General features: G+C 39.2%; 2 protein-coding genes, 2 long non-coding RNA genes and 2 pseudogenes across 5 annotated transcripts; 4 read left to right on the top strand and 2 right to left on the bottom strand.

The window, feature by feature from the left end:
- Positions 1-17,739: 17,739 nt before the first annotated feature.
- On the bottom strand, positions 17,740-24,322 carry LOC121747696. The gene is made up of 15 exons (XR_006039301.1): positions 23,511-24,322; positions 23,268-23,358; positions 22,703-23,128; positions 22,543-22,598; positions 22,319-22,458; positions 22,089-22,226; positions 21,953-21,980; positions 21,296-21,832; positions 20,395-20,537; positions 20,195-20,304; positions 20,058-20,085; positions 19,453-19,975; positions 18,736-18,873; positions 17,993-18,089; positions 17,740-17,880 (listed from the first exon to the last, which is right to left on the bottom strand). It is a non-coding gene; the product is annotated as an uncharacterized LOC121747696 (long non-coding RNA).
- Positions 24,323-24,431: 109 nt separating this feature from the next.
- LOC121747699 lies at positions 24,432-28,574 on the bottom strand. 2 transcript variants are annotated; one of them, XR_006039305.1, is made up of 6 exons: positions 28,202-28,574; positions 26,810-26,969; positions 26,440-26,674; positions 26,189-26,302; positions 25,998-26,115; positions 24,432-25,112 (listed from the first exon to the last, which is right to left on the bottom strand). It is a non-coding gene; the product is annotated as an uncharacterized LOC121747699 (long non-coding RNA). The 2 variants fall into 2 exon arrangements; XR_006039304.1 differs by lacking the exon at positions 28,202-28,574 and having other exon boundaries at positions 26,810-27,312.
- A 12,243-nt stretch (positions 28,575-40,817) lies between these two features.
- Positions 40,818-43,570, top strand: LOC121747687 (DNA repair protein RAD51 homolog). Its single transcript, XM_042141786.1, has 9 exons — positions 40,818-40,988; positions 41,532-41,676; positions 41,778-41,888; positions 41,962-42,053; positions 42,240-42,334; positions 42,420-42,533; positions 42,860-42,989; positions 43,062-43,183; positions 43,264-43,570. Exons 1-9 carry the CDS (start codon positions 40,890-40,892, stop codon positions 43,385-43,387), a joined length of 1,032 nt encoding a protein of 343 aa, XP_041997720.1. The 5' UTR covers positions 40,818-40,889; the 3' UTR covers positions 43,388-43,570.
- A 4,517-nt stretch (positions 43,571-48,087) lies between these two features.
- Positions 48,088-92,671, top strand: LOC121749377 (annotated as a pseudogene).
- A 7,938-nt stretch (positions 92,672-100,609) lies between these two features.
- LOC121749376 lies at positions 100,610-109,633 on the top strand (annotated as a pseudogene).
- A 20,395-nt stretch (positions 109,634-130,028) lies between these two features.
- Positions 130,029-133,894, top strand: LOC121747683 (sucrose synthase-like). The gene is made up of 11 exons (XM_042141784.1): positions 130,029-130,186; positions 130,514-130,642; positions 130,715-130,993; positions 131,068-131,692; positions 131,772-131,945; positions 132,024-132,140; positions 132,227-132,393; positions 132,474-132,698; positions 132,781-133,344; positions 133,429-133,567; positions 133,655-133,894. Exons 2-11 carry the CDS (start codon positions 130,545-130,547, stop codon positions 133,682-133,684), a joined length of 2,418 nt encoding a protein of 805 aa, XP_041997718.1. The 5' UTR covers positions 130,029-130,186; positions 130,514-130,544; the 3' UTR covers positions 133,685-133,894.
- Positions 133,895-144,179: the final 10,285 nt, after the last annotated feature.

Raw genomic sequence — 144,179 nt, 5'->3', positions numbered from 1 at the left:
AACATCTATTAAATGTAAAACATAACAACATTATGACAAAAATAATCTGTTGCATTCATTGGAAAATAATTATTAGAGTTTTACAGTATTCAATCACTCGAAAGGTGATTTCTAGTATACAAACCCTAACAATCTCCCACTTATACTCAAAACAGCTTTCGAGTATACAAAACAGTGTGCACACGTCGAATTTCTCCCACTTATACTGAAAGCGAGTTTAGGTCTTTAATGAGTCGAACTCTCATCCCTTAAATGTGGCCCTCGAACGGTTTTACCGCCAATGCCTTTGTAAAAGGATCTGCCAGGTTGTTCTCTGATGCAATCTTGACCACTTGTATGTCTCCTCTCTGCACTATATCCCTTATGATATGATACTTTCGCTCTATGTGTTTGCTCGCTTTGTGAGCTCTTGGTTCCTTCGAATTTGCCACAGCACCAGAATTGTCACAATAAACCATGATGCTCTTGGGCAGATTCGCAACCACACATAAATACATAAGTAAGTTCTTGAACCATACTGCCTCTTTTGCAGCCTCCGAAGCGGCCACATACTCGGCTTCCATGGTCGAGTCCGCGATGCATTTCTGCTTCACACTCTTCCAAATTATGGCTCCACCTCATAAGGTGAACACATATCCTGAAGTAGATTTTCTCGAGTCCTGATCAGCTTGAAAGTCTGAGTCAGAATATCCCAAAGGACAGAGCTCGACTGTATTGTAAACTAGAGCATAGTCCTTAGTCCGTTTAAGGTACTTGAGTATGTTCTTTACGGCAGTCCAATGTCCTTGGCCCGGATTCGACTGATATCTTGCCACCATGCCAACAGCAAAGCAAATATCAGGCCTCGTACAAAGCATAGCATACATGAGACTTCCAACTGCCGATGCATATGGAATCCTTCTCATTGCTTGTATCTCAGACGGATGCCATGTCTAAAAGGTAAGAAACCTTTCTTGGCGTCCTGCATGCTAAAACGACTAAGTACTGTTTCGATATAAGGTTCTTGAGATAAGCACAACATCTTCTTTTCTCGATTCCTAAGAACCTTGATCCCGAGGATGTGTCCCGCGTCTCCCATATCTTTCATCTCGAACTGGTTTGACAACCATGTTCGTACTGATGACAATATCTTTTTATTGTTTCCAATTAGAAGAATGTCATCTACATATAAAACTAAGAACACTACATTCTCCTTTTCAACCTTCTTGTACACACGGCTTTCACTTGGGCATTTTTTGAATCCAAACTTGCGAACAGTTTGATCGAAACACTGGTTCCACGATCTAGATGCTTGCTTAAGGCCATAAATGACCTTCTTAAGCTTCCAAACCATGTGTTCCTTGCCCTTTATGGCATAACCTTCGGGTTGTTCCATGTAGATGGTCTCCTCAAGACCGCCATTTAGAAACGCAGTCTTAACGCCCATCTGCCATACATCCCAATCCATATAAGCTGCTATAGACAATAGTATCCGGATTGATTTTTGCATGGCCACTGGGGAGAAAGTCTCGTCGTAATCGACACCTTCCTTTTGGGTATACCCCTTAGCCACTAGTCTTGCCTTGAAGACTTTAACTTGTCCATCGGGTCCACGTTTACGTTTATATATCCACTTGCTCCCAATGGCAGTACAGCCTTCGGGTAGGACGAATAAATCGTAGACGTCTTTGTCTATCATAGATTGTAGTTCCGAATCCGTTGCTTTCACCCATTCGCAATGATCGACATCTGCCTGCGCTTCCGCAAAGTTTCAGGGATCTAATACATTGCTGTCTGAGGAATGATCCATAGATTCTCCCAAACCAATGTATCTTTCGGGCTCATGTGAGACCCTCCCACTGCGGCGCGGCACTACAATTCTTGGAATAGAAGTTGAAGTTTCTGGAATTGTTTGTATACTTGGTACTCGTTCTTGGTTAATGGAATTTGTGACAGAAGTTAGCTCATCAAGAACCACTTCACTGCTGGGTTTATGATTCATTACATAGTCTTCCTCTAAGAATGTGGCGTGAGTGCTCACAATAACTTTCTTATCTCGGAGACTAAAGAATTCATAAGCTTTCGTTCCTCTGGGGTACCCTATAAACAAACATACCTCCGTCCTTGATCCTAGCTTAGTTGGATCATTTTCCAATACATGAGCCGGGCAACCCCAAATCTTGAGATGTGCTAGATTGGGCTTGCGCCCAGTCTACAACTCATAAGGAGTAGTAGGTACGGATTTTGACGATAAATTGTCTAAAATATGGCTTGCAGAAAGCAAGGCATGTCCTCAAAACGAAGTAGGTAGCCGTGCATAACTCATCATCGATCGGACCATGTTCAATAAGGTCATGTTCCTTCTTTCAGCCACGCCGTTCTGCTGGGGCGTGCCTGGCGCAGTCAGTTGGGATTCAATTCCCGACTCCGACAAGTAGTCCAAAAACTCAGCACTGAGGTACTCGCCTCCACGATCAGATCGTAGGCTTTTGATACTCTTACCATGATACTTCTCCACAAGAGTCTTAAAGTCCTTGAACTTATCAAAAGACTCTAACTTGTGGCGCATCAAATAGACGTATCCAATTTTTGAGAAGTCATCAATAAATGTGATGAAGTATTGAAAACCACCTCTTGCCTCAGTAGACATTGGTTCACATACATCGGAATGAACGAGCTCAAGTACTTCCTTGGCCCTATTGCCCTTAGCCTGAAAAGGCCTCTTGGTCATCTTGCCTTCTAAGCATTACTCACATTTATGAAAAGGTTCCTCCTCTAGATCTTTAATAAGATCTTGTTGAACAAGAGAATGGATCCTCCTTTCATTGGCATGACCAAGTCTAAGGTGCCATAAGTACGTTTCGTTCATTGAACTTGAAGGTTCCTTTCATTTCTTTGAAATTTTCGATGTTGTATTGAGTTCTGATTTGCGATTATTAAATTGTGTAGATGTGATTGTGTACAGATTGTTTTCCATGATACCACGACAGATATGAGAACCATCTTTCTTAATAACGCAGTTGTCATTAAAAGAAATCGAATATCCATCAAAAACTAATTTAGAAACTGAAATTAAATTTCTTCTAAAAGAAGGTATCAACAAAACATTCTTCAAAATCAAAATTCTATCACTACTAAAATGCAAATAAATGTCTCCCACTGCTACGGCCGCCACTTTTGTAGCGTCGCCCAGCTGGACCTCGATCTCACGATCACGTAGCCGTCTTGTCACCTGCATTAAGTCAGGATCAAAACAAATATGATCAGTGGCTCCAGTGTCAATAACCCAAGTGCAAGTAGACTTCGAAGCCAAACATGACTCGACTACTAAAGCTTGGTGCATACCTGTAGCCTTGCCCTTTTTAGGACAATCTGGCTTCCAATGCCCCTTCTCTCCGCACTTGTAACACTTCCCCATGGGCTTCTTGTTTGCCCTCTTCTTCTTCTTTCCCTTAGCTAACTTGGTCGGTCCTGAGTTCGGTGCCTGCCTTTTTCCCGCGCTAGGCTTGAAGCCAGATGAACGAGGCGCCGAAGTCATCATGGCCGCCTTAGCCTAGACCATAAGGTCCCTGCCGACTGAAGTCCAGTCAACAGCTCTACCATGGTGTAGTTCCTTTTGTTCATCTCGAAGTTGAGCTTGAACTGCTGGAAGCTAGGGGGAAGACTTTGAAGGATAATAGTCACATGGGACTCGGGATCGATCGTCCCTCCCAAGACCTCAATTTGGTTGAGGTGGCCCATCATCTAGAGGACATGGTCCCTCACAGACGATCCTTCCTTCATAGTCTTCGACATGATACTTCGAAAGGCTTGAGACTTAGTCATTCGATTCTGAGTACCAAAAAGATTCTTGAGATTCTGCATGATCTCGGCGGCAGTTTCCATGGCTGAATGCTGATGCTTGAGTACTGATGACATAGATGCCAACATATATGACTTAGCCATCTTATTCGCCTTATGCCACCATCTGTGTGCATCTCTGTCTCCTGCCGCAGCATTAGCTGGTGGCACTGGAGGTCGCGGGGTTGTGAGTACAAAGATGAACTCATCTGCTGTGAGAATGATGTCCAAATTTTGTTTTCATTCTATGTAATTTTGGCCCTCGAGTTTGTTTTCTTTAAGTATTGCAGAAAGAGGATTGAACGACATATTGACGATTTGATTTGCACTGAAAAACAAAATATTTACCATGTGTCATAAACTTATGTAAGATGTTTGATTAGATTAACCATAAAACTTTTCAAAATCTTACAACAGTAAAATTAAAATTTTGTATCCTCTAGAGGAAGTTTATACGCATTAAAATCTTACAATTTTTACTGGTCACAACACTGACGAATAGTCCAGAGACCACAGAGTGGCATGGCCGCCTAATGTTGCCTAAGCAAGACCACCGAATTTAGCATTACAGAATCTCATTTCTACAACACACTCCCATAACAATGCTCATGCACTGCTAACAAGATCAAGCTATCCCATAAATTCTGTGTGAACTTCTGAATCTCGTAGTTTCTTAGGATTATTGTCCCCACAGTGCAGGTGGCGATAATATTGGAAACCGCATTCTAGTTCATACTATTTATATTAGAGAAGTACGCCTTATGAACTCGCTATTTCCTAGGATTATTGTCCCCACAGTGCAGGTGGCGATAATATTGGAAACAACTTCATAAATTACCGACCAATTGGTGGAGACCATACGATATTTTAGGTTATGGTTATTATTCAATTATCCTTAGCCTTGAGGCAGATTAAGACTTAATTAAATTCTGTTGGTATTTAATATGCTGGATAATTGAATCCTTTATATATAATTGGCGTCTTCCATTAAGAAAATATTGTTCCAGTTAATTCTTATTCATGTCTACTATAAGATATATCTAAAATAATTAAATTATTTAATTCTTAATAAGACATGAAAAATTAAATTCAAATTATTTCCGTATTTAAGATTAGGAAGAGAAGATTTATTATTTAATGTATTCATACATATCTATCCTAATTAGGATTCTAGATATATAATTATTAGGAAACTATTCATCCATATCATCTACGAATAAAATAATATTATTTATTTCCATAGATATATATAATAATAAAAATATTCCTAAAATCTAGATAAATATTAGGAAACTATTAAATTATTCTCATCCATATCATCTAGAAATAAAATAAAATTATTTATTTCCATAGATATAGATAATAATAAAAATATTCCTAAAATCTAGGTAATCCTCCAAAAAGATTTTATTTCCATTAAATAATAATATTTTAATGACATCTTTTAATTCAAAATTAAATAATCATTAAAATAATCTTTCATCGTTATCTCATCGTACGAGGTTCGCACGAACGATGAACGATGAAAATCCGATGAGTTCTTCGTCGGACCACGACCCACGAAGCGTTTCGGCCACCAGAGCGCAGGTGGCGCGCCTGCGTCTCGGCCAGCGGCTCGTCGAGTGTCGCCAGCGACTAGGCCAGGAGCGTGCGCGGAGGCGCGGCTCCTCTCGGCCAGCGACGAGTACCTGTCACGGCGTCTCAGCTCGTCGGGGGCCGACTCTTCTCGGCCAGGCGCACACGCGGTGGCGCGCGCCTCTCGGCCAGCATCTTGACACTCGTCTCAGACATCTGAGCCGTCGGGTGGCGCGAGCTCTCGGCTCCTGGTGTCTCGGTGGTTCTCGGACGAACCACCACTCCGTGCCAGCCTTCAAGTCGGCCTTGGTGCGGGGGCCGCCTTAGGGTTGCGGTCTCGGTCGGCGTCACGCTCGAGCCCACGCTCATCTGCGCGTCGCCCCGTGATCGTGATCCCTCGGCTCCCACTCAATCGACAACCCTGTTTCACGATCGCGTGTGGTGCGATCAGTCTCGGCGCGAGCACCGACGGATCGCACGTCTCGTACGATCGAGTAATTCAAGTTCTTTGATTCGATAGTTCTTGAGTTCATCATGCATAATTAATTGAACAAAACACCAAGAACATGCTTCGCAATCAAATAATACATGCATACATGAATTTCGTGAAATTTAAATCCAAATAATCAGAGCCAAAGACTGGCTCCGATGCTAATTGAAGGGGTTAGCAGCGGAAGCGTGCATGAAATTCGATCACATAAATTCTATTCGCGTAATTCTATTCACCGGTGGTCCCTGGTTGGTATTGTAATGATTGATCTATCCCTGATTACCTTTTTGATTAGGTTTAGGGTTTGAGTTGCTGCCCGTGTAGCTTCTCTAGTGTGGTGGAACATAAGAACTTGCTGGATTATTCTGGTTTCTGTTGGGCCAGTTAGACCGGTTGCTTTGATTCCGGTTACCCCAGTTGTTCTTGAAGGGGTTGGCAGCGGAAGCGTGGATGAAATTCGATCACATAAATTTGATCTATTTAGCAGATTATTTAGACAAATTATATTCGTGTAATCATCACATGTATCATGCTCATAACTTGAATTAAAACATGCTTTAGCATATAAAATCCCTAAAACATGCTCACTACGGAATTAGCCAATTTACCTCATTGATTCAATCAAGAATCGATGATGGCTTGCTCCGTCTCCACGTGAAGATCTTCAGTACTCGACCTCTGATCTTCTGACTGGTGTCTCGGACTGTATACTGATATTTGTGTGGGCAAATCTCACCAGAATACTAGGACTCGAATAATGAAGACAGAACTCAGCTCACGGAGGGAGCAATTTTCGAATTCTCTCTCTTTCTAGATGGGGACGAAAATTCTAGCAATAATAATTATGTTTTTTGTCTCCTTTATTCTCCTATTTATATTAAGTCACATATTGGGCCCAGTCAGGGATCTAAGGAAGAATTTGGACATGGCCTCACCCAATTAGCTTTTTACTAATTAAACCGAACCCACAATTTAATATAAGCTTATATTGGAATATTACAAGCAACCACTACAGGAGTAATATTGCACTGCCTTTCCAAATCCGAAATTATAAGTATTTCGGGTCTCCTTTTATTTGTTTAATTCATTTCTCGCCCTTAAGATAGAAACATCCATTAATTAATTAACGTCTGCTATGGACTTAATTAATTATTTTATTTTATTCTCCAAGAATGGACTTAGCAAGAAACTCTTATTTATTATTCATAGAGTAATTAAACTCCAACTAGCTAGGTTCCAAATAATAAAACCTTGTTTCGAGCTCCTCTTGTGGATGTTATCAAACGAGACTCTCCTCGCGCACGATTCAACATAATAGCAATCCTAGCACCGCTAGATAATGATCACCACTACCCAATATACCTGGATCGTTGGGTGAAGAAAAACCCGCACCTTTGGTAAGTCAAAATAGTGGATACTCAATATCGTATGCTCAATGCTAACGTACATTGATTAAGAAATTAATTATCAAGACCTCGTCTTTCAATAGATAGCATAAAGACTCGTCTTACTGTTAGATCCATTCTGTGCTATACTACACCAACGTCATCATATTTCAATAAGGCTTAGAAATAATCGGACTGACATTGCAATCTTTAATGATAGGTTGTGTAGGTCTATCTGGGTTGTGAAATTCTTATTTTCTTTGTTCAGAACTGACCGCGTACTTTAAATTGAGCGCAACCCACAACCGCTCTACTAGAACAAAGATTTAGACTTATGTTATGTTCACTTATACATTTAAATATGCAATAAACATCAATTAAATGTAAAACATAACAACATTATGACAAAAATAATCTGTTGCATTCATTGGAAAATAATTATTAGAGTTTTACAGTATTCAATCACTCGAAAGGTGATTTCTAGTATACAAACCCTAACAGTTCTGTCCCTCCTGGTTTCTGCTAGACCAGTTAGGTTGATTCTCAGATGGGTTGGAATAGTTCGTGTTCTGTGGTTGGGGTGGCGGATTATGGTTACCATCAGTCATCTGAAATTAGGGTAGTCCCTCCACGGGGCATCCCTTTGCTTCCCTGGGTTCAAGCTTCCATTCTGATTCCAGCTCCCCACTGCATTTACCTGGGCTTGGTAATCTTCTTTCCTTGGCGGACCATAATACGGATATACTTCCTCTAGACCCAGCGCTTTCATCTTTACTGGTGGGGCAGGTTGATTACTCCTTTCTATAGCGCTCAAGAGTGCCTTTTCTAGCTTGTTGATCCGAGCCTCCACGTTTTCTTCTCCTTGCTCTATTGCTACATTAACTGATCCCCTTCTGCGAATTGTGGGGCGCGGATTATTATACGTCTTCTTCGCATCAATAAGTCTCCCTAAAATCTCTCTGGCCTCGCTCACATGCTTCCTTGAGAAATCCCCTCCACTCTAGGAGTTCATCAAATCCTTACACTCCGGCATCAGCCAAGCAGTTGTTCGGGCATGAATCCAACAACCCTTTGAAGCATGAACAATACTGACTCAGGGTCTCATCATACTCCTACTTCTGTGTGCACCCCTGGATTTCCTTCTTGAGAGCATTGGTTTTGGTCGCTGGGAAGAAATAGTCCAAGAAGGTCTGCCCACGAACGAATAGAATTGGATGGTAGTCTCAACAATCACGTGTTGGCTTCACCCTTCAGCGCAAAAAGGAAGCGCGCGTAGCCTATAATCTTCCTCGCTCGACCCAGGAGGGCTTTTCTGAATTCCATAGAGTTAACAAAGCACTATATTTTGTGGGCATATTCCTTGGATTTTGGGCCTTACTATAAATAGCACCTTTTGTCATTTATTCCTTAATTTTTGATAAAATTAGATGCTTGAGAGATTTGTTCCTCTTGAAGAGGTTTTGTATCCAATTCCTAGTTATAAGTTGCTTGAATCCATCAATTCTTAGTGAATTATGGATCAAGTAGAAGTATGCTTTGAGGATTGTGGTTTTCCTGGAAGACTTGGCTTATTCCATTAATTACATTTCATCTCTTAATCCACATTATCTTATGTTGATCCTCTTCTTTTAGCTTAGATTCAATAGATCTTGTTAATGGATCATAAACTCTATGGATCCTTATCATTTATTTTAAATTATGGATTATAATTTAATTATTAAAGAAAGTCCAAATGGGGAGGCCCAATCTAAGCCTCATAGATCCCTAACCTAGCCCATCACAAACTCTATAAATAGAGATGAAGGAGGTGTGACAAAACACACATCACACAAAACCTAACCCTGGCCTCCAAGCTTGCAAGATTTTCGAGCTCCTCACTAATAGGAGATTTCGAAATTGCAAAGTTTGTGCAATTGATTTTCCTTGTCTTCTCCTTCAAGATCCTTATAATTTCTAATAGATTCCTCCCACAAGGAAGTTAGACCTAGAGTTGGGTCATAGGTTATAAGATCTTTGGTTTTGTAATAAAGCTTCAAGATCTACACGTGGAGAAGTAGCACGCCACTTCGATTCTTTGGAGAATCAAAATTGTAAGATTCCATATCATAATTTAATGTTAAAATTATGTGATTAATTTGCAATAATATGTCTCTACATGTTGAAGCATGAAATTGAATCGATTTACATAATCTCCTAAATAGATTCTTTTGTGAATTTATTTAATTTGCAATTTCTGTTGTGCAAATCCCAACATACCATGCTACACATTTATTTCCACCGCGTGTGGACCGATCGAACTCGAGCATAAAACTCAAGCCTGCATCATGATGCACTACATGTTTCTCCCATGTGGAGATTGATCGGACCCATTTCTGGCCTACACTAGGTGCGCAACAGATAGTCTGAATAAGACACTCAACGGATATATCACATATATACCAGACAATAGTCAATATCATAGGGATGTAATCAAACGCAATCTCTAAATATTCTACAAACTCCAAACTAACAGTTAGAAAATGTCAATAGATGACAAAATAACATCAACAGAAAATATCAACACAGTGTCCACGGTTGACATTGTATTGAAATTGTGTTGGCATCAAAATCTTGAATTTTACATTGTGTTGACATTGTGTTGACGTAGTGTTGAAGAGTTTGGAGTCTGTACAATATATAAAGTTCGCATTTTACTATATATATGTGTATGTATAAGTGCACTACTTCTAATCCATCACATTAAGTAAGATAATTCAGATTATTATACTCCCACCGTCCCATAAAAATTTGGGTAAAGGGTATGGCACAAGAATTAAGACAAATTGGAAAAATAAGAGAGTTCTTGGTCCTTAGGCAAATGACACGCTGCCAAGGAGTTCTCATTGGGCAACCCTCCCTGGCCGCTAAGTCCTCGGACTCCTCTTATCTAGTTAATTTAATTAATATAGGAACCAGATTGACGGGATTCACTAATCACCGAACCTCTTTTATTACACCGCAATAGTGAGATGGTCAATCTCACAATTGAACCGGCCAAGGACAAAAGATATAAACAAGATACAAGATGTAGATACAAGAAAAAACCCTAGCTTTAGTCAAACACCATAACCGGTTCTGACTCCAAGTTGTTCACCACCTGAGATCCCTGCACACTTATGCATACACGTTAGTAAATGCAAGAACCAGTAACAAAACTAGCAAGTAAAAGAGAAGTTCAGAAGATTGGAATATGGCTAGGTTGCACATGCAACTGAACATGGCCAAGGATCTCCTTAATCTTCACCAACCGGTCAAAAGGGAGCTAATGCACTATTTTTTAGCACTACAACTACTTGTAAGAATACAAGACAAATATAATATAGCTAAGGGTACGTACATGAATATCAAACACAAGGAATATGGTAACTGTCTATCTAAGACTACGCTTCTTTCACTATTTAGAGACGTTTTGAATGTTGAAAAACAATAAATAAGCAATTTAAAAGAAAACAAATAAACAATTGCAGATTATCACATGAGGAAAACATATGAGACAAGAGAATTCTATGGATATGCTTTCACAGTTATGGTTTTTACAAGTTCCAAATACAGCACCCTAGCACAGTTCATACTTAACTAGAACGAGTCACATAAATATTATCCATGCAGCACAAAGTAGATTACATACTAAGGTCGTCAATCTTATATTAGCAACTGTCACGACCACAACTCCCTAGTGCTAGTGAGCGTAGTTATATTCACAACTATAATAACTTGAATAATCATAAACCCTTCATAAAAAGAAATATTTAATCCCCGAAGGCAAGAGGGTATGAGGCAATGTCAAAATTAGAGTATCAGAATAGGTACATAGTTTCTCTTAAACAACATTCATATGCAGCGGAAGGTTCCAAGACAAAGTAATATGTATGGAGACATATTAAATCAGCTACCTAGCTACTTATTTATAAGTCTCTCCCAACACCTTCTCGCCTTCGATCACGATCAATCTGCACGTTGGAAAAAATAAACATGCAGGGCTGAGTATGTGATATACACAGTGGACTTAGTGCCAAAAATAGTTCTCATTTAGTTGTCAGTCATAGTTAAGTGAGCGCGGGGGGTTTTTATTTGAAATAATTCTCGGGGTCACCAAATCCTTTATCATTTCATAAACTTGACTGCACAGTCACATATCATAACATACCATATCTGATCATATGTGAACCGAGAATGTGGCCACATTCCACGACGGTCACTAGACCGGCCAACTCAAAAGCTAGCACACAGTCCCATATGTGTACACTAGTCCGAGTAGGGTTTGCGGCCCTACTGGGACCCGAATTCGATTTAACATGTTTGGCATAGCCAACAGATAGGTAATTATAAAACAAACGTGGCATGACGCTCATTAAAAAATATATATTCACATTTGCACATAAAATCACACTTTGAAAGAAAAGCCCACCTCGTTTGCTTAAATTCTCAGACGAGCGTTCCTCGACTTGCTTGTCTTGTGACGACGCCCCTTTATAAACAAATAATACTTAAATTAGACCTAAGTAAATATTTCTAGCATGTATGCATTCCTAAGCATGTGATCATCTTTATTTCTTTTCTTCCTAAATCCATAAAATCTTTAATCATTAATTAAATCAAATGATTTAATTATTTGGGCATTCGCCGGATTATTCGTGCACTGGTTTAAATTCTAAACATCTTAAGCTTATTTCCGCGAAATTAAATAGCGGCTATCCATTATTTAATTTTGGCAAGACATTAGGAGGGTCTATAAATCGAATTTCATGTTTTAATTAGTGGCTCATGATTATCATAAGTCCATTTTCAAATTTAAATCCTCTTGGATTTAAATACTTACTTTACTTAAAAATTAATATAAGTCCAATTTAATCATTTATTGGACATGGTGTTAACGTGACTAACTTTTTTTTTCTTTATTTATCACGGCCCAATCCAAATAAGAGAGACTACGGCCCAATAACATTTAATTCGGCGGCTCGATGAATTAAAAGCAGGCCCGAAACTAAATTTAATTCATGGCCCAAAAGAATTTATTTGTAGTGGCCCAATTAAAATTGCACTGGCCCAAAATACTCCCCAAGTCCGTCGGTCTCTCTCTCCCTACCATTCCCAAAAATCCCCAAATTCAAGCTCAAACCCTAACTCTCCTACTTATCCCTTTCCTCCCGTCGACACCCCGGGCAACCATCATCGTTGCGTCTCACGGAGGCATCCCACCTTCTCCGACGAATCGATGCCAAACGTGCATCGATCTCTCGCCCTCTCCTCTTTGGGACAGAAAGGCGGCGCTCCTCTATTGCCTCGCGGCAGAGTCAACGATGGGCTGAGGCGTCGCCTGTGGTAGTCTCTTCCGCCGCGTCGTCCTCTGTTGCCGGCTCTGCAGCCGCATCGTCTGTTCGGTAATGATTTACGGCGTTCAGTCGACGCCGACCCAAGTCATTCCCCCCTTTTCGGTACTCAGCGCCGCCTCAGCCCGCCGACGTCTGGCTCGTTGTCGCCTTCGTCGGCCAGAGCTAAGTCTCCATCATTTCCCTCTCGTCTTACTTGCTTGAGCACCGAGGTTAACTTGGAGTAGTTAAATGGGTCTTGTTCAATTTTAGGCCGTTTTGCTGAATAGTTATTTTATGATGTTAGAGTATTATGCTAAGCTTGTATGTGACTTGAATCTAAAGTTCCATTCATTCTCAGATTTGGTAGTAAGGCCAACTAGTTATGCTATCTTGGAGAGTGGTCTGAATTTGGCTAATACTCTACTTGAGTTTGGAGGCAGCATGTTTGGGGTTTTGGTCATTTAAAGGGAACTTGTATAAATTTGAGCATTCTTATACTGTGAGTACTACCTAAGATGGTGATCTTGATGTAAAGGCGGTGGTTTATTGTTTCTAGTTCTAGGGCCCCTATATGATGATATGAGATCAACTTGGTAGAGACATGGAGGTGTATTACCCTCTTTGAAATAGTTGGCGAAAAATCCCTCTGACCTAGGCTTGCAGCCTCTTTCGCTTGTTTGTTGTTTCCCCCCTATGTGGCTGCCTCGGTGCAAGAATACTCTTGCTGGACACTCTCCTTCACTCACTCAACTCCTACACTTTGAGCGGTTATGTTGCTGAAATGTCAAGCTGAATGGGAGGAAAATCCCATGAGTGTGAAGGGTTTTTTATAGAAAGTCTTGATTGTACTTGGTGCTCTTAATAGGGCTGCTGTATCTTGTTTCTTATCTTGCTGCAACTTAACTGCTTTCGGCACCTTGCGGGTGCTTAGTGACTCCGGTTTTTATTATGGAGTTTGTTCCTTGTGGCAGGTGCTAAGAATGGCATGAATTTGTAGTTGATATTCTCGGCAGTGGCTGGTGCAATCTGAGGGTATGAGTGGTCAAATGCAGCCTTGCAGAGTACCTACAGCGCTGGGGTGGAAAGGCCGGCTGGACAAAGGCTGGGATGCAGGTTGCTGCACTATTGCGGCTGCCCCATTTGGGTGAGTCCCTTCTACTCTCTCTAAAAGGTCTCGCTTTCCATTTCCATTTGTTTCCTTCTGTTATGCAGCAGGTTTTTCCCTTTTAACTTAGTCTGCTTGTTGTCCTATTGGTCTTGCTTTAACTCAGGTTTCCATATTGTAGGTTTTGGAGCCAATAGCCTATCTCGTGGTTTAAAAATCTCTCGGTCCAAAGGTCGCTCCGGTCTCGGCGTGATGCGTGACCTGGCTCAAAGGGAGAGCGAGTCCCCCTTTGACTTTCCCATGTGTATACTTACTTTGTAGGCAACCAAATTTTTAAGTATGATGTAATAGATTTTTAGAAAGAATCAAGTTTTCGTATTTGTCTGTATGAGTGTGTATGTTTCAATTGAGAAATAAAAAACGTTTGCATTAGTTTTAGTTGCCGTGTATCACTTTAGATTTTCGTTGTTGAGTCTTAAACAACATACGCGTGTACGAAAAGAAAATAAGTACGTCCAGTCCGAAAGTCCCAAATTGGTCTTGCCTTTTGTTCGACTTTATGTCGTCTCCGGATGCACAAGGGCGGGTCATTACATTTTCATAGAGTAAGAGACACAATTTGTTTCAATACTAAATATATCTATTTCAACATTAGGTAAAGGTCAGATATAATGTTATTGATTAACAGAAAATAAATTAGTGCGCCGTCTCCCATCCCACAATAGAATAATAGAACTATGCCAGTCAAAATGCTGCTTTGGAAAGGACAACCTACTATACGCATAATAAGAACAGATACCACACTCTTGGTTGTTTTCAAAATCTAGTCCCTTTTCCAGTCTATTCTATATATTATACTCTTGTGATTGTAAATATTGTTCACCGAGCAAATAGCAAAAATTCCTACATTAGAATGTTATGCTAATATTTGATGCCAATTGCAAGGAAAGAAGTAAGCATTAAGTTTATTAATCATATAGATAATAAAGGCAGAAGAATTTACTATGAATTCACAAATTGTAATCTTTGCAGGCGCTATTTGAGAAGGAAGACAGAAGGAAATAAATTGTAAAGACTTTTATGTGTGAGCTTGGTTCTTGCTCAAGTTTCATGAGATGTTGATTGAAATGGTTCTGGAGCCGCTCGTCAGCGTAACAGATGTAAAAAGTGCTGTTCTTCTGGTGGTAAAAGCAATCAAAGACTACAAGTAAGATTGATTAAAGTGGGTTGGTAAAGAAAAGACTATTTACAATGGGATAAATCACACCATACTATATATATATTGAGGAATATTAATCATTGTATACCTTAACTCCATGTTATCTTTTCCGTGGAACTGACATGTTGATCTGCACCACAAGCCAGTAGGACAAGCTCACACAAATCACACACAATAAACATATATGTCAATTACCTAAATATGAGGAAAATCAACATACCATAAGTGTGACGGTTTAGCAATCAAAACATCCTGAAAATAAGCATTATGCAAGTAATATTGATCTTTGAAATTATGAACTTGTTCAAGTGTCAGAGATTGGTGACCTCATCATTTCCCGCTCGTACCTTCTGCGCTGACATTGTAAGCATCAGGTCTGCTCACTATAAGGCTGTCAAGCAAGTAGCATTTGTAACACCAGTAGATAGGGAAATTAACTTAGATTGTTAAATAAAAAGGTAAGCATAAACATAATCTTGATGTAGTATAATACCTTTGTATCCAGGTGCACCCTAACTTTCTACTTCCTACACATGGGGATCGCTCTTACTTTGGATATGCAATTTATTCGCTTACAGAAAATGTGATAGGACCACTCTCCTTGGATACAGGTCGAAAACTAAAATAATTGGGGAAAAGCTGAGTACATACCTGGGGGACCAGAAGGGACAACAGAGCAGAGCTTATAGAAAATGTGGAGGTTGCCACTCTCCTTGGAACAACTGAACAATTCTTTACCGGTCAAATATGGAATAATGTCAATTCCAGTTAATCATAAATATGCAGACTAGGGAACAAACTCACTGATATTGAAATGCATACTCACCTTTTCAAGATTGCTCATAATTGAAGAATTTAACATTGGATGTGCGCAAAATAGCAAAGCCATGTCAGAATAATATGACTAAGAATAGACAAAAATAATATCTTTTCAAGGTTCAAACTTGACCATTAAAAGAATGCTTCAGGTCTATATTTTAGCACCTTACATATTCCCAACAACAATGAAGTTGCTTATATGAGGTTTGGTGTAAGCCACCACTTACTTAAGGATATTAAAGTGGACCTAAACACTAATATGGGAAACTAGATTTTAAATATGAGAAATAGAATAAGAGAGTAAACTGAATCTAACTAAGTGTGGGAAATCGAGACCTTCCCAATCCTACTTTTGGAAAGCTTGAAAGAGAACACTGAAAGACAGAATATAACCTAAAAATAAACTTGGATTCAAAAGAGAGTGGAAATTCATGTTTTAGGAAACTGTGGACATTAAACAAAAGTGAAGCATGAAAGACAATGGGCTGGAAACTTCACAAACATGGCTAGAAAATGGAGATCAGTCAACTTAATCTAAGAGCATACAAACTCTTTAAAACTTCCAAAAGAACTCATGTAGTAAACATTATATAAAGGGGTAAAAAAAATGCAGAGGAAACTTAGCAAAATTCTAAACTAATGTGCTTAAATAGAGAGTAATGCAAGTAGATCATAGGTAGGCTGGTAAAAAATATACAGAAACATGGAAATTCAATAGATCTTCTCAACAAACTTACAGAAATTCTAAACTAAAAAATTGGAGCAATCACAACAGAATCTTAGCAACATGGCGACAAATAGACTCAACCATTCTTTGGTAGAGAAAAGAAAAGCTAACATCGACAAAGCTTTGTTCTGTTGTCTACTAGCTAGCAAGCATTTAAAAGTGGAAAATGAATTCAATATAACTAATTGTAACTGTCACAGATTCAAGGGAAAGGAGGATTTTTGTTTTCGTTACCGGTTGCTCGTCCCTTCAATTAGGGCAGAGCATTGCTTTTATACTTGGGGATTGAAAACTTCCTCTCCAAGGAATTGAGGTAGGGCTGATTCTGTAGATGGTCTCTCCTCTCCAGATGTGGGCCAAATTTGGCACTGTACAATTAAAGCTCAAAAATAACCCAAGATAAAGTGTTCCATAAACCCAACGGTTAGTACTGAAGTGATGTTTAAGTTTACAAGCAAATGTTAAGTATGAATCCAATACATGTCTGATCAAGCACACCATAAGTTAAGAGACATAATTTGTTCGATACTAAAAAACATATCTATTCAACAAATGCAAGTAAAAGTCAGACAAAAATAAATAACAATTAGTAAGATAATGTGTTCTAATTACCAGAAAATGGCTTTAGTGGCCTTCTCCCCATCCCACCCATAGACATAAATAGAACAATGTCAATCAAAATGCTGCGTGATAAAGGAAAACCTACTATACAAAAATAAGAACCCTGATTACCTTCTCAAAAGGACCTACAAAATCTTGGTTGTCTTCAAATCCTTTTCCAGTCAATTTCATCCAACTCATAATCTTTTGATTGTAATATGTTTCATCAAAACCAATAACAAAATTCATATATCATAAGGGTTATGCTAAAATATTTAATGCACAATTTGAAATCAAAACAATTAACATTAAGTTGATTAATTGCATTAATGATTCAGATAATTAAGGCAGAAAGATTTACTTATGAATTCACAAATTGTAATCCTTGCACGCTCTATTTTGTGAAGGAAAGACAGAAGGAAATAAACTATAATAACTTTGGTGATGCTTACCTTCTTGCTCGTGTTTGACGAGATGTTGATCGAAATGATGCTGGAGCCGCTCGTCAGCATAATTGATGCAAACAGTTCATACTAAAAAGCATTCTTTAGGTGCAAAAAAAGCAACCATCCAACTAAGATTATTTAAAGTGGACAAAACACACCATAGTATACATTGTGGAAATATCAATCATTGTATCCTTAAGGTTACTCAAATCCATATCAAGGATCCTTACTGAACACCCCATATCACCTTTCCCCTAGGAAAGTGACAAGTTTATCTTCTCCACAAGCCAGTCGAACATGCTCACATAAATAAACATTGCCAATGCATCTCTTGTGTCGATTGCCTAAATATGAGGAGGGAAAATCAACCTTTTAAAAGTGTGATGGTTTAGCAATCAAAACCAAGTTGTAAAATATGCATTATGTAAGTAATTATTGATCTTTGAAATCATGAACCTGTTCATGTGTCAGACATTCGGTGACCTCCGGGCTGATCTTGTCAGAATCAGGTCTTTCTCACTAGAGCCAATCAAGCCAGTAGCATTTGTAATAGCTGTGGATAGGGAAATTAATTTATATTGTTAAATCAATTGATATGCATAAAACTAATCTTGATGTTGTAGAATATCTTTTGTATCTAGGTGCAACCCTAGCTTTCTACTACCTACACATATGGAAATATCTCTTACTTTGGATATACAACTTATTCTCTTCTCCTATATGTCTCTATACTTTAAAGCTTGTCTGGCCTAATTTGATATGTTGATGCTGTCACAACTGCTCTGCCCTATTCTGTTCTGCCACTTTACTTTAAGAGGAAATAAAAATGCAAGCAAATCCTCTAGTACAATTATGAGTTTCCCATAGTAGATCCCCAATGGGAACTTCCTTTCAGTATAACTACTTATTTCCTAAAAAAATATACTTCCTCCGTCCCTAAAGAGTATGCACTATTTCCTTTTTCGCCCGTCTCCAAAGAGTATGAACTTTCAATTTTGGAAACTTTCATCTCTCTAATGAGGTGCTTAAAAAAAATTCTCTATCTATCTCCCTCTTACTTTACCAATAATGCATTAAAACCAGTGCCGAACCCAAAGTTCATACTCTTTGGGGACCCTCCAAGTATAACAAAACCCGAAGTTTTGAAAAGACGATGACTAATAAAAGAGGTGGGAAAATGGATTAGAACATGCAGATACCTTCATCAGAGACAACCTTGATGTGCTTTTGATTATCAGTTACAAGAAATGATATGTTCCCAGTCACAAAACGGCAGCAAGCTTCTCGAAGGCATGTTTCTAGTCTTCTTTACAAATTCTGATAGAATCTAAGGTTCCCTAAGGAGACAAAAATATGCAGGAATTAATAAATTGTGCACAGATAAGAAATATACTAAAAAAATTAGAACATTCTATAGAAACTATGCTTGATTTGGTCTTCTATTTAGCCCACCGGTCCAGAAAGACATTGTATTACTCCCTCCGTCCCACTCTGAGTGGAGCATTTCGTATTCGGCATGGGATTTCATGTAGTGTTGTTTTTTGAGTAAAGTGAAAGAGAGGGAAAATGTAGAGAGTGATGTTTCTATTTTTAGAATTGTATTAGTTGAGTGGGAACATCCCACAAAAGAAAAGTGTCACTTAGAGTGGGATGGAGGGAGTATATCTTTTCATACACAAGCCTGCATCTCCCTATTATTTTAGTAATCACCTACCATGATAACAAATAACATACCCATTTACTCATTTTAGCATGTGAGGAAGCAAGGTCAATAACTTAGGGTAACATACATCTTAGTCGTCTTACAACAAATTCTGAACACCTTTCCACACCCCGTGGTTATTTTAAAAGGGCAATAAGCATTTAGCATTTGAGCTCAAAATTCAAAATAAATAATGAAATGAAAGCAATCATACCAAACAAATTAAGGGCAAACTAAGCCTACTTCTGTTCTTCATCAAAGCACTCATCCAGGATTTAGAGAATCCCAAAATATCTGTCAGGGGTGTTGTTAACTCTGTTGAAAATCCCATCTTCATCGCCTTTATTAGAGAGAAAAAATCAAGCTGCATTCTCTATCGCAAGCCCTCATAAGTAGATGAGTGATCCTGTGATGTCAGCTAGTGGTACTCCACAATGCAGGCACTAGTTTTCCCTTGTCAAGTATGCATTCTCATTTGCCTGTCTTGATTTCTCTTCTTCCCTTGCATCTCCAAAACTGTGTCAGCCTCATTCCTCTCCTATTTCAACCCTTTTATCCTCTGTAACGGTTTTTGAGGTTACTGATTTCATCTTCTCCAACAGCTCTTTTTCATCTTTCTTTGCTTGCATCTCTTTCTTTTCTATCAGCCAACATCCTCATTTTGTCCCTCCATTCACTCTCTTTCCATTTCACCTTTAACTTAAACAGAGTACCAAACCAAGTGGTAGCAAATAAATCTAATCACACAAACACTATTTATTATAAACAAAGCTACATCAAAGAGAAAGGAAGAATATAATTACAAAAACTGCAGCTAACCTGATAATTATAGCTTGGCTTACTTCATCTGTAAATATCAAAAGTTAGCAAAATGGAATGAGAAAATTAGGAAGTTGCCGAACCAATATGTTAAAAAGACAAGCATTTCTCCAGGTATTTAAGGTATTATATAGTACCTGCTATCGTTGCATTGCATGTTGCATCAGCAAGCTACTTGCTATATCATCCCCATATAGCTGGATATTTTAAATGGATTGACTGACAATAATATAGGGCCTGCCATTCTCTATGCAAAGCAAAGACAAGAAAATTGTTTAAGATTAGAGGCAATCAGTATAAACAAACAAAATGAAAAGGTTCTCGAATAGAGAATTACATTTAAATTATCTTGTAAATATCTATACTGAAGATTGTGAAGAACTAAAGGCTCGCTCAAATAACTTAGTTGTGGAAGATCATCAACTTAGTAAAGTATCCGAGGATTGGTTGGTAGAAGGTCTTGTGTGGAACTGTCACTACCTGTAATGATAATGCAGTAAGTGCAAAGTTCTTGTAGAATGCAACAAAAGATGTGAAGAGGTGGAAAATCAGATGAACTAACACTTCTATCCGAAACTAGAACCAAAGCTTTCTCCCCTGAGTTTGATTTTATTTGCCCTAAACATAAAAATTATTCAAATTAGGGATTATAGTGTTCAACGAGCCATTGCTTTTCACACTAAGAAAACTATGATTACAAAACGATGGAGTTGTAGTGCTACCTCAAGAGCAATGATTGTAAGAGGGCTGAGAAAAGAGACTTGGCAAGAATATGGCTAGCTGGGATAACATGTGTTGGATGTACATTGAATGGAAACAAGGCTCAAACATGGTTATCCTAGTTGCCCTCGATGCCTATTGCATATTGACCATACCTCATGAAGAATACATGCAAAATAAAGTCATTCAGAATAAAGTAGAGAGTGTTTTACATCAAGGCTCAAATTTCACGTAATGTAGCTTTCATCCAACTTAAACTCAATATTCCATCATTCTTAAATCACTCAGCTGTTAAAAACTGAACTCATCAAACAAAAGCACGAATTAATCATCTTTGAAGGTACACTAGGTCCGACTTGCTACTAAAACATGTACACAAAAATACAAACAAAAGCAAGACAATAATGAACACCTCCTCCCACTAAGGACGTACTTGCAAGTTGGGCTTAGTGTGGAAGAAGACTAAAAACACTGACCAACCAATAAAAAGAAGAATAAAAGAAAAGAAAGGGGGTCACCTTGTGTTGGTCAGCTTCTGCACGTCATGGGATCTGGAGCATGTCCTAGACTGGGCAGTTTTCTCTTCTTCCCTTGCATGTTCAGAACTGTGTCAGCCTATTCCTCTCCTACTTCAACTCCTTTTCTCCCTTGTAATAGTTCATGAGGTTGTTGATTTCATCTCTCCAACAGATCTTTATCTTCTTTCTTTGCGTGCATCTCCTTCTTTCTTTCTTTCTTATTTTTAGCATCTCCTTCTTTCTTATCAGGCAACTTCCTCATCTTGTTCCCCCCTATGTCAGCCTCATTCCTCTCCTATATCAACTCCTTTTCTCCCTTGTAACAGTTCTTGATTCCATCTCCACCAACAACGCTTTATCTTCTATTTTTGCATGCATCTCCATCTTACTTTTTTTTCTTTTTCTTTTTTGCACCTCCTTTCTTTTTTTTCTTTTTTTCTTTCTTTTTTTCTTTTTTTGCACCTCCCTCCTTTCTTATCAGTCAATTTCCTCATTTTGTGCCCCTTCCGTCCACTCTCTTAACCTTTTCAGCTTAAACTTCAAACCAGGTACCAAACAAATAGTGGTAAATAAAGTTAATCACGCAAACACTATTTATTACAAAGAAAACTACAGCATGCTGTAAGGAAGAATATCATAACAAAAACTGCAGCTAACCTGATAATTATAGCCAGGCTTACTTCATCTGCAAATATCAAAAATAGCAAAACGAAAAGTGAAAATTAGCAACTTGCTAAACCAATATGCTAACAAGGCAATCATTTCTCCGGGTAATTAATGTATTATATAGCACCTGCTATCCTTGCATTGTATGCCGCATCAGCTACAGCATAAGCATGAGGAGTGTCCAAAAGCTTCTTTCTTTATCATCCCCATATACCTAGACATTTTTATATGGATTGACGGACAAAAATCCAGAGCCTGCCATTCTCTATCCAAAGCAAATACAAGAAAATGATTTAAGATTAGAGGCAATCAGTAAAAACAAACAAAATGAAAAGGATCTAAAAAATAGAGAATTACATTTAAATTATCTTGTAAATATCTATATTGAAGATTGTGAAGAACTAAACGCTCAAATAACTTAGTTGTGGAAGATCATCAACTTAGTCAAGTATCCGAGGATTAGTTGGTAGAAGGTCTTCTGTGGAAACTGTCACTACCTGTAATGATAATTTACAGTAAGTGCAAAGTTCTTGTAGAATGCAACAAAAGATGTGAAGAGGAGGAAAATCGGATGAACTAACACTTCTATCCGAAAGCAGAACCAAAGCTTTCTCCCCTGAGTTTGATTTTATTTGCCCTAAGCATAAAAATTATTCAAATTAGGGATTATCGTCTTCAACGAGCCATTGCTTTTCACACTAAGAAAACTGTGATTACAAAACGATAGAGTTGTAGTGCTACCTCAAGAGCAGTGATTGTAAGAGGGCTGAGAAGAGAGACTTGGCAAGAATATGGCTAGCTGGGATAACATGTGTTGGATGTATATTGAATGGAAACAAGGCTCGAACATGGTTATTGAAGAACAGTGGACATCTCTGGAACTGATCAACAGTAAAGTAGAGCTCTCAACAAAGGAACGAGTTTTGCTTGCAGCGCAGCCCAGCAGCAGAATTTAGATGAGCAAGCAGTACGAGCAAACTCAAGTTTGCAATCTATAGAAAACTTGGTCCCGTGCTAGTTGATCAAACTGTCGTAGACAAACACAACTGCTGGAATAATAGTTAAAATTTTGGGTGTATCACAACATTTCCAGAGAGGTTATCAATCGAGGAAGATGTGTATCAGTGGATGGATTCCATTCATCGGTGTCAACTCTGTTTGTGATTCCTGCAAGGTCACATGTTATTTCTAATTAAAACCAATTAATTTCGTTGATGCAAACAAGCCTCTATCGCCTCACTTCTTTTGTTTTAATAGTTATTACGTAAATCAAGACATTGATGCAAAGGATATTATCATTAGTTACCAGCTGAAATGAGTGCTCTAGAAATTATCTCAGTCGCCTCAAATAGGATTGGCACACATCTCTTTAATCTGACTCAAATAGAAATTCTTTCCTACATACAGACAAGAAAAGGGTTACAGGTATAGTAGAACATGTAGAAAGAATCCAAGGAAATAAAATAATAAATTGTTGTATGCATTCCACTTCCTACAACTAAACAAAAAATTATATCTAAATGTATGTACAACGAAGAGAATGACTAACCACACATCCTGGTATCGTGATCTTCAGATTTTGGAGACAGCAAGACCAACTTGGAGCAGTAATACGCTACCCTCCATTCCATTGTATACTCCGAGGAACAAGTTAGACAATTACCCACTCACATCAAACACCCCCATAACTTAAGTCTTGCTAGCCCTCGAGCAAGTTAGACAATAAAGCACAGTCAGAAGATATTAGATAATCCTCTCCTTCAAGTCACGCTAACGAATCAGTAGGGAAATTAGGTCGACCGTGAATTCACTCGCGGGTAAAACTTTCGAACAAGAATTGTACACGAACTAATTCCTTAAGACCTAGGCATCCCATGCTTGAATATAAGTTCGAGTTGTGTCTTGGGAGTCTCAAACCATCGTTACTAATTCCTAAAGGGAAGTTCTTCCGGCTATTCTTTATTTTAAGCACATAAGATCTTTCTCCCAAATTCAAGCAAAATTCATCGCTCACAAGTCAATATGATGCATAAATGAAAAGGTCTTATTCATTGGGATGTAACGGGGCTTTTGGTAAAGGTGGGATAATATATGGTTAAGTAGCTTACCACCATTCTTAAAATACTAGCACATCCATCACAACATCTTTCACATCTCAGTCAATGCGTACAAATTTCTCACAGCTCAACACCCAAACATGAGATTTTTCGACCATCTAACCAAGTGACCATCTAACCAAGTCAACTTATTCTTTTGAGCTTTCTTTTATCATTTCTATTTTTCGCTCGATATTTTTTTTCTAGCCTTGGCTTTTTTTTACTCAAGAAGGCTGCCTTTTATTTATTTTTTTTTCTAGCCTTGGCTTTTTTTACTCAAGAAAGGCTGCCTTTTTATTTATTTTTTTTCTAGCCTTGGCCTTTTTTTACACATGAAAGGCTGCCTTTTTAAATATTTTTTTTCTAGCCTTGGCTTTTTTTTACTCATGAAAGGCTGCCTTTTTTCTTTTTTTTCATAGCCTTGGCTTTTTTTACACATGAAAGGCTGCCTTTTTATTCTATTTTCGTTTAAAGTGACAGCTTTTCACTCACTTTGTATCTCAGTACAAATGAATACCACCTAATGAATGGTCCAAAACTTCCATCTTTATGTTGCCACCATAATACCCTCCCAAGGATGTGCTAGTACTTTAATTTTGGTGACTAGGGAAGAAAATATAGGCAAACAAATGGATATAATAGGTAAGCTGATATAGTGACTTCAAAATTTTCAACAAAGAAATTAGGCTTTTGGGCTCAAACTGGCTCACTAGGGGTTTATGCAGGGTCAGGCATGTGATAATTTGGATATGAGGCTTTTATTCCTATTGCCTAAATCATTTTTATGCACCAATATCAACAAGATTGCAACTCATAAAGCTCTCATTCAGTCGATCGGCCCTATGACTTTTTCAATTAATTTTTCAAAACCGGAATTGTTCTCTCTCCTTAGCTCAAGAAATCGGACAACAAAGAACATTGTTATCACTTATTTGAAGCATGGGAAACCTAGGACTCCAGAAGTTAGTAAGCAACAACTAAGTTTGCAGATCAACCCATGAGAAAAATGAAGTCTACACTAATAACCCCTTTAGAAGTTAGCTCCTCCTCAACTCCTACACAACAAATACAAAACAAACAAATTCAATTATATAAATCAGCTGATAAATAAAAATAAAGAAATGAAGTACAACATAAGTAACAAGTAAGTGCATATTCAAAAGTATCAACTTAAATACAACCTAATATGTTGGACAGCAAGTTCTAGATAAAGAATCCAACAGAATTTGTAACCTTTTCAGAAGCTGCTATTCATACTAGTGCTTCATTATCTAATGCAGGCACACATATGTAGAAATATATGAAAATGAGGTTTTATCATCCAAACAACTCATTCTAATAACATGGAAAAACATATAAATCTTAACAAAATAATAAATACATTTTGAACATTAATTTTACATACAATGTAGGATTGACATCATTCCCACATCTAAACCAAGGCCGGCATATGAAATTATACAATGCATCATTGGAGAATTAGTGCGTACTTTGAGCAAAGCAAGAACAATCTGCTTAAGCTCAGTTCTTTGCAACCAGTTATATAAGTAGTAATTCACCTACATAGGAATCTAATGCCCATGATGCAAACTAATGCAGCTTTAGACAAGTAATTAGCTCATTATCTAACATTCATACCATATTGATGTGGATTATTCAATTTAAGTCTAGGTAAAACGCATGATCATATCAAGAGTTGGAAAAGTGAGCATTCTAAAAGTTTTAGGCTCATTCCACCATGTCATTTTAGAAAAAAAAATACCACATAATAAGTTGACATCAACATATTGGAGGATACCAACTTAGATAATAGTAAAATAAACCTATAACTATAGTTTGTAATTTTGTACTCCCTCCGTCCAACCATAAGCGAGGCAATTTTTTGGGCACTAGATTTAAGAAACTGACATTTAAAGAGTTATGGCACGTAGTATATATACCTTCTCTGAGATGGTATGGTACATATCTAATGCATCACCAAAGGTTATAAGTGGCTTTTGTCCCAGGTTGCTCGGAAGACTGAGCTGCATTAGTAGGATGTGCAGCATTTCCAGGTTCCTACGTGAATAAAATGCACAGGTAAAAATGTGCACAAGCAAATAACGGCTGATATGTAACAGAATGTACTCACTTTTGCGTAACTGGAAGGTTCCATCAGTAGCTGGGTAAAGCATGAGAGACTGAAGGAATGATGTCGTTTTCGGAGTTTGTGGACCATCACCAATTGAAATGTGAGATGAAGGAACTGAAAACGATTACCATAATTTTACTAATTTGATTACTTTTTTGTTTTTGTTGCTCGCAGGGTTTACTCATAGGAAAACAACAACTAATAATTAATAATTGATATGAAAATCAAAAGAAACCATAAACTAAACAAACCTTGTATGGGAATCTGGGATCCAACAGGTTCTATATCGTCAGAGCCAATTTCCAGTGTCTGGGGCATAGCACCAATTCCAATGCTAACAAGGCCAGATGAGTAAATGCTACCACATGCTACCACTTATTTGGTCAGAAGTAGAGATGCAAATATCATGGAAAATCCACCTCCTGACTAAGCGGGGGGGAGAAGTAGAAATGCATTTGAGCTCCGGGTGGGTGGACCGATTCTGGCCTAGAAAACAGAAAATATTGCAAATAAAATGACAAAATTAAATGAGATACAAATAAAGATCACAAAGATGAACTAGAGACTATATATCTGGCCACGTGAATCAACTAGATGTCCTAGAATTTTTCAAAGAATCACCTCATAAACTCGTTGTGAATGTGATAAGTGGCCTGGCTTAGCACAAAGAGCTCATTTGACCTTGCGCATAAAGGCTAGCATAAGAAAAAGTGGCACAACACTGCTCTGTGCTTTCTCCAAACAGAAATTTGTTTATCTATTTCCCCATCAATCGTTTGGACTGCATGTAAACAAAGTTACAATGCAACAAGGACAAAATCCAAACAATATGAATTCCAAACCCATACACAATGGACTAAATTAACACAACACTTTGAACAAATTTTTATCAGTTATTTGCTAGTATTATTGCTCTAATAAGTAAATCCCACTCAACCGAAAAACATCAACAAAATCCACATTTAGCACAGAGAAAATATCAAGAGACCATTGTAACTCTCCACACTGTAAATCATGTGGCCTTACCATTTAGGACCTACTTAGTATACACTGGAAGGAACTTCATCATCCAGTTGGTTAAAAGTGCGTATGTTTTTCAGACATGATATAAATCAATGATTACATGACACGGAAACATGCAAGGCCTATGTATTTCTTTAATCTTGATAAAGGCTTCCAAATTTATTTAAACTAAATCATGAAACCTACCAGTGAAACAAAAGTCACAAGAAAGCCTTAATTAACTTTTCTTCCAGAAACAGATCAAAGAGAGAGAGTAAAAGACGGAAATATAAGAAATGCACTTGGTCTTGTTTAGAAGCAGCATAAATTCATTTTCCCAACCTTTTCACCGACTGGTGTATTAATAGGTCTTGTAATCCATATTCACCGGCTGGTGTAGTTATTTCACTAGCTATGCAATTAAGCATTCCAGAATTTGATCAGATTGGCCTAAAACATCTATCTATGTAGAAAGATGGTGGAAAAAATCAGATTTCACCAAGGAGAAGCACATACCATTTTCTAACAATTTTCTAATCGAACAGATCACACTCTGAGAGCTGAGAAAGAAACTAGGAAAATTTAGCCAGTAGCCACACTCATTCGAACAAGGATTAACAAATTAGTGCACAAAATCATTTACTTCTCAAAATTGGACGGACTTTATCCAACACAGAGAAAATGCTCAAGGCAACACTACTAGGTACAGCCCTACTCATCTAGATAAAGATGCTCCCCTTATTTTAGTAATTTCAAGTAGAAGAGGGGATCTTGTTGTGTTCATTGGTCAAACTCAACCTTTCTTCTTCTCAAAATCAACTCGAAATGCACAATGTAACAATACTAAATTAGGTGATGCTACTGTGGATTCAGCAGCCCTCAGCCACACTGACCTCAACCATGTAATCTAAGCAAAAACGTAATCAATCCATTTAAAACACAAACCCCAAAATGATGAACAAATTGATCTAAACTATACAAAGAAAAAAAAAGAAAATACAAACTGATTACCTGAAGACGCGGTGGCTGTTGAGAGGAACGGCGGCGGAGGTTTAGCGAGAGGCTTCTCGGTGCGGCTTGACTCTCCATTCTACTCGGACTATAATCACTGACGGACCCAGGTGGGGTCGGCCGACCCCACCGCCAGCCACCGAGCATTGCCGGAAAACTTGAATAATCGACCTTTGACCTCCGACCCCACGGAAGGTCCACCTCCTCCGAATCCTTCAGTATTTGAAGATAAACAAGAGGGGAATAAGAAAACTTGTTGTGAAGACTAGAGGAGGAATATGGGGAAGTCCGGAGGCAGAAAAATTCAGAGTTCTTCCTTTTTTTCAAATCGAGGGCACACTAAATGAGTCGAGGAAGACAACCGTTTCCTCCTTTTTTTCAAATCGAGGGCTCACTTAAAAAGTTAATGACTGATTTAATTGAATAAGTAAATTAGTTTGATTGTTATTGTTATTTAATGGTCATTCCCCTTCTAATTCTATACGTAATTTTCATTTTTTTTATTGGCCAATCCATTGTAATTCTATTTCATTCAAATTATTGACAATAACCAAGAAAATATTATTTAAAAATATCTAAATATAAATTTATAAAAAATATTTTAAAACACATAATTTTACTTAAATTCTATTTTATTCATATTATTGATAAATAACAAAGAAATTATTATTTAAATATAAATTTATAAATAAATATTTAAATTATTGAAACCATGATTTTACTTCAACAATTTTATAGGAGTAATTTTTAGATATGAAAACTCTTAGAAATGTACTTTAAAAAATAGAACTAGTTAAATTTTATTATTTTAATAGTTTTTAAAATATAATATTATATATATTATTAATACTTTGTTATATTCGATCCCACGAAATTCATATCCTAGATCCTCAAGCATTCAATATGTCCTAATTTCCTCCTTTCTATAGGAGTTTATTTGTAATAATTTCCTCCTTTTTATAGGAGTTTATTTTTTTTTAAATATATCATGGAAAAAATAACTTTAGAGTTTTTCTCTGAAAATCAATTAATTAACGCAACAAATTAAAGAAAAGTATCTTTTCATTTGCTTTAGCGATGGAACCAACTTTAAATACAAAGGAAATTCAACAGATGAACAAAATTCTAGACTTCCTTGCCTAGACATTTTGCTACGGGTGATGGGCACAAAAGAGATGGAAGGAATTGGTCGAGAGAGATGGAGAAGATGGATGAGTGTTGCTGGTTTGAGAACGGCGGCCAGAACAAGGTAAATTGAAAGCGGCAACACATTGATAAACGTACCTAGATCACACATGCATGCTCGACTTTCACATCTCCAATTGAAATAGGCAAGGTAAACATGCATGGGTCGGTCCGCTTTGATGGCATCCTCCTCTTTTGGATTACCGCTAAAACACTCTCTCCGATCACTATCTTCCAATCGGATTTGGTCTTCCTAGCAAAAATTGCTTGATGAACTTGTTGAAAAGAGGTAATTTCAGAGCTTGTAGGAATGGTGGGTTGATCTCCAGTTTGCCAAGAAATTCCATGAAATCCACGGGATCTTTTTTCTTCTTCGTGACCTCCCCTCTCTATAAGGGAATGGTTTAACTTGCTTGACCGTGTTGCTGGAATTTCCCTTGGAATACTCTTCAATTTACATCCTTATTTTTTCACTCTCCACTTTAGTTCATGGACTTAGGGGGAACGGTTCAGCCATCTGGGGTAGTGGCTTCCTCAAGTCATCGATCTAGATGCCATCCCATGTTTCCGCTTCCCCTGTTTCAGTATCTTCATTCTGCTAGACCGGGTTATCTCATTCCTCGCTTACCACAGTAGGTACTCCTTCATTAATCTTCATTGTCGGTCCCTTGTACTCTCGTCCTAATCTCAAGGTGATTTGGTTGATGTTTGTCCTATTCGGTGGCTTGAATGTAGCTGGGATTCTTCCTTCGTTCCCACGCATCTCACTTAAGGAAGTAGCTATCTAAGAAAGTTGTTTTGCAAACATATCCATGGCCGCCTTTTGTTCCTGTTGGGCGTCCTGTAGCTTATGCACCACGTCGTTATTCGTTTGCATGTTGTTCTGAAGGTGTTGTTGTGAGCTGACATACTTGGATTTTACATGGTTTTAGAGGGTGGTTTTGTATGAATTTGATCATATTTCATCTATTATTAGGCGTGTTTATATCTACTTTTCTATTATGTTGGTATGTTGATCATTTTGTTAAGAATGTGTAAAAAAAGGTACAAAATATGTCGATGTGCAACAGCCTTGGTTTGAGAAAGTTTTACTGGAGATTTTAAAGTCCAATCAGCCCCCAAGCGGAGTCCCGTAGAAGTGCTTCACATGGGTATCTTTAACGCCTCAAGCGGAGTCCCGTAGAAGAAGTTATAGCAGTTTTATGAACATTGTCTAGAAATCTCACGCGGCTGGGTGAATTATTACCCTGTAAATTCACCTGGCCGTGTGTCTCAAATTCAGCTTCGGAGAGTCAGAAAGGGGTCGAAAATGACCACCCGAGTGATAGGTGCATAAGTAACGAATTTCTTGTTTGTCTTGATTCATGCTATTACCCGAGTGAGAATTATGCCTTAATCTTTTCATGTGTGATGTATTATTGAAGGGAGAGAGGGTGATGTGCTGTGCTAGGTCGAGATACCAAGTCCTATGAACCCACTAGATCACTTGGTCTAGGAACTCAATGGAACACGGAATGCTCTGTCGTTGTACACACAAAACTCCCCTTCAAAGATCCCTCAACCCGAATACTATGGATTAGTATAGAGAAGTAGGGGTCGATCCCACGAAGACGGACACGTAAGAAAGCATTTAGAGACTCTTGACAAAGGCGGCTGCTGCCACGCAAACTGGGTTGAGATATAACTACAACTAGACCTAGGCAAGAAATGTAACACTAGACCTAGAAAACTGTAAACATGCTGAGATCAAACGTCCTCATGACTGCTAGATATTAAATTCACTTCCTAGACCGTGTAAACGACTACCTAATTTAGCTAGACAGAAAACGAATAACAGTGGGGACCATCATTCCAGAAATAGCAGGTACGGCAGAAAAGCTGCTAATAACGAACTGGGAATTTAGCTAACAATGACATGCATTTCTCTAGCTGAATCAGACACGAAGATGAAGGAAACAGAGCACATACAACAAACCGGAAATAACACAGATCTACATAAACTAGACGGAGCGATATAAAAACACGAAGGCTAGGCATCAAATTAAACCAACTCTGTTCAGATCTCTCATCGGATGCTTAATCCACTCCGGATCCAAGCGATCCGAGTCCTACAACGACCAGAATCATCCCCATAACTTCCGATTCTAAAGATCTACTCCGATCAACAACCAATTCAAACAATTCTACTCAGATTCAGTGAGCAAATGCGAAAAGCATCCAAAACAAGTACTAGCACGAACTCCAAAAAAACACAGTAACTGAAGCAGAAACAAACACCATCAACATTATGGAAAATAACTTGCATAACCCACAGAATAAAGGGTAAACAGAGTGCCGAGCTTCGAACAGCGAAGCTCGGTGAAATCCACAAAATAACGAGAAATAAATTGGAAATTGTTTCTTCGTCCTCGACAGGACGGTGGTACACCCAAATAAAACTACTGTAAACAGGAAGTGAACCCAGACGGGAACCCCCGAATTTCCCAAAAAGAACTCAAGTGTGTAAGAGAAAAGTGAGCTCCTAGCTACAATCCGTAACGAGGCCTCCACCGAGAAGGTCCCTCTAGAATGCATGCTTCCTTCCTTATATAGGCGCGGACATAATGTTCTAGAAGCCTTCCTAGAAATCTCCATTCTACCCTTCAGCTCTGAGATTTCCTCCGTCTTGCAATTTCCTCCACAATGCTCACTTTTTCGTCAGTTTCCTCGGACCATGTGATTGTCCTCTCTCTTTCTTGGACCTGGCAAAATTCTTCTACATACCTGGCTTAAGACGTGTGTTAGACCCCGTAATTTCATGAATTTATCCCCTAGACCTATGCATGAAATTAGCCTTATCAAACTGCTCACACTTAAACCATGCTTGTCCTCAAGCATGAAAGACAAGAAAAAGAATAAGACGAATTTCAATGCACGGTTCCTATGAACGACTCTACAAACAAGACACGAACAAAGTACAGACTCCTAGATCTAGACATACTACAGACACACAAAAAGGGAACAAACACAAAGGAAAACAAAACACATAAGCATGAACCAGTTTCAACTTTTAGACGATCGTCCCCACAAGCTTAAGTTCTATCTGATCATCTACAATCTTCAAATCCTCCCCTTTCCCTCTTCTACCTAAACGGTCTTTCACTTCGTCAAGATAGCCTATCGATTTCCCAGCTGTTAGGTTCGCTCAATCACTCATTCCTTACTAGGGATGTTAGGATCGAAGCGCTCTAAAATCAAAGTTACACCACTGATGCGTCGGGTTATGAGAGTTTCTCCTCTTACTACTCATTTTCTCTATTAATTTCCTGGGTCAGGTTACTATTGCTTCCTGCCTTTAAGGAATTTTTCCCTTTCTCCATAACAGATTTTTTCTATATATTTTTTTCTTTTTTTCTTTTTTTCTTTTCTGGACTTCGTCCAGCTTATACCTCCAAATTCTTTCAATTTACTCCTCCCCCTGGACTTCGTCCAGCTTATACCTCCAAATCTTTTCAATTTACTCCTCCCCTGGACTTCGTCCAGCTTATACCTCCATTTCTGGACTTCGTCCAGCTTATACCTCCAAAACCCATTCTTCCCTTTATACTCTACTCCCTAAGCATCAAGTGGCTGCCCATTTTTTTACAAGTCAGCTCAAAGTGTTTAGGCTTATAACTCGCTCTTATAGTAGGGCTGCACAACTGGGTTATCTAAGGCATCTTCTATCGTCCTTACTTCATTCAGGCCGCATTCAGCTTATTAAGGAAAAAGGCATCAAAGTTTACATGCATCCTATCTTCAACCGCTCTCACTAAGGGGATCTTTCCTTATGATATCACTAGCCCATGCTATACACAAACACAAAAACCTAGACAAAAAAACAAAAGAAACTGCACTTACTCCCTCCCCCTCCCACTTCACTCCGGCTTGTCCCCAAGCTATCCTAGTGAAGGGGGGAAACAGGGAAGGAAAACAGTACAAACCAAGACAAAACAAACAACCAATAAGCAAAAAAAAATACAAACTTCTCACACTTAGACCGAATTTGGAGGGCTATTCGATCTAGCCCACGGGTTGCGGGCTACATTTACATCCCTACTCATTTGGATTATAAGAATGTTTAACTATATGAAGGAAATTGGATAGAAAAAAGTTAGAGAGACGTGAGTCCTACATTTATTACACTCTATCCGTCCATGAAATATTGTCCAAGTTTGACTCGATGCAGGTTTTAAGTAATGTAAAGAATAGTGAGTTGAAAAAATTAGTGTATTCAGGGTCCCACATTTATATATTCGTTTTATAATAGAACGTGAGTGTAAGAAATTAGTGAAAAGTGAGGTTCATTTACCAAAAATAGAAAAAATAAAGTGGACAAGTTTTCACGGAGGAGGGAGTAGATTTATAATAAAATGTGAGTGAAATAAGTTAGTGGAATGTATGGTTCATTTACTAAAAATAGCACTCCCTCCGTCTCATTCAAAATGTCCACATTCTTTAATTACACGAGGTTTTAGGTGAAGGAGTTTTGTGTGATAAAATAGAGTGTAAAAGGTGATTGAATAGTTTAATGAAAAGAGAGAGATTTATTTCCAAATATTGAAAGTGGACATCTTGAATGAGACAAACTAAAAAAGAAAGGTGGGCATATTAAGTGAGACGAATGAAGAAAAAATGAAATCGAACATTTACTAGTTGAGGGACAAAAAAGGAAAAATGTAATATTTAAATAATATCCAAATTAATAATGAAAACACAAGCATAAAAAGTTACTACTGTTAATTTCAAAATTAGGGAATTCTTTTTCACAAATATTTACTACACCATATATAAATAACTGAGAGTAATATCCAAAACAATATGCGATACTTTTTCTTAATGATATTGTCATTTTCACTAAAAAAACAGCTTTTGGCGAGCATTTTGCAAGGCAAAAAGGGCTCATTGTATATATGCATAGTCGTTAGTTTACCGGGCACATTCGGAACCCTTAGGGCAACTTCAACTGCTTACATCAAATCCAAACTTATTTTTGAGTATGTATCACATTAAAAGATAAGTTCACTTCAATCCAATGCGTACACATGATATTTTGGATATTATTAATTAATGACTATTATATGTCAAATATGTTATTACATTGAATCATATGCCTGTGTGGCATGATAATATCTCCGAGAGTTATTTGAGAAAAGAATTTATTATTCCATAAAACTGGCTAGTTGAAACTTATTCCATAAATAACAAATAAGATTCCAAACTAGAAAATTCTTTGGAAAATATATTAAATTAGATTCTATAGACATAATCGATAGCAGGTAAGAGTTAATTTAATGGACATTGTCCTCTTAGACATGAGAAAAATTATAAATTAAAATGGAGCAGAATTACTCGCAAGTTTTGGAATTGAACGGGAAGTTATTATTAATATCTATAGTGGTAAAAAATAATATTTCATTTGACCTATATTAAATTATGAGTTAATTAATTTAATTAGCACGTGTACTGTGGATTGGCCCAAGTCCATTCTTCCATGGATCTCTGACCTAGTCCACTAATGAGGCTCATTTCATACATTTTTTCGGGGTGATTTTACACTTATTAGGGGACATAATGCGCGAAATCTGAGTTAAATGTGCAGGAATTGCTACTAAATCAGTTAGAGGGTGCAACTTGAACAAGTAGATGAAAACATGGCAACTTAGAGCAAAAATGCATAAAAAAAGCCGCCAACTGATCAAGGAGAACAAATGGCTCGCTGACATGGCAAATTGTACTAGAAAAGAAGAAAAATTAAGAAGAAGTTGAGCATAAAAGTGCAAACTAGTCAGTAGACCACACCACAGAGTTAGGAGGCTGCTTTGGAAATTCTTAAGGGCATAAATGTCAAATCATTGAAGGATGTAACCCTAGGGATGTGAGCTACGCCTCCCTATAAATAGAGGGTCTTACCGAAGAAGAAGTAGCGCTTAACGCTACCATCTTCTTAGTTTAGTTAAAAAGCTCGCATAGGCGCTTAACGCCACCACTCTCTTAGTTTAGATTGGTTTTGCTCCAGATTATCCTTAGTTTAGCTTAATTCTAGCTTGTTCCAGTCGTTCTTAGTTAGCTTGTTGAAGACACCATCGTTTATTTTCAGTTCTTGTGTATTTCAGTTTCAGATCCCAAGTGTCGTGTTTGAACATATTAGCTTTAGAAACTCTCTTGTATTTGATGCTTTGGTTAAATCTCGTAGTTTTTGAAGTTTAATTTCGTGTTTCCTCCATTGGATATTGTTTAAAATCTTGCATTATGGAAGTTTTAGTTAGATCTCGTGTTGTTGCCTCTTCTTTAGGCTTGTTGGATGCTTTTCGCAATTGTTAGCTTAGATGTTTAGATCCATACTGGTTACGTGCTTTCCAATTGGTCAGTTAGCGCGGATCTGCGTTTTCCAGTGCTGATTTTGTGTTTCCGTACATTTTCCGATCATGCTCTGTTTTCTTGCATTTAAGTTCATCCATGGTGTTTTCAAGCTCTTTTTTGTGTAGATAGATGAGGAAGATGAAATACAAAATAGCAACTAAATCTGAAATGCTGCTTAGGGTTTAATTATTTTTGTCTTTACATGCTTTGTTTTTCCAGACTGCATGGCCAGTGCATAGCCAAATAGAGCAGTGGTCCTCCTTTTACTTTTTGACATGCATGTCCATTTTAGGAAAGTCTTTAGCTTAGCTCGTAGTTTTAATTGCTTATTAGTTGCTTTCATGTTTTATTAAAATGATTAAAAACATTTTCATGTTTTATTTTCTTTTCATACCTCCGTAGTCTAGTTGTTCAGTTAGTTGGAGTTCATTTTCATCTCCCAAGTCAAGTATAGCTAGTTTTAAATTTCAGCCAAGTAGTTAAACTTAAATAGTTAAACCCACTCTATAGTTGCGTGGCACAAGCCAACCTTTCCCTAGAACATCCTGTTCACACAAACAACTCCGCATAGCCCTTCATCCCTGAAACAAAAAGTATTTCAAACTGTTTCACAAGAACTTTGGTTATTTTGAATCAAATGAGCAAGGGTAAAATATTGAAGATTTTTATGTTATTGATAAAATTCTTCGAACCTTGACGTCTAAATTTGAGCACGTCATTGTGACTATTGAAGAATCCAAAGATCCCAATACCATGTCTATTGATCAGTTGCAGAGCAGCTTGCAAGTTCATGAGAAGAATAAAGCTACTGCTTCTCTTGAGCATATGTTACAAGAGAAGATATCAAATAATATCCATAAATTCCACCTACATATAATGTAGTCTTGGTTTGGCATTTTCTTAGCCACCATAGATTCACAAAATTTTCACCACAAATTTTAGATGATGCAGCTGGTTCATCACGTCCACCAAAACCTATATTAATTTTGAAGTATTTGAGTGTAATAAAATCAACATCCTCCCTTGAACTCAAATCTCCAAAGTCGTCTTTTCGAGCATGAACTTCAATCTTTTAAAGATGTCGTGTTTCAATGGATTCGTAAATATATCCGCAACTTGATCTTGTGACTTGCTAGTTCGGATATATTTACGAAGCCATTGAAGCATGGCGTTTTTAGAAGATTGAAGTTCATGCTCGGAATGAAGACATTGGAGATTTGAGTTTAAGGGAGGATGTTGATTTTATCAAACTCAAATAATTCATAATTAGAATAGATTTTGGAGGGGATGAAGCAGCTGCATCATCTCCAATATGTGGGAAAATTTTTTTGAATCTATCATGGCTAAGAAAATGCCACACCTACAATACGTCGTATGGAGATTAAATTTATGGATGGTATTTGATATCTTCTCTTGTAAGATATGCTCAAGAGAAGCAATAGCTTTTTTCTTCATATGTTGCTCATGAACTTGCAAGCTACTCTGCAACTGATCAATAGGCATGGTATTGAGATCTTTGGATTCTTCAATAGTAACAACGACGTGCTCAAATTTAGACGTCAAGGAACGAAGAATTTTACCAATAACACGAAAATCTTCAATATTCTCCCATTACTTTTCATTTGTTTCACAATAACCAATGTTCTTGTCAAATAGTCTAAAATTCTTTTTATTTCAGACATGGTCAAACGTTCGAACTAGTCACGTAGGATTTGCAGTCGTACTCATATTGCCTTATCAACGTCGGTGAAAGCATTCTTCAAAATCTCCCAAGCTTGTTTTGATGCAGTGGCTGCGCTTACTTTCTCGAACGTGGTTTCATCAATACCTTGATATATATTGAACGCCTTCTTGTCTCATTTCCTCGCGTCTTTAATGTTGTTTCTTTTGGTTGTTCGCCAGTCCTTCTTTAGCTTCTGAGGAGGCAGGTTAAACATAACCATCTTGAACAATATCCCACATGTCTTGTGATTGCAACAAGACTTGTATTTGAATACCCCAATTCCTATAGTTGTGTTTCTCTAATTTGGGAATTTGAGGTTGAACCATGTTCAACGTGACGTCATAGATAGGATCAAATGGCTCTAGATACCAGATTAATTGGATATTTAACACAAAATATAAAAACACTCAAGGATGTAATACTGAGGATAAGTGAAATTAAAGTTCTAAGAAAGAATTTATACAAAATATACACAAAAAAGGAGGTACTTCAGGACTACAAATTTTCTCTCTCTATTTATGAGCTACGGCTCTTTCTCTTACTCAGACTTTCATATCTATTTTTTTATATGTGTTGGGTTCTCGGTGGTGCACATCCGAACTCCACATTAGTATGATATTATCCGCTTTGGGTAAAGCCCTCACTGTTTTGCTCTTGGGGTACTCCCCAAAAGGCCTCATACTAATGGAGTTGGGGTAGCCCATTTATATGCTTGCAACTCTTGTCCATCCGCTTTAGGTAAAGCCCTCACTGTTTTGCTCTTGGGGTACTCCCCAAAAGGCCCCATACTAATGGAGTTGGGGTAACCCATTTATATGCTTGCAACTCTTGTCCATTCTCCGATGTGGGATGTAGTTTGCTTCACCACAATCCTCCCCTCAAACTAATGGAGTTGGGGTAGCCCATTTATATGCTTGCAACTCTTGTCCATTCTCCGATGTGGGATGTAGTTTGCTTCACCACAATCCTCCCCTCAAACTAATGGAGTTGGGGTAGCCCATTTATATGCTTGCAACTCTTGTTCATCCGCTTTGAGTAAAGCCCTCACTGTTTTGCTCTTGGGGTACTCCCCAAAAGGCCCCATACTAATGGAGTTGGGGTAGCCCATTTATATGTTTGCAACTTTTGTCCATTCTCCGATGTGGGATATAGTTTGCTTCACCACAATCCTCCCCTCAAACCAAGACCACCAGACCAAGACCACATGTATGTGCCCCCATGTTACAGGTCACCAGGTCACACAGGCCCAACCCTTGAACCATGGCTCTGATACCACTATGCCTCATACTAATGGAGTTGGGGTAGCCCATTTATATGCTTGCAACTCTTGTCCATTCTCCGATGTGGGATATAGTACACCCGAACTCCACATTAGTATGATATTGTCCGCTTTGGGCAAAGCCCTCACGGTTTTGCTCTTGGGGTACTCCCCAAAAGACCTCATACTAATTGAGTTAGGGTAGCCCATTTATATACTTGTAACTCTTATCCATTCTCCGATGTGGGATATGGTTTGCTTCACCACAATATGCAAAACAATGAACACAAATATGCCATTTATTTGGAAATAAAGTGCTAGCTAAATAACACGTATACACTACGTATCCTATTCATCATCATTATTGGATATGGTGATTTCTTTTGCTTTATCAAATAATATCCATAAATTCCACTTCCATATATGTGTGGCATTTTATTAGCCATGATAGATTCACAAAAATTTCACCACAAATTTGAGATGATTGCATCATGTCCACCAAAACCTATCTTAATTATTTACTTGGATTTGAATTGAATTTAGGACGTAAAAGCTGAATGCTTAATTTGGCCTTTGAAGGATTTGTTACTTGGCGAAATGGTTGTAGTGTGTGTATGTAAATGTAATCTGGTTTTATTTCAGTGAACAAACTCTAGGCATAAACTTGGATAAAGTTTGATTGAAAGCTGCCTATATTTGATGATTTGATCATTGAAGAAATGAAAAGGACAAATTAAGTGCTAGCATGTTAGTGTTACTAATTTAGGGCTGTCAAATCGGGTACCCGCAGGTACCCGACCCGAAATTTTCGGGGTACCCAATACCCGATCCGAAAATGATTTCGGGTACCCGGATACCCGATTCGGGTATCCAGTCCTTACCATTACTCGATACTGTCACTTCAAGGGCATTGACACAAGCAGATTGAAGGATAGATATTGATGTGGTTAATATTGTGATAGTTACATATTAAAGAGACGTCATGAGCAGCAAAAACTTCAGAATTGATACCTCGGACAATGCATTGACAACTGATAAACCAACACCATGCATGTAGTCCACCAGACACACTATAACCACTACTGGCACCACCAAACATGCAAAACCTGCAATTATGCATTAAAAGCATCAATTATCTGCACTACGCAGACATTCAAGGGGAAATTCCACAATTTAATTTATCATCACAAAATATGAATCGAACATGCATGTAAGGGTAAACGAAACTAATCAGCACAAAAATCCAAAAGAAAATAGCATGCTGTAAAGATTTACACCTCAAAGTTCATTTTTGGTCAATTACTACAGAGATTTATAAGCCAGGCCAAACAAGGCTTAAGTGACTGGTCTAACCAGATGTGCTTCCTTCTCTGGTGTCCTACTTTGCGATCTGCATTATCAAATTTGGTTTGCATGCCTCGAATAGCGAAGAGTCATGAAAAATCTGTATAATCTTTCTTCAAACCAAGAGTTTAACAAAGTGAACATTTTTTCCATCTAATCCACTGGGTCGACTCCAAGAAAATCCTGAGTTATGTTGTTTCTATAACTGTTTTTCTTTATCCTATTATTTTTCTAATATTAGGAAAATAAGCTGCTGCAAGATATTCTAAGCAGTTCATAACTGATAATGATACAAAAAAAAGCATATCGTCAAGACTGGATGCATGTCCGTAGGGATCTGTAATGCAAAAATAAGTAGACTAAAATATATTGTTTATAGTATGAATCAACAAGCAGCGCGCATAAGTAGCATTCTCATAGAACGCCTCAAATCATTATTAAAATTATATATATTTTTCGGATTTTCGGGTATTACCAACAACCCAATACCCGATCCCGACCCGAAACCTGATTTTTCGGTTATCGGGTATCCAATTAACCGATTTTTTCGGGTTTGAGTATCGGGTATCCAATACCCGATATCTATTTTGACAGCCTAGTTACTATAGGTTTTACTGTAATTGTCAATTTGTCATAATCCCATTAGTGAAGCCCAAATCCAAAGGCCCAAGAAAGTGTAGGCTGCTTACGGGAGAAGCCTCTTCATCGCATTTCAATTCCAATTTCATCCTCTTTTCGCGCCTTCTCAAACCTTTTCAAATACTCTGTCACCCGCTCGTTTTGGGAAGCGGACGCCAATGATGGATCAGCAGGGAAGGAAGAGGGCTTTGGAGCTAGAACAGCCAGAGGAATCCGAAGATATTCAGAACGGCCCTTACCATGTTGAACAGCTTCAGGTCATCCATTTTTTCCCCAATTGTTTTCCGCTTTCCTTTTTTGGGACTTTCGTGGGTTTTCTTCAATTCACTGAAATGCAAGTATAATTTTGAAGTTCCCACCTTTTAATTGAGTTTAGAATTTATCCCTGTTCGTTTCCTTGGCGCCGACTTTTTTTTAATCGAGTTTCGAGCACTCGGCATTCGTAGATTTTACTGAAATCAACAAAGGGGTTCTTGCAATTTCTTGGTAATGGGTTAATTTTGTTGCCTGTATTGGATTTGGGAGAAGGGAGATTTCTGGGATTTCATAAAAAATGACGGTTCATATGCTAATTACCAGGACCGGCTCTTGTATTTTCATAGTATTATTATTTTTATCTTGGATTTTGGTATTGAATTGGTAGCTTATCTGTTTGTGAAATGCTTGTAAAATATCAAACATTTAAGAGGCTCAAAGAGAGGATGGCCTCCTTTGTATGTGATGTCTCCCAAAGGCTGGACATTGATAGCATTCCTCATTTCTTGCAAAGAATCTTTATGTTGCTTTATTGTTTTCTCTAGGCGTCCGGAATAGCTGCTATCGACATCAAAAAGCTTAAAGATGCGGGGTTGTGCACTGTAGAATCGGTGGCATACGCTCCAAGGAAAGAGCTTCTGCAAATAAAAGGAATTAGTGATGCAAAAGTTGATAAGATCATTGAGGCAGGCACGTTTTCTTGCACTTCTTTGATGGGTCAAGTAAACACATCTCAATTTCTTTCTAAATCGGCACCTTTAATTTACACTGTTTGGTTAATATTTTAACAGCTTCGAAATTGGTTCCGTTGGGCTTCACAAGTGCCACCCAACTACACGCCCAAAGGCTTGAAATAATTCAAATAACATCTGGATCTAAAGAATTGGACCGAGTTTTAGAAGGTGAGCTTTCAGTGACCATACAATAAATGTATTATCCTGCAACTGCACATCCTCATGTTGTTTCTTTTCACAGGCGGGTTTGAAACAGGGTCTATAACTGAATTATATGGGGAGTTCCGCTCTGGAAAGACTCAACTATGTCATACGCTCTGTGTGACTTGCCAAGTAAGATCATGTGAACTGAATATTGATTACAATTTGTCAAAAGTGATGGTCAACAAAATATTTGAATAAGAGTAATGAAGCTAGTTCGTTAAGTACCTTTGTCGGTGTATTATAGGATTCCTTCTTTCTCATTCTATCATTTTTTGGATTGACAACGTACTAATTTGTGACTGCAACTGTTTTCAGCTTCCATTAGATCAAGGTGGCGGTGAGGGGAAAGCTATGTACATTGACGCTGAAGGGACATTCAGACCACAGAGATTGCTTCAAATAGCTGAGAGGTTAGTATTGGTTTTTGGAGAACAAGGCTTTGCCATCTCTTATTTTATACATGCTTTGAATCACCTGAAGTGCTCAAATACGTAGGTTCGGGCTAAATGGTGCTGATGTTTTAGAGAACGTGGCCTATGCCCGAGCTTATAACACTGACCATCAGTCAAGGCTTCTGCTTGAAGCTGCATCAATGATGGTAGAAACGAGGTATTTGCTTACTGTGCTTGCGTACAAGCCTGATCCCCTGGTGATTTTTTCTATATTGGACATAGACAGTCATTTTTATACAAATTCCAAGTATTCCTTAGTTACCCTCAACTGTAATTCCAGTTTCTAAGCCGTAGACATATCTCAATAGTCTCTCTCATTAACCTCACTATTCTTTAATAGTCTCTCTCATTAACTTCACCATCTTATTGTTCTGCCTTTGGCATCAAGCAGTGTCCATAAACCTCAAAATGAATGTGTTAAGTGTTTGTCAGAACCCTCTTTTTTTGTGTAATATATTGAAATAAATGTTTTTGATGATGCAGGTTTGCCCTCATGATTGTAGATAGTGCTACTGCTCTTTATAGGACAGATTTCTCCGGAAGAGGGGAATTGTCAGCAAGGCAAATGCATCTCGCAAAGTTCTTGAGGAGCCTTCAGAAGCTAGCCGATGAGGTTGTATATATATCCCTGATACTGAGCTCGTGTATAGGCATACTTAGTAAATTCTTAATTTTGTTGTTGCAGTTTGGGATTGCTGTTGTTATAACTAACCAAGTTGTGGCACAAGTGGATGGTACAGCAGTTTTTGCTGGTCCTCAAAGCAAACCCATTGGTGGCAACATCATGGCACATGCTACAACAACAAGGTTGAGTTTTTGAGTCTTTTTTTTCAAGGGTTTTTGTCATTTACATGTTTAATTTGTGAATAAGTGACTTGTGGTGACAGACTAGCTTTGAGGAAAGGAAGGGGAGAGGAGCGTATATGCAAAGTAGTGAGCTCGCCGTGTCTCGCGGAGGCTGAAGCCAGATTTCAGATTAGTACAGATGGAGTAACAGATGTTAAGGATTAGTGCATATCTCTGTATCTCAAACAAACAAGAACTCACTGCCTTTATTCACGTCCAAATCCTTAAAAAATGATCATTTTTTGGTAAATGGTAATGAATTAGCCCCCACTCGTGCTTTTCTAAGCAATTTGAAGGAAATAAATTCAATTTTTAGCAGTTACTACAAATGAATTCACCATCAGGCTAATCATATCATATGACATATGTCACAGCCAATGTATGTTCTGTCTGAAGCATCAACTCCAGTTCAGCAATCAGTTTTCTACATTCATCTGTTTTATTGCCAGCATCATCCTTAACTCTTTGCAGCACTTCCTCAACCTCAATGAAAAATACATATGCCCTGCTACTGACCTATAGTTGCAGCTTGCCTCAAATCCAGCTAAGAAACTCTAAATCACAGAAACCAGATAAAGAATGTATCCACTCCTCCTTGCAATAGTTGATTCAAGCATTGATAGTGGAAGATAAACAGAATGGACATACCGGAAACACGCAATCATCCTCCCAAAACTGCATAGAACACAACTACTATTCAGTAAGCTTGAGGCAACAATCAAAATGAACCAAGTTAATGAGAAGGAAGTGCCATTTGAACGTTGGATTACAGCTGCAAGAGAAATACTGAGAATTAAGCTGTGTTATCCAGTCTAGTAATATTAAAAGAAGTCTAACTCCTTCATACTCCCTCCATTTCCAAAAAATAGACTAGTTTTACCATTTTAGGCCGCCCTCTAAAATTAGATAAAGTCTAAATATGAAAAGTTTTGAACCAATTGCACACCACTAATAATGTGAACCTTACAATCTGCTAACACTACTGCCTTTTACCCTCCCTCTTTCTTATTTTTTTCCATTCTCTCTTACATTACCAATTGCATATTAAAATCCGTGTCATATACAAGTTTATCTATTTTTGGGACGGAGGGAGTAGAACACATCCTACATTTTAACTACACTCCTCTTGAAATCCCACCACCCCCACACAAAACAAAAGTGACTACCAATAGTGACTTAAGTTAAAATATAATGTCTGTGCACATGTGCGAGTTCTTGCATGAAACTTTATATGAAGAGCAAACAATTGTTGCAAGTCACCTAATGAAATACTCCATATAGAAGTTGGTGCATCACTATTGATATGGAATCCATTATCAGATTAAACATGTTTCATGAAAAGCTACTCGTTCCGTTCCATAATAGTTGAGGCATTTCTTTTCGGCACAAAGATTAAGAAAAGTTGTACTTAAATGAGTTAAGTAAAGAAAGAATAAAGTAAGAAAGGAAAAAAGATAGAAAGATGAAGACATAATAAAGTAAGAGAAAGTAAAGTAAGTGAGAAGAAATGTGTTGAATTTTACTAAAAAGGGAAATGACTCCACTACCATGGAACGTACTCTACTACTAATATCTGAAGTACATCGGTACATGTATACAAAACTAATCACAATCTTATACTCCACTCCCCCGTCCCACAAAAATATACACTCTTCCCTTTTTAGTTCATCCCACATAAATACGCACTTTCTAATTTTGGAAACTCTTTTCTCTCTCCTCTAAAAATACTATAATTATTTTTCCTCTCCACCTTTCACTTACTTTACCGATTTTATATTAAAATCCGTGTCAAACTCAAAGTCAATCTTTTAAAAACCGGACCGGACCGGCCGGTTCGACCGGTCGGACCGCGAATCGGTAGGTAGTCCGGTCCGGTTCACCCCTTTAAACCACCACTGCATTGAACCGCCATGAACCGGTGGAACAAGCCGGTCGGACCGTGAACCGGAAACCGGTTAATTTTATCTACAAAAACTAATAATTCATTTTAATTTTATTATTCTTTAATATAATTGTTAATTATAATATATATAATTATCATCCTTTATATTTTAATGGTGCTCTACTTACCACCTATATTATTATTAGTACCATATAAGATTCATTATTTACTATAAATAAATTTTTTATATTACATTCTTAATTTATATACCCTAGCTATTGACATTAATGAATAATCTTATCTAAACTAATTAATAAGTACTTAATTCATATTTAATTATATATTATTTTACGAAATAAATTTTCTTAAATTAATATAAAAATTATCTATTTTAATACATGAAATATTAAATTTTTTATCTAGACTAACTAATATTAAATATATATATCTGAATATATTTACTAAATTTTAATATTATTTATATTTATACATCACTAATTATCTATAAGGTTTATTGTTTTGTGATATATTATTAATTGTAAATCATTTACAAAATTTAATATTTTTATATATATTTGCAACAGTAAAACGGTTAGACTGGTGGTTCGACCGGTTGGACCGGTTGAACCGTGAACCAGTAACGTCGGCGGTTCGCTTGTCGGTCCGGTTTTTAAAACATTGCTCAAATTGCATATTTTTTTGGAACGAAGAGAGTATGCTTAGTAAAAACACAAGTAAAATTTAGTCCAAATATTACGTGACTACCATCTCGCTGGTACTCTACGGCACCCCCTAGCAGTAAAAGTCGTGCTTTATCAATTTTTGAAGCCACATTTTTCTTGCAAACGTTCTCTTTCATCACCATACTTGTGAGGAACGCAGTAACAACTTCATCAGCATTCTGCACGAATTAAATGAGAAAAAATAGGATCTAAATACTTTAAAAAATAGGATCTAAATACTTTAGTACTAGAGAATTAGATACTTGACACACCCATATGAACTATATTTGATAGACGAAGAAAGTAAGAAATCAAAAAATAGGAAAAGGGTGTAATGCAATGTGTACAATAGTTTTTCAAAACTTTCAGCCACTTTTATTTTAATTTTTCTTTTGCCTAAAGTCGTTTTGGTCAATAAAAAGTGAAGTGATTTTGCTGAAAATTACAACATTTTTCCACTTCTTTTTTATTATGATTTTTCCTCTTCAAAGAGAGAAATTCAGTAGAAAACACGAATATTGAACACATCAAGGGGTGCCTTTATAAAAGTTTCATTACTAAGACGCTAATACGTCATACGAGCATATCTCCATGTCTTATTATTTAGTCTATTATCTTTCTCATTCATTAAGTTAGGGCTAATTTTATAAATAGGAAACATTATATTCTTCTCCAGAACTACAATAATCCTTATTTTATTTTGACACGTTTATTTCAATTCTGTACCGTTCTTGGTTAGATCGACGGGCAAGCTCATGTGACTGCCTTTTATCCCTCCATCGATCGCAATCGCAACGCCGGAATCTTATTAAATGAAATTATCCCTTAACAATTGGTGTTTTCATCATGATCTCACACTCAGAATGACAATAATCAAGAAATTAAAAGGTATCAAGCCTGCATTTTTTGCATAAGTAGAGAATAAATTTTTATTATTTGACTGATTAAATATAAAGAAAGAATTGCCTTTCAAGTTATAGTTAGCATATGCGAAAGGACTCCTTTCCATAGAAAATAGGCTTGATCATGTATACAAGGGGTCTTCCTATTATTAATTAAAATACAAGTTATTTTATAAGAAGTGTCTTTGTGTCTGCAAACAATAGAATATTGAAACATTTTAATATGGTCCAACATAATAGTCTAAAGATGGTATAATATTTATGACTATTTTCAAAGGAAATCTAAGACAACCCAACCCAACATGCCGCAAAAGAAATCTAAGAAGAGTGGAAAGAAGCTTCTCAGTATTAGAAAAGATTAACATACTTAGCTCTCTCTCGACTTTAACTGTTTATTAAGAGTATAATTTTTCAAAATGAGTGTAAAAAAAAAAAGTGACTCAAATAATATGGGACATGAGTAATATTTATTATCATATTTTCAAAATGAGTGCGAAAAAGAAACAACTCAACAGTTTGCCCGTTTATTTTTTACCCTTTCGCGAATTGGGGGAAGGAAACCGTGGGCCTAGAACTGAGGCCCAATTAAAAAACATCACTAAAATTTAAACAATCCTCAGAAAAATTGCCGGGTAAGTTCCATTTACAAGAGTAGTGTATTGATAGAATTTAACATTTAGGAGCCGTTATAAGAATGAAATTAGACAAATTAGATAGTGCAACGGTGATGAAAATTTCAAAGTATAAAAGAATAAAAAAAGAAGTAGTCCATTGGTGGGAACGCCCTAGCGCCTTTTAAGTATTCACTATGTTGCAGTCCGAGTAAGTAAGCCAGCTCAAAGATGGCGATTCTTGTGTGGCTTCTGCTGCCCAGCTTATTAACGGATAATACAGTAGCAGAGAAACAGTCTGTGATACGTAGAATATCTCTACGAATATTCCCAAATCTCTTTTATTTAGTTTAGTATTGATTTAGCATATCTTTCCATATATTCTTAGTATCTTTATTTCTTATTCCCTAAGTCAGAGTAGTCTTATAAATAGGAGATATTGTATTCTTCTATTCCAATCAAGAAATAACATATTTTCCTAATTTTATCGTCTCATTAATTTTCCGCAAACACTAGTTTTGGAGCTGATCCCGGGAAAAGCCCGCGACGTCCGCTTTTATCCCTCCGTCGTCGACCGCTCGTCGTCGTCGGAATCTTGTTAAGGGAGTGCTCCCTTAACAATTGGTGCTTTCATTGATGAACTCATGTCAGATTGTCGCGGTCGAGTCGTCCTCCCTCGATCCGATTAAGGTGATGATCGAGCATATTCTGGCGCGTATGGCTCGGCTACAGACTCGCATGGACGAGTATGATCGCCGCCAATCCTCACGCCATACGCTGCGACCGGATCCGGAGCCACCGCACAACCGCGCACACTCACGCCCGCTGGAGGGTCCCTTGCCGTTATCACAGCCGTTTGCGGCTGTATCAGTCACTACGCCGCCGCCACCGGCGAACGCAGCCGCCACCGGCGAACGCAGCCTTTTTGGGCCGGCCCGAGGGGTTTCGCCCTAACCCTAGTTGTGCGTCGGGCCCGTTTCGGGCTGGTTTCACACCGCAGCAGTCGTCGACGTGGGAGCTGCCGCCCACATCGCGCGAGAGGAACTCGACCTGGGAGTTGCCGCCGTCGACGCGGTCGCAGCAACTCCAGCCGTGGGGCAACCGGTTCCCCGATCACCAATCTCACAATGGGCATGAGGCGTGGGACCAGCTGGGTCAGCGTCAACCCGCGCCACCACCACCCACATACGAGCCTGATCCCTACCGCCAGCCGCATTTGGTGCCGCTAGAACAACTGGCCTATTTAGGCCTGAGTTCTTACGTGCAACAACAAGATTCGGCCACGGAATACCACTCATGGATCCACCAGCAGCTACCACCGCAGCCCGTGCTCGATCAACCGTCGCCACAGCAGCAATTAGAAAGTGGAAGCCAGAGCATACTTTCTGCGAATGAGACTTGTGTTTTGTTGAACGAGGACACAAATGAGTGTATTGCGGATGCAAAGGATGATCACTCAGATGTGAAAAATTTCTTCAAATACACTAGGGGTGAAGGAAAATAATTGTTCCGCGAGCTGGACAGAGAGAGCGAGTGGCAAGTTACACGGGATTTGCATGGTGGTGATGTTGCAGGAATGAATCATCGACCAACATTGCTCGCCGGTGATGCACGGGATGAGGAAGGGAGACGCTTCCCTATTCGGTGTGCGTTTGATCCAGGAGGGAATAGCTCGCCAAAGCTTTTGTTCGTGAAGCTCTTCATTGTGTCGTGGTTCCCACCTTGAGGACAAGGTGGATTTTAACCGAGGGGGAGTTGATACGTAGAATATCTCTACGAATATTCCCAAATCTCTCTTATTTAGTTTAGTATTGATTTAGCATATATTTCCATATATTCTTAGTATCTTTATTTCTTATTCCCTAAGTCAGAGTAGTCTTATAAATAGGAGATATTGTATTCTTCTATTCCAATCAAGAAATAACATATTTTCCTAATTTTATCGTCTCATTAATTTTCCGCAAACACTAGTTTTGGAGCTGATCCCGGGGAAAGCCCGCGACGTCCGCTTTTATCCCTCCGTCGTCGACCGCTCGTCGTCGTCGGAATCTTGTTAAGGGAGTGCTCCCTTAACAGTCTGCGTTTTTTATACTCGGAGACCCGACTGTCGATGCCGGGAACAATAATTTCATCAAACCATACCGGAAAACAAAGCTAACTACGACCCTTACAGCCGGAACGGCCTCTTTCATGGCCCCACAGGCCGCTTCTCCGACGGTCTCATCGTCGTTGATTACTTAGGTAAGGCTTAATTATACACCTTCAGTTGGTTTCTGTGGATTACAAGAGATAACAGTAGGGCGTAATACAACCCAAAAGAAAGAAAATGAGAAACTGAACTAAAGAAATTACAATAGAAATCGAAACAACTAAACCAGTATGATAGCCGAGTCGAGGAGGCATCTTCCCGCAAGACGAGATACGCCCCAGTAGTGCTCTCGGTTTGGCGTGTCGTCCCCAAAGGTAAAACGGCTACGTCTCTTTTGATGCAGCACCGCAATCAGCAGAGCTCCGGCGAACTGGATGGAGGAGAGGGCAGAGCTTCGACAGAAAAACTATGCAGAGAGAGGGAGAGAGCTTATGCTTGTGAATTGTGTTATTCTAATGCAGTGGAATGGCTAGCCTATTTATAGGCCAAGCCACCATGCAGGGTCAACCAAGCCATGAAGGCTCATCATGGCAGATTCGTAACCGCCGGCGGTTACGAGCGTGTGGATTTCTTATGTGGCAGCCGTGACTGTGCCTCGCTTGACGATGTGTCAAGCCACTTGGACTGCTGACTCGGCGGTGGTCTAAAAAGATTAGTTTGGGCCAAGCACCAAGCCCAAAGACCACCCAAAGACCAATTGCCAAGATCCAAGTCCAAGTCCAAGTCCAAGTCCAAGATCGAGATCGAGCCCGAGGCCCGCGACCGCGAGCACGAGCACGAGCACGTGCACGGGCACGGGCTCAGGCGGCGCGCGCGTGTGCGCGCGTGTGGGCTCTTTCACCCATCTTGGTCCACTATAATTATTAAGTAACATAAAGGCACTTAATTTAAGCACATTAAAATGTGTTAATCCTCCAATGTGGAATAATTAACACTAGTTAATTATTCCCTAAGCTCTAACTCCAAGCTTTAATTAAAAGCTAACTATGCCCAACTTTAATACACTATTTCTCACTCACCGGAAATCGGATTTGAGAAAGTGAATATACTACATTTATCTACGTAAAATGTAGATCGACGCTATGTCATTTAATTTCACAAAATTAAATGCCTCGTCACATTTATTATTTGGTCAAAATCCATTGACCGGGCATATTTAATCCATGATTTTTACAATCCCCACATGAGTGGAAATAGCCAAATGCATATGCATGCAGACACAAGCTCAACCCTCGAGAGGTATATAAGCATAAGGATAGGTAGTTGTTGGCTTTGAACCCTCCATAGTCGACACCATCGGATACACAGGCGGCTTAGTAGCGCGATGCTTTGAACTAATCCCCCACGACGTGCACCGAGACAATGGTGTTAACGCTAAAACACCTCAACCTCATCCGTTCTCACGTTTTGTGTCCATTGCGGTCTTGGATACCACTTTGGATTCATAAGTGTGTTTTATGAAGCGACCACACTTCGCACTTACATAGGTGATTCTTAGTCAAGTACCTTGCCATACTTGGTCTCTTTGAGAACTCCATCTCTTTGAGATCCTTAAGAACCATTAAAAGTCATAGACTTAGCCTTTACCACTAGGCAAGTTCTCCAACACTCTATTGATCTCTAGGGAATAGATATAGTTAGTGTTTCTCATGAACTCTCATAGCTTAGTTGTCCCTTTGAACCAAGTTCTTGGGATCTCCAGTCATCATGGTTGGGTTACCACTATGATAATTCTTTAGTTTGTGGATTTCAAACTCATTCCCTCTAGCAACTTATTCATTTGATCTCGGTTTAACCCTTTGGTTAGCGGATCCGCTAGATTATCTATTGACTTTACATAGTCAATTGTAATCACCCCTGTTGTGATCAAATGTCTCACGGTGTTATGTCGTCGACGTATATGTCGAGACTTACCATTATAGAAGCCATTGTGTGCCCTTCCAATCGCCGCTTGGCTATCGCAGTGGATTAGCACTGGTGGCACTGGCTTAGACCAACATGGAATATCTTCAAGGAAGTTCTTAAGCCACTCGGCTTCCTCACCCGCCTTATCTAAGGCAATGAACTCCGATTCCATTATTGATCGGGCTATACAAGTCTGTTTTGTGGATTTCCACGATACAGCACCACCCCCAATAGTAAAGACGTATCCACTTGTTGAAAGTGAGTCTCTATTATCGGATATCCAATTGGCATCACAGTACCCTTCAAGTACCGGGGGGTATCTCGAGAAGTGTAGCCCAAGATTTTGAGTATGTTTTAAATATCTCAAAACCCTCACAAGAGCTCTCCAATGCTCTTTGCTTGGATTGCTCGTGTAACGACTCAACTTGTTCACGACACAAGCAATATCAGGTCGAGTGCAATTAGTCAAGTACATAATGCACCCGATGACCCGTGCATACTCTTCTTGTGCAACGGGCTCGCCTTTGTTTTTGCTCAAGTGAACGTCGAGTTCAATTGGAGTCTTAACTGGCGCGCCATCATAGGCTTTGAATTTATTCAATATCTTCTCAACATAATGTGATTGTGTTAAGATGATTCCATCAGACGTTCTTAGAATCTTCATTCCAAGAATTACATCGGCTAGACCCATGTCTTTCATGTCAAAGTTTGTCTTTAACATGGCCTTTGTATCGTTAATTACTTAAGTGTTACTACCCAAGATTAACATATCATCAACGTATAAACACACTATAACATGGCCGTTATTAGTGCTCTTGATGTAGACACATTTGTCACACTCGTTGATTTTTTTGATAACATCACATTATCAAACTTCAAGTGCCATTGCAATGGCGCTTGTTTCAATCCATATAGAGACTTTACGAGCTTGCATACCTTTTTCTCTTATCAAGGTACTACAACCCCTTCGGGTTGTTCCATATAGATTTCATCTTCTAGTTCACCATTTAGAAACGCGGTCTTTACATCCATTTGATGAATCTCAAGATTGTGCAATGCAGCAAAAGCGAGAAGCACTCGGATAGATGTAATCCTTGTTACAGGTGAATATGTATCGAAGAAGTCATGTCCTTCCTTTTGTTTAAAACCCTTTACTACTAATCGGGCTTTATACTTATCTACTGTTCCATCGGCCTTAAACTTTCTTTTAAGGACCCATTTGCATCCTAAAGGTTTAGCACCTTCGGGCAAATCAACCAACACCCAAGTGTGGTTTAGCAAAATTGAATCAATTTCGCTTTGAACAGCTTCTCTCCAATGTAACCCGTCTGGGCCATCGAATGCTACTTTTATAGATGTCGGTTCTTCATCTAACATAAAAGCAATGTAGTCAGGACCAAATATTTTTGGTGTTCTGACCCTATTACCACGTCTTAGTACTGTATCATTCGGATCGGGCCTTGCACGCTTGCGCGATTTAGGTTCCTCATCCGCTGATTTGGAACTAGTGGCTTCTTCTTCAATTCTTGTCTCAGAATTGGTTACGACCTTTTCTTTGTCTTTGCAAGGAAATGTATTTTCGAGAAATACGGCATTCCTTGACTCAATTGTTGTCCCTACTGTTATAGTCGATATTTCGGACTTGTGAACAACAAATCGATATGCACTACTATTAAGTGCATATCCAATGAAGATGCAATCAACCGTCTTAGGTCCGATTGTAACTTCTTTGGGCAGAGGAACCATCACCTTTGCCAAACACCCCCACACTTTGAGGTATTTGTAGGATGGCTTCCTTCCTTTCCACAGCTCATAAGGAGTAACATATTTTCCTTTGAGAGGAATCTTATTCAAGATATAGTTGGCTGTCAAAACAGCTTCCCCCCACATGTTATGTGGTAATCCTGAAGTTAGAAGCAGTGCATTCATCATCTCTTTCAGAGTTTGATTTTTGCGTTCTGCAACACCATTAGATTGTGGTGAATATGGTGCAGTCGTTTGATGGATTATACCACTTGCGTTGCATAATTCCTCAAACGGGGCTACATATTCACCTCCTCTATCGCTTCGAATCGATTTGATTTTACAACCAAGTTGATTCTCAACTTCGTTCTTATAATTTTTGAACGCTTCTATTGCTTCATCTTTACTTCTTAAAAGATAGATGTAGCAATACCTTGTGCAATCATCTATGAAAGTGATAAAGTACTTTTTGCCACCTCTAGTTTGCACCATCTTTAAATCACATACGTCCGTGTGAATTAATTCAAGGGGTTTTGTGCTTCATTCAACCGAGTGAAACGACAACTTAGTCATTTTTGCTTCAAGACAAATTTCACATTTATCTTGGATATCCAATTCATTAGCCTTTAGTAAATCTAGATTTACTAATCTTTTAATGGCTTTTGAATTTACATGTCCCAATCTACAATGCCATAAATTTGAAGACTCAGTCAAATAAGAGGAAGTAGATGCTTTATTATTGGCCAGAGGCTTAGCAACACTGCGAGTCGTCACACTAAGTTTGAAAAGCCCATCGGTTACATAATCTTTTTCCGAGGGATTTTCCAAACTTATACAAAGCAAACCTATCAGACTCAAATACAAATTAAAACCCCTTATTAACTAATATTGATCCTGACACTAGGTTCTTGCGGATGTCCGGGACATGCAGCACATCCTTCAACGTTATTGTGACGCCAGACGTCATCATGAGGATCACATTTCCGATGCCAAGGACTTCGGAGGATGCTTGATTCTCCATGTTGATCTTCCTTCCTTCAACAGCAGTGTAGGAGGCAAACTTGCTCCTATCTGAGCAGACATGAGTAGTAGCGCCGGTGTCGATGTACCAGCCACCCTTGTTATCAACAAGGTTAACCTCTTCAGTGACCACAGCAATGAGGTCGTTTTCATCCCAGTCTTTGAACTCCTTCTCAACAATGTGGGCAGCCGGCTTCTTCTTCTTGCTGCTGCAGTCTTTAGCAAAGTGGCCTTGTTCGCCACATTTGTAGCAGTCGCCTTCAAACTTCTTTGAAGGTTGCTTTCCCTTCCCTTTGTCATTTGGACGGTTTGGGCGAGGGCGTTTGTTGGAGGGACCGCCCCGCTCCAACAGATTGGCTTTGGCTTCAAGTGGGGTGAACCCCTTAGCCTTTTGGTCGCTTTTGCGCACATCAGCCTCAATGCGCAACTTCACGATCAAGTCTTCAAGGGTCATCTGCTTTCGCTTGTGCTTAAGATAGCTCTTGAAGTCCTTCCAACTAGGAGGAAGTTTGTCAATGATCGTGCACCTTAGGAATTTGTCGGGCAAGGTCATCCCTTCAGCCACTAATGCGTGGATGATCATTTGGAGCTCTTGGACTTGCTCCATGATGGGTCGAGAGTCGACCATCTTGTAGTCCATAAATTTGGATGCTACAACTTGTTCAGTCCCTGCAACATTATCTATGCTATATTTCTTTTCTAGGCTTTCCCACATTTGTTTAGAAGTGGTTACATTGGAGTATACATTGTACAAACTATCATCTAAAGCACTTAGAATGAAATTTTTACAAAGATAATCTCCTTTCCTCCAAGCCTCATAGTCCGCCATGACTTCGAGCCTAGTCTCTTGGTCACTTGGCACGTGCGGCTCGTTCTCCGTGAGGAAGTTGGCGACGCCCAATGTTGTCAAGTAGAACAACATCTTTTGGTACCACCTCTTGAAGTCAGATCCTCCAAACTTGTGGTTTCTCGGCAGGTGGCATCATTCTTGGTGCCAAAGGAGCCGAACTTGGTCCATGGAAGGAACTAATTCCGTTGCTCCCGAAGGAGCCAACAACGTGGTTGGGCATAGAGCCCCCACCCTTCATGTTGAGCATAGAGCCCGCCATGGTCGCACTATCCCCGAAGGGACTAGCACCCGCATGAGACCCGAAGGCCCCAACATTCGTGTGAGACCCGAAGGCCCCAGCACTCGATCCATTAAAGGATCCGAAGGAACCACTAAAAGTGGAACCAACCAATCCACTCGAGGTGGATCCACCAGTGGGCCCAGGGGGGTTAACAAACTCCCAAGGGGTTGTTGATGAAGAAGGATAGCGCCCAGGAGTGTGCATCATCATCGGAATCGATGAAGTGTTGACCGGTCCAGTGTTCGCCATGGTGGAGGAAATGGCGGCGGTGGTGGTGGCAGCAGCGGTGTTGGATTCAGTCGACATCTCCAGCAAAGGTGTTTAAAGTTTCGAAAGTTTTAGTTCAGTTTAATGGTCCAAATTCCTTCAAAGGCAAGTTATCTCGTCTTGCGATTGTTGGTTTCTGTGGATTACAAGAGATAACAGTAGGGCGTAATACAACCCAAAAGAAAGAAAAGGAGAAACTGAACTAAAGAAATTACAATAGAAATCGAAACAACTAAACCAGTATGATAGCCGAGTCGAGGAGGCCTCTTCCCGCAAGACGAGATACACCCCGGTAGTGCTCTCGGTTTGGCGTGTCGTCCCCAAAGGTAAAACGGCTACGTCTCTTTTGATGCAGCACCGCAATCAACAGAGCTCCGGCGAACTGGATGGAGGAGAGGGCAGAGCTTCGACAGAAAAACTATGCAGAGAGAGGGAGAGAGCTTATGCATGTGAATTGTGTTATTCTAATGCAGTGGAATGGCTAGCCTATTTATAGGCCAAGCCACCATGCATGGTCAACCAAGCCATGAAGGCTCATCATGGCAGATTCGTAACCGCCGGCGGTTACGAGCGTGTGGCAGGAGTGTGCCTTTCGCGTGTGGATTTCTTATGTGGCAGCCGTGACTGTGCCTCGCTTGACGATGTGTCAAGCCACTTGGACGGCTGACTCGGCGGTGGTCTAAAAAGATTAGTTTGGGCCAAACACCAAGCCCAAAGACCAATTGCCAAGTCCAAGTCCAAGTCCAAGATCAAGATCAAGATCGAGATCGAGATCGAGATCGGGATCGGGATCGGGATCGGGCCCGCGAGCACGAGCACGGGCACAGGCTCGGGCTCGGGCGGGCGGGCGGCGGCGGCGGCGCGCGCGTGTGGGCTCTTTCACCCATCTTGGTCCACTATAATTATTAAGTAACATAAAGGCACTTAATTTAAGCACATTAAAAGATGTGTTAATCCTCCAATGTGGGATAATTAACACTAGTTAATTATTCCCTAAGCTCCAACTCCAAGCTTTAATTAAAAGCTAACTATGCCCAACTTTAATCCACTATTTCTCACTCACCGGAAATCGGATTTGAGAAAGTGAATATACTACATTTATCTACGTAAAATGTAGATCGACGCTATGTCATTTAATTTTACAAAATTAAATGTCTCATCACATTTATTATTTGGTCAAAATCCATTGACCGAGCATATTTAATCCATGATTTTTACACCTTCATCCTATAGATAACTATATTATTTGTTAATTGATAACTACTGCCAATTCCTAGTCATTAGATCTAAAAATCTATTGCTATCTAGAATCTAGTGGTGCAGGAAATTGATCATTACTCATTAAATCAAAAAGGACATTTTCATCATTTTTATACATGTTGGTTTTTGTGATTCTCGCAAACTCAACACGGCATTATTACCAACTTAGTGCCTTGAGTATGTCAACTACATTGACTGGCATTGAACATGCATATGATTGACATTATATGTACTCTCTCCATCCCACTTTAGCAGGCTCGATTACCATTTTTGGGTGTCTCATTTTAAGAATCATGGTTAGAATATTTCATAAATGGTAATAAGCCCCACATTCCACTAACCATTATTTCACTAACATTTTATTATAAAACTAATGCTCCCTCTGTCCCTTAAATTTTGTCACATTTTGACCACGCACGAGTTTTAAGAAAAGTAATGGAAAATAGGTTGAAAAGGTTAGTGGACTGTGGGTCTTACTTTTATAATAAAATGTGAGTGATAACGAGTTAGTGGAATGTGGAACTCACTACCAAAAATGGTAAAAAGTAAAATGTGACAAATTTTGTGGGACGGACGAAAATAGAAATATGTGACAAATTTTCAGAGACGGAGGGAGTATATAAAAGTAGGACCCACATTCCACTATCTTTTTTCATCATTTTTTTACATTTCTTAAAACTCGTACCGAACTCAAATGAGACTTCTAAAATAGGACGGAGGGTACTACTATCTGTTGACATGAGTAGTAAGTATGTTGTTTTATTTGATTTAATTTAGTTTGATTTTCATACAATTATACTATTATATGCAGCTGAATATGCTAAGCTGCCTATGATTCCACTATTCTTGGATCCATCTACATCTGATGAGCTTAGCCATGGTGTTAACTTTGCATCCGGTGGGAGTGGAATTCTGTCTACTACAAATGAGGGACATGTAACAGACACATACATTAGATTCATAATATTGATCATGTCATGTGTGTGTAAATTAAGTGTGATGATATTGATAAACATAGGCGATTGATCTAAAGACGCAATTGAAATATTTTAAACAAGTGGCTGAGGGTTTGACGACGAAATTGGGAGCATCGGAAGCAGAACAAATCATATCGAATGCAGTCTACTATTTTAGCATCTGAAGCAACGACTATTTAGGGCGCTATCTTGTGAACCCTAACATGCAACAACTGAGGGAATTGATTTCATTATCAGTTAAGGAACTACAAAGATTTACACGCCTCATATAGGCCTCAATATTCTCCACATATGGTAAGCCACTAATTGCTATACCTAATTCTATATAAGGTATGAAAAGGTATCAATCACTTACTAATTCTTCCAATCTTGATTGTGTAGGATCTTCCATTTGATTGCGCAAGATCTTTCCTTCCAACACTCCCCCTCAAGTTAAGTGACGGGATTACCAATGATTAACTTGTCCAATACTCCATGGAAAGATTGAGAGTTCACAACTTTCATCAAGATATCTGTCAGTTGATCTTCTGATTTGACATATGGTAGTTCCACGATCTTTACATCAAGTGTATCTTTTATATAGTGTTTGTCCACTTCCATATGCTTGGTTCGATCATGTTGAACCAGATTCTCAGAGATAATAATGACGGCCTTGTTATCACACAGTAATCGGCATGGTTGAGCCGATTTGAGTTCCAACTCAGTCATGAGTCTCCTAAGCCATAGTAATTCGGTTAATCCACTCTTGATTCCCCGAAATTCTGCCTCCGCACTAGACAGAGCTACTACTTTCTGCTTCTTGCTCCTCCATGTCACAAGATTGCCTCCTACAAAGGTAAAATACCTAGCTGTTGACTTCCGATCATTTGGATTTCCTGCCCAATCTGCATCCATATATCCATGTACCTCTAAGCGGTTATGCTTCTTGAATAACACTCCATGTCCTGGTGTGCCCTTCAAGTATCGCACTATTCTCAAAACAGCCTCCCAATGTTCTTCCTGAGGTGCATGCATGAACTGGCTTACCACTTCGACGGCATAGGCCAAATCCGGCCTAGTGTGGGATAGATAAATGAGCTTTCCCACTAGTCTTTGGTATTTCCCTCTATCAACCCTTTTAGCTCCTTCTCGGATCTGAAATCCGTGATTCTGAACCTTTGGATTGTCCACTGGTTTACAGTCTATCATTCCTGTCTCTGCGAGGATATCAAGCACATACTTTCTTTGATTGATGAAGATACCCTGTTTTGATCTCTTCACCTCGATGCCCAAGAAGTATTTCAAGGCACCAAGGTCTTTCATCTCGAATTCTTTGAACAAATTCCTCTTCAACTGACTTATCTCCTCTCCGTCATCCCCGGTAATAATCATGTCATCAACATAAATAATAAAACAAGTAATCTTACCATTTATCTTCTTGAGGAATAAGCTGTGGTCCGAGTTGCTTTGTCGGTATTCATACTTTTTCATCACTTCAGTAAATCTTCCAAACTAAGCTCTCGGAGATTTTTTCAAACCATGTAAGGTCTTCTTGAGTTTGCAAACATCCCCATTCAAAAAATCTCCTTCGAAGCCTGGGGGAGGTTCCATGTAGACAGGCTTGGTCAACTCGCCGTGTAGAAAAGCATTTGTTACATCAAATTGATGAAGGGGCCAGTCTCGGTTGGCTGCAATAGAAAATATGTCACGACCGCACTTTGCTAATGATAGCAAAAGCGGGGAAATCCGTGACTAATAAGCGGAATTAACCAAACGAGGAAAGAACTCAATGGACTTGCCGAAAGGCCAATCAATTGATACCACAAATTAGAAGTCAAGTATTTGATTACAAGATCTCAAAATAGAATGGTTCATCATATCAACTAAATCAGAGTTCGAAGGTGAGACTTTGAAATTCTCACTTGACAAAAGTACAACGGAATAGGTCCTTACTAAACGACTTCGTGTATGAAGACACGAATCGTAGAGAAATCCACTTGATTATTTAATAGCATTGACTCCGATCAATATTCCTTCCTCTTGACGTTCAACCTGCACATTTATAAATACATGCAGGGCTGAGTACAGGAGTACTCAGTGGACACGTACCGAAAACAAAACATACATATATAGGTTGTCATCCATCAACAGTCTAAGTTCTTGATATACCCACCATGTCTGAGAATCCAGTGTGCCGTGAAGGTGGCCGCCTTCAACAAGCACCCTCGCCTGCCAACCTCTCTCTAGGATGGCTCACAGCGCTCGCGCACGTCATTCCGAATAGGATTTGTGATCCTATTGGGAACCGAATTCGTTACAAATTTTTGGCATCGCCAAACTCTCGGCATATAGCCCTCACAGACAGGTCTCGAAAACAAACATTTTATGGCATGACAACAACTTTAAAATAAATCACATCCCCATTTTTGAGAAAAGATGATATTTCATAACTTCAAAAGTATTTGCTTTATATCCACACTATAGTGCATTGATATTAAAAGAAAGCCCACCTGATACGCTTTTCTCCAATTAACAACTCTCGTCAGGTCTCACTTGCCCTTGAATAATTTATCCTTTGAAAATAAATAGCGTAGCACGCTAATTAGTACTTGAACTATTTTTCCTGATAAAAGAATGCATGCATCCTATAGGATAACACCTACGTTTTAGTCTCGGCTTTTATAGGATTTTTCTTAAGGCCGCCCATGGCGTCGCGGGGCGACGCCGGTCGGCTTTCGCGTCTCCCACTTCATCACTTTCCATTTCAAAGGGAATCTAATAATTTATTTGGAAATTAATTAGTTAGGCTCCAAGCTTAATTCCTTAAATTATTTCCACTCCAAGAGTAAAAATCTCAGCCCAAAATCTTAACTAATACATGGCCCCAAAAAAAAAGGCAGCCAGCCCACTATACTTATTTAGTAAAATGGACTTAGCCCAAAAATCCTTCTCCTTTGACTTACCCATCGGTATTCCTTCTCCATTCTTATTTTCATTTTTCAATTCCCTTTTTTTTTGGAGATCCCAAAATGCAAGGTACAGAAGCGTCTTCTTCACTTCGTTCCTTTCTTGGCGGAATCGCCATTCGACCAGATCGCCGGAGCTCCACCGGCGCCAGCCGTCTCTCGGCTCTCTCTCTCTTCTAATTCTCCTCAATCAAATTACACCACAATTCCTCCAAATCAGAACCCTTAATTTGGAGAGAAACAGCGGTGTTACCAAATTTGCCCGCCGCTGCCCTTCCTTTTCGCTCCTTCCGGCGTTTGCACTGACGGGGAGGAAGGCACCGCCTAACTTCCGGCGTCGCCCCTTGGAGGACAGCCATCTCGTCACTGCCGCGGCCGACTCCCAGCGGACCTGCAGCGCTTCCGTCCCTGGTTTCCGGCTTCTCGACGAGCAGGGCTGTCGCCCGCTGCGTTGATCGGTACCGGTTCCCTCCTCGATCTTCGCTCGATGGCGTCGACGTCCGCCGCCACTTGTCATTGGCAGCCCGTCGCTCCAGCTAAGTCACCCTTTCCCTCTTCCCCTTTTGTTCATTCCATAAATCTGGAGTTCTCGATTGATTACTGCTGTCGAACTTGGTGTTATTTTCTTTACTGGGAGAGTTTGTTACTTGATTGTGAATTATTGGCTCAATTCAGTGGTGTTGGAGATTGCCTAAGTTGTCCTAAAGCTGTGATCTTGGGCAGAGAACTCGTTCAATTGTTTTAGCTATTGTTGCTTGGCTAATTCTAAGCTCTTGTTCTTGGCCACTCTCAAGTTTGCCTAACGTGATGCTTGCTCATGTTGTGGTGGATATCCTATTGAGCTTCTATTCTCGGCTATCTACTGTTCTAACATGATGCAAGAGGGTGATGGGTGTTGAGGGGATTACCTCACTTAGTGAACCTTCTCGGTTTGTGATTGCCCTCCTTGCTGCCACTTCCTTGCGCCGCCCGTTCCTCCCTCAGCCGCACTCCACGCCTGAGAACCTTGGGGCCGAATAAGTGTGTGGAGGAAGGGGGTGATGGCTGTATTTATAGGCCAATCCCTTGGCTTCTTGTGGCAGAATTTGAGGCATTGGTGTTCCTATCTTTGGCTACAAGCTCAGCTCTCTTTTGAGCTCTATAATTATGTTGATCATGCTAAATTGGTGTAAGCTTTGGGCTGCCTCTCTTGGCTATTATCTTAGCCTCGGTTGATGGGGAAGAGAGCATATTGTTTCCTCTAAAAGGCCTTAGTGATGAGCCTACTCCTTGCTCATTCTTGTTCTTTTTCTTTCTTGGGAGATTGATGATGAATTACATAGATTTGCATACTTACTATTTTGGAGAAGTCTCCCACCTTGAATCTTGTGAAGCCTACTTCTCATACCTTTTTTGGTGTTTCACTTGTAGGTACAAGTTGTCCCTTCTTGGTGTTTTGTGGAGCAAGAATCGAGAGGGGAGATATGAGGGGAAGTTCAAGTTGTCCCTTCTCGGTGTTTTGTGAAGCAAGAATCGAGAGGGGAGAGATGAGGGGAAGAGAGAAAGAAGACTTCTTCTTGAAGCTTTTGTTTCCTATACTTCTTTAGTAAAATCCAAGATTGTATTGTCCCTTTCATACATGTAAGCATGTACTATTAGCATCTTCCTTGATCATGTAATTGCATCTCCACATTGAAATTTGTATTTCCAAATTGTACTTTTAAATAAAAGCATATCTCATTACTTTTATCCTTGAATGCATTTCCTTGCAACTTGTTGTTTTTAATACAAAACTTGATTTATCCCAACGTCGGAAAATACAATGAAAATTCTACGCCCTCTAAACGAGAATTAGGCGAGCTAATGAATTCGATTTATCCATAACAAAAGGAAAGAAATTCCGGGGCGTCACATTCCACCCTCCTTAAACGAAATTTCTTCCCGAAATTTGTACGACTTTACTTGAATAGCTCGGCAAAATGCTCCTTCATCTTATCTTCTAACTCCCACGCGGCATCTTCCTACCTATAATGTTCCCAATTGCTCCTTCTATCGAGCACTACTGCCCTTAGCATATCCTCGAGCGTTTGAATTGTTCCCTCTGACTGTCTATCGGTCTGTGGGTGAAATGCCGTGCTGAAATTCAGTTGCGTCCCTAGCTCTTTTTGTAGGCTCTTCCAAAATCTAGACGTGAATTTAGCATCTCTATCCGACGTGACCGTCGCTGGTATGCCATGCAGGCGAATGATTTCTCTTACGTACAACTAGGCTAGCTTCTCTGACCCGTACGTAATAGGTATTGGTGCAAAATGGGCGCTCTTAGTAAGACGGTCGACTATCACCCAAATTGCAGTATTTCCTCTTTGAGATTTTGGTAGTCCCGTGACAACATCCATGGCTATATGTTCCCATTCCACTCAGGAATCTCCAACGGCTGCAACTCCCCGTAGGGTTGTTGGTGTAGTGCCTTCACTTGCTGACAGGCAAGACACCTTTCAATGTAAGATGCTATATCTCTCTTCATGCCGTCCCACCAGAACTTCTTCTTCAAGTCCTGGTACATCTTTGTACTCCCTGGGTGGGCGGTGTACGGGGTATCGTGTTCTTCACTCATTATCTCATTTTTGAGCTCATCCTGGTTGGGCACACACAATCCCCCTTCAAACAGGAGTGCATTGTCTGCCTCTTCCTGGAAATTCTCTTGTTCGCCCGTTCTTGATTTTTAGGCGTAGCTTCTCTAGAGTCTCGTCCCGTCTCTGGGCCCCGACGATCCTGCCTCTTAAATCGGGGACAACTACTAGAGTAGAAATTATGCCTTCTACCGTCTCGGGTGCTCGCACCATCTCTAAACTCATTCTGTCGAATTCTTTAAGCAGTTCCTCCTCCTGGGTGAACAGGACTGCTAATTGGTGCTGACTCTTAAGGCTCAACGCGTCTGCCACAACGTTGGCCTTGCCTAGGTGATAATTTATGCCGCGGCCATAATCTTTTACTAATTCGAGCCATCTCCTCTGTCGCATGTTCATGTCTTTCTGCTCGAAGAAATATTTGAGACTCTTGTGGTCCGTGAAAATTTTGCACCTAACTCCATATAGGTGGTGTCTCCAAATTTTCAACGCGTGGACCACTGCCGCTAGCTCTAGGTCGTATGTTGGGTAGTTGAGCTCGTGTGGTCTGAGTTGTCGGGACGCATAAGCAATCACTTTCCCATTCTGTATCAATACGCATCCAAGCCCGCTCTTTGAGGCATCCGTATAGACTATATAGTTCGTTCCTGGCTCGGGGACTGCTAAAACGGGTGCGCTGGTCAACTTCTTCTTTAACCGTTGAAAGCTTGCTTCGCACTCGGGAGACCAGGAGACTTTGGTTCCCTTCTTGAGTTGCTGAGTCATTGGCCGTGCAATCTTCGAGAATCCTTTAATGAAACTTCGAATTTCGTTGGGCGTAGTTGGCATTTTCCAATTTCGTACTGCCTCCACCTTGGCGGGGTCTACTCGGATTCCTTCTGTCGTCACGATATGTCCAAGAAAGTTCACCTCGTTGAGCCAAATTCACACTTGCTGAACTTGGCGTATAACTTCTTCGCCCGCTTCTCGTGCTCTTTTATGTTCTTGGAGTATGTCAGCACATTGTCGATGAAGACTAGTATGAACTTATCGAGGTATGGGTGAAAACGTGATTCATTAGATCCATAAACACTGCTGGTACATAGGTCAGTCCAAACAGCAACACTGTAAACTCGTAGTGACCGTATCTGATCCGGAATGCCGTCTTGGGCACATCTTCTGGTTTGATCTTCAACTGGTGATATTCCGATTTCAGATCCATCTTGGAAAATACGTTGGCTCCCTTGAGTTGGTCAAACAGGTCATCAATTCTGGGCAACGGATATTTGTTCTTGAGGTTTAGCTTGTTAAGCTCTCGGTAATCTACACGCATTCTCATGGTCCCGTCTTTCTTTTTAACAAACAGTACAGGTGCTCCCCACGGCGAGACGCTAGGTCTGACGAATCTCAGGTCCAGGAGCTCTTGCATCTGTACCTTTAGTTCATCCGGTTCCTTTGGGGCAATTTGATATGGTGCATTTGATACAGGGGCAGATCCTACTTCTAGATCTATAGTGAATTCTACTTGTCGGTCTGGCGGTAGACCAGGTAGTGTGTCAGGGAACACATCGGGAAAATCACAAGCGATTTCAACCTCTTCCAATTTTCCTTCTTTCTCCTCCTTGTTCAGGTAGACAAGATATGTCGGGCATCCTTTCTTCATCAGCTTACTGGCTTGCATCATCGAGATTACAGATTTTCGCGTTCCCATGGAAATTCTGTGATAGCGGGTAGCTTCACCTTCGGGGGTTCTTAAAGAAATTTTCTTCTCTTTGCAAATGATCGTGGCATGGTTTTCGGCCAGCCAGTCCATTCCTAGTATTATGTCCACATCCCACATGATCATAATACTCAAGTTGTTTGCTAATATCTTAAATTCGCTCAGAGTGATTTCTAAGTTCGAGCAAGTACGAGAGATCTCTATACGTCCTCCTACCGGGGAAGATACTTCCATCCTATGTTCAGGTTCTTTCGTAGTGAGTCTTAAGATAGTCACGCAATGAGCGGAAATAAAAGAATCCGAAGCACCTGTATCATACAAAAGCATAACAGGTGTGTTGGAGAGCTTACCCATGCTTGCCAAATTTCCCAGGTTCACCTCTGACTGCTTCTGCCTTATTGCATAAGCTTGATCCTGTGTTGGGAGTTTCGGCCTCTGCTGCTGACTTCTCGGTGGTTGTTGTGGATTTGCTCCAGGTTGGACGTTCATTGCGCGCAGTTGTGGGCGCTGAGCTGACGGGTGAGGTTTTGCTCCCGTCCCTGGAGTCCTGTTCAGGCAGTGTTTAGCAAGGTGCCCAGTCTTCCCGCAGTTGAAGCAAGTATCTGTCCCTGACTTGCAAATGCCGCCATGCAGTCTGTTGCATTTGGGACATGGACTGGACCTTGATATGTTCCCCTTGAAAGATCCATGGGTAGCTTATTATCCGTCATTCTGTGGCTTGCTTGGTCCATACCCTCCCCTCTTAGGTTCAGGTTGGGCTCGTGGTCCTTCCCACTTTCTCTTGTCCCTGAGTGCTTGGGATTGAGCCGGGGGTGGAGCATGACTCACAGCTGGCCCGATTTCCTCTCCCGGCATGGCTGCCTCGATGTATAGTGCTCTACCTAGAGTCTCAGAGTAGGACAGTCCTCCATGACTGGCCAGTGCCATGCGAATCTCGTACCTCAGACTGGCACAACATTTTTCAGCCATCTTCTCATAGTTTTCAACTGTTCTGGTGCGTACCGAGCCACATCACAGAATATCCGGTCGTAGTCCGTCACTGACATCCATGCTTGTTTCATACTATGGGGACTCCAATTTTTTTTCCCTCAGTTATCTCACACTTGTGGTTTCTAATTCGCCACCTCTTTTATTGTCGACACTTAATCGTCAACACGTAATCTGTGAGTCTACTTGTACTTCTTTATAACTGATATTGCATATCTGTGGTGTGAATCTCCATTTCGCGCAACTCACTTATTTCTATTAGTTATACGAGTATCCATCGATCAACTATTCTTATCTAACTCGTGCGGCATGACGGGGTCGTTAGGTGCATCATCTTTACTCCTGTCTGTCTATCAGGACTTATTTCTCATAGGTATTTGAAAAGGATCAAGGCATCGCCTTTGATGAGAGTCTTGCATTGGAAATTTAGTCAAACAGACTTGACTTGGATAATACTGGTTTCAGCATGAAGAAGTACTGAAAAAAAAATTCCCTTGTCTTGGAAAAAAAAGTTCTCAAATTACTCAAGGTGACAAAAATAACACCTCCGGTGTGACTCTGTTAATTAAAATCACCAACTTGCAATGATTGGTTGACAAGGATAGCAGGACTAAGTTCAATTAAATTTGAAGATTTCTTTGGTTTGACTCTGTGAATTAATCACATTCTTTCAAAAGATCATACTGGTTAAGAGGTTTCAAGCAAACCCATAGAACTTGGGGACTTCTCGAAAGAAATGAAATGTGCCACGAAATAGGACGAAACGAATTAGAGTTCTCATAATAGGCATCAAATAGTATGGTCTAGTTGACCGTTCAGATTTAAGAGGATCTTGCTAACAATAGATTGATGGCTCAAATGTGTTAAAGTTTGGAAGAGTCAGTCGCAGTAGTACATGAATGTGTAGGCAATTGCCACGAAGTCGCGCTGACCATCCTTTAAAGATGTCAAAGATAGTGAAAATAGAATCATATTGAAGAATTCACATGTTGTCAAGAAAATTCTCAAGAAGATAAACCTCTGGGGTAACAGCCAAAGTAACTCGTTAAGAATGAAGTGGGTCTGCTAGTCTTAACGAATATTGAAGACATGGTAAAAAAATTCCCCAAATAGAACAAACATGTAGTGGAATTGAACATGAGAAACTCTTATTCTTGCAAGAAAGAACTTGTCATATACATGTTTGCCAAAATAACAAGAGTTAACAGGGGTTCCAAGAAGAATACTTCATTCATTAAAAATGAGGTTTAGAAAAACGAGCTTAGTCTGAAGGTTTTGGAGACAAACAACTTTAGAATAACAATGCGACTGGGCTTGCGAAGTCAAAATATTGCTCATACGAATGATGAGTAAGAAAAGTTGTTGTCAATCGACATATCTGAAAAAAATATTAGAGCAAAGCTCGTGCTCATAGAAACTGGAAGTGAATAGCGATCTGATGTACCCAAGATAAGAAGTGGCACATTGATTTTTATTGCCAATTGCTCAAAGTGTCTGAAATTTGAATTTTTAACCATGATCTGGAAATGGGTCACAACTTTCATAGAAGAAGGAAAATATTGACACCCTGCTTTGCAAAACCCAGGTCGATCAATAGTGTTACACAGACATGAAGGCATTTTCGTTAAGGATGTTCAAAGAAAGAGATTTTCTGGAAATCCAAGTAAGTACTGCTGATTAAATTTGTCTATTTCATCCATGTGGTAGGGATATCTTGAGTCCGTCGAAGGTATTCGAAAGAAAACGAATCGATGCACGAAAATCCATGTAGGGAAAGTCATCAACTAGAGGCACTTATTGTGTGATCTAACGTCATTAGACTAAGTTCGTATCTCAGATCGAGCATTTCTATAAGGTCTCATGAAACGTGATGGGATCAACACTTGCTTTCGGATCTTACATGAGTGGCTTGGCCACAGTGAGGATCTATCTTGTGCTATTCCCTTATAGCACCGTTCCTCGTCTTTCTTTTCAACAGTTGCCCCTCTCGTGCTCTTACGCATTTGGGCATTGGCTCTTCTTGTGCAAAAGTCGTGTCACCTTAGATCCCGCTTTCGTGCTTAACTTTTATCTAGCATAGTCTCAAAATTGTTGCTCGGGAAAGCAATAGTAGGATTTATGGTTCATCCTTCGTAGTCCCAGTTTGAACTACATTCTTTAGGGAGAGTACTTATTCCCTCTCAGTTCTTTTTATTATCTTGACTAGGTAAAACATTCTCGTCACACTTTGTTTTAGTTATCTCAAAATTTCCCACTTCTTCACCTTTCAACTTATTTGGTTGAACGTCTTGGAGTATTGATCGAGTCGATTACTTGGAATGATCTAGTGAACAAGTCTAGATCTTTACTGAAGAAAGGTGTGGATCTCAGAGCAGGAAAGAAACTGAGGCTCTGATACCACTCTGTCACGACCGCACTTTGCTAATGATAGCAAAAGTGGGAAAATCCGTGACTAATAAGCGGAATTAACGAAATGAGGAAAGAACTCAAGGGACTTGCCGAAAGGCCAATCAATTGATACCACAAATTAGAAGCCAAGTATTTGATTACAAGATCTCAAAATAGAATGATTCATCATATCAACTAAATCAGAGTTCGAAGATGAGACTTTGAAATTTTCACTTGACAAAAGTACAGCGGAATAGGTCCTTACTAAACGACTTCGTGTATGAAGACACGAATCGTAGAGAAATCCACTTGATTATTTAATAGCATCGACTCAGATCAATATTCCTTCCTCTTGACGTTCAACCTGCACATTTATAAATACATGCAGGGCTGAGTACAGGAGTACTCAGTGGACACGTGCCGAAAATAAAACATACATATATAAGTTGTCATCCATCAACAGTATCACACGTGGGTTTTTCTTACAAAGGCCCGAGCATACTAACTTCTTTTGTGATCTTAAAAGTCCGACTGCAGTCTAAGTTCTTGATATACCCACCATGTCTGAGAATCCAGTGTGCCGTGGAGGTGGCCGCCTGATAAGTCGTATTCTAGGCCTTGGTTACTGGTCAGTATAATATGCATAATTGGAATATATCTGCAAAACAGTTGCTAAAGTGTGCAGGGAAAGTGTTCTAGCCAGTATGAGAATGTTCGGATAATTCAGGTGAAAAGGGCGTCAGTAGGGTGCAATACTGACCAGGATGCATGCCAAAAAGGCTCTAGATGGAGAAGAAGGATAGCTGGGAAAATCAGCCGCAAGCAAGGGGCAAAAGAGTCATTTCATGAAGAGAGTCTACCCTAAAAATCAAGGGAGGCCTCCCTATAAAAGGAAGCCACTTGGAGAGAGAATCATCATCAATTAGTTCATCAACTCCTACGCTTAGTTAGAAATCTCTCTTCGGTAGATCAATCCTTCAGCATTATCCTTCATATTCTCGTTCCTCGCCACAGCCATGGTCACCTGAAGCTCATCAGTTCGCCGGAGTTCCCCATCCTCTCGTTCCAGTCAGCGTGTTTCGTAGTGTTAACAGTTTCATCGCCCGGAGTGGCAAAACAATCTTTACTTGCTTTCTTAGTTAATCGCACTTTGTTTTCTTACGTTCGATCTGTTGCATTTTTAATACTTTCTGACTTGAAGTCCTGTGGTTAAGATCCGAACGTTTTTATGCTATGAAGTTGTTTCTGTGCATCGGTGCCTGTTTGATTCTGTTTCTTTCTGCCTAGATAGCTTAGATCTAACTGCTTCGGTAATTTCAAGGTATTGCAAGCATATTTTCATTTCCGAATTGATAGATTTGAGTTCATGAGTTTATTTTGCTGTTAGATTCTAGATCTGAAATGGTTAAGTGTGAAAGCCTAGTTTACGTGACTTCTGTCACCTTGCATGTCACCCAGAAAGCGTAATGTCAGTTTCGTTAGTTAATCTTTTGATTTGGAGTTTAATTTGTTAGATCTGTCTTTTCGAAGTTGTTAATCTGCATTTTTTATCTACAATTCTGGGTTTGTTGCTCTGATATAATTCTTGTTGAAGAAGATAACATTCACATCTAAGTTTGGGACCACTTTTGCTTTTTAGTTACTTTATGCTTTTGTCCTTACCTCTCTCTACCTTTTCTGCTGGTACCCTACAAATATGTCAGTCAAGTCACCTAACTACCACTTTTTCTCTGATATTCCGTTTAGCCTTTTATAGTAACCTCGTACCCCCCACATAATTTTTGAAACAAAATGTCCCCTACTCTCGCGTACACAGCTGCTTATCAATCATCTCTCACACCTCCTAGTCAGTAGAGTACCACATTAATTTCCAGTCTAGTTAGAATCTCAACCCAAAGCGTGGTAGCTAACCAAACCTTCCAGAATATCACCACAATTACCAAAGCGCATTCATCTCTGTGGGATTCGACCCTTACGTCCACTATACTAGTCAGTAGAAGTGGGTTGAGAAATTATTGATACCAGGTTCAGGCTTAGCTGGGACTTCCATCCTGATCAGTAGGATACATCCTTTGCTTGACGCGACACCTGACACAAACCTGCTCTTTCAAATGGCGCCGTTGCCGGGGATGAATGGCGTTATTAACTGTTATTGTGTGTGATACTTTGGCGTATATATTGTTCATAATTTTTTCTCTTTCTTTTTCTTTCAGTTTATGAGAAGCAGTTCGGCTCCTGACTATTGGAGACCGAAGTTACTCCAGTGAGGAACTATACTTGTGACCACTCGTTCTGGCCTGTCGACAGCCCTGTCATACCTAGGTACGAGTAGTGACGAAGAGCAAGACACCATAGAGGGAGGAATACCAGAACAAGTACTACAGTTGGAGGGTAACCCAAGGAGAATGGCTGCCCAAGGAGAGGATGATCCAGAGATAGGGACGCTGAACGCGCATACCGAAGGAGAACCGCCGCAAGCTATAGTTGTCACCCCAGGACAGACGGCTTGTGATGTGAAGCCCCATGTTATTGCAATTCTGCCCACGTACTGCGGGAAAAGCTATGAAGGCCCCTACGAATTCCTTCATGAGTTCTGTAAGATTTGTAGGGCACAGAGAAGGCCAACAGGGGCGACAGAGGATGACTACAGATTGAAGGCTTTGCTGTTCGTTCTAAAAGGGGAGGCTAACACCTGGTTCATGCGATTGCCCCCCAATTCAATTGAGAGTTGGGCAGATTTCAAGTCAGCCTTTTTAGGTGAATTTTTTCCGTCATCTAAGACGAGTGCGCTGAAGAGAGAGATAACCAGTGTGAAGCAAGGTTATGATGAACCCTTGAGTGATAATTGGGCAAAGTATATGAGCCTTTTGGATGCATGTCCGAACCATCGTATGGCGGATATAGAAATACATCACACCTTTTATGACGGGATGAACAAGGCGACAAAGGATCTGACAAACTCCTCGTCAGGAGGAAGTTTCACGCAGTTAAGGGTCAGTGAAGCTAAGAGGGTCCTAGGGAAACTCTTGAGCGCAAAGAAGGAATACAGCAATTCAAGAGATGATTACAGTAGAGAAAGGATTGCGAGTGCCTTGTCTACTAACCAGGAGCATAAGATAGAACAAAAGATGGATTTGAAGATGGACGAATTGAAGAAGACACTCCTGAGCGCGATCAAGAAGAACGCACCACCAACTTCCCCAGCTGGGAACTACAAGGGTGCGGAACAGGGGAATCAAGGACCGGGCTATGATCAGCCTAATGACTTCGCCAACATGGAGCAAGTCAATGCTGCCGGGTACTACAATTCTAGTGGGCATTGGATCCAGGGGAGACAACGGGACGCACCATGGAGGGACCATCTGAATTTTTGATGGGGAGATGGGAACCAAAATCAAAACCAAGGTGCAGGTCAGAATCAATACCACCCTCACCCAAACCAAAATTTCAACCGTGGCCCGGAAAATCCCAACAACTAGTTCAACTGGTCAGGAAGGAACCAACAACCCCACAGTCAACAACCTCAAAACCAACCCCCACAAAACCAGAACCCAAACCATGTCTATGTACCACCCCACCAGAGAAACTTCCAAAATTACCAGAATCAGCCTAATCATGGTTCCCAACATCAGCAGAACCATAACCAATTCCAAAGCCATAACCAGAATCTATATCATCAAGACCAGTACTGTCACGCCCGCATTTTCTAAGGATAAAAAAACACGGTTGATCGCGACTAGGGAATGATTAAAGAAGTGGGGAAGAAAGGGGAAAACGACACAACTCGACCATAGCTCGAAACAAATGGGAATAGCTCGAATAAAATCAGAGTATCATTTCAACAACCAACAACTCCAAATGAAAATATCTCAATAATACACGAACACAAAAGAAACAATATTTAGCGGAAGCATTTCGAGAGTAGAATAATGCTATGTATGAAGACACAACATATTCTAGACATTTGATAGACATTCTTCACTTTTATGCTCAACACCCACCGTGCTCGTCACAGCTCAACCTGCACATTTTTAAAAAGAAATGCAGGGCTGAGTACTTGATGCACTCAGTGGACTCATGCCGAAAACAATTTCAATAAAAATATATATCATGCCATTAACGAGTGACCTCGGGGTTTTAACTTTGAAAGAGCCCGAGTCACTAAAACATTTCACTATCATCATCATCGCCATCAACCTCAACATCATCATCCTCAACATCATCAACATTACCATACCATATCTGAACATACATGACAAGGAATGTGGCCACATTCCAAGCCACTAGACCGGCCAACTCAAAGAGATAGCGCACGATCTACGGGGTGTACACTAGCCTGAGTAGGGACTCACTCCCTAGTCAGACCCGAATTCGATTAACCATACATGGCAAAAGCCACTTCAGAGAGGTCCCATAGCAACATAAAAATATGGCATGACAAACATATTTCGCAAAAATGAATATACTTAGGACATAGTCCTTATTTAAAAAGAAAGCCCACCTCATTTGCTTATCTCCTCAATCAACTTTATGATCCGACCTCAAAAGACGTGCACAAAATTCACCCTTTTCAAAAGAACATGATATGCTAAAATTAGACTTTGCAAATATAACACATGTTTAATACAATGCATGTGCCCTATATGGTGTTCATTTTATCCTCGCTCATCCTTAGCATAAATTTGTAAAGCTCTCGTATCTTAATTAAAATTGAGATTTCATTAATTTCATTAAGCAGCCCAACGATCAACAACCTGCCCAACTCACTTCAAGAACTAAGCTTGCTGTCCCAAAAGCTAAACTAGATCATCAATATATATATAAAAAAATCATTAGCCTAACAAAACTACACTAGCCCACGACTAATTCCCTTTCCCTTCATTTCAATTTGAATTCCATATTGCTTGAAACTAACAAAATAGATAATATTATTAAACGAGCTCAAAATCTAAAAGAGAACTCACTCGTTCCAATTTCATGTGCTCAACAATGAATTAGATGCTCCAGCAATCCATTGAATTAATCTCATTCCTAGAGGAAAGGAACGCTCGATCAAGGTATCTGCTGTCTCTCTCGATTCTCAATTACCACTTCTCACCCTTACTGCTATTTCACTTCTCCCTCAACCTCAAAAGTAAATGCCAAAACAGGAGTCACCCATTTGAAATTCCAAAACCAGAAACTCAAAACCCTCTCTTCCCTCTTCACTTTCGTGCGTAAAATCATAGGATCCCAATTTCATATACCCACCGCCGCTGCTCTTCTGCTGAATCCACCGCGCCTCCGTCGCAGTCATCTCCCCTCTCTCTTTCTTCCCCAAGTTCATATCACACTATTTCACTCCGTCAGAGCTGCTGCGACAAATTGTGCACCCAAGGTTCCGTTGTTTTCCACCACGCTTCTAATGCCACCAATTCTGTTTCTCATCTCTGCCACCATTCTCGCTGCAGAGCTTCCTCGACGGCTTCACCGCCATCGCCGGTATCCAATCATGCCGCTACTCCAGCCGCCATAGTTTCCGGTCTGCTATCAACACACCCAGGTACTCAACCTACTCCGAGGTGTCGTCTCCACCGTTACGCTGCCCTCCATTGTCGCCGGCTTCGCTAACTCTCCTCTTTCTCTCGTTTCACCCCACCAAAACCAGCCCCATATTCTAAAGTTCAACATCTCTTCTCTAAACAAAACTAGAAGCCACGCCCTTCCAACTCTTCTCTTCGCGTAATCATCTCCGGCACCGCTTAACTGCTGTTCGGGGTTGTTTTCATCTCCGGCACAGGCAGCACCGTCGTCTCCTTGTGTGGTGAAAAATCTGCCTTTGATTGCTTTTATTCTCTGCCCTCTCCGCCGCTGCTGATCTCTAAATCACCACCACCGCTGCTTGATCGTTGCCACCCCGCTGCAGCCGCTGAGATCGCCGCTGCTGAACGGACGTTGCTGCTCCGCCGGGACAGCCTGTCGTGCTGCTACTGTTCGCTGTTTCTCCGTGACAAATCGATGCCGCTGCCATCTCCTATCTCACGTTCTCTCCTATCTCACGTTCCCAAATTCAGAGAAACCAACTTCCTTTCACACTTTCCTCTTCTCAAATCTCACACTATCTCTCTTTTATCTAGTTTCTGATTCTCGATTTTTGTTGGAATCAATAGAATCTGATGAAACGTGGAGTCATGGAGAGATATGTATAGGTATAAACCGATTTCATGAGATCATGGGAGGTGTAAATTGATTTGTTCCAGATTTTGTGGAACAGAATAATTGTTGAGTGAAAGGTAATCTCATGTTAAATTCTGCATATTCGTGGGATGAAAATAAATGAATTATTTAGGCTTATAATAATTGGATTTCAAATTAGGTTACAATGAATAATTGCTCTAGGCCCAAAAGGATGTTGAAAAGGACTTCCAAAAGTTGGTGACAAAGAATTGGGCTTCATACAAAAAAAAGAAGATCATATCCCAAATTCAATAACAAAAACACTGGCTATTCCATCAACATCTAAAAGAATTGAAGGAAATTTTTCGGCTACACAAACGACGTCCCTTCAAGAACAACTAAAAAGATAGAAAAAGTCGGGGTATTACAAGTACAACCCTCCTGGCCAGTATAACCACTACCCACCTAACCAGAACCAGCAAAACTTCTAAAATTACCAACCCAACCAAAACCCCCAGTATAACCATCACCAAGGACCAAATCTGTCCCAATATCCTAACAGGTCAAGACGATCTATGGAGGACATGATGGGAGAACTGCTCGCTTCACAGCAGAGTATCAAGGGTGAATTGCAATCCAACAATGAAGTGGTGCAGGGGATGCAAAGTGCCCAGAAGGAACATAAGGAAAATATTGATATGATGAACAAGCAGTTGGCCCAGCTGGCCAGTTCGATGGGTGAAATGAAAGGGAATTCCGGGAAACTCCCATCTACAGTCCATGTACCTGAAAAGGCAAACGTGAGCAAGGTCACATTACGGTCCGGTACAACCTATGAAGGACCCCAACTGAAGAAGTCCAGTGGAGAACCTAGTGGGACGAAGGTGCTGAGAAACGTTGTCTCGGAAGAGGAGCTCAACAGACCTCTACCTCAGATGCAGGATCCATTCTTTTTTGATAAAGCGCCATTGGAAAAAAATGAAACAAGAGGTGTACTGCCCGGGAGAGATCCTCCTAAGGAAACTGAATCCACGAAGGAAACTCCAGCCCAGAATGTGCCCAAGAAAGATTCTGGAAAGGCTATTGAAGAACCAGCAGAAGAGGAGAAAGGAAAGAAACCGTTCCCTTACCGTTTCGTGACCAAAAGGAAGAAAGAGAACCCAGTGGATTACATGTCGATTTTCGGGAAGCTGGATGTTACCATACCATTCCTCCAGGCCGTGAAGCTACCCCCACTTGGGAAATTCATTAAAGAGTTCATAGTCGGGAAAGCCCAGGAGGAGGAAAAGATCATGGTGGAAGGGATAGCATCAGCAATTGTGCAGGAAAAGCTACCACCCAAGAGAGCCGATCCAGGTATGTTTACTTTGCCTATAACTATAGGAGATGTAAAAGTCGAGCATGCAATGTGTGACCTGAGAGCTTCTATTAATGTTATGCCTTTGTCAATCTATAATCGGCTGAAGGGAGTAACGTTGTCAAACACTAGGGTGTTGATCCAACTGGCTGATAGATCATGCATAAGTCCTGAGGGTGTATTAGAAAATGTGTTGGTGAGGGTACATGATTTTACTTATCCTGCTGACTTTTACGTGATCAAGATGAGTGAGTCTGAAGCTAGGGAGTCTAGTGGTATTTTGCTAGGGAGACCGTTTTTGCGAACAGCCAAGACAATCGTGGACATGGCTGAAGGGACAATTTGCATTGATTTTCATGGAGAGAAGTTTACCTTTGATATCAATGAGGCCATGAAAAAGCCTATTGATTATGAAAATCTATGCTATGTTGATGTAATTGACCCCTTAGTCCAAGATTTTCTTGCGACCGAATTATTGCAGGAAAAGCTACAAGCATTGGATGTGTACGGACAGGCTGATGTAGAAGCGGCTGCATGGTGTGATCTAATCAGTAGCCAAGGGTTAACTGACGAAGAGATAGAAGGAGCAATTAAGGACTTCTGCCAGAAATTGGAATTTATTGGAGCCGCAGGGGCTCAGCTACCAGTCAGTACAGATGAAGTTTCAGATGAAGAGTTGGAAAAGGAGGGGGATGCTGCAAGAAGCACTCTGCCGGCTGACATACTTCCCCCACAAGTTGAATTGAAGAAGCTGCCGGCGAATCTGAAGTATACCTTCCTAGGGGAGGAAAACTCGTACCCGGTGATCATTAGCAGCAGCCTGACGAAAGAACAAGAAGCACGGCTACTGACCGTCTTAGGCAAGAACAAAAGAGCAATTGGATGGAGCCTTACAGATTTAGTGGGAATAAGCCCCGACGTCTGCGTGCATCATATTAGGCTAGAAGAGGGGGCGAAAGCACATCTTGACTCGCAGAGGAAGGTGAATCCCAACATGCGGGAGGAAATATTGAAGGAAATCTTAAAGTTGTTGTCATTGGGGATTATCTACTCGGTGCCCGATAGCGAGTGGGTCAGCCCTGTACACATGGTTCCCAAGAAGTCTGGGATTCAGGTGGTTCAAAATGAGAGGAATGAGTTGATACCGACAAGGCTAGTCACTGGTTGGCAGATGTGCATAGACTACCGCAAGCTGATCGCCGCAACCAGGAAAGACCACTTCCCCCTACCGTTCATCGATCAGATGTTGGAGCGACTGGCTGGGAAGAAGTACTTTTGTTTTTTGGATGGGTACAGCGGGTATTTTCAGATCTACGTGGACCCTGAAGACCAGGATAAAACTACCTTCACCTGCCCATTTGGAACCTATGCGTACAGACGCATGTCGTTCGGTTTTTGCAACGCTCCGGGAACATTTCAGCGATGCATGATGAGCATATTATCCGATCTAATTGAGGAGTGCATAGAGATATTCATGGATGACTTCACAGTCTACGGGGACTCTTTCGACTCATGCCTTCATCATTTGGATATAGTCTTGGAGAGGTGTCAAGCGAAAAGCCTAGTCTTGAATTTTGAGAAGTGTCATTTCATGGTCACAGAGGGTATCGTCCTGGGGCACGTGGTGTCAGAGAGAGGTATCCAGGTGGATCAAGCCAAAGTGGACGTCATTACCAAACTACCTTTCCCTACTGACCAGAAGGAAATAAGGGGTTTTCTAGTGCATGCAGGATTTTATCAACGGTTTATAAAAGACTTTGCCAAAATCCCCCAGCCCCTTACCAGACTTCTTCAAAACGAAGTGGAATTCAATTTTGATGAACAGTGCAAGACTGCTTTCAACCTCCTCAAAGAGAAGCTGGTATCTGCACCAATTATTCGGTCTCCTGACTGGGATCATCCGTTCGAAGTGATGTGTGATGCCAGCAATTACGCGGTGGGAGCTGTTCTAGGTCAGAAGATCGACGGGAAAAGGTATGTAATTTTCTATGCGTCTAAAACTATGAATCAAGCTCAAAGGAATTATGATACCACTGAGAAGGAGATGCTGGCCGTGGTGTATTCATTTGAGAAGATTCGACAGTACTTGTTAGGATCCAAGGTCATCGTTTATACTGACCATGCGGCCATTAAGTACCTGATTACCAAGAAAGAATCCAAATCCCGCTTGATCCGATGGGCACTCCTGTTACAAGAGTTCGATTGGGAGGTAGAAGACAAGAAAGGGGTCGAAAACAAAGTTGCGGATCATTTGAGCAGAATAGTGCAAGATGAGAGCAGCGAGGAAGTACGAGATCGATTCCCTGAGGAACACTTGTGTGAAGTGATTTTCGCCGCCAGAAAAATTGACTGGGAAGAAGTGATGAAGCTTACTGGCCAGGATGTGACAGAGAAAGGAAAGGAACAAGTAGGGCATGAGCCATGGTATGCGGACCTAGCCAACTACTTAGTTTCAGGAGAGCTTCCAGAAGTACCGAGCATCACCAGGGCTCGAAGAATGAAGATCAAGAGTGAGGCAAAATATTACTTTTGGGACGACCCGTATCTCTGGAGGGTAGGGGCAGATCAAGTGATAAGAAGGTACGTTCCTGACTGGGAGCAGAGAGACGCATTGACGCATTGCCACTCTTTGGCATGTGGAGGACACTTCGGTCCCAAGAAGACAGCAAGAAAGATTCTGGATAGCGGATTTTATTGGCCAACCCTCAACAAAGATGCCTACGAATTCTGTAGAGGTTGTGAGCGTTGTCAACTGACCGGTGGAATATCAGCATGAGATGAAATGCCACAAGTCCCGATCATTGTTTTTGAGTTGTTCGACATATGGAGGATGGATTTCATGGGGCCTTTTCCCTCGTCGTATGGGAACTTGTATATCTTAGTTGCAGTTGACTACATCTCCAAGTGGGTAGAAGCCAAGGCCACGAGCACGTGTGAAGCAAGAGAGGTTGCCAAGTTCCTCAAAAGTAACATTTTCAGTCGGTTCGGAGTACCAAGGGCCATAATATCCGATCAAGGCACCCTCTTCTGTAACCGCACCATCGAAGCCTTAATGAAGAAGTACGGTGTGCACCACAGATTATCCAGTCCCTACCACCCGCAAGCAAATGGCCAAGCAGAGATCTCTAACCGAGAAATAAAGAAGATTCTAGAAAAAAAACCGTCAATCCTTCTAGGAAGGACTGGAGTATGAGGTTAGAGGATGCTCTATGGGCATATCGGACAGCCTACAAAACTCCCATAGGAATGTCTCCATACATAATCGTTTTCAAAAAGATGTGCCACTTACCCGTTGGAATTGAGCACCGAGCATATTGGGCAGTACAGCAAGTAAATGTGGATGCTACAGCCTGTGAAGAGAAAAGGAAGCTGCAGTTGCAGGAGTTAGAGGAACTTAGATTGGAGTCGTTCGACTCAGCCATGTGGTACAAAGAGAGAACTAAATTGTGGCACGACAGAAATCTGAGGACCAAGGATCTCCATGTTGGCCAGAAAGTACTACTCTTCCAGTCAAGATTGAAGCTCATGCCTGGAAAGCTCAAGTCGAAGTGGACAAGGCCTTATGTCATCACCGCACTCCATTCTAATGGAGCAGTGGAGATCTCAGGGAGTCTTCCTAACTCTGGACCTTTTATCGTTAATGGATATAGGCTAAAAGTATTTAGGGACAACAGTGATGTGGTTGTTGTGGATGAGATTCCACTGCAACCACATACTCAGGTTTCATACTGACCGGTAGGATAGGGATTGGAATTCCACTGGGCTAGCTCCTTTTAGTGTGATTTACATATGCTGGCACAGTAGAATTCCAATTTTCCTAAAGGAGATGTAAATATGGTAAATATGTGGTAGTTAATTAATTTAAACTAGTTAATTAATTTAAACCGTTGCAAGCAAGTTAATTTTATGAAAACCCAAAAATATTTTTTCGGACCTCAAATATTAATTGGGAGTACGTACTGACCACCAGCATACCCATTTGGTAAAACTCCCAATTTTATTTAAGTGTCTATTTCACTTTGTTTCTAATCTAGGAAAATATAGAGGGAAATCATTAAGGAACGAAGTTTGAATTTGGGGGTTTGTTGCAGCTTTACAGGGGGGACAGCGACTGGAAGGACTCGTGTGCAGAAAAGGACAGGCGACGTCCAATCAGGAAGCAGCGCGCTCAACCGCCTCCCACACGAATCGTCGCCAACCTGGAAACCGCTTATAGTCGGTTACAAACCCTCAACTACCCATTCTACTCTCATATCCAAACTGTCTCTCCCATTTCACTTCACAAACCTTTACCTCCATTCCCCTCTCCAAGAAATTTCCGCCGTCATCCACAGAAACCAACACCCGCATTACCACTAGAAATTCACCAAATTACGCCATGGGAAATAAGAAATGGGCAAAGAAAATTACCGGTGAGAAACCTACTTCAACCTGCAGGGACGAAACCCCAGAATCGCATCCGCCACTGGGAGAGCGGCCGTTGAACCCGCAATCACCGGAGTCGACTCCTCAGGCTCGGCGATGGTTTCTTTGAACGCACTGGCGGAGTTCCTCAGACAGCATGACCCAAATAGAGATTGGGCGACTGCGTTGGCAGGTTTCAGCCAAGTCGGGGGAAAATCGAGCACAACCGGAGAAGCCCCGGAAGAAACTGCAGCAGAACCGATCATGCAGCCCACCGTACAACCACCCACTTCCATTCCGACTTCATCAACAATTACGCCGGAAGGGGAACCTCCCTCGGCGACCGAACCCTCGAAATCCACCCAAACTCCCCAACGAAGCGACTCAATGGATGTTGACCCCATCTCCGCCTACTACGATTCTGACACAGGGGAAAGGGAAGCGAGAAGAAGAAATGAGGAAAAGAGCCAGAAGGGAGGCGATGAACCAGAGAAAACGCCGATAGCGGAGCCCATTCCTCAAGAAACAACGAGAGAAGAGATAGATCTAAATGAGACGGCCAGAAAGCAGGGCCTAATGACTGATGAAGAATTTCAGGCTCTTCTGGATGAGGTAAATCGGACGGAAGATGGTACCGCCACGATGGCTGAGGGTCTAGACCTCGCATCAAGGGCAGTAGAAGAGGGTGAGAAGGACGATGGAGAGAACAACTCAGAAGGCCTAGCCAAACGGCCAGTAGACGAAATGGTGGGAGGCCAGACTAGAGAAGAAGGGACGGAGTCAACAACTCCCCAGACGGAGGCGGGGAAGAGTGATAAAACTAAAAGCTGTCAAGAGAAAGTTGGTGTTGAAGGGTGACCCTAGGGCAGAACAGCCGAAGCCGAAGAGGGTGTCGCAAAGATGCTTAGGGAAGTGGGCATCCAGTAAAGCAAAGGTAAACACGGCGGCAGATCCGGTGGAGATTTTAAGCGAAGAGGAAGGGACCACTCCCACAAAACCTGGGGAGGGATCCTTACCCGCTACTGATTTGGAGGATACTGCGGTGGCAACCGAAGCGGTCTCCCAAACGCCGAGTGACCAGGGCGAAGAGACGACGTAGATGGCTGAGGGGCCGGACCTCGCATCTGCACCAGCCGGTCACGTCGAGCCGAGAACTGAAGGTACTCGTATCAGTACTGAGACCCGACCCTCTGCCCCAGACCAGCCTTTAACACACGCTAAGAAGGAACCGGAAGACGAGTGAGATAGTGATGAGGACAGATACCGTGCAGAGAGAAAACGGAAGGGGAAGGCCCCTATGAAGAAGAAGCCGAGCAACAAGAAGCCACGTACAGTGAACACTGGCATAGTCATTACTGAGTCAGTTCAACGATCCCAGGAACACCGGAGGGAACAGAGTGATAGTGAATACGCTATCAGTGAAGAGTCAGAATCGGACATCGACATTTCCTTGGAAAATGAGGAGTATAGTGAGCAACAGCTTCCGCACGATCATCGGGAGCTAGTACATCCCCCGGTAGAGAGACTGAGGTACCGGCGCTGGACAGTGGACCTTACTGATGATCTGGTGGAGGAGATGAAGTTATTCGACTCGAAGGAGCTACAAAAGGTTTTCGATAGCAAGGATGAAGGGAGTAAGCAAGTGAAGAGAGGAAAGGTACTTCATATTCCTTCTTTAGATGAGTTGGGTGCCCGCGAGCAGTTTCTCTCTTATTTGCGTGCGTTAAGATTCGAATGGTTGTTGGAGAATGGGAACCCGAATATCAGTGTTAGGCTAGCAAAGGAGTTCTTTATTACATTCAGATTTAGGGTCACCACAGATTTGGACAAGGTTTCTATTAGCTTTCGGTTGTTTGGAGGGGAAGATAAGCATGAATCTGATTGAATGGACAGTACGTTTGGGGATGTGTAGTCTGGAGGAGGCGATAGGATCGGAGTGGCGGAGCAGGGAACGGAGAATACCCCATAGACACGTAGACTTCGAGCCCCAGGAGGCGTAGGCGGAGTTAACCCAATCCTACGCCTAGTACAACTCCATTTGGTCTTCAATTTGCTGGGACAGTCGAACTCCACTGTAAGAACATCGATGACGGAGTTATACCTTCTCTGGTGCGCCAAGCGCGGAAGGAAGTCACATCTGGGTTTTCGGACCGCTTACCAATTCCATCTAATTGCCACCCATCCAGCGAGAAATCTCACTCTCTGCCATATCTTGGGAGTGTTCGTCCGAAACAATATCATCATCACAGAGGCTGAAGGCTTATCCCCCTGGGTTGTTTGATACCTCATTTTTCATCCGGACGAATGTTGTGTACATGAGACAAGGAGTACCACGTTTTTACACGATGGGTGAGGAACCTATACCGACTAGGAGAACTACAGCAAGCCAGGGAACACACGATCAAGAGCAGAGACAAGAGAGGTTAGAGAAGGCAGTGGAAGAGTTGGCGGAAGAGAATCGACAAGCTAGGGCGGAATTGGCTCTCCTGACTAATGTGATGGAAGGAATTCTGAAGGAATAGCGAAAGGAAAGTTAGTACGAGGAGCCGGACCAAGTGGCCATGGAGGCCAGGGTGATGAACTCAGGGTGCCGGAGACAGAGGTAGCAGAACGAGAGGAAGAATGTAACAGGGAACAAGCGGAATCTGAGGAAGAACCATCCGGGAACGAGGAAGAGGATCTGGCTGAACCACCTGCACCAATCCCTGCTCCGCGGAGGAGTAGGAGGAACATGTGACCACCACCCCCCCTTGACAAGTTAGTTTTTCTTTTCCTTTTTAAGTTTTAGTTTTTCGTATTTCGTATTTTATGTGTTTTTTTAGGTAGTATAATCTGCGTAGTATGTGAGCAAACCCATTTCATAACACTTAGCATATACAATAGTCTAAGTGTGAGAAATAAAGGGTTGCTATTTTTGGTGCATGTGTTTCTGTTTATGTGTTTTTATTTTTGAGTGCATGTTAGCTCACACTTAGCCTACTACGTAGCCTAAGTGTGAGGAGTTTTTGTATATATGTGTTTGTGTTTGTTGGGTTCTGTTTAGGTTTTAAAATTCTCCCACTTAGCCTATTATATAGTCTAAGTGTGAGAAGTTTTTAGTAGAAGCATGTGTTTTCTTGTTTGGTATGTCTGTGTGTCAGTCATACTAGCCATTACTTTTTCCACTTCACAGCCTTATCTGAGGGCAGACACTTGTGAAGTTGGAGGGGGGATGCAATGGCCAGTATGACATATATATATTGTTTAGTGTTTGTGTTAGTTTCATCCTAGGTCTAGTTTTTTAGGTCTGTTATACGTGTTGATTGGGCTTAAAACTCAACTGCCTCGAACTGGCGGTGAGGGGAATTGAAGGAGATAGGACATGCTGGAAAATGGAAACCACCCCCTTTAGTATCTCCTAGTCAATATAGAAGATGCGAGTATGAGAGAAAAGCCCATCCTTAGAGCCAAACACAAAAGCCCTCTTAAAATGTGAGTTAAAAGCCTAAATTGGAACCACTTTCCACTAATTCAGAAAAGAAAAGAGTGGCTGTCACATGATGTCTAGGGTAAGGTGACCGCGTGTAGCAAGACCTGAAGGCAGTAGGAAACCCCCCCTCCCCAAAAAAAACACCCTTAGAACCCATTTTCTAGCCATATATACCCAGATACAACCCACTAGCCACTGGAACTGTGTGTGTGCAAGGCATAAGGGAAGAAGGCAACTGGCCAGCAGGACATACAAGAAGAAAACCAACTGGAAGAGATAGAGAGGCAAGGAGAAAATGACCAGGAAGTCATTCCAGGCCAAAAAAATAAGAAGGAATAAGGGTGGCGAAGCCACGAAAAGAAAGGAGAAAAATGGGAATAAAATGGTCGGAAACACTTGCCCGCAAAAATTTTTTGAGAAGGAATAAGGGTGCCGAAGCCACAAGACGCTACTGATCAGTTGGAGACCAATATCAGAAAATGTCCAGCCGTAAGAAGTATCAGCTGAAAGCTCAAATGCACACAGTTCTCCCACATCAAAATAAGTAGTAGTTTTGAACCTTAGAGCCTTAGGAACATCCACCCCAAACACTACAACCCAATAGCCCCATTACAAGCCTTAAGCCCTTTAGGAGCTGCATGAGGAATCCGAGTCCAAAGCATCGATGGTTTAGCATATTGAGAGAAAACAGTCCTAACATCCCCGGTGAGGAATGAGTGACTGAGCAAATCCAGTGTTTGGCTGTGAGTATGGGTGATCTTGACGAGCAGATGTACTGACTGGGAAGGAAAAGGGGGGCGGTGGAAATTCAAGGCTGTTTAAGGCTGGATTGCACATAATCCCAAGGGGAGGGATAGTTGAAAATATAGCCCGATTGATGCGTTTAATGTGTTTAAGTGTTTTCTTTTATCTTTTATGTGTGTTTGTTGTTGTTTATGTGTTTTCTTTGTGTCAAGTTTAGAGTCTATGTTAGGATAGAGTCGGTCAGGGGTGTAACCAGGCTAGAATTCGACTTTTATAGTAACCCCGTACCTTCCACATAATTTCTGAAACAAAATGTCCCCTACTCTCACGTACACAGCTACTTATCAATCATCTCTCACACCTCCTAGTCAGTAGAGTACCACATTATTTTCCAGTCTAGTTAGAATCTCAACCCAAAGCGTGGTAGCTAACCAAACCTTCCATAATATCACCACAATTACCAAAGCGCATTCATCTCTGTGGGATTCGACCCTTACGTCCACTATACTAGTCAGTAGAAGTGGGTTGAGGAATTATTGATACCAGGTTCAGGCTTAGTTGGGACTTCCATCCTGATTAGTAGGATACATCCTTTGCTTGACGTGACACCTGACACAAACCTGCTCTTTCACAGCCTTCAACAAGCACCCTCGCCGGCCAACCTCTCTCTAGGATGGCTCACAGCGCTCGCGCACGTCATTCCGAATAGGATTTGTGGTCCTATTGGGAACCGAATTCGTTACCAAATTTTTGGCATCGCCAAACTCTCGGCATATAGCCCTCACAGACAGGTCTCGAAAACAAAAATTTTATGGCATGACAACAACTTTAAAATAAATCACATCCCCATTTTTGAGAAAAGATGATATTCCATAACTTCAAAAGTATTTACTTTATATCCACACTATAGTGCTGGATATTAAAAGAAAGACCACCTGATACGCTTATCTACAATTAACAACTCTCGTCTGGCCTCACTTGCCCTTGAATAATTTACCTTTGAAAATAAATAGCGTAGCACGCTAATTAGTACTTGAACTATTTTTCCTGATAAAAGAATGCATGCATCCTATAGGATAGCACCTACGTTTTAGTCTCGGCTTTTATAGGATTTTTCTTAAGGCCGCCCATGGCGTCGCGGGGTGACGCCGGTCGGCTTTCGCGTCTCCCACTTCATCACTTTCCATTTCATTGGGAATCTAATAATTTATTTGGGAATTAATTAGTTAGGCTCCAAGCTTAATTCCTTAAATTATTTGCACTCCAAGAGTAAAAATCTCAGCCCAAATCTTAACTAATACATGGCCCTTAAAAAAAAAGGCAGCCCACTATACTTATTAAGTTAAATGGACTTAGCCCAAAAATCTTTCTCGTTTGACTTACCCATCGGTATTCCTTCTCCATTCACATTTTCATTTTTCAATTCCCTTTTTTTTGAGATCCCAAAATGCAAGGTAAAGAAGCGTCTTCTCCATTTCGTTCCTTTCTTGGCAGAATCGCCATTCAACCAGATCACCGGAGCTCCACCGGCGCCAGCCGTCTCTCAGCTCTCTCTCTTCTAATTCTCCTCAATCAAATTACACCACAATTCCTCCAAATCAGAACCCTTAATTTGGAGAGAAACAGCGGTGTTACCAAATTTGCCCGCCGCTGCCCTTCCTTTTCGCTCCTTCCGGCGTTTGCACTGACGGGGAGGAAGGCACCGCCTAACTTCCGGCGTCGCCCCTTGGAGGACAGCCATCTCGTCACTGCCGCGGCCGACTCCCAGCCGACCTGCAGCGCTTCCATCCCTGGTTTCCGGCTTCTCGACGAGCAGGGCTGCCGCCCGCTGCGTCAATCGGTACCGGTTCTCGCCTTGATCTTCGCTCGACGGCGTCGACGTCTGCCGCCGCTTGTCATTGGCAGCCAGTCGCTCCAGCTAAGTCACCCTTTCCCTCTTCCCCTTTTGTTCATTCCGTAAATCTGGAGTTCTCGATTGATTACTGCTGTCGAACTTGGTGTTATTTTCTTTACTGGGAGAGTTTGTTACTTGATTGTGAATTATTGGCTCAATTCAGTGGTGTTGGAGATTTACTAAGTTGTCCTAAAGCTGTGATCTTGGGCAGAGAACTCGTTCAATTGTTTTAGCTATTGTTGCTTGGCTAATTCTAAGCTCTTGTTCTTGGCCACTCTCAAGTTTGCCTAACGTGATGCTTGCTCATGTTGTGGTGGATATCCTATTGAGCTTCTATTCTCGGCTATCTACTGTTCTAACATGATGCAAGAGGGTGATGGGTGTTGAGGGGATTACCTCACTTAGTGAACCTTCTCGGTTTGTGATTGCCTTCCTTGCTGCCACTTCCTTGTGCCGCCCGTTCCTCCCTTAGCCGCACTCCACGCCTGAGAACCTTGGGGCCGAATGAGTGTGTGGAGGAAGGGGGGTGATGGTTGTATTTATAGGCCAATCCCTTGGCTTCTTGTGGCAGAATTTGAGGCATTGGTGTTCCTATCTTTAGCTACAAGCTCAGCTCCCTTTTGAGCTCTATAATTATGTTGATCATGCTAAATTGGTGTATGCTTTGGGGCTGCCTCTCTTGGCTATTATCTTAGCCTCGGTTGATGGGGAAGAGAGCATATTGTTGCCTCTAAAAGGCCTTAGTGATGAGCCTACTCCTTGCTCATTCTTGTTCTTTTTCTTTTTTGGGAGATTGATGATGTATTACATAAATTTGCATACTTACTATTTTGGAGAAGTCTCCCACCTTGAATCTTGTGAAGCCTACTTCTCATACCTTTTTTGGTGTTTCACTTGTAGGTACAAGTTGTCCCTTCTTGGTGTTTTGTGGAGCAAGAATCGAGAGGGGAGAGATGAGGGGAAGAGAGAAAGAAGACTTCTTCTTGAAGCTTTTGTTTCCTATACTTCTTTAGTAAAATCCAAGATTGTATTGTCCCTTTCATACATGTAAGCATACTATTAGCATCTTCATTGATCATGTAATTGCATCTCCACATTGAAATTTGTATTTCCAAATTATACTTTTAAATAAAAGCATATCTCATACTTTTATCCTTGAATGCATTTCCTTGCAACTTGTTGTTTTTAATACAAAACTTGATTTATCCCAACGTCGGAAAATACAACGAAAATTCTACACCCTCTAAACGAGAATTAGGCGAGCTAATGAATTCGATTTATCCATAACAAAAGGAAAGAAATTCCGGGGCGTCACAAAATAGCACCCCTACTGTGTTGATTTTGGCTACTGGCGAGAAGGTTTCAGCATAATCCACGCCGTAAGTTTGGGTGTACCCTTTCGCTAATGACGGCCTCCAGTAGTCAGGGGAAGGTTTGTAACGATCAATAGACCCATCTTGTCTCCTCTTGGTAGTGAACACCCATCTACACCCCACAGTTGCTGCTCCTTTGGGTAGTTTGCTGACTTCCCAAGTTTTATTTTTCAATAGCGCATCCATCTCCACAAGCATTGCATCCCTCCAATGTTTTTTCTGCCAAGCCTCTCCAGCTGTATAAGGGATTTCTTCCTCCTCATAGAGGGCAGCCTCAAAGGCCCTCGCCATCTTCCTATCTTCTCCGGGAAGTATCTTTTTGGGGGAATTCCCCGAGTGCTCCGTGGAGGAAGTATATACCTCCCGGTGCTCTCATCTAGAGCAGTCTCTGTATCAAGTGAGCTAGGAAGAGTATTTTCTTGGGGAGGATCAGAAGTTACCTCGGATACCGGTTGAGGAGGATCATCTGGTGGTGGTTGAGAGGACTCTGTGGTAGAGACGCGCTCGGTGGCCGTGCTAACCTTTTCTGTTGAGTCCTCATTGGAGAGATTTGACCGAGGCACAAACCAACTTAGGTAGTCAACAGTGTTTTCTGACTCACTCTCCCCCTGACTACTAAAGTTGGCGTGGTAAAAGAATTCTGTTTCCAAAAAATTGCAGTTCATTGTGGTTAGGACTTTTCGTGTGCTTGGGTCATAGCATCTATACCCTCTTTGATTAATCCCATAACCTAAAAAGACGCAATTGGTGGCACACGGTGATAATTTGGTTCTCTCGTGTTTTGGGATATGGACATACATTGTACATCCAAAAACTCTGGGCTGAAGGTTCAAATGTTCGGGAATTTTAGTGAGCTTGGTCAAGGTATCAAGAGGTGTTTTCTTGTTCAGGATTTTTGTGGGAAGTCGATTAATGAGGAAAATCGAGGTGGCAATCGCTTCTGGCCAGAAAGATTTAGGGACTTTGGACTCAATCATCAAGGCTCGGGTGATTTCAAGGACGGTTCGGTTTTTTCTCTCGGCTACCCCATTCTGCTCGGGTGTACATGGGCAGGAAGTTTGATGGATAAGGCCTTTTTCGGTAAAGAAATCAGTCATTTTTTGGTTAATGAATTCTCCCCCATTGTCGGACCGAAGAGTTTTTATAGTGGTCTGGAACTGGGTTTGAACAAGTTTAAAGAAAAGGATGAATTTTTCAAGTACTTCGGATTTGTGCTTTAGAAAGTATATTCATGTCATCCTAGTGCAATCGTCTACAAACATTACAAAGTATCTAAAACCATTCCCACCAACAACGGGTGCAGGACCCCAAACATCAGCGTGAACAAGGGAAAAATTCATACGAGTATTTGTAGGCCAAAACACAAGTCTCACAAGTAAATCTTTCGGAATAGAGAGTTTAGGAAAAAGTAAACTAAAATAACCAGGGGAGGGGTGTCCCAGTCGTTGGTGCCAAAGCCAAATCTCCCTTTTCGTGGACCCGTGAGCCAGCATCACACTTCCTTGTTGAGCTATCTCGTCCACGTAGTAGAGTCCTTGGCTCTCAGTGTCACGCCCAAGTATCCTCCTCTTCCGAATATCCTACAAGATACAAAAGTCAGGATGCATCAGTAATATACAATTTAACTCATTCGTCACATGACTTATAGACATTAATCTCTGGGACAAGGTAGGGACATAAAGGCAATTTGAAAGTCTCAAGGTCGGGGATATTTCAATAGTGCCCGCCCCGGCTACAGTGATTAATTCCCTACTAGCACTCTGTATATATGTCTTAATAATATTACTAAAACTAATAAAATCATCCTTATTTGGGGTCATGGTGTCTGTGGCCCCACAATAAAATATTCATCCTTTTTTCTCCCCCTTAATTCCATGTTTCACAATATATGCAGCAGAAATTCGGTCTAGGGGCTCAAATCGATTTTTAAGGTCAATAGGGCAAATTTGGATATTTTTAGAGAGATCAGGGGGCTTTTCACAGTAATCCGTAAGATTTGGGTCGTCATGCAAGTAATCATAAGTAGGGGTTTTTTTGCAAAGCATGGGGTGTTTTGTATAATTTTTTAAAAAACTAGGGTGTATTTTGAAAAACATAACAAAAACCAGGGTTAGGGTTGTGAATCCCCAACCCTTTACCTCCATTTGATGCGTCGCCTCTTCCTTCGTTCCAATTCTTTCTCTCGGCAAAATTGCCAGCTCCACGACGCCTCCGCCTCCGCCAGAGGCTTCTGGTCCCCCTCCTTCTGTTTCCCTCGTCCATTCGGCGCTTCCCATTTTTCGGGATTTGGCTTTCCCGTCTCATTTCCGACGGTGAAGCCGACTGCCATCTTGGCCCTCGCTGTTTGCTTCACCTCCCACCAATCGGGGTATCCTACCTGTTGAAAACATGTCTCCCGCGTATGCTTTTGCATTCCGCAATGGGAGCACCACAATTTTGACTTGTCCACCGGTTTTCTTCCCGGGCGGTGAGCGGTGGCTGTCGATCGTGGATTTCTGCTTCGATGGGGTTGCCTTTGTCCTTGCGCCGCGAGGCCGTGGACGATTCCACCAGATGTGTGATCGGTGCCCCCGTGGCTGCCTTCGGTGTTATTGTTGAAGGAACTCGGCTGTCCGATCCTGCGTCGAGCCGCCTCCTTCTTCACCCAGCTATAGGCAGTTTCTATTGGGGGTGGCGACACCTCTTTGAGAATGTCACGGCAGACACCTTCATACTTCTCGTTCAGTCCCACGAGAAAACGAAGTACTCGTTTGGTGTTTGAGTACGCTCGGAATTGGCTTACCCTTTGTCACAACAGTCGATCGGCTGCTTTTGACACCGATCGATATTGATCCACATTCTATGGATCTTCTAGTAATATGTCTCCAGGTCCGTATCTCCTTGTTTAATCGTGTTTTCCTTGTACTCCAGGTCGTACACGAGGTAAAGGTCCACCTCACTCTCATATGTGACTGACGGCTAGACTCTCCCAGAGTGCCTGGGCTGTTTGGTGATGGGCGAAATCTGCAATGATATTGGTTTCGATGTTGTCCACGATCCAGGAGAAGACGATGAGATCGGTCTCCTCCCAATCCCCGTACTCCTCGCTCCAGTTATGTGGGAGTAGCCTCCCCTACTCCCGATTGCGACTTTCATCAGACGCGACCACAGTGGGTAATTTCCTCCGTTGAGTTTGAATGCAGCAGTTACATTCTTGCTTGCTCGTATCTTGCTGCTTGACGATTCTATGGTTGGTTTTTCGTCGGCCATTTGGGATTGATTTAGGATTTGGTTTTCTCACTTGTTTCTTTGTTTTTTGGTCGGGATTGGTATGGGCGGTGATGAAATTTTTCTGAGCCCTAATTCATAGCCTGCTATGATACCATGATAAACATAGGTTTTGAGGGAATTGATTTCATTATCAGTTAAGGAACTACAAAGATTTACACGCCTCATATAGGCCTCAATATTCTCCACATTTGGTAAGCCACTAATTGCTATACCTAATTCTATACAAGGTATGAAACGATATCAATCAATTACTAATTCTTCCAGTCTTGATTGTGTAGGATCTTCCCTTTGATTGCGCAAGATCTTTCCTTCCAACAACAACTCTATCATCCCGAACTATATGTCGGGATGGTGTTAGGAAATTTGACATCTTCAATACAAGTAAGTCCCTTGATAGCTATCTGTAAATAAGGTGGTGTTTTGTTTCCTAGATAAAAATAGTACTAAGATATAATCTAGGATTAAGTTGTGAGATTATTTTAGTTGGACGAGTTTGGCTATGACTAATTATCACATGATTTGCAGGAACTATACAAGAAAGGTGCTAGGAAATTCGGGTTTTTGGGGCTGTCACCGCTAGGTTGTATGCCGGTTCTGAGAGCAATTGCTCAAGAAGGATGTTTTGAGCAAGCTAATTCACTTGCATTAGCGCATAGCAATGCCTTAACAACTCTTCTCAATAATCTTGAATACCTTCTCAAAGATTTCAAGTATAGCAACTCCGATTTCTACACTTGGCTTCTTCAACGTATCACCGATCCATGCACCCACGGTAATTCAAACATACCATCTATGTTACGGACTCAATGTCCCACATCGATTGTGAGAACCACTCGTGTGGGGTATATAAACTAAATGAATTCTCTTTCCTAACAACAGGCTAGTCTTTTGAGTTGAGTTCTCATATTTGGTCTGTATCAATCTAGCTAGCTTTCTGAATTAAAATTAAAATTAAAATTAAATAATGTAGCCTAATGTATACACTTAGTGACACGAGTTGAGTTATCCTATTTGGTTTGTATCAATCTAGCTAGCTATCTGAATTAAAATTAAAATTAAATAATGTATACACTCTTTGTGATAGGTTTCACACAAGGTGAAAATGCATGCTGCGGATCAGGACCATTTGGGGGAATATTCAGCTGTGGAGGGATGAAGGAGACGACGGCTTACGATCTGTGTGATGAGGCCAACGACTATGTCTGGTGGGATTCTTTTCATCCAACTCAAAGGATTCATCAACACTTTGGTCAAGCGCTTTGGGACGGTCCACAGGCCACTCTCGGGCCCTATAGTCTGCGCGATCTCTTCATCGGCCCTACCACCATTGATGATGTAGTTGATGCTGATCACCCTACATTTTGATCCAGCGGCGGACCCAGGTGGGGTCGCGTGGGGTCGACCGACCGCACCGGCTGTCCACCGAGTACTGCCGGAATACTTCATTTTCGACCTTTGACCCAGCGCAGCTCCGTCTCCGCCACGGCAGCTTCAACTCCACCCGAAACCTTCTGCCTTTTTTTCTAAAAATAAGAGGAGAGATGAGAGGTATAGGAAAGGGGTTGCAGAAACTGTGTTGGAAGGCTGAAGGAGACGACCTTTGGGCATATTTTGTGCAAATAAGTTGGGCCATTAGTGGGCAACTAATTAAATAGGTTGGCTCATTGTGGATTTATTAAGCATAACTATTTTTTTATAATTTTCGTTTCAAGTTTCATTATATTTATATTTTATTTATTATTCCCTAGGTTCCCAAAGAATATATATTTTGAGTTCACTACAGGTTTTAATATAAAGTTGGTAAAGTAAGAGAGATGTGGAAAAAAAAAAGTAATTAAAGGATTGTTAGTAGAGAATGAATCTCACCTCATTAAAGAAAAAAGGACTTATCAAAATTAGAAAGTGCATATTCATATGGGACGGACTAAAAAAGAAAGAGTGCATATTCTTGTGGGACGGGGGGAGTAATATTTTAAAACTATTACTATTAAAATGTTTGGTTCTAAGAATTTTAAATTGTTGTTTTACACTTTCACATACGGATATTCTGAAAATTAACTATCCCTCACAGAATATGACTATTAAAATATAATAATTTTAAATAATTATTTAAATATTATATTTATTATTAAATTTTTAACTATATCCGACCCCACTGGCTTCATTTTCTGGATCCGCCATTGTTTTGATCTACCATTAGTCATGCATCTATGCTTCACTTTAGTTGCTTTAGCACTAGCTAAAGACAGCGCAGGTCTATACATGGTTTTCTAAGAAAAAAATAATGTGCAAAGAGGTGTATAAAGTGTTGAATATATGAATAGGCATAGATAAATATAGTTAAAAAATTGTGAACATCGAATGTACTTGTATAATTTATGGTAATCTATTCTCATCAGTTAAAGTATATTGTAATAATGGAGTGCTCATTTCAGTTGGAAGAAGAAGAGAAGAAGAAGGAAGCTCGGCTTTGAGCTCGGCTTTGAGTTCGGCTTTGAGCCGAGAAGACAGTTGGTCTTGAGCCGAGAAGCAAAGGAGTTCGGTTTGTGTACCGAGAAAGGAGTTCGGTTTGTGAACCGAGAAGGGAGCTCGGTTGTAAGCCGAAGAGAGTGCTCGGTTGTGAGCCGAAAAGAAAGTTCGGTCTTGAGTCAAGAATAGAGTTCGTCTTGAAGCCGAAAAAGAAGAAGCAACAGTTCGGTCTTGAACCGAGAAGGAAGTTCGGCCTAGAGAAACTAGCCGTTGGTGCAGCAGTTAGTTAGCCGAGATGTAGCAGTTATTCTTCTTGCTTTCTTGATTCTTCTTGTAGTTAGTTAGTAGCAGTTGCTACTTGATTGTAGAGCTTTAAATAGCTCAAAACCATGTACGTAGTTAGTAGTGAAAAAATCAATAAAGAGTTTTCAAGTTTTCTCTCCAAGATTACCATCTTCGATACTCTAAGTGTGAGTGTGTGTTCTTCTGCATTGTGAGTTATCATACAACTGTGAGTGTGTGTGTGATTCACCTGAGTGTGTGAAAGTCTTGTGCGTATTGAATCCCAACAAGTGGCGCCGTCTGTGGGAAGGGGATATTGAAGCTGATTTGCAGAGGATCAAACGGTTTCAGAGATGGCAGCAAGGCTTGATGCAGAAAAGTTCACAGGCAAGAATGATTATAGCCTGTGGAAGATGAAGATGAAGGCGGTCTTGATTCAACAAGGCTTGGCCGCAGTTCTTGCAAATACAGAAGAGAAAGGAAAGGCTCCAATGCTTGATGATAAAGCTCAGGCAAAGATGGAGGAGATGCAGCTCAAGGCACATTCTGCAGTGATTCTGTGCCTTGGAGATAAGGTCTTGAGGGAAGTTCAAGAAGCCAAGACTGCGGTGGAGATCTTGAACAGGTTAGATGAAGTTTACCTGGCAAAATCTTTGGCTAACCGGCTGTATCTCAAGAAGAGGCTCTATGCCTATAGTTTTTCTGGTGAAAAATCTATCATAGAGCAGTTGGAGGAGTTCAATAAGATCATTGATGATCTGGGCTCTGTGGATGTTAAAATTTCAGATGAAGACAAGGCCATTCTTACATTGAATGCCTTGCCTAGCTCGTATGACCAGTTGAGTGATGCAATTATCTATGGCAGAGATAAGCCTATCACCTATGCAGAAGTCTACTCGGCCTTGATGGCTAAGGAACTCCAGAAGACTACCAGCAGAAGCTCTGCAAGCTCCAATGTTCAAGCAGCAGAGGCCTTGAATGTGAAGAAGTTCAAAAAACAGAACTTCAAGAAAAAGTTTGAGGGCTCTAAACCCTCAAGTTCTGATGCTCAGAAGGAAACCAGAGCATGTTTTTGGTGCAAGAAACCAGGGCACTTGAAGAAGGACTGCCATGCCTGGAAGAGAAAACTAGCCTCTGAGGGCCACAACACTTCTGATTGTGTAGAGAGTACTGATCCCCCTGCTCAACTCATGAATGTAAGTGATAATGGGATCAGTCACAGGTGGATAATGGACTCAGGGTGCAGCTTCCATATGTGCCCCAACAAATCTTGGTTTCATGATCTTCAGGAAGCATCAGGGACAGTAGTTCTTGGAAATAACCATGTGTGTCAGATCAAAGGGATAGGGAAAGTGAAGCTAAGTTTGCAAGATGGCTCTATAAAGATCCTAACTGGGGTGAGGTATATTCCGGAAGTGAAAAGAAATCTCATCTCATTGGGAATGCTGGAGGAGAAAGGGTTCACCATATTGATGAGTCAGGGAAAGATGCTTGTGAAATCTGGGAATGCAGTGATGATGGAGGCTGACAGAGAGCACATTCTCTATTATCTGAAGGCTAAGGCTGTTGATGGAGAAAGCAATGCAGTGTCAGATGATTCCATAATGCTATGGCACAAGAGATTGGGCCATCCAGCAGAAGGAAGCTTGAAAGAACTCATCAAGAAGGGCCTGATCTCTGGAGATTTCAACAAGATGGACCCCTGTGAGCAGTGTATACTTGGAAAAGCAAAGAAGGCACCCTATCCTACAGGTATTCACTCTTCTACAGCCCCATTAGACTACATACACAGTGATCTCTGGGGCCCTTCACCTGTAAGCTCAATTGGTGGTGGGAAATACTACCTTGCTATTATTGATGACTACACTAGGAAACTGTGGGTGTATATACTGAAAGAAAAATCAGAGACATTCACAAAATTCAAGATATGGTGTAAAGAGGTGGAGCTAGAGAAGGGAAGGAGTGTTAAATGCCTAAGAACTGACAATGGCTTGGAATTCCTGTCTACTGAGTTTGATCTGTTTTGCAAAGAGAAGGGTATGAAGAGGCACCGCACTGTTCCTGGTAACCCCCAGCAAAATGGTGTTGTGGAGAGGATGAATAGGACTATCCTAGAGAGAGTAAGGTGCTTGTTACTCAGTTCTGGTCTGAGCAACAGATTTTGGGGAGAGGCTGTGTATACAGCAGCCTATCTCATAAATAAGTGTCCATCTACTGCCCTTAAGTCTGAGACTCCTGATTACATGTGGTATGGAGCCCATAGTGACTACTCAAAATACAAGGTGTTTGGGTGTGCAGCCTATGCTCATGCTAGGCAAAGTAAGCTTGAGGCTAGGGCTCTAAAATGCATATTGCTGGGGTATCAGAGGGGTGTTAAGGGGTATAGGCTCTGGTGCATTGAGCCTGGTAGGCAGAAGGTGGTGGTGAGTAGGGATGTTGTGTTCTTGGAGGATCAGATGCCATACTTAAAAAGGAAGCTGGACTCCAATGAAGTTGAGAGTGATTTCCTCAAGGTGGAGCCAGTGGGACTTTGCCAAGGAGCAGGTGGAGCCTCTGACTCAGAAAGTGAGTCTGAACCAGAGGATGATGGTGCTCTAGCTCGAGGTAGAAAAATTGATGAGCCTACAGCAGATTCTGCCAGAGAGTACCAGATAGCAAGAGATAGAGGCAGAAGAAATACAAGACCACCTGAAAGGTTTTCTGATGTGGTCTACTATGCACTTTGTGCTGCTGAGGGCATTGATATTGCAGATCCTCTCACATATAAAGAAGCCATGAAGAGTAAAGACAGAGAAAGGTGGATTGAAGCCATGAATGAGGAAATGGAATCTTTACTCAAGAACAAAACATGGATTTTGGTGGATAAATCCAGACTGACTACAGATGGAAAAGAAAGGAGGCTGATCAGTTGTAAGTGGTTGTTTAAGAAAAAGATTGAGACCACTGATAAAGATAGAATCAGATTCAAGGCAAGGCTGGTGGCTAGGGGCTTCACACAGCAAGAAGGAATTGATTTCAATGAAGTATTTGCTCCAGTTGTTAAGCACACTTCGATTAGGATCTTGTTGGCAGTTGTGAACCAGCTAGACTGGGAGCTACAACAGCTTGATGTGAAGACAGCCTTCCTCAATGGGGATCTAGAGGAGACTATCTTTATGGAACAGCCAGAGGGCTATGTGAAGACTGGAGAAGAAGGCAAGGTGTGCCTGTTACAGAAAAGTCTTTATGGACTTAAGCAAAGTCCTAGACAGTGGAATAAGAAGTTTGATGCACAGATGAAGAAGATTGGCTTCTCCAAATCAGAATATGATGATTGTATTTACATCAAGAAGGCAGGCAGGACTCCCATTGCCTACCTATTACTCTATGTGGATGATATGCTACTTGCAGGCCCTTCTATGACAGAAATTCAGAAAGTTAAACAAGATCTGAAGTCGAGCTTTGAAATGAAGGATCTAGGAGAGTCAAGGAAGATCCTAGGCATACATATTCAGAGAGATAGAGGCTGCAAGAAGCTGTGGATGCTGCAAACTGATTATATTGACAAAGTTATGCAGAGATTCAGAATGGAGAATGCTAAACCTGCCTCAACACCCTTGTCCCAAAGTTTCAGATTATCAAAGGAACAAGCGCCTAAAACTAAGCAAGAGGCTGATGAGATGGAGGCTATCCCTTATGCTAGTGTTGTTGGGAGTATCATGTACACTATGATTTGTACAAGACCAGATCTTGCTCATGCTATCTCAGTGACTAGCAGATACATGGCAGACCCGGGGAAGGAGCATTGGAATGCTCTTAAATGGATATTGAGGTACATGAAGTCAACTAAGGACTGGGGGATTGTGTTCAATGGCTGGGAAGGTGGATCTGAGGAGGTTGTGCAGGGGTATTGTGATGCAGACTATGCTGCAAATCTGGACACCAGAAAGTCTCAAACAGGTTATTTGTTCACCATGTTTGGAACTGTGATCAGTTGGAAATCAGGTCTGCAGAGTGTAGTTGCTCTCTCAACTACAGAATCAGAGTATATAGCTCTCACTGCAGCTGTACAGGAGAGCTTTTGGATCCAGGGAGTAATTTCTGATTTTGGTTTTGACCAAGAAACAATGGTGATTCATTGTGACAGCAGCTCAGCTATATGCTTGGCTAAACATCCGGGTTTCCATGAAAGGAGCAAGCATATAGACATAAAGTTGCACTTTATTAGAGATGAGATTGAAAGGGGAAGGGTGAAGGTGGTTAAGATTAACACCTTGCACAATCCGGCAGATATGCTAACTAAATCTCTAAGTAGAGACAAGTTTGATCATTGCAAGAAGTTGATCAATGTTTGTGCGAGAACTGAGATGAGCCCTCAGGTGGAGAATTGTAATAATGGAGTGCTCATTTCAGTTGGAAGAAGAAGAGAAGAAGAAGGAAGCTCGGCTTTGAGCTCGGCTTTGAGTTCGGCTTTGAGCCGAGAAGACAGTTGGTCTTGAGCCGAGAAGCAAAGGAGTTCGGTTTGTGTACCGAGAAAGGAGTTCGGTTTGTGAACCGAGAAGGGAGCTCGGTTGTAAGCCGAAGAGAGTGCTCGGTTGTGAGCCGAAAAGAAAGTTCGGTCTTGAGTCAAGAATAGAGTTCGTCTTGAAGCCGAAAAAGAAGAAGCAACAGTTCGGTCTTGAACCGAGAAGGAAGTTCGGCCTAGAGAAACTAGCCGTTGGTGCAGCAGTTAGTTAGCCGAGATGTAGCAGTTATTCTTCTTGCTTTCTTGATTCTTCTTGTAGTTAGTTAGTAGCAGTTGCTACTTGATTGTAGAGCTTTAAATAGCTCAAAACCATGTACGTAGTTAGTAGTGAAAAAATCAATAAAGAGTTTTCAAGTTTTCTCTCCAAGATTACCATCTTCGATACTCTAAGTGTGAGTGTGTGTTCTTCTGCATTGTGAGTTATCATACAACTGTGAGTGTGTGTGTGATTCACCTGAGTGTGTGAAAGTCTTGTGCGTATTGAATCCCAACATGGCATTGACATTAAACTCGAGGGCATCTTATATAATTGTGTGTGGAAATTGAACCTACTTATTAAAGTGACAGGGTTAGGCTTCCAGTTATAAATAATAGTTTAATGAGTTTTTCACCTCAGTTAGACGATAAACGCCATATGCATAACAGTATAAATGACAAAATAATTTTTCATATTTGCATGAATTGTTATACAAAAAGTCTCTATTAATTATAAAATTGAAATCTAAAATGATTACTCCTTCCGTTCTTGAAAATTTATTACTCCCTCCGTCCCGCACTACTCACACTTATTTCCTTTTTGGGCGTCCCAAGTTACTTGCACTCTTTCCATTTTTAGTAAAAAATTTCACCTACAACCGTAATTTTTGACTTTCCTATACACTCATTCCTTAATCTCCGTACCGAAAAGGAAAGGAGCGAGTAGCCCGGGACGGAGGGAGTACTTATTTCCATTTTCGTCCGTCCATAAAAATTTGACACCTTTACTTTTACCATTTTCGGTAGTGTAGTTCACATTCCACTAATCCATTCTCACTCACATTTTATTAGTACTCACATGCCAATAAGTTTTTCAACCCACTTTCTATTACATTTCTTAAAATCCGTGTTGGGACAAATGGTGACAAATTATATGGGATGGAGGGAGTATTATCTCAAAATTTAATAAATATAGCCTCACCAAAAGGGTCGAAAATGACGCCCTCCAAATGCGCCACGTGCGTTGGTGTGTCGGCCTGCCAGAAGGGGCAGTGATCTCCGCGGCGGGCATCCCTCTACGGTGGGCTGGTCGTAACAGTGACCCGTCGACAACCTGTCCCATCGGGATGGGCCAATACACCGTTGCGGATGCTCCAAAATTTAAAGCTCAATGTATCGACAAATTCTCTGACTCATTTATATCGGCAGAGGCAAGTTTTTGCAAATAGCGAGATTAACTCGTAATTAGTGATAAATTTATCTCGATGCATGCACATTTGTGAACTTTGAAGGATGGTGTAATCCATAATCATTAAAAAAAAACCAATATAAATTTATGATGTACTGCTCTCTCCGTTTCATAGTAGTAATCATTTTGCTATTTTTGTACGTGTTCCATAATAGTGCAGTCATTTCTTTTTTAGTAAAAGTCAACACATTTCTTCCTATTTACTTTTCCTACTTACTTTGTTATCTCTATTTTTTCATCTCTCATACTTTATTGTCTTTTTATTTAACACATTACCCATTTTTTTCTTAATCTCTCTGTCGAAAAAAAATATCTCAACTACTACTATGAAATGGTGGGACTACTATTTTAGTGGGGAAACCTATATATTTAATCTTTAGTTGTTGCCAAAATAGATAAAGAAGATACATATGAAAAAGTTGTACTTACTCTTCTAAGAAGCAGCATATTCTTTTATTCATCAACTAAATAAGTCGTGGATTTCATTTTGCCTCTGCAGATCCAAGCTGTTCATCTCTCTCTCCCTCTCAATTTTATTTGGAATCAATCAAAAACTCTAACCACTCTATCTGTGTATCATCATCATTTGCATCAAACAGATATTTTCTTCTCGCATCTCGTCCACCAATTTCATTCTCTCCGCCCCTACCTTCTTCTGGAAACCTCGGTTTTGTGTGCTCCAACTATCTCAGGCACGTTTGAATTCAACTATTTTAGTTTTGCGTTGTTTTTTGGGCAAAATGATGCGTGAACGTTTTCCAAGTCTTCGAGTTTCAGTCATAGATAACTTCGCTACTGTTTTTTTTGTAATTCACGTATCTACAGTGTTGAATTTAGGGCTTGGATAGTAAAAAATCCGGGGAAGAAAGTCAAACGTTGGCTTGATTTTGATTTTGATTTTATCGGGGAATGCTATACCTGAAGCAACCTACGGTGGCGGTGGTGATGGAGTTTAGAGGCCGGGAGAGAAGGTAGACACAGAACTCTGGGTTGCAATTGAATGCCAGAGTGATTGATTCCCGAGCCCGAGGCTCGGGGATCGCGAAGAATAGTTGGAAAGCAATGGAAGATGTTCCGGAAATTGTGCAACTACAACAGTATCAAGTCCAGCCTGATTCTCCACCTCCAGTGCTGCCTCCTGATGGATTTATGCAGAAATTCTGTCTCTATGAGACTCGATCGGTACGGTTATTGTGTTTTCAGTTGATGATTCGTGGTGGCATCCAGTTAAAACTTTGTCCTTTGTTTATTGATCCTGGACTGATATATGTTATGTGTGAGATTTCTCGAAATGAATTGGAGATGTCTCTGAAACTTTTTGTTTGTTATTGTTAACTCTTTGTGCTTGCTTGCCATATCAAAAATGTTTTTGGGGTTGCTGGGCTTTGGTTCCCGACTTCCAGATACGACTAGTTGGAAGGTGGAAAAATTCAATGTCTAGCTAGATGTTAATTGATTTAATTTGTGGATGTGGTTTTGACATGACTTAACTTGCCTTAAATTCCCGGTAGAGAGCTTGATTTAGTATAAATTAAAAAATGTTATATTTTTCTTCTGCATGCATGTTAGATAAAGAATTTTCCATACTGTGTCAGTATTTGTAGAACCAATTGATGCCATTTTGAACTAGATTTGTTGCCTATTCACCGGCTCCTGTTTTCAGCTGCTGAGAATATAGCTCGATTCTTCAGGTGTGTTGAAATAGAAAGGGCTACTAGAAGTGCACTTTGTTCTCACGTACGCATTTAGCTTCTCCTACTCTGCTCATATTTAAAACTGTTAGATTGCATTGTTGGATAAATGAAATTTATATGCCGATGTTGAAAACATGCTATTATTTTACATGCATCTGATTTTTTATCCCCTTGGAACACCGTGTTAAATATAACACGTGCATCTTCTTCACATAATAAATATCGTACCATGTAGTTACTACAATCTGAAGTACGCCAACATTCCGATACTGAAAGATCTCTTTACCCAACTTTCTAACCATTGTTTTTTAATACTTATCATCTAATTGTTTTTAACTTCGGTTGCAGAATTTTTATATGGTAGGAAGGGACAAAACTAGAACCTTCTGGAAAATTTTGAAAATTGATAGGTCAGAACCATCAGAGCTTAACATTCATGAAGACTCTGCCACATATACTGAGTGGCAGTGCTCAGATCTGTTAAGATGAATACATGAAGGAAACAGAGCTACAGGAGGACTTATGGCATCGTTGGTGCGTTCTAGTGCTGATAGTGTCCTATTCAGATGATGGTCGATAATTCTGATAATCAAATTCTCTTTTTTTCATTTTCAGGATTCATTAAATTTCTCGGGCCATATTACATGGTGCTCATAACAAAAAGGAGGCAGATCGGTGTAATATGTGGTCACTATGTGTATGCTATATCAAAAAGTGAGATAATTCCCTTGCCATCTTCAGCAGTTAGAGCCAACATGGTCAATTATAATAATGAGAACAGGTTATAGCCTCTCTGCATTTGTAATGTGCTCGTTAAAACTTTTTTTTTTTAATTTAAGGGGAATCTGACAGCCATTTTGTCACTTTTATTTTATTAACAGATCACTCCTCATTTAAATGTGGAGTATAATATTTCGTAATATTTCTGCTCCCAATTTTTCAAATGTTATTTCTTACCGTGTAATAATTGTCAAGCTCAAGCAGTGACCTACTTCTACTTCTCAGTCTCAGTTCAACTCCTATTAAATGATTAGTAATCCGTTTGCTTGATTTCTGTTTAAGATTCTTGTCCAAAAAGAAGTCACTCTTATACTTGTGTCGCCTGAACTGTTACCTGATGTTTGACCGAAATTCTTAAAAGCAGTTTATAAAAACTAATGCCTTCTTTAATTTGTTTTTGAGTATATAATTTCTATAATCACTATCTTCCTTGCTTTGCAAATGAAAAAATATGGTTGTTCTTGGTTCTACAAATTCCCCTTAGCCACTTTGAATATCTAATAGTATGCATTTCAGGATATTTTGCTTAATTGTTAATTGACTATTTTTAGTTTATTGGTTACGTAGATACAAGAAGCTCTTGTGCATGGTGGATCTTACCAAGGATTTCTACTTTAGTTACTCCTACCATGTGATGAGAAGTCTCCAGAGGAACATGTGTGATAACGAGACAGGGCAAGTCTTGTATGAAACTATGTTTGTGTGGAATGAATTTCTGACTCGTGGAATACGAAATATTCTTCAGAACACTTTATGGACTGTTGCCTTGGTCTATGGTTTTTTTAAGCAGGTGAGGTTGCATAATCTCCATGAGTCAATGACCTGGCTTAAAATGTACTTCCAGAATTCATCGATCATATATTGATTTGGTGATGCTTTTTCACCTCTGTTTAGTCACAATTATTGTGGTTATTTAATGATTTGTATCTTGCCATCACTTACTTTTCCAAGTAAGCAATGATCTGATCCTGATTGCATGATCTTGATGAACCCAACCCAGGATACACTTTCTATATCAGGGAGGGATCTCAAGCTGACTCTAATTGCCAGGCGTTCACGACATTATGCGGGTACTAGGTAATTTTACGACTGTAAACGTGACAAAATTTGGAGTATGTAAATTGAGTCCAAGTTACATATTCTCTCAAAGACAAAGGAGCTTTGGATTCTTTGTGGGTTGATACTTATAAACTGGTTATCTGGTCTAAAGAGTATTCTAAAACAAAATTACTCCCTCTGTCCCCAAAGAGTGTGAACTTTGGGTTCGGCACGAGTTTTAATAAATAAGGGAAAAAGTAAGAGAGAGAGAGAGTAAGGATAGTGGAAATAATGTTAGTGGAGAGTGGGGTCCACATTATTATAATGGTATAAAGTGTTAATGGTAATGGTATAAGCTGTAAATAAAATGATGTAGAGGTAGTATGTTGTTTGAATTTTTCAAAATTAGAAAGTTCATACTCTTTAAGGACGGGTGAAAAAGGAAATAGTTCATACTCTTTGGGGACGGAGGGAGTATTATTTTCTCATTGGTATTTGGTGGTTATTAGAATCTCATTAACTGTGGAGGTCTATATGACTTACTATGGCATACTAGTGGGATACAATGAATGACCTGAGTTTGGAAGCCTGATCAAACAAATGTTTTGTTGCATAACTGGGTTTATCAACTTATAGTTCTCCTTTTTAGGTAGGTCATATTAAATGATTGTTCCAGTTCCTACTTGTTATCCTTTTTGAATTTTTGCCCTTGACCCTTTTTCACATCTAAATTTCTCAGTGTAGAGTTTTTGTAAGATTTCTGTCCTTTTCAGCCATCTTCGTGAAGCTAAAACTTATAAATGCAGATATCTGAAGCGAGGTGTGAACGAGAGGGGCAGAGTGGCAAATGATGTTGAGGCTGAGCAAATTTTGTTTGAGGATATCCCTGAAGGTCTGCCTTTGCAAATTAGTTCTGTGGTCCAAATTCGTGGGTCGATACCACTCTTCTGGTCACAGGAAACTTCCCACCTAAATATCAAACCGAATATTATATGTATGTTTGAACAATTACTTAATTTATATTTGTTCATTTTTCATATATACGAGATGTATATAACCTCTGAGCTGTGACTTCTCTTTTGCAGTGTCAAAGAGGGACCAAACATATAAGGTTACAAAGCTTCACTTTGAAAATCTTGTCAAGCGATATGGGAATCCCATCATTATTTTGAATTTGATTAAGGCAAGATATGTTCGGCTTTGGCATTCAAGTGGTTTTTTCAGAAACAAGATTGACATTTTTTTTGAAAATGCAAGCAGCCCTTTTTAATAACTGCTTATGAAATGTATTAGCTGAAACCTATCTTTAAATGGATATTTATGTGTGTATATGACCCTGATTTTCAAATTTTTGGTAACAGACGAATGAAAAGAAACCACGAGAATCCATTCTTCGCACAGAGTTCGCTAATGCCATAGATGTCATCAATAGAGATCTTTCTGAGGAGAGGCGTCTTAAATTTCTCCACTTGGATTGGATCTGCATAAACATTCCCGAAGGTATCTAATGTTCTTTTAAATATTGCTGTTGCTTATGTACTTATGTTTGTAGAGATCTGATTTGATGTTTCTATTACTGTTTGTCACCAGCAAAGCTACAAATGTATTACTACTGTTGGGAAAGGTGGCTACATATGCTTTGACGTTAACTAGTTTTTTCTATTGTCTAGCCACACCAGAGATGCTATCAGAGGGGCAGCTTAAATGTCCTAGCTATGAGTAAGTTGCACATTCCACATGGAACCAAATTAATATGTTCTCTTTGACATTTTTATTTCCTGCTTACCAAGTTAGTACATTATTAAAGAAATTTTATAGCAATGTTATTCTTAGATATCATTATTTTATCAGCTTGTTGTGTATTAGTATAATGGCCATTACTTTGACCTAATGTAATAATCAGTACATATAATTCTTATATTCACACAACACTCATACTATGAAGTAATGTGTTAATGTTTCATTTACTATCAGCTAGTTCCAATTAGGGTGGATCTGGTATACCTTACCAAAACTATCATACGGTAAACCTCATCGAAATTTCTAGAAAAAACTATACCTTTATCTTATCAAAATTTTCGGCACACTGAATTTCTATATCGATATGGAGGGAGTATTGATATTCTATACTCCATCCATCCCATAAATTTTGTCACATTTTGACCGGGCACGAGTTTTAAGAAATGTTATGGAAAGTGAGTTGAAAAAGTTAGTGGAATGTTGGTCCTACTTTTATATAGTTTTATACTCCCTCCGTTCCACGTTACTTGAGGCGTTTCTTTTCGGTACGAGATTTAAGAAAGTTGTGTTTAGTGAGTTAAATAAAGTAAAATAAAGTAGAGGAGAGAATAAAGTAAGAGAGAAATGAGAGAATAAAGTAAAAGAAAGAATAAAGTAGGTGTGACTAGATGTTTTGTTTTTAGCCAAAAAGATAAATGACTCAAGTAACTTCGGATAACTCAAAATGTAATACGACTCAAGTAACTTGGGACAGAGGGAGTAATAAAATGTGAGTGAGAATGAGTCAGTGGAATATGAGGTCCACTGCTAAAAATGGTAAAATATGAAATGGAACAAATTTTGTGGGACGGACGGAAATGGAAAAATGTGACAAACTTTTAGGGACGGACGGAGGGATTATAATTTAAAACTATCACTGGCACTATAACTTTGCATAGATGCTAAACTGGAGTCTTTGTTGCATTTTATACAGGAACCTTTATGCTCCTGGCATGGCAACCTCTGCTTATGCTGAGAATGGAAAGCATAATGATGACCAGACTGAGGATTCTGATAACTCAGATAGAAAATCTAGTGGGGGCAATAGTAGTACAAACAGTAATCCTTCTGTCAGTCCAGCAATGATCCAAAAGGGAGTTCTTCGAACTAATTGCATAGATTGTTTGGATTGCACAAATGTTGCACAGTATGCATATGGCTTGGCTGCTTTAGGGCATCAGCTGCATGCCTTAGGAGTTACAACCTCAACCAAGATGGACCTTGATGATCCATTGGCTGAAGAATTGATGGGATGTTATGAGAGAATGGGTGATACTCTAGCACACCAGTACGGTGGATCTGCTGCTCACAACAAGGTAAATTAAGGTTTTATTTAATTTTTTCATATTTTGGGTTCATTTACTGTTTTTCAATGATAGAAGATCCAGGATTTTTTGTTTGGGTGTACGTAAATAAATTATCGACTTGGAGCTTCAAATCTGGTTGGTCCTCTTTCCAATTAATTTTTTAATTAAACGTCCAAGATGTACTTTCCGTAAATATATCATGCATGATGTTCTGGTAATAATCTTCATGCTTACATTTGCTCTTGTTTTGCATTTCTAGGTCACTTTTTATACGATCATGGTCAGATGGGAACATCCTTCGTGAAAGTCATTCACCCTCATCTACATCAAACTTGAAAAAAGATATGTCTACATCTGGTTTCCCTGCTGAATCGAATAGAAGAAGCAGGATTCCTTCTGAGTCTACACCAAATATGTATACATCAGAAAGCGAGTTAGCATATTCAAGGTGCATTACTCTCCTAGTGATTTGATGCTTTATTTAGTTTCTTTATACATGCAAGATTGCTTGAACCAAGTATAATACTCCCTCCGTCCCATGTTACTCGCACTTTTCATTTTAGGCCATAAATTTGGGATTGATTTTTTAGTGTAATTAAATTAGAATTTCAAGTGTAATGAGACACCACTTAATAAAGGAGCTCTTAACTTAAACTAACATATTAATTAAATGCATTAATTCTAACTTAAACTGTAAATAGTGTAAGGAGTTTGTGACGAGCCGAAAAGCAACAGTGCAAGTAACATGGGACGGAGGGAGTATGTAATTTCGTGTAAGTGACGCAGTAGTGCTGCAAACCTTTGTATCTTTGCATGGCCCTCCAATAGGAGGCTTCAGTTAGAGGATAAGGGGCTTAGTAAACACGACCTAGGTCCTAGGGTTCTCATAAAGAATATGTTCTGCTGTTTGGAACTCTGATAAAAAAGTGTTGTTGCGGTTTTCTTTGCATGGCCCTCCAGTAGTTTTTTGTATTCTCTTGTGATAGCCATAGGCTCAAATTTACTTGGAAATCATGTGATAGGAGTAAAGGCTGTCACTCGTTTAAATGAAGCACGAGAGATGCTCGATTTTATAACTTACTCACACAATCTACTTGAATAAATGCACCAAAGGATTACCCAACAAATCTGGAATGAAACTCTCGAATAATTATGAAGAAGGATTACAGAACAAGAATGGAAATGAAAGAAAACAGAAATATAAATCCTCCGCAGAGGCCTACTGCTACTGCCGTCCGGAAACTGATCTAACTCCCAAAGATGATTTATCCATCAAGAGACTCTCTCTATATATGTAGGCAATTCTAGTGCTAAAATACAGGAAACCGAATAACAACTATTTGAAAAGCAGCTGCCGAGAAAATCATGCTAACCCTAACAACTTCACTCCACCGTATCCTCCAAGTTTGTTGGCCAAACAATTCCCTATTTCCCATCCTCCAATCCGTATCATCGTGTCTAGCTCTTGTCAATATATGTGGGGAATGACTATGCTTTGATGTAATTTAGGGGTTTAACCCAATTTCTTAGTAAAGGTGATGTGGATTATGATTATTGGTTATTTAAATCCCGAATTCCATCCTAAGGTTCCTTTGCATTTCCCTGGACATGTGTACAGACTTATTATGTATGTTCACTACATTTGGAAATGCCATATTTTTATTTGGTTTGATTGTTTTAAATAGATTCCTTCCGCTATTAGAAAATTACTATTCCTTGTGTTTATTATCTTTATATTGAAAATTTATCATCTTGTCCGTTCTTTAGTGATACTTCTCCGATGCCTACTAGGGAGCTTTATGCTGAAATGCAAAGAGTAAGGTACCTTGAACATGAAAATGGGGATGCAATCGACTGCTCAAACTTTGTTGACTTAGATTGGCTCTCTTCCTCTGGAAATTCACGTGAGGAAGAGCTATTGGAAAGGTAACTCTTCTACAGATTGTATACCTTTATATCAATCCACTCCAATCTAAATGGTTCTATTCCATTCATTTGAAGTCACATTTTATTTGTACTATATTTGACTTCCTAACAAACTTTATGATTCTAAGTTAATACTCCCTCCGTCCCATTAAAGATGACTCACTTTCCTTTTTGGTTTGTCCCAATCAAGATGACCCATTACTAAAAATGGAAACACCTTTTATCTCCACTTTATTCCTCTCTCTTACTTTCCTCTCTCCACTTAACACACAAAATAAAGTTGCATAAAATCTCGTGCTGCCCAAGGAAGGGGTCATCTTCCTTGGGACGGAGGGAGTATTACTTAGTGACAGATCAGTCAAATTTGTGTCTCGGTAATCAACTGCCGACCTTTCTGAAATTTATGTCATTTCAAGGAGCTAATACCTTTCTTCTTCTATACTCAGGTCAATGCTGATAGTATCTCCAACAGCCGTGCTATCGTCAGAAAATGTAATGAATGGAACAACTAGTGAAATTGTGCCTTCCACAAGTGAATGTGGATCTAGCAAAAAGGTAATGTACATCTACCCACCTATCTATTTGTTTAAAAATCAAGTTACAGACATGTGGGAGGAACGTGTTGGGAGTATATACTCCGTCCATCTCTAATCAATACTAGCTCAAATCTGTAGTATTTTCTGAAGTCCATCAAGCCCATAGTCCAAAGTTTCTGCATCATATTAGTTATGCCTTAACTTAGGTAGCTCTTAACGGCATAGTTGATGACGAAAGAGCTTGCTCTGCATTTTCCAGTTCCAGATTACTTGCTTATCTGCACATATACCCGACATTGACACTTCATACATTCTTTGTACTGCATTTTATGAATGTAGGGTAGAGTTGAGGCTGGTACTGAGCTTGGCTATGGTGAAGCCCATAGCTATGAAGTGCTCGAAGAATTCTCTAATAGTTTTGTGCGTTGGGTGACCTACGGGGAAGCAATCTGCCACTGAAGGTAATAGTATTGTCTCCGGTGCAGATAGCTACCTGGTCGAGGGGGCGTTTATTTTCGAGTGAAGGCGAATGAGGAGAAAGACAAGTGTAGCGGCACGGGTTTGGTTGAATGGTGATGGGCAGCAAGTGACCTGGAAAGCTGGGTCGCACCTTGATAACTTAGCTTGAAAGAGTAAATAGACTACAGTTTTCAAGATTCTTTTGGAGCTCCTTTACTTTGTTCGTGTTTATGCGCTTTAATATTTAGTACTGTATATGTGTATATATATCATAAACGAATGGTCGGAGCTCCACCTTGTTAGCACTAGTCTATTATTGATTCTTTTCATTTATTTGAGGATTCCACTTTTATCGAAACAATTGACGTCGCAAATAAGTTCCTCAACCATGGCTCCCTTTTCTGGTTGATGGAAGCTGTTCAATATTCTACGACCACAAAGATGATGTGTATACAATTGTTATTTCATCCCAAAAGATTTAGTAATTGTTATTCTACGCCTGAATTGCTTTCTCAAAACCTGATTAAGCAAACAATTATACTGAAACAGTAGCAACCAAAGAAATGATAATGGCCAACTATATATATATATATGGACGTATTCATTTCCTTTTTATATCTTTTGTTCTATTGTTTTTTTTAATCTCAGCCCTACGATTTTGTCATTCGACGGTTAGATTGATGCCACGTGTCATTTAATAATGCAGATATTCAGTTGAATAATGCACAACGACTAATAATGCACTATTATAGTGTAATAATGCAGATTTTCAATTGAATAATGCACACCGACTAATAATGCAAATTTTTTGTCAAATAATGCAGATCATCACAACCATCCAATTCAAGGATCCAAGGGCTGTGATTAAAAAGAACATTTGACTAAAAAGCTGCGAATGACCTTAACACACCCCTATATATATATATAGATCACAATCCTATATATATATATATATATATATAGTAGTGATCTAGGGCAAGAGCCCATTAACCACATAACTAGAGAACAAATTACAGCCACAAGATCAAGAAAATCAAGGACTAGTATTAATATATGTAATTTTCAAATTTAAAGGAGAAATTAGTTTTCTCTATCACAAATTTACTTCACAATAACAAGGTGGGGTATAATTGTCATTGCACAGACAAATTAGATTATGTAAATTTTTACTTCATTTGAAAGTTAACTTCACGGACATGAAGCGAGTGGATCTGATCAAGGAGATCGCGGCGGAGTTCGAGCTGATCGCGAACCGGCTATCGGAGACGGAGGTGGCGACAGTGGCGTCGGTGGTGGAGCTGGAGCCGCAGCATCTGGCGGAGATCGCGAAGCGCGTGCAGAAGCTGACCGGGGCGAAGAATGTGAAGCTGAAGACGGTGATCGACAAGTCGCTGCTCGCCGGAATCATCATCCGATATGGGAATTCCGGCTCAAAATTGAGTTTAATTACTCTTAGGTTGCTGAATGTTGTATGGGAATTCAAGAATTATTGAAGAATTCGGAGCTCTGTTCATCAAAGCCAGAATTTGCCCAAGCAAAGGCGGCGATCGGTTTCAGCTATAAATATGGCGAAATTGAGCTACGGAAATTCTTGTAATAATAGTAATTGAAGTTCATCATCTTCTAATTCAGCTAAATTTTCATTCTTAATTATTTATTTGATCAGAGAGAAATTTGTAAATGCTGATGCTAGAAGGTGTTTGATCAATTAACCAGTTGGATTTTAAGCAGATGATAAGCTATTGCTCCTTTGAAGTTATTTATGTAGAGAAATTTGGTGATCTTTGTTGCTTTTTTCTTCGTCTCTTGTGTGATGTTGTTTGTTGTAGTAACATAATGCTAAGAGTGATGTGTTTGTGAACAAGAGTGAAGTAAAATCACAATAAGAGTGATGTGTTTTGTGAACAAGAGTGAAGTAAAATCAGAATAAGAGTGATGTGTTTTGTGAACAAGAGTGAAGTAAAATAAGAATAAGAGTGATGTGTTTTGTGAACAAGAGTGAAGTAAAATCAGAATAAGAGTGATGTGTTTTGTGAACAAGAGTGAAGTAAAATTAGAATAAGAGTGATGTGTTTTGTGAACAAGAATGAAGTAAAATCAGAATAAGAGTGATGTGTTTTGTTAACAAGAGTGAAGTAAAATCACAGTAAGAGTGATGTGTTTTGTGAAAGAGAGTGAAGTAAAATCAGAATAAGAGTGATGTGTTTTGTAAACAAGAGTGAAGTAAAATCATGCTAAGTGATGTGTTTTGTAATCAACAGTGAAGTAAAATCATAATAAGAGTGATGTGTTTTGTAAACAACAGTGAAGTAAAATCATGCTAAGAGTGATGTGTTTTGTAAACAACAGTGAAGTAAAATCATAATAAGAGTGATGTGTTTTGTAAATAAGAGTGAAGTAAAATCATGCTAAGAGTGACAACAGTGAAGTAAAATCATGCTAAGAGTGATGTGTTTTGTAAACAACAGTGAAGTAAAATCATAATAACAGTGATATGTTCTGTAAACAAGAGTAAAGTAAAATCATGCTAAGAGTGATGTGTTTTGTAAACAACAGTGAAGTAAAATCATGCTAAGAGTGATGTGTTTTGTAAACAACAGTGAAGTAAAATCATAATAAGAGTAATGTGTTTTTTAAACAACAGTGAAGTAAAATCATGCTAAGAGTGATGTGTTTTGTAAACAAGAGTGAAGTAAAATCATAATAAGAGTGATGTGTTTTGTAAACAACAGTGAAGTAAAATCATAATAAGAGTGATGTATTTTGTAAACAAGAGATTCAGGTTAGGCGAGGGTTATTGACCGCCGTATGCACGCTTCGAATCGCACTGTCAACAGCGAAGCCCGATGATTTAGTGACTTTTCATTCGATTGTCTTTTCCTAGTGTCGTTATTCTAATCGAATTACTCAGTTTTTAATTTACATATGATTCTTAAACAAAATTTGCATTTTTTTCTTAGTTTCTGTATAAATTTCTTCTATTTTTGATCGGTAATAAGTAATTACTCCGTATTTCTCTTTCGGTAATCCACCAGGCAGCTGAAAATCAGCTGTCAAATTTTTGATAGCGAACCTACGGTCTTCCTCATCGTCTCTACTTGCTTCGAAACCGCCGATTAACAGATCGTCAACTGCGCTCTCATCTCCGCTTTGATTCCGGTTTATCTACATTATTTTTGCTTGAATTTACGAAAGATCAAACTCATGGCATAATATTAGCATTTCAATTCTGTGAATTTTCACCTGCTTCTAATTTTATTTTATTCGCATTGTTTTTTGCTTTCAATTGCAGCTTATATAATCATGCTAATATTAGTAATATTTACCTCTCCTCCAAAACAACCGCCCCGAAACCCCATCCCCAAATCCCCCATCCACCGTCGTCATGTTGATGGAGTTCAGCAGAAGCAGAGTTCCAGCACGACAGAATCACGTTGCCGGTTATAAATTTCATAATGTAATTTCTAAAAATACCTTTGGCCTATTTTGTATTATTAAAATAAATAATATTTTTTCCATTAAGATGTGTGGCTGAGATTTGTTTTCTAATTATACACTTAAGATTAGTTATATCTTTATCACTAACCTATATATATATATGGATGTATTCATTTCCTTTTTGTATCTTTTGTTCTATTGTTCTTTTTAATCTCAGCCCCACGATTTTATCATCTGACGGTTAGATTGATGCCACGTGTCATTTAATAATGCAGATTTTCAGTTGAATAATGCACACCGACTAATAATGCACCATTATAGTGTAATAATAATGCAGATCATCACAACCATCCAATTCAAGGATCCAAGGGTTGTGATTAAAAATAAGCTTGGACTGAAAAGCTGCGAAGGACCTTAACACACCCCATATATATATATATATATATATATATATATGGATGTATTCATTTCCTTTTCCTATATTTCCTCCTTTTTCCTTCTTAATATCAGCCATTAGATTAGAGAAATGGACGGTCAAGATCAACATTGGGTAATTAATCCCGTGTTGCATTATTTGTCCTATTTTGTGCATTATGAGGGTACAATAGTAATCTAATAATGGCTGGAAACCGCTACGAATAATGCACCACATGGTCACGAGTAATGCATATAATTGCCTATATAATGCACAATATGTGAACTGCAATGCATACGAACAAGATGTGCTGTGTTATGATGTTTGACACACGTTTCTTGTTTCCCCTAAGGGTTTAATAAGCTTAGGGGCTAGGGTATAGTACGTTGACATGTATGTAATCTTCACATGGTAACGAGTAATGTATATAATTTACTATATAATGCACAATTTGTGAACTGCAATGCATACGAACAAGATGTGTTGTGTTATGATATTTGACACACGTTTCTTATTTCCCCTAAGGGTTTAATAAGCTTAGGGGCTAGGGTATAGTACGTACGCATTAATAACAAATTATAAAACGATACGAATAATTCACCAAATTGTCACGAGTAATGGATGTTATTAACTATATAATGCACAATATGTGAACTGCAATGCATACGAATAAGATGTACCATGTTATGATGTTTGACACACGTTTCTTGTTTCCCCTAAGGGTTTAATAAGCTTAGGGGCTAGGGTATAGTACGTAGACATTACTAAATGCACGTATGTAATTATGAGGGTACAATAGTAATCTAATAATGGCTGGAAACCGCTACGAATAATGCACCACATGGTCACGAGTAATGCATATAATTGCCTATATAATGCACAATATGTGAACTGCAATGCATACGAACAAGATGTGCTGTGTTATGATGTTTGACACACGTTTCTTGTTTCCCCTAAGGGTTTAATAAGCTTAGGGGCTAGGGTATAGTACGTAGATATGTATGTAATCTTCACATGGTAACGAGTAATGGATATAATTTACTATATAATGCACAATTTCTGAACTGCAATGCATACGAACAAGATGTGCTGTGTTATGATGTTTGACACACGTTTCTTGTTTCCCCTAAGGGTTTAATAAGCTTAGGGGCTAGGGTATAGTACGTACGCATTAATAACAAATTATAAAACGATACGAATAATTCACCAAATTGTCACGAGTAATGGATGTTATTAACTATATAATGCACAATATGTGAACTGCAATGCATACGAATAAGATGTACCATGTTATGATGTTTGACACACGTTTCTTGTTTCCCCTAAGGGTTTAATAAGCTTAGAGGCTAGGGTATAGTACGTAGACATTACTAAATGCACGTATGTAATCTTCAATCCGTTGATTAACCCATATACACAATACCTCTAATAATGCATAATATACTGAGATAATGACAATTAACAGCTACATAATGCACTACCTAAACCAAATAATGCACATACGTATATTCCAATAACAACAATTTGTTAGTAATGTCTACGTACTATACCCTAGCCCCTAAGTTTATTAAACCCTTAGGGGAAACAAGAAATGTGTGTCAAACATCATAACATGGTACATCTTATTCGTATGCATTGCAGTTCACATATTGTGCATTATATAGTTAATAACATCTATTACTCGTGACAATTTGGTGAATTATTCGTATCGTTTTATAATTTGTTATTAATGCGTACGTACTATACTCTAGCACCTAAGCTTATTAAACCCTTAGGGGAAACAAGAAACGTGTATCACACATCATAACACAGCAAATCTTGTTCGTATGCATTGCAGTTCACAAATTGTGCATTATATAGTCAATTATATCCATTACTCGTTACCATGTGAAGATTACATACGTGTCTACGTACTATACCCTAGCCCCTAAGCTTATTAAACCCTTAGGGGAAACAAGTAACGTGTGTCAAACATCATAACATGGTACATCTTATTCGTATGCATTGCAGTTCACATATTGTGCATTATATAGTCAATTATATGCATTACTCGTGACCATGTGAAGATTACATACATGTCTACGTACTATACCCTAGCCCCTAAGCTTATTAAACCCTTAGGGGAAACAAGAAACGTGTGTCAAACATCATAACATGGTACATCTTATTCGTATGCATTGCAGTTCACATATTGTGCATTATATAGTCAATTATATGCATTACTCGTGACCATGTGGTGCATTATTCGCAGATACCAAAATGTGGCAGTTACTTTTCCGTCAAATGTCAATAATAACCCTGTAATGCATACAACCACCTTCTATAATGCAACACGGAACCAGTTTTATAGAATCAATCTGATCCGTTGATGCCTTGGATCTAACGCGTAATATTAAGAAGGAAAAAGGATCTAAGATGTGAAAAGGAGAATAACGCTCCCCTATATATATATATATATATATATATGGCTGTGCATGAAGTCGATAGAAGAATATAGTCAGATGCCTTTCTTCGAAATGATTACCTCCAAGTAGTGTGACGGAATAATGAGTCTTGAGTTGTTCTTCCATTTGCTAATGATTGTGGTGAAGTATATTATACCTTAATTTCGAATTTCAAGTTTCCTATTTCAAATTTAGTATTTTCTGTTTCAAGTTATTCGAATAATCGGTAAAAAGTAAGTCTTTGACTTGTTCTTTTTAGTATCTTTCTAGAGTCGGGTCGGTTGCTATTTTTTTAGGAGTGTTATTAGCATCTTAGTTAGTGTGTTAGTGGATTATTTACTAATGTAGAACGTGTTTACTGGATAGCTAGTATTTTTTCTATCTATTTAAGATTGGGTGATTATCACAAATCATATATCCAAGCTCTACATTTTATCATCACTCTGACCTCATCTTTTCTCATTTTATTCTCCATTATTCAAAGCAAATTAGAACTATATAATCTCTATTTTTTCAAGCATATATATTTTAGAAGAGAGTGAGAGATTAGCGAGTTTAAAACAACAAAGTAGTTTCTAGAACCTTGAGCATCTCCTCCTATTCTTGATGGGAGCAACTACGAGATCTGGAAAATAAAGATGCATGCCTTTTTGGAAGGGGAAGACTTGTGGGAGGCTGTGGAGGATGACTACGAAGTACCTCCATTGGGAGTCAATTCAATAATAGCCCAAATCAAGGTTAATAAGGAACGTGTTAAGAGGAAAGCGAAGGCGAGATCCAGTCTTTATGTTACTGTCAATCATGCATCTAGATTCTCCTATGAGTATTTGAGAGTTCGTGACGGAGTATGAAGGAAACAAAAGGATCAAAGTCATGAAGGTGATGAATCTAACTTGAAGGGCTGCTGGAGGGTAAATCAGTTTAAGAATTTGCAGATAAGCTACTAGAAACACCCATTAAATTGGTTGTGTTAGCACTGATCTAGGAGATGAACAACTAGTTGAAAAACTCTTATGTTCGGTGCCTAAAAAATTTGAAGCAACGATGGCCTCTCTCGAGAAAACCAAAGAAATCTCAAAGATGTTATTTGCTGAATTTGTGAGTGCTCTTCAAGCACAATAGGAAAGGAAGATGTTGAGGACAAGTGAATTCGAGCCAAGGTAAAACATGCAGTAACTGGAAGAAGAATCCGACACCAAAACATCCAATACTGATGATGTTGGATCTCATTCTAAAAAAGATAGTAACGAAGCCTACAAACATTGATGGAAGACTGGTCACTTGTTCTTTAAATGTTGGAGGCGACCAGAGGTTAAATGCAGAAAATGTGAAAAGATGGGTCATATTGAAAGAATATGCAAGGGGAATAACTCAGCACAAGGAGAAGCTCAGGCTGCTGCAGAAGAAATGGAGCAATTGTTTGTTGCTTCATGTCATGTGACTGGAACTACAAGTGAAGGATGGTTGGTGGATAGTCAATGTTCAGACCACATATCTGGAAACCAAGCTATCTTCAATGAGATCGGCAACAAATATGTTGATATCAGTGTGAGGATAGGGAATGGAGAATAGTTGGAAGTAAAAGGCAAAGGCAATGTATTGCTTGAAGGAACTGAAGGTATGAAATCATTATCTGATGTTTACTTTGTTCCCGAATTCGATCAAAACCTTATAAGCGTAGCACTATTGGTGGAAAAATGAATGAAATTGACATTCGAAAATCAAAGGTGTCTCATTTCTAGTGAATATGAGAATTTTATCTTCAAAATTCCAATGAAAAATAAATTTTTTGCATTTAATCCAGCATAAAGAGGGAGCACAACCATGGTCTGTGTGCAAGGTGAACAAGAGGAGTTATGTCATAGGAGAATGGGTCGTTTTCATTGCAAAGGTATGGAGTATATACAAAGTAATGATCTTGCTGAGCATATGCCTTCGTTAGAATGAAGAATGGTTGATTGTGAAACTTGTTTGCAAGGAAAACTTGCAAGGAAGCCATTTCAGAATCAAGCTGGAGAGCAAGGGAAAAACTTCAGATGGTGCACTTTCATAATTCTGCACAATTTTATTGGGTATACATCCCTAGACAGAATGCAGAATTGATGGTGTCCTCCTCAAGTTCAAACATGAGGTAGAGAATGGGACAAACTGTAAGATCAAGATATTGAGAACATACAATGGAGGTTAATATACCTCCAACAGATTCAAAGAAATATATGAGGTTTCACGTATTAAGCATCAACTTACTATTCCTTACACTCCTCAACAAAATGAAGTGAGTGAAAGGAAACATATAAGTATCATTGAGATGGAAAGATGTATGCTCCATGGGAAACAGTTGGTTAAACCATTTTGGGCATAATTAGTGAATACTGTTGTGTTTTTGCTGAACATATTGCCTATGAGAGCACTTACAAATCTCACTCCATTTGAAGCTCGACATGGTTATAAGCCAAAGGTCATTAATCTAAGAATATTTGGTTGTTTATAATTCTATCTTACTCATTCAATTGGAATAGATAAGTTAGATCATATAAGGAAGGCTGGAATATTTATGGGCTATAGCTCACAATCAAACGCTTATATAGTGTATTGTTCAATTGAGAATAAGGTTATTATAACCAGAGATGTGACCTTTCTTGAAGATAAAAAGTGGGAGGAGACCGGAGATGAGTAAGAGGTCAATAAAGTGAGATTAATGAAGTTCCAGAAGTGGCTGCATTGAAGAACTAAAATGAAAAAAACTAGTGCAATTGAAGAAGCAGTTGGGCTCCTGATTGAAAATCAATCGACCATGAACTTGTAAGATGGACCATGTTACTTGGTGAAATCTATGCAAGGTGTAATGTTGCATTGATTGAACTAGGTTCTACAGAGGAAGCCAAAACAAATGCAGTGCAGAATAGTTAAATGCCATGCAAGAGAAATTAATGATGATCAGCAAGAACAATACTTGAGAGCTGGTGAATAAACCTTCACATATCAAATAGAGTTACATAACAAAGTTGAATCCAAATGGCACGGTGAACAAATACAAAGCCAGGTAGTTATCAAATGGTGTCTCAAGTAAGTGGTATTGATTACTGTGATGTATTTGCTCAGTTGCTAGAATGGATACTATCAGGCTACAAGTTGTTGTTGCTACTAAAAAACGATGGAATGTCTAACTGTTAGATGTAAAATTACGTTTCTTCAGTGGTGATCTAAGTAGAAAATATATGTAAACCAACCTGATGGTTTTATTGTTGAAGGACAGGAGGACAGAGAATACAAACTCAACAAAGCCTTACATGGTTTAAAGCAAGCTCCCAAGGCGTGGTGCAACAAGACTGACACTCATCTTCAACATCTCGAAATTCAGAAAAGCTTGAGTGAGGTCAAGTGACTATATATTTTAAACAAAGTAAGAGTGGTCTAGTTGTGATGTCCATTTATGTGGATGATCTGTTGGTTATTGGAGATGAAGAGATTGAAATTCAATAGTTAAATGATGGGTTAATGAAGGATTTTGAAATGACCGATCTTGGAAAATTTGTATATTTCTAAGGCATTGAAGTTCATTATAAGAAATGTGACATTTTTCCATGTCAAAAGAAGTATACCAAGGAAGTTATGAAGCGTTTCAATATGAGTGAATTGATGCACTTTTTATTAGCACTAAAAATATCTGCAAGTATACAAGGTAGATCTAGTATAGCTAAAGGTCAGTACTGGGATATCGAACACGGGGAATATAGTTGCAACTGGCTATCATGTACTAAGCGTCATATACTATCTAGAGAAACAAGAGTTTTTGGTTTAATTAAATAAAACAAATAAAATAAAGCAAGTAAATTAGGCCAATAGGGGAATTCCAAGAATAGTGGTTTCACAATTATGGTTATACAAATTTCAACTACAACACCCTAGCACAGTTCATACTTCAGTAGGATGAGTGGCCTAAGTTTTGCCCATGCGGTACAAACGTGGATTACTAACACTATGGGCGTCAATCCTAGATCCGTAACTCCCTAAAGCTCCTAAGACCATTGAAAAGTCCTCACTCTCAATTAACAGTGCCGTTTTAAGGGAAGCTAATTATAGTGTTTACTAAGTGGATCTAACTCGCCAACCTCCTCTCACAATTATGTAGCAAGTTATATTCAATCATCACAGAATGTGTCACTCAAACGTGAAGCATTATATAATTACTTAGGGAAGAAACGAAGTAAGAACAAAACAGATATTATTAGAAATGGGCCACTCACCCCTTAAAAGGCCTCATAAGGGGAAGGGTTATCCACACTTATATAGATTAGATGGGATCTTCACCAAGTCGATGTGGGACAGAATTTAGAGAATTTAACACGCCCCCTCACGTGTGGGCCGGAAAGGACATCGGTCTTCCACTCGTGAAGTAGATAAGAGATAAAGAGAAAACCATCATCGACTTGGGCCCGCTCTGATACCATATTAGAAATGGGCCACTCACCCCTTAAAAGGCCTCATAAGGGGGAGGGTTATCCACACTTATATAGATTAGATGGGATCTTCACCAAGTCGATGTGGGACAGAATTTAGAGAATTTAACAGATATTAAATAGCAAAACGGAATTGTATAAACCAATAAAAGTTACTAACACATCCAAAGAAGTCTTATAGTTTAGCTACTTATGGACAAATAGCAAAAACTACAAATTAAAGTATAAAACATAAAGAAAAAACAAACAAAACCCAAGGATGAATTGTTGTGCAATCTTTAGTCTTCTCTTGCCTTGCTCCAATCTCCAAGAATGATGATGGATGGAGGAATTAGGGTTGGAGAATGGAGGGAGGAGTCATGAAGGCTCCCCTTTTGGGGGCTATGAATTGGTGAATATTATGAATTAGGTTATGGGGTATTTATAGGCTTGAAAAAGATTTAAACATGGTAAAAAGTTTCCTCCAAGCAATAGCAAATATGAAATTTTTGTGTCCTATAGGCTAAGGAAAAGATTTGGCTTCACAAGGTAATGTCTTCTTTCCTTCTTTGAATTTCCGCATAAAATTCTGCACTTGACAGCTTTGTGCGACTTTGGCAGAATGTCCATAACTTTCTCTACAGAACTCCGATTAAGATGATCAAGGTACCAAAGAACTTTCAAAGACGAAGAGAATGGTATGTAGCACGCCCTGATCGGACTTCAAAATCGCCGGCAAAATAAGTTTGAACAGAGATTGTCGTGCGCGATCAGACCACTGGGTCCAGCGGGCGCTGGAAAGAGTCAGAACATTCTAGAGTGGTTTTCAGTGACCGCTGGTGTGCGCCAGCGGCCCGCTGGGTTGCCTTCTGCTCCAGCTTCCGAACTTTAACGTTTTTATGCCTTTTTAGCTCTATTTTGCACATTTATCACAAAACACGTCAAAATACCAAAATGAATAAAATATGCAAATAATGGACATGTAATGCAACTTTGACACTTGAAATTGACCAAATAATGGCCTTAAAATAATGCAAAATCCGAGTGTATCATGAATGCGAGTCAGTTTCAACTCCTGCAAATCAAAAGGACAAGTTGAGCAGAAAAACTGAGCAGAAGTCAGAACTTGAAAGTGAATATAGGAAAATGGTGGGATGCTTGATGTACCTAGCACCTACCAGACCAGATATTTAACATGTTGTGAGTATTCCTATGTTGATTTCTCCGTTAGGCACTTAAAATAAACTCAGGAGGGTGAAATTTATGGAAGTTCAAGAAATGAGGTTGATTGGCTATGTGGACAGTGATTGGGGTGGTTCAACAGAGGACATGAAGAGTTCAACAGTTTTTGTTTCTCTCTGGGATTAGGACGCTTATTGAGGAGCACAAAGAAGCTAGAAATAGTTGCACAATCCAAACACGATAGCTGTTAAATATGTTAATTGGCTAAGGAAATTGTTGTGTAATCTGGGCATGAAGGAGAACAATTCAACAATACTACATGTGGACAACCAAGCAGTCATTGCCGTTTCACAAAATTCAGTGAAAATGTTTCATGGCTAGACAAAGTATTTAGGTTCAGTTCACTACATCTCCTAAAATTTGTTAATCTTTCAAGACATTAGACATGGTTCAATATAATAAAAAATATTACTGTCTAAAATAATCAAAAATTACAATTTAGAAAAAATCAAAACTAAAGCAAATGAACAAATAATTTTATTTTGACTGAAATTGATCATCGGAAAAAATATCCGAAAATCTCATAGTTCATGAATTTAAATTAGAAAAAAAAATATTAAGAAAAAAATAGAAAATGTCAAAAGTTTGTGTATTTACAAATTAGATGTGTCTAATTTTTAATAATCCAAAAGTTGTTGCAAATCATATCGTCCCACTAATTATGAAGTATTTGTTTTTTGCTACGAGATTTTATGTAGTACGAAAAACCACAAACATTGGCGGAGCGTGTTTTTCCCAGCCCCAGGTTTTAAAATTTTCTGGCAAAATACAATATATGTGGACAATCGTAAAGTATGCGCGTGCAGACTAGAAATTTAAAATCTTACGACGTCGTCTCCTTTCCTAGCTTTTTCATAAATCTAAGTATTTGACTGACAAATCACAATTTAAAGTTTTCTAGATTATAATAATTTAAATCGGGAAAATGGGAATGGTATGCGTATTTGGGGAAAAGAATTGCGTATTTGAGAAAATGGCTAATTTACTATTTCATTTTTTAAATATTTTACCTTTTGTCCTATGGCTTTACACATCACGCCATGTGAAGGGTAGTGACAACTAGGATTAAAAATGCCTCGTAATCTGCCTTTTGACCCGTCATGGAAAAAGTAACCAATGCCGACGTTTGTGGTTTTTCTTAACATTTTTATAGTTCATGGAAAATATTACTATATTTAAGAGAAAGTTAATAGTTTTAGCGACCAAAGTTTCTTCAGAAAATGTTACATTTTAATGGGACAACTCAAAAAAGAAAATCTTTCATATTTAGAGGCGGAGAAAGAATGTGTTCCACCAAAACTTTACTAGAATGAAATATTTTGGAAGTTATTTAAAAATAAAAACTAAAAAGTTGATCTCAAGTAGATAATGTTATACTAATACTAATACAAAATTAATTGCGTATCGGATGATGTGGAATGGATAAACGATGGTAGCTATTAACCTTTCAAATTTTTATTTTTGAGACTTAGCCAAGCTTTATTTTTAAAAAATGTTAAGTTAGAAAACGTTCGTGTTGATTCCAAAATGGTACTACTATATTCGAGATTCACCATTGACAAAACTAACAAAAACAAAAACCCTATCGCAGAGGAATATTCTCTACAAGCAAAATAACAAAATATCTTTATATATACCAATTTTTATGCTTTCTGGAAAATTTGAGTGGAAGCCATGAGTTGATGATAAATTGGTTTTCTTCCTCATGGCCTTACTTAATTATATGCTGAACATATGTGATGGAATTTATCATTGTTATAGGGTGAAATTGTTAACCACATAGAATTTGCCTCTTATAGCTGAGATAGGGCCCAGAACCAGTTGGGGATTTTTCATAAGGAATGAGATTGAGCTTAATAAACACACTAAATAAAAAAAATCGTTAAAGGACCAAATTTTAATTAACTTTATTTCATATATGACTTTAATTAAATTAAAAATATATAATGACCGACAAGTAAGATGGTCAAGAGATAATGTACGGATAAAGAATAAGAGTTCTAGGATAAGGTTGTGATGGTTATTTCTTGAGTACGAGATGATCAGATGATGATGGTTTGTGGATACACTAAATGAATGTAATTATGTAATTAACTAATTCATTCTTACACTAAATGAATAGAATTAACTAATTAATTCTTACTCTTTTTTTACGAAAAGAAAAACCTAAAAGAGGAATATCGCATGCTTTGAATAAAACCCAGATGTTATTCGTTGTAGCTTCCTTGTTTATTTTGAGGATGATGGAATCTGTAGTTTGATTGTGGCCAATTTTGTACCTAATTGTAAGCGTTATATATTCTTATATAGTGTGCCACTTGTTTATTTACTCCATGCTTTATGGCTTTGAGATTCTAATAGATAAAGCATATCCTCTATTATCTACAATTTTTATATTCTTGAACATCTATTTTAAGCATATACATTAATTTTCTATTAGCATAAAGCATAGTACTATTTTTCTATTTGAAATGTTTAACAATATACTTCCTCCAAGCCAAATTAATTAAATATATCATATTTTCTAATTTAGACAGTATCTTATAAATGTCACATTTCGCTTTTACTATTTTTAGTATGTGAACCACGCATTCCACTAACTAAAAATACTCACAATTATTATAAACCTAATATATAAAAGTAAGTCTCACGTTCCACTAATTTTTTTCATTCATTTTTTTTATAAAGTTAAACAATTTATTAAAACTCACGCCGATCAAAAATGGAAGACATCTAATAAGAACAGGAGCAAACATGTATTTGACTACATACTATTAATTCACCATTTTTCTTATTCAAGTGTACATAGATGTATTAAAGGAAAATTACTTGATATTAAGTAACTTCTATTCAAATCATGAATTTAATTCAATCATGACCGCAGGGGCAGCGCAGTTGGCAACGGAGGGGCAGATCCTGCTGCAATGAGCCTGAGTTCAAATTCTCATGTAGTTGCTTACATCTGTCAGGCACAAGTGTGAGGCCTTGGGAGATGGACTTCTGGCAGCCAGTGGGTTAAGACCTCCCCCTTAACGGCCTACTGCGTACCCTGATTGAATCCTCTCACATGATGTCTGATTGGAGTGTGGGTGCCGCCAAGGCGACGGAATCGTCTATTTTGCTGCAATGAATTGGTCAATTCAATTATGTTATCACTAAATCTATAGTATAAGTTCGTTTTGACATATGTTTTCCGTAGTCTGCCGGCTTTTTCTATTACATATGTTAGGATGGGATCCCTTGTTATGCAAAATTCTACAGGGATGTGGTGAAGATGCAAACCATCTATTTCTAAAATGAAAATAAAATTAATATAAGTACGTGAAATTAATAGAAGATGTGGATCTGCGCAATAACTCCTGACATGACATTAATTTTGCTGAGGGGATCCCAATCCACATATGTTACGTTAATTTTTCAATTATCTATCCCTAAAATAATCGCAAATTAGCAATAAAGTGATCTGATTGATACTCCCTCCATCTTAGATATTTTGTCCCATTTTTCTGTTTCTGTCCCTCCCACATAATTTATCTCATTTCACTTTTTACCATTTTTTAGTTGTAGATTTGATATTTCATTAACTCATTCCTACTCACATTCCACTAACTTTTTCAACTCATTTTTCATTACATTTCTTAAAACTCGTGACCGGTCAAAGTGAGACGAATTATCTGGGACGGAGGGAGTATGTCTTTACGTGGATTCTTCCTACATACGCAATTTATAATTAGGTGTAGGAACTTTGTAAAAATATTACGCTAAGCATTTATTCATTTGCAACATATCCCATAGACATTACTAAATTAGTTTGACTTTGATGTGGACCAGTGACTATGAATATCTTATTAAATTATGACCAACAACAATAAAATATATACAGAAAAAGAAACTCGATAAATAAAAAATTGTCTTAAAATATAATCTATGAGTTATTTTTAGTATTAAGATTGTTAAAAGTGCATCACCATATTTTCAGTAGATGTCTCATATCGTGATGCAGTTCTAAGATATTATTTGAATTTGTGAAAAAAATGAATTAAAAAATTTAGTGAATTGTGTATCCTATTTTCATATACTAATAATTAAAAGTGGAATAAGTTATTGTTATGCGAGGTCCACTTATTAAAAATAGTAAAATAAAATAGTAAAAATAAAATGAAAAATTTATTGGAGTTCATCAAATAAGAAAATATAAGACATTTAATGAAGGGAATATTATATTTTAAAATATAATCAATGAATCATGTTGAGTTAAAGTATATTTTCAAATATAATCTATAAATTTTTTGAAATTAAATTGTGAAGACTGACAATGAATTCGTTATTTTGCTAAATGAAATTTTGGTCTTTAAATATCATGCTTGTGACAATATATCTGTCATTTGCTGCTTCTATCTATTTTTAGTAAATCTCATTCTTTCAAATTAGCTTCTATTTATTTTTAATTTTTTATTTTTTAATATCATATTTTATCGTGTAATATAATGTTTTAATCGTGTAAAATCATGTTCTGGTCGTTATCGTTCCGACATCAGAAATTCCAACTTCAAAAAATTTACCTCAATGGTCAATATTAAGCTTCTCAACGGAAAATATTATGCAAAAGTAAAATAAAATATGAAAGAAGTTAAAGTAGGAAAGAGAAAGAAAAAAGAAAATACTTTCCTTATCCATGGAAGATAATTCCTTCCTTGGACGGCACGGGATTTTATGCAACTTTATTTTGTGTGTTAAATGGATGGAATAAAGTAAGCGGAGCGGAATAAACTAGAGATAAAAGTGTTTATATTTTTAGTAATGAGTCATCTTAGTTGGGACAACCCAAAAAGAAAAGTGGGACATAGGGAGTATAATAGAAAATGAAGTTTTTGTTAAAAAATAAAATAATGTAAATAGCTTGAGATAGTCCAAAGTAGAATGCTATGCAAGTAGTCTATTAAGGGACGGACGCAAAAATATTTATCGATAGGGACTGAAATGTTTAAATTTTTTTAAAGTATATTTTTGAGTAATTTAAGTAATTATCAGGGACTTTACATTATAATTTATACTAAATATAAATAAATTTTATAAACAATTAATAAAATAAAAGTTTAAAAAAATTTCATTGAAGGCTTAAGCTCCTCAGCCAATACACTTGGCTCCGCCCATTAATATGGTAAAGCATTCTTTCTCTTATAAGTAAGATATTGACATTTGGAGAAGGAGTATAATAGTAAAGCATTCTTTTAAGATATTGACATTTGGAATCACTAGAGAGATGGATATCTAAAAACATACCTAGTGTGTCACGCAGCATTGTAATTAACGTTACCCTCACCTAAGTTATGATAGCCATAATTAATGTCGGTTATTATAGAATTTACCTACTTGAATATAATTAAGAGCGTCAGAGTCAAATAACACATTCTATCACCACCCACCGTTGTCATCAAACTGAAAACCTGCTTATTTGTTTGTTTCTTTGAGATGCAACTACTTAGAAAAGAGTTGGTACGATAAAACAAGCACTAAAAAAAATAAAATTGTTAAGAACGTTTATAATTGCTATTAATAATGTTTATTTGTGTTTTTAAATATATCATCAATATTTTAATAAACATTTTTATTATTTGTGTCTCAATTAAAATTAAATAACGCAAATGAAAACATCCTAAAAAAAGTAAAAGATTAAGTTAATTTTTTCTCTTGCGTCCAAAATTTTTCTTGTTTTAAAAAAAAATTTCCATGCAAGTAATTGTGTCTCGATATTGTGTTAAATAACGAGTTAAGTAAAATAGATCTATATATGCATATACTTTTAATTATTAATTAATTTTAATGTATCAAATAAAGAGTTCATATTTCGTAAAAATTGTGTGAAAGGATGAGTGTGGGTGTTTTTCTTTAACCAACTTTAGCATGGTTATAGCAAGCATATAACATACTATCACTGCATCGTCGCTTGATATAATTGGTTGATATTATTAATTTGATTAATTTTGATAGTTATAGTCATCTAAACAAAGTAATTAGGGTTCTAGTTAGTCGCATGAAATAAAAAAAAGGCAATAACAATTTGAAGTAATCATAAACAATTAAATTCATAAAGAAAAATTTGGGCTCGTTTATGAACCGAATCATCAATATAATGTTTAATTCTAACCCCGTTTCAAATATATGGATAAAATCACATAAACCAATATATGGTCTAGTTTGAGTGAGAAAATTGATTCACAAAAAAAAAACAAATTTTTAGTAAATGATGCATCTCTAATAAAAAGAAGAATGAATAAGGAAGTTTTTTTTATTTCAACCACTCTATATTTACTACTGCGTACATTGAAACAATTGACTTTATGAACCAGTTTTCCATTTGCATGAAATCAGCTTTCATAAAGTAGAGGCGAGGCGAGGCGATAGTAAGTTAAAAACATCGAAACATATATTGAGTATACGACTTAATTTCCTTTCCTCAAATTAGACACCACTAGAATATCCATAAAGGAAAACCACTATACAACATTATTTATTAGTAGATCAAATTCTGGATTATTTTAATTGACACAAAACCAATATGAGATCATTTATATTATGACTATCTAAAATTGTATTTGTATCAATGTTTATAATATTATTAGTATATTTTATAAATAATTCTATTGGTACTTAAAAAATAAATTTAAATCTACAATTCATTTCGTGTATGTATTAGACATGGAACTAATAAAGAGAAAGATGATTGGATGGATGTCTGTCTGAAAATCCGGTATACCAGAAACGAAAATAGAAAGACAAAAAAAGATGATAAGATACCCGTCAGGGAATACTAATCATATCAAACCTAATATTATTATTTATCAAACCGAATGTGGCTTTATAAGGGCATCATTAACCCCGTCCCCATTTCCGGCCCCAAGTCCCCTCCACGTCATCATTCCTCTACAGTTGCGGCCCAGGCCCCAACTGCTGTAACCCTGCAGGTTGCGGCCCGGGCCGCAACTAATAAATGACACTATTAACAACTTCAACCTATTTTATTCGTAAATGCAATACGTTGAACAATTCAAACCGGGAAAATACATTGTTCAGTCGAAAAAAGAAAATTACAAATCCTAGAAAAAAAATACAAATCCTAGAGAAAAAAAATTACAAATCCTAAAAAAAAAATATTAAATCCTAAAAAATAAAAATTACACGTCCTAGAAAAAATATTGAAATAATTTAGAGGATAGAAATGGAGAAATTGGTGGAAGAATATTGAAGAAATGGGTATAAATGGACAAAAAAATAAAAAAAAAATACATTTTGGGGGTTTGCGGCCCGTCCCGCACCGTGTAACCCTAGGCCGGGCCGGGCCGCGGGATGCTCACCAGGCCGGGAACGCGGCCCCGGGAGCGGCCTGGGCCGTGACTCGCCTCCGTGTAACGCATGGGACGGGCCGGGACTCACGATTTGCGGCCCGGCCCCTAGCGTTACCGATGCTCTAATTCTACTTACAATGTTGTTTGTGTTTCTGATTATATTTTCAACGAAATATTTTTAGTTGATTGCGTTGAAAGCGAATTTCGTCAAATTAAGCTCCATGGACAGTCGCAAAATATGTCAAACTATTAATATACTATTAACAATCAATCTTTAATCTTGCGAAACTAGCCATAAGTTTAATAAAATTCATGATTTTTTGGTAATTTTTATAAATAAGTATAGTAAAAAATCAAATGAAACATTTTCACAATTTTTCCACTTTCATATTTTATCAATTTTTTTCTTTTTCTAATTTTGCCTACTTTTTTTCTCTTTCATCGAATACTCTTTTTGTCACATAGTGACACATTTTTCTTTTTAAAATGTTTCACAAATTTTTTATTTTATTTTTCCTCCCTCTTATTTTATTTTTCAAATAGTTCAAACATAATCACATAAATTATCGTGCCAAATTAGAAATACTACCTTCATATACAAAAATAGATTAATTTTGTTATTTGGGCCGTCCACCAAAATTAAATCAATTCTAAATATGAAAAATTTTAAATAAATACTAGCCCTACATATTATTTTAATTGTGCAACGAAATCTATGTCATTTATAACTTTATCTATTTTTTTGGGGTAATATTCTCCTTGAAGTGGGACCCATAATATAATTACATATTGAGAGTCATATCATAAGACTATTTTTGTGAATTGGGAATAAATTATTTGAAAAGATAGAAAGTTCCTTTGAAAATAAAATTATACTGCAAGAAATTGGAAAAATAGAAACGAGATTTGTTAATTACAGTTACAGGCATACCCTCATCGTCTACTAAAATAAGCGCTAAGATACAAGAGCATAGAGATGGCAAAAACCAGATCGCATTTGCAGTCAAACGCTACCTATCAAAGCCCATCGTATATATTAGTATATCTGTTTACTGATTAATAAATTAAGAGTGTAGTGAGTCACAAAAGGATATACATAAAAAATTTCATATTGACGAATTAAATACTTAAACAAAAGCATAATCTGAAGCAAAGTGGATAAAAACATGATTAAACAAATGGGTCCAATGAAAATCTCTGAGCAGCAGTGGTTTGGTGACGATAATCATCAGTGGTTTTACCTGAAAAAAGATTAGTTTTTTAATTTGTTGAAGCCAACTAGAAGGAGAGGGAGAATTTTCTCTCCTTCCCCAAATGCGAAGTGCCACCGACTTTACCACTCTTCTGCAAAACCATCAATTTCCGTGCGTAGTTTTCTTAGATAGTGGTTTTGGCCTTTGGGAATAATTTTGCATATATAAAGGGGCCTTTCCATTCTCCACCATCACACCTAAAACACATTCATTTGCTTGTCCCATTTCTTCGCGTTTTTTTGTTTTTCTCTCCCAAATAGTTTCCCCCTTTTTCACCCCATTGGCTCATTTTGCTCTGTTTCGTTAGAGGTAATAAACAAAGGAACAAAAGTCTCCCCATTTTTCCTTTTACTGCATTGCTGCTCTAACTTAGCTTGATTATCTTCTGATCTTCCAAAATGGATAGTGATTTTTTTCCAATAAGAATATAAGAGTTGCAATATGTGTAATGATGATGATGATGGTGTTGTGTTAGGTGAAGAAAATAATACACGTTGATTTTCTAGATTCGTCTACAAGCCTAATAGGTGGAGTGTCTGAGTTGGCTTGTTTAGTCTTTCCTATTTAATGCGCTAATCCATTTTCTATTCGGATAAGCTTTGCTCTGTTTCTAATCTTCTCATATTTTTCTCACAGTTGAAATTTCCAAAACCAATTTCCATCTGCAATGGCGGAACGTGTTCTTACTCGCGTCCACAGCCTCCGCGAGCGCTTGGACGCCACTCTCGCTGCTCACCGCAACGAGATTCTCCAGTTCCTATCAAGGTACTATAATAAATAATAATGATCATCCTGGAAGAAACAAACCGCCGTTTATTGATTGGTTATACGTTGCAGGATCGAAGGCCACGGGAAGGGGATTCTGAAGCCTCATCAGCTTGTGGCAGAGTTCGAAGCGATCTGCCCCGCTGACAAGGCTAAGCTGCAGGATCACGCCTTCAAGGAGCTCCTCAAGAGCACCCAGGAGGCCATCGTGCTGCCTCCGTGGGTCGCTCTTGCCATCCGGCTGAGGCCGGGCGTCTGGGAGTACGTCCGCGTCAATGTCAACGCTCTCGTCATCGAGGAGCTCACCGTCCCTGAGTATCTCCACTTCAAGGAGGAGCTTGTTAACGGAACGTAAGTTTTTGTTTTGTTCACAATATCAGACTTAACTATCAGATTATTGATTAGAATTGTGTATTGGTGATCAGTGCTAATGGAAACTTTGTGCTGGAGCTGGATTTCGCGCCGTTCACTGCCTCGTTCCCAAAGCCGACGCTGACGAAGTCGATCGGGAACGGGGTTGAGTTTCTGAACCGGCATCTGTCGGCGAAGATGTTCCACGATAAGGAGAGCATGACGCCTCTCCTTGACTTCCTCCGTATGCATAACTACAAGGGGAGGACCATCATGCTTAATGACAGGATTAGGAATCTGGATGCTCTGCAAAGAGTTCTGAGGAAGGCTGAGGAGTATCTCTCCACCCTTCCTCCGGAGACCGTTTTCGATGACTTTGAGCACAAGTTTCAGGAGATCGGTCTGGAGAGAGGGTGGGGGGACACCGCGGAGCGTGTCTCGGAGATGATCTCCATGCTGTTGGACCTCCTCGAGGCCCCGGATTCGTGCACTCTGGAGAAGTTTCTAGGGCGGATTCCGATGGTCTTCAATGTTGTCATTCTCTCGCCTCACGGATACTTTGCTCAAGAGAACGTCTTAGGTTATCCCGACACCGGTGGCCAGGTCGTCTACATCTTGGATCAAGTCCCCGCCTTGGAGCGCGAGATGATGAAGAGGATCAAGGAGCAAGGCCTCGACATCACCCCGCGAATCCTCATTGTAATTATCATTTTAATCATTTGTTTGTTGTTTATGATGATGAGGATGAAGTGGATGCATTCATATGTTGTTGTTGTAGGTGACTCGATTGCTACCGGATGCGGTAGGGACGACATGTGGGCAGCGTCTGGAGAAGGTGTTTGGAGCAGAGCACTCGCATATTCTGCGAGTCCCCTTCAGAACAGAGAAGGGCATTGTTCGCAAATGGATCTCCCGTTTCGAGGTCTGGCCCTACATGGAGACCTTCACCGAGGTTGGTTCCACTCACTTCACTAACTGCTTCTCCTTTGCAACTTGCAAGCTTTCGGAATGCTCATCTATGTTTCTGTAGGATGTCGCGAAAGAAATGGCCGTCGAATTGCAAGGCAAGCCTGATCTCATCATCGGAAACTATAGCGAGGGAAACCTCGCCGCCTCCTTGCTGGCTCACAAATTAGGAGTCACACAGGTATATAATAGTATACAATTAGTATTATTTTCTAAGCTAAATCAATCAGCAATTTTGCTGTAGTAATATTTTTTGTGTTTGTGAAGTGTACAATTGCTCATGCTTTGGAGAAAACCAAATACCCTGATTCCGACATCTACCTTAAGAATTTCGATGACAAGTACCACTTCTCATGCCAGTTTACTGCTGATCTCTATGCAATGAACCATACTGACTTCATCATCACCAGCACCTTCCAAGAGATTGCTGGAAAGTAGGTTTGTTTTTTATAAATAATCCTTTTTCAAGAATGATGAGGCTGAGTTTGTGTGTTTTAATGATGATCTGCTGCAGCAAGGACACAGTTGGCCAATACGAGAGTCACATGGCCTTCACCATGCCCGGGCTCTACCGTGTCGTCCATGGGATTGACGTGTTCGACCCCAAGTTCAACATTGTTTCCCCCGGTGCTGACACCAGCGTCTACTTCCCGTACACAGACAAGAAGAGGAGGCTCACCGCCTTCCACCCGGAGATTGAGGAGCTTCTCTTCAGCCAAGTTGAAAACGACGAGCATCTGTGAGAAGACGAAGCGCTACCTCTCGTCGATTTATCTCTATGCTGAAATGATCTAGACCTCGTGTTTGTGTGTTTGTTGCAGATGTGTGTTGAAAGACAAGGAGAAGCCAATCATCTTTACCATGGCGAGATTGGACCGGGTGAAGAACTTGACCGGTCTGGTCGAGTTGTATGCCAAGAACCCGAAGCTGAGGGAGTTGGCGAATCTCGTTGTGGTTGGAGGTGACAGGAGGAAGGAATCGAAGGATTTGGAGGAGCAGGCGGAGATGAAGAAGATGTACGATCTGATTGAGACCTACGAGCTCAACGGGCAGTTCCGGTGGATCTCATCCCAGATGAACAGGGTGAGGAACGGGGAGCTGTACCGCTACATTGCAGACACGAGGGGTGTGTTTGTGCAGCCCGCCTTCTACGAGGCCTTTGGGCTGACAGTGGTGGAGGCCATGACGTGTGGCCTCCCAACCTTTGCAACCCTGCATGGAGGTCCGGCTGAGATCATTGTACACGGGAAGTCAGGGTTCCACATTGACCCGTACAACGGGGAGCAGGTGGGAGAGACACTGGTGGGCTTCTTCGACAAGTGCACGAAGGAGCCGGGGCACTGGGATGCCATATCTGAAGGGGGCCTAAAGAGAATAGAGGAGAAGTAGGGACTGTTTTTTATAGTTTGTGTGTTAGTTTTTGAAGAAGTTGATGATGATGATTGGATTTGGGATTGGTTGTGATGCAGGTACACGTGGCAGATATATTCAAGCAGGCTGCTGACGTTGGCCGGGGTCTACGGGTTCTGGAAATACGTGTCGAAGCTGGATAGGCAGGAGATCAGGCGTTACCTTGAGATGTTCTATGCGCTCAAGTATCGCAAGTTGGTAAGTAGGAAAATGCAAATCAATCAAATTTATTTTTTGATAGAACAAAATGTTGATGCTGTATGTTTGTGTTTGTGTTGTTTTTAGGCTGAGGCTGTTCCAAGGGCCGTTGAGTAAATATGGTGGTGGAGTTTGATGAATAAAGGAACACCATTAATTCCACAAAGCAATTTGCATGTTTTATGTCATTGGGCTATTGACCCTCTATTCAAACTATCATTTTCTGCTTCATTTTTTCTTGGGTGTGAGCTATTGAGTTGAACTGTGCATTTCGACATTCTTTGGATGTCAGTATATTAAATAAACTTGTGGTTTTTCTCTACTCTACATTTACTTGTACAAATTTTCGTAAGCCTCATGCTTAATAATCGACTACTCCTATTTCTCTTGATCCAAAACTTAATTCTTCGGACATGTTCACTTTTTCAATTGAGAAAACTTGAGAAATGAAATAAGAATCAAATTGTTGTGATGTGACCCACTGAAATGAAAATTGACTTTGTGTTCACGTTGGAAGTTTTGATCTAATTTTGTGGGTCAAGAAATTTAGTTTATTGATAAAAGGCCAAAAAGATCCTTTCTGGTCCATTCTACATCATCAATAAGTAAGGGTAAAAGTGTAAATTCACTTTAAATCTGGGTACATGCATATTTCAATGTAGTTAGCGAAAACCACCAATTTTGCAAGAATTCAAATTTGCTCTATTTAGAGTGAATAGTGCGGGCCTCCCTCATTTCAGGGCCATGCTGAAACGAGTTATTGGAAAGCAAACACTATAAATAAACTCATATGTCTTGCCGTTTCTTTAAAAGTGAAAGGCCCTTATTATTTACTCCATAAAACAACATTAGTAATTGTGCATCACTAGTCTTCTAATTTCTTTCCTTTTATTAAGAGTTTTTGTTCGTGCATCCCAACGCAGTGCGCTCACAACGTGCTGGCTGAGTTATAGGAAGTCGTATATCAAGATTCTTTTATTTAGAGCGTAACAATTAATAAACATAACTCATCGGCGTTGTAACACTCAAATACTTATCACTATTATAGAATTCAGACCACTGCGAATTCACTAATTCATGTTATCTCTTTTGTATTTGCGATGAGACCAAGATACAAAGGATCAAAGGAATTATAACTAAAATAAGCTATGTGAAATCTAATTAATATAAGCTATAGCGTATATTTTGGTGAGTATGAAACATGTATTTTTTGGTGAGGATGGGATAGTTAAATATAATAATCCACTACATATTTTTGAAGAGGAGTTTAAAGTTTCCATTTAACAAACCACATTCAACTAATGTCTTACAAGTTAAAGCACCAAAATGAATATTTCATTGACTTAATTTTACATTTCTCTCTCTTCTTCATAATTATCTAAGAACATTAGAGCATACTCCAACGAGCACCCGTCATGCCACTGAGCAGGCTGACATGGCGCGAGATGATTGGCCAACGGTTTAGCCGTTGGCATTTTCCTTTTTTTTCATATCGAAAATAATACCAAAAATTAAAAAAATATGACCGTTTTTTACTGTTTTTTTGAATTTTTTTATTTTTTAATCCCAAAATCATCTATAAATACACACATTCATCACACATTTTCATATCAAATTATCTCTCAATTCATCACCTATATCTCCCTCTCTCACTCAAACACTCTCCAAATTAAAAAATGGATATGAACGATATCATTGCGGAAGCGGAGCGCGAAAAGTAAGAATACTATCAACAATATTGTGCCGCCTATGAATCCTATCTCGCCGCCGCTGCCCCCGCCCCTCCTCCTCGACCAACGAGATCAAATCGTCGCTACATCCCTCGTGACCGCGAGGGAGCCCACGAAAGGCTCATTGCCGACTATTTTTCCGAATATTACTTCCGGCGTTGTTTCCGCATGTCAAAACGGTTGTTTATGTGTATTGTCAGCACATTGTCCGCCCGTGTTGAATACTTCCAATCACGTAGAGACGCAACCGGTCGACAAAGTCTCTCGGCGTTGCAGAAGTGTACTTGTGCCCTCTGACTCAACTTATTTTTAACACAAGTATACCCGCAAGTGTACGGGGCTAATGTAGCAAATAGTATTGTATCCACAGAGACAATGAGTGTCAACCTAAGTACCACGAACCAACCTCAACTACTATCTAGATGAATTGGAGGGTTTTGTTTTTCTAAACCTACTTAAAAACAAAATAAAAACAATTAAAAACAACTAGAGAACTAAAAGCAAAGAGAACGGATGTAGATCAAGGATGAGGAAGGTAGAATCCTACGGGATCGATAACAACTATCTTATACTCAACTAATTTCCAAACTATGCCAACAAAGGGTCTCAAGGGTTATTAAGCTATCACTAAGGTAAAACTATATCTTCTCTCGAAGCATACAATTTGTAGATTGCTACCTATAACCGAAGTCTCCTTCCTAGAACTAAGGCAACAACTCCTAATAGCTCCTAAGATACTTAGCTTCATTAAAAGGCTCAAATCTCTCGATTATATTGGCAAAGACGTCAATTTCTTCTTTTTAAAATTAAACTACTCACTTCTCAGTTCTTGTAGTAAAATCCACATGCATTTATAAGGTGATTAGTCAAATAAATGTATAAGCATAGAAGAAATCAAAATAAACACATGAGCCAAGACATAGAAAAAGGAATTCAATTAAACATAAGAATCATTGTATCTCCCCCGTAGAACCCTATGGAGAATTTAGCTACTCATGTTCATAACAAAAGTCAAAGAAATATTCAAAAACATTGTTTGAACAAAAAGAAAACTAAAATATGAACTCCTGGAATTGGATTGGGCAGATTGGAGGTCTTGTCTTCAATCTTGCGATGAATACTCATCCTCGGCTCTTCTTCCTAGGCGGAAAACTGTGATTTTTGGGGTTGGAGGCGTAAAAGTTGTGTTGGGAGGCATTTCCTAGGCATATATATACCTAGGTTGACTTTGGGCACGAAATAAGATGTCCGTCGAAGCTGACGGGTCGCCAGGTTCCGTGTGCGTTGAAGCTGGCGAGTGGCCAGCTGCCTACGGCATTTTTCCTATGTGTTACTGGCGGGTCGCCAGGTTCGTTTGCACGCGAACCTGGCTGGTCGCCACCTATGTCACTACTTCGTGCAATCTCTGTAAAACGGCCATAACTTCTTCTACCAAACTCCGATTGAGATGTTTAAGATATCCACACGAACCTCTTTCGAAGACGAGGAGAATGCTTTGTATTATGGGCTAATCGGACTTAAAAGTCTTCATAAAAACTGACTGGAACCAAAGGTGCTGCACATCCACATATTTTGTACATTTTTCTACTTATTCTTCACAAAATGGTCAAAATACCAGCATAATAGAGAAGTAGCTATAACCATACCTCAAAGTACACAATATATGATCAAAATCAAGTAAAACTACTCTCTAAAACCATGCCAAAACCAAGTGAATCACCCTCCGAAAACTTGCTACCGAGCAAACGGCTAACCTCTTCAACGAGTATCTGCATGTTGGTGAGTCAACTGGAATCCTATGCCTGAAAAATATTTTGCACCGACGTTCGTTCTACTTTCGGTGAGGAATTCCTTCGGGCACCCACCACCGAAGATTGTCAACGGTTGCTTCATCCTCACAAAACAGTCCACGAATTTCACGGTATGCTTGATTGCATTGACTGCATCCATTGGAAGTGGAAGAATTGCCCGAATGCTTGGAGGGGGCAACACTTAAGCTGCCACAAAGGCGGCAGCCCAATGCTTATTCTTGAAGCGGTCACCGACTAACGCCTATGGATTTGGCATGCATATTTCAGCAGCCCAATGCTTATAATAAAATTCAAATATAAATCGAAACACATTTAAATATATCGCAATTACATAAAACATATCACAATAAACATAAAAATAGCTAAAATTCAAGACTCGAAATTTGTGTATTGTTGATGCACTTTTTATTAGCACTAAATAGACCTGCAAGTATACAAAGTACATATAGTATAGCTAAAGGTCAGTACCGGATATCGAACACGGGGAATAAAGTCACAGACTGACTACCTTCTACTAAGCTCCGTTCACTATTTGGAAAAACGAGAATTTTTAAAATTTTTGAAAACTAAAAGCAATTTGAAAGAAATAAAACAACTAATTGCAAATAATCAAAGAGGTAAAAGTATGAGAGATAAGAGAATTTCAGGGATGTGCGTTCACAGTTATGATTATACAAATTCCAACTACAATACCCTAGCACAGTTTATACTTCGATAGAATGAGTCACATAAGTTTTTGCCCATACGGTACAAGCGTAGATTACTAACACTAGGGTTGTCAATCCTAGATCCGTAATTCCTAAAAGCTCCTAAGACCCTTGAAAAGTCCTCACTCTCAATTAACAGTGTCGTTTTAAGGGAAGCTAATTGTAGTGTCTACTAAGTGGATCTAACTCGCCAACCTCCTCTCACGATTATGTAGCAAGTTATATTAAATCATCACTAAATGTGTCACTCAAACGTGAAGTATTATGGAACAACTTAGGGAAGAAACGAAGTAAAAACAAAAATGGATATTAAATAGCAAAACGGAATTGTATAAACAAAGTCGTTACTAACACATCCCTAGAATCCTATGAATTTAGTTACAAATAATTGAGTAAGCTAAAAACATAGAATGAAGGGAAAACAAAGTGAACATAAGAACTAAAACAATAAAACCCAAAGGTTGAATCATTGTAGCCTTGATCTTCTCTTGATTCCTTCTTCAACCTCTTGCACAATGAAGATCTCTCTCAATTTTATGCTCTAGAATTATATGGCAAAAAGAAGATGATAATGAAGAGGTTTTAGGGGGTATTTATAGAGGAAAAAATGAGCTCCATCAAATAAGGTAAAAAGTGGCTAAGTTTGGTAAATATTGGGGAGAAAGTAGGTCAAATTCGTGCGCCGCATTTTCGCAGCGGACCGCTGAACCTTGGCCAGCGGTCGCTGCACCTTGATCCGTAGCCTCTACCTCTTAGATAGCGGTCGTTACACTGTGAATATTCCAGTAGCTTCGGAAACTTTTCGAGCGGTCGCTGGGCGTGTTCTTCGTTTCAGCACAACTTTCTCCTGAGCGGACCGCTAATGGCTTCAGCGGTCGCTAGGCATGTTGCAGCGGACCACTGGGCATCTCGAATGCTCCAGATTTTCAACTACGACTTTTTCCTGTCTTTTTAGGCTCAAATATGCACAAATCTCACAAAACACGTCAAAAATACCAAAATAGAGAAAATATATAAAATATGGACATGAATTGTGATTTTGACATTAAAAACAGACCAAATAAAGGCCTTAAAACAGTGCAAAATCTGAGCGTATCAATTGTTTCCACAAATGATCAACTAGCGCATTTCAAAGTTTCAGATGAGCACTTTTATTTCTTATTGCGTCATATCGGGTCATATACTCTTGAAATCGAACATCTTCATTTACCATCAAGGCCAATCGGAGTAAAGAAGGCTAAACTAAAGAAAAAAGCAGTCCGAGAATACAACATCTCTTATTGCTACTCTTGAAAAACAAAATGAGGAAATAAACGAAGGTATTAAAAAAGCAATTGATCACATGGCTAAGTTTGTGGGAAATCAAAAGGTGGCTCAAGAACTCTAAACAATGAGAGAAGAAAATAAAATAATGGCTATGAACTTGAGCTCCATAGACGATCCTCAAAGTCGTGCTTATTTTCAAGCTGAACGAAGACGCATTTTACAGAAAAGAGCCCAACAACAAGACCAATCAGATGACTATGCAACTAGAGCGTATTCTTCGTACTTTGACAATATTGGAGGATCTGGTTCTGATTTGCCGAATTATTAGATTACATTTTTCATTTTATTATAATAATTCGATGTTCGTGTTTTATTTTATTTTAATGCATTGAGGTTTAACTTGCTTTCTTAATAAAGACTTTGTTCTTGTTGTGCGACCTCCATCCATGGCTCTTTAGTAATGAATGAATCTCAGCTGAACAACCTCTAAACTATCGATACATAATTGTAACGGTAAGCAATAATAACAATTTTTTTAGCAATATTCATTCCTATATTATTTAATTTAGTAGTTATTATTTGAAAAAAAACATAATTTATTATAATATGGTCAGCTTACTAATTCCTATTTAATTATTTTTTAATGGAAAAATATATGCAACTTCCATGAAAAAATTGTGTGTAAACAGATTCCTAGACACTAGTACAACGTTAACATATCTCTACTCAATATGTGCAAATTACTGTTAATTCAACTATCAAGTACTAGTACACAAATTATGGCCGGCTGATTCACTACCTCAAAATAATACTCCATCCGTCCCCCAAATTTTGTCATAGTTTGATCGAGCACGGGTTTTAAAAATTGTAATAGAAAGTGGATTGAAAAAGTTGATATGTTGTGGGTCCTACTTATAAAGTATTATTTTTATAATAAAATGTGAGTGGGAATAAGTTAGTGGAATGTAGGGTCTACTACTAAAAATGGTGAAAAGTGAAATATGACAAATTTTGTGAGACGGACGGAAATGGGAAAATCTGACAAAATTTCAGGGACGTAGGAAGTAGTAAGGACTATTATGCAATATTTAAAACTTTTTTGTAGTAGATACTTAATTTTGGTGTTAACATTAAATTTGGTGTTGTTTCATTAAAAAACCCAAAAATGGGTTTGGATATGGAGTATGGTTGGAGAAGTTTTTTTACACCAAAAATGGGATTTGGTGTATGGTTAGAGGTGGTCTAAGAAAAAGACAATAAAAACTCTTATTTTAAAAAGTTCGCATGCCTCAATCTCATATTATAAAAAATTATCAAATTTAATCCCAAATTCTAAAGTCAGCGAATTGAGACACGTATTCCGAAATTTCTTATTAATAACATAACACATTTAGGGCCTTCAGATAATTGGATATGCCAAGATTTGAGCTGAAATCTGTGCATTCATGTGTGTTCAGGTAACAAGATTCAAATATGGAGAGCCCAATTTCAAATCTAGGCAAGCACTATTCCTCCTTGATTTAGTCCAAAATGAATTCTCTTGTATGGTGTGGCATTATAACATCCCGATTTTTTCTACCTTTGATCGAGCTTGGAACGACGAGAAATTTTTTTGAAGCCGGATTTTTTTTCATTTAATACTTGTTTCTTTTCGAGCAAGAGATATTTCTTTTGAGTTTGAGTTTGAGTTTGTCTATTATAATTGACAGATTCCAAATTGAATAATAATTTTTTGTCCCTAACAATCATTTTCATATTTTTTCTATTGTCCAATTCTTTTCTTGAGGAAGGCATTTGAGCCCATTTGATTAAAGCAATTTATATTCTATGTGAGCCAAAGACTGTTATCCTTCCACTTCCCATGTCTGTCGTTCTAATTGGTAACTCCAGCTCTCACTACAATCTGAAATCAAGTTCCAGTCTTCTCCCAACGCAGCACATCTATCGTTTCATACCTTCCCTCAACTATGCAGTTACAAGAGTTACACACCTCTACCTCTTGCAATTCATTTTTCCACACATTAAATTCCATTATTATACAAGTCCCTTGATTTCTACCAAAAGTTCAAAGAATTTGATCACACAATTAATCCCATAAATTCAAACGACACATACTCTTCCTACAGCCCATTCTTTTCTTCACAATCCGCCGTCAAACTTCCACAATCAAAATTTGAGAGAAAGAGCGAAGAATTTGAGTTTGCTGAATTAATGATAGAGAGATAGGGAATGGTGACCAGTTCGTGACAATCGGCTGTGAGAAGAAAGATAGAGATGAAGACGAATTTGGGGTTTACTAGTATGATTTTGAGTTGGTAATGAAAGGTGACAGATTGTTGATCGATGGCCCTCATTTTGAGAGAATTTGGGCTGCTCCATGTTTGTATATTTGGGCTAGGGAGTTAAAATTTGGGCTTGACTGCTAGATGGAGTTGGGCTGATTCAAATTTAATTCTTGGGCAAAAGGAAAAGAAATGTGCTTCAGGGATGAGGGAGGCGTGGTGTGTTTCTTTTAGTTGGGCTCGGATAAATTGAATGTTTTTGAGCCAATGATTTAAATAGTGGAGTGGGGCTGAAGTCTTAATTTCGGTTTGGACCAATGGTCTGACTAATTGGGATGGAAATATAGACAAGATGCTTGGGCTAGAAACAAGACAAGAATGTTGAAAGCGCGAAGGTAGGCATGCACAACGGTTCCGAACCGCCGGTTCCGGTTCATGAACCGGCGGTTCACGGTTCATCATATGCATGAACCGGAACCGGCCCGCCAAGGGTCCCGGCGGTTCCGGTTCCGGTTCAAAAAACCGCCGGTTCACGAGGCAGTTCAAAACCGCAGGTTTTTGGCATGAACCGGCGGTTCGCCGGTTTGAACCGGCGGTTCAACCGAAAATTAAAAAAACTACTTTTTTATTTATAAAAATTGATTTTTATACTCCCTCCGTCCCGGACTACTTGCACTTATTTCCTTTCTGGGCGTCCCAAGTTATTTGCACTCTTTCCATTTTTAGTAAAAATTATCACCTACAGCCGCAATTGTTGACTTTGCCATACACTCATTCCTTAATCTCCGTGCCGAAAAGGAAATGTGCGAGTAGTCCGGGACGGAGGGAGTACTTAAGAACAATTTTTACAAATAAATGAATACAAGAAATTCATAATAGCCCATAGATATTTGATGGGCTTGTGAATTTATGAAACCATTCTTGGTTGTTTCTCTTTTATAGAGACATCCTTGAATGTTTTATGTTTCAATTTCGATGTAGGACAAAATCATTCTTGGTTGTTTCTCTTTTATAGAGACATCCTTGAATGTTTTATGTTTCACTTTCGATGTGGGACAAAATCATTCTTGGTTGTTTCTCTTTTATAGAGACATCTTTGAATGTTTTATATTTTACTTTCAATGTGGGACAAAATATGTTGAAGTATTTTCTTTTATAACTACATGTTTAGAGCATTCATTCATCTTTTTCCAATGTGGGATACAAAACTTTCTTTTATCTTCTACTTTTCTTCATGTTTTGTATAATATATATAAACAAAATTATTATTCAAATATATTCTTGATTGATAAAAATAAAGAATTATTGAGAAATATGATTTGTATATAGAAAATATTTATTTGTATAATAATTATTGTTAGCTTTATACAATTTGTATAAGAATTATTCTTTCAATGTGTATAATATTATTTATTAGTTAACATATACATATATAAACCTAAGCAAATCATTAATGATAAAGAACTAATGAATAATAGTTTATGTAATAATATTTGTTGTTAAATTATAATAATAGAAGATAGAGTATTAATATAGATGAAGAATAATGAACGATCTATAATATACTTATAAATAAAGACTTTTATCCCACATTGAAATAAAGAGTAACACATCCAAAATGTGTAACTATAAAAGAGAATAATTCAATATACTATCTTCTAAATTAATATACTCTCATCCAAGTATTGACATTTTAAAAATCAAATCCAACTTTAAGTATGGAGTAATTTTTTTTGGTCTTTTTAGTCTTTATTATGTATAAAATGTGCTTAAACAAATTTCAAATAATAAGGTGAAAATTACAATTTTATTGATAATAAATTTGAATTAGACTAAATATTACAACTTATAATGAATATATTTTATTTACAAAAATTAATAAACACTACTTAAAGTTAAACCTTTTGATTTTTAAAATATCAATACTTAATATTGGACTTGAGCATTTAAATTGGAAGAGAGTGTATTGAATTATAGGGAAAACATTACTTGAATTATAGAGAGTGTATTGAATTATAGAGAGTGTATTTCAACTTATAATGAACATATTTTATTTACAAAAATTAATAAACACTAATATTTTATTTATCATTAATGATTTGCTTATGTTTATAAATTTATGTATATGTTAACTAATAAATAATATTATACACATTGAAAGAATAATTCTTATACAAATTGTATAAACCTAACAATAACTATTATACAAATAAATATTTTCTATATACAAATCATATTTCTCAATAATTCTTTATTTTTATCAATCAAGAATATATTTGAAAATAATTTTGTTTATATATATCATACAAAACATGAAGAAAAGTAGAAGACAAAAGAAAGTTTTGTATCCCATATTGGAAAAAGATGAATGAATGCACTAAACATGTAGTTATAAAAGAAAGTACTTCAACATATTTTGTCCCACATCGAAAGTGGAACATTAATCATTCAAGGATGTCTCTATAAAAGAGAAACAACCAAGAATGATTTTGTCCCACATCGAAAGTGGAACATAAAACATTCTAGGATGTCTTTATAAAAGAGAAACAACCAAGAATAATTTTATCCCACATCGAAAGTGGAACATAAAACATTCAAGGATTTCTCTGAAACAACCAAAAATGATTTTATCCCACATCAAAAGTGGAACATAAAACATTCAAGGATGTCTCTATAAAAGAGAAACAACCAAGAATGAGTTTGTCCCACATCGAAAGTGGAACATAAAACATTCAAGGATGTCTCTATAAAATAGAAACAATCAAGAATGGTTTCAAAAATTCGCAAGCCCATCAAATATATATGGGCTATTACGA

Source organism: Salvia splendens, chromosome 9 (genome assembly GCF_004379255.2).
Source record: "Salvia splendens isolate huo1 chromosome 9, SspV2, whole genome shotgun sequence".
In the NCBI taxonomy this organism is placed as follows: Eukaryota; Viridiplantae; Streptophyta; class Magnoliopsida; order Lamiales; family Lamiaceae; genus Salvia; species Salvia splendens.
Note: the sequence above shows the minus strand (reverse complement) of the source record. Positions and strands in the feature narration are given on the sequence as shown.

What these genes read in the sequence shown, in the direction of transcription:
- LOC121747683 (XM_042141784.1), top strand. Translation starts at nt 130,545, where the DNA reads ATGGCGGAACGTGTTCTTACTCGCGTCCACAGCCTCCGCGAGCGCTTG. An exon ending in GAGGAGCTTGTTAACGGAAC is followed by an intron (nt 130,994 to 131,067) that starts GTAAGTTTTTGT and finishes ATTGGTGATCAG; the next exon opens with TGCTAATGGAAACTTTGTGC. An exon ending in CTAAAGAGAATAGAGGAGAA is followed by an intron (nt 133,345 to 133,428) that starts GTAGGGACTGTT and finishes GTTGTGATGCAG; the next exon opens with GTACACGTGGCAGATATATT.
- LOC121747687 (XM_042141786.1), top strand. Translation starts at nt 40,890, where the DNA reads ATGATGGATCAGCAGGGAAGGAAGAGGGCTTTGGAGCTAGAACAGCCA. An exon ending in TGATAAGATCATTGAGGCAG is followed by an intron (nt 41,677 to 41,777) that starts GCACGTTTTCTT and finishes ATATTTTAACAG; the next exon opens with CTTCGAAATTGGTTCCGTTG. An exon ending in GCACATGCTACAACAACAAG is followed by an intron (nt 43,184 to 43,263) that starts GTTGAGTTTTTG and finishes TTGTGGTGACAG; the next exon opens with ACTAGCTTTGAGGAAAGGAA.